Source organism: Sorex araneus, chromosome 5 (genome assembly GCF_027595985.1).
Source record: "Sorex araneus isolate mSorAra2 chromosome 5, mSorAra2.pri, whole genome shotgun sequence".
NCBI lineage: Eukaryota > Metazoa > Chordata > Mammalia > Eulipotyphla > Soricidae > Sorex > Sorex araneus.
The window spans coordinates 47343834-47486110 of NC_073306.1; the positions used below are offsets into that span (position 1 = coordinate 47343834).

A 142277-nucleotide genomic window follows, 5' to 3' on the forward strand; every position below is an offset into this window, starting at 1 on the left:
TTTGTGACCACGTGACCTCTCATACTTTACACCACTGATATACCAAGAGTAACACAGAACATTTGATGGGGTTGAACAAACATGTTAGTAATCTCTTATACAAGGGCTTAATGGCTCCAGGATGAAATACAATCTTCACATACTTTCCTCTAAGAAAACTTAGATTATTCATAACAAGCAATACAAAATTGTTTTGGTTCTGCTTTGTGGCGCATGGTTTGGGATTTGGGGTAGAAACATTTGAAATATGGTGGGGGAAGGTGCAATGGTGGTGAGATTGGTGTTTGAATATTAAATGTAAGGAATTATTGTGAACTTTATAAATTTTTTTTAAAGTGGGGGAAACATTTGGGTAGAAATCACTATCCCATATATTTAGAGAAAGCTTCATGAAAGAGGTGGGCTGTGATATTAGTTGAAATATGAGTGCTTGATTAAATCTTGGTTCCATTCATTCCTAAATTATGTGCCTATGAGCAGGTTACTATGACTCAGTTTCCTAATCCATAAAAAGGGGACAAGAAAAATACATTTGAGGATGTAGTGCTGGAATGTGTTATGCATGAATTACTATCATTAACAGTATTGTAAACCATGGTGCTTAAAATAAATTTTTTTTTTTTTTTGCTTTTTGGGTCACACCCAGCAACGCTCAGGGGTTACTCCTGGCTCTGCACTCAGGAATTACTCCTGGCGGTGCTTGGGGGACCATATGGGATGCCGGGGATTGAACCCAGGTCAGCCGCGTGCAAGGCAAAGCAAACGCCCTACCCGCTGTGCTATCGCTCCGGCCCCTAAAACAAATTTTTTTAAAAAGAAAAAAATAGATCTCTCAGTCAGGAATACGGGTCAAGTAATAAAAGCCTCGTATATTCAAGGCCCTGAGTTCATAGTCTCCCTAGTACTAACAGTGTTAACTCCTATAAAAAATAGTAAGATGAGGGGCTGGAGCAACAGCACAGTTGTAGGGTGCTTGCCTTGTACATAGCCAACCCCAATTTGATGCCCAGCACCCCATATAGTCACCTGAGCCCGCCAGGAGTGATCCCTGAGCACAGAGCCAGGAGCAAGCCCTGGGCACAGTTGTCTGTGACCTCCCAAAACCAAAAATATTCATCTAGTGTTTTGGTTATAATAAATGCAAATATAAAACATGTAGCATAGGAGCTGGAGAGATAATAAAGTGGGTAAGGTGCTTGTCTTGTATATAGCCAACCTGGGTTTTATTCCCTAGCACTGCATGGTCTCCTGAGCCCTGACAGGAGTAAGCTGTGCGCACAGTCAGGTGTGGTTTCCCAAATCCGGACAAAACCGTAACAGCACAGTGAGGCTGGAGAGAGAGTGCAGGGCTGCAGGCACTTGTTTTGCATATGGCAGACCCTGGTTTGATCCTGAGCACTGTATTATTCTCTAATCCTTGCTAATAAGAGATCCCAGAACAGAGCTGGGAGTAGTCTCCCAACCCTGACAGCAAACAACAAACTTCTAGCATAGTAAGTTGCAGAACACACAGAACAATTCCTCTGAAGAATACTAGCTCTTAAAATCTTCAATTATAAATATCGTATATGTGAATCTGAAATTTCTTTTTACAGAAGTTGGAAAATTGGGGCTGGAGAGATCGTATAGGAGCTAAGTTGCTTGCCTTAGATACAAAAGACCTAGGTTTAATCCCCAGCATCCCACACGGTCCGAGCACCGCCAGGAGTGATTTCTGAATGCAGAGCCAGAAGTAACCGCTGAATATCACCAGATGTCAACCAAAAACAAAACCCCCCAAAGTTGGAGAGTATCAGATCCAAAGATGGTTCTTTAAAAAGGACTCTACATCATTTCTCATTTCTTCATGCTTCAAGCTTCAGTAAAATTTCGGGTACTGAGATACCATCATGTGTCATTAAAACTTCTATTATTTCAACTTTATTTTTTTAAATTAAGTGTTACATTGTCAGTCTAACTTCATTTTGGTAAAGTATTAAAATGAGCTCCTCATTTGGTCTAAAAGAAAGGCTCAGGAATTTGGAATAAAAACTTTTCAGTGCATGCATATGCTGCCCACATGTCATGTCCCCTCTTGAGATGTGTACTTTTATACTTTCATTTCTAATGCTGGGGTATATACTGGGGCTCTCTCTTCACTCTGGAGATGCCCATTTTCTCTCTTGAGCATATTATTCTCCTCCTGACCCGTTCCTCAAAACTTCCAAATAAAACGTGTTATACTGAAAAAAACCACCAAAACACAAAACCCTTTTCAAAGGGCCAGAGTTTTCAGGGATGTGAAGGCTTTCATATGTTTTAAGCAGCTAATGTGAAGTCATAAGTAATAACCACTGTCCTAGGGCCACAGTTTTCCCAGGGATGAACAAAGCAAAGATCCAGGAAGATTCTGTGAACAGATTAATTAGGTCCATCTAGCAGAACCTCTTGGCAACTACCACAATTCCCAGGCCACTCAAATTCTGGTTCACATTTGCCACCCATGGTCACTATTACCACTGGATCACGAAGTACTGTAGAATAGAATTGTAAATTATTATTGGGTAAATTATTCGCTTTACCCAAACTGGAGTCATTTCTCTCAAGACATTTTTGTTTCAAGAGTAATGCAAATGATATACCCAAATACAGTTGTAATTTGGAGCAAAAGGGGCAGTGATCTTAGAACCAAGTAATCAACTCTGTGTGGGCAAGAGTAACACCCAAAAGGACCAGAGAGTGTACAGGACATGTGAGACAACCCAGACTCAATCCCTGGCACCCCATATAGCCCCTTGAAACTACCAGGAATGATACCTGAGCAAACGCCAGGAATAGCCTTTGAGGACTGCTGGGTATGCGCCCCCCAACCAAAAAATAAAACAGTAATACTGGAATCACTCCAACCTGTTTTTCAAGGAAAAGTGTGCAGCAGCACCTATTCCATCCCAAACTAATCCTCCCCTCATCTCCAGTCCTCTTGTGGTTTCAATTTTTCTCAGGACATTTATTACAGTACCTAATAACTACTGCATTTGAATATTAACCGATACAAACTTACTACAAAAGCCTTTAAAATGTTTATTTATATTAAGTAGGTAGAATGGTGCCAGAAATTTGAGCATTGGAACCCTTCTGCCCTATTGTTCACATTAGTTTAGTACAAGAAGATAAACGTTAAAGGAAGAAGTAGAAAAAAATATATCCAGGGTAGTTAAATCCTCTAATTTACTAAGACTGAACTGAAATTTTTGGTCCAATTTGCATTTAAGTGACCTCCTAACAAATTTACATTCCATTTAGTTGTTCTAGACCTGTGAAAAGGGAAGTGGACAACATTTATACTGCAAGACAGCAATATTTTATTGAAACATTTTGTCTAAAACTATGCATGAAGAGATTAATCTCTTGTTCATAAATTAGGATAGGTCTAACATCACTATTCCAAACCAGTATTTACAAAAAAATGAACCTGCTCTCTGCTTGATCACCAGGTCCACAGATATTAAATTTTACACCAACTTAGTGTGGTTTTTGGAATTTTTCTGCCATCAACTTCCCAGCAATCCTTACAGAGTGGGGCGCAGTCTCTGACAGCAACATTCTTCATTCACCAGGAATGTAGAACCACAAGTGAAAAACAACAACAAAAAAAGCAAGTCATTCCAAGCAATTCCTATTTGCTTTCCAAAAGCATGCTTCATCTAATTCTCCCTTTCTATATTGATAGGTGGGAGACAGACATCCACAGAATATAGTAGTGTTAAATGAACTCTTCAAAAAGTAAAAAGATGGTTTAGTGTATATGGACGAACTGCTGTGGATGGCACTAGCAAACGATAAAGTAAACTTTAAACCCAGATTAACAGGTACCCCCAACAACTGACCATTTTAAATAGATACTTCTGGAATTAATCTGGATCACATGTGCATTATTTTACTTTCCAGTCAAATACACTGCAAAATGTTTTAAAGCAGTTACAAGATAGGTTTCTTAGAAATTAAAATCCAAATGTTAAATATTAAAAACTGCTGAGTTATTACACAATTTTCTGACAGTCTCCAATATGGTTGATGCCAGTAGGTAAGTCTTATTTCAGTTGCTAGTAAGGTTAATCTGTGTACACATAAAGACAGTAATACAAAGACTGGAGTGTCACCTGTCAAAACAATATCTACAATGGAATTTTTAGCAAACACTTGGGATGAAGGGCAATTAGGATACCAGAGAAAGCAAAATTCACATAAATTCCTAATTAGCGAAATCAATAAAATGTATACATAAATTGATAAATACTGTCTCCATAGATCACTAATTCCAAGGACTAGTTAGTAGTTAGTTTCTAACTAAATTATTACAGGACGTTCTGGAGTATGCTCTCTTCTTGTGATCAGTTTGTTCTGGCAAGGCTCCAATCTGCACTTGCCCATAAAAACAGCTTAGCAGGAGAAGGCTCTGAGGAAATCACTTCATTTATTAACTAGCCACAAAATAAGTGCCAGGATTGCAACCGCCAATGACAGGACAAGCACCAGGATACAGATCTTCTTGCGGGACTTTTTCTGAGAAGAGAAATATGTAAACAGGACACATATGAAACTAGTATAATTTTATACCTACAACTTCAAGAGGGCTTCATATATATTTCTCCCTGCAATTCAAAATTAACTCCACCTATGAAGGACTATGCAGATTGTTCCCATCCCAAAATCACAACAGATTCTCCACATTAGGCAGTAGTGCAAACTCCAATTCCAGGTTTCCAATATTTGTACATGTGAATTTAAATAAAGCTTTTATGCATATAATAAACTTATGCTTGTTGTAAAAAATACAGGCAAGCAGAAAGAAAATAGATAAAAAGGCTGACATTTTTAATGTTATATGATATAACTGTGAGTGTCCTTTTTAGTATTTTTCTCACTTAATATTTTTTGTTTTTTGGGCCACACCTGGCAGTGCTCAGGCATTATTCCTGGCTCTGCACTCAAGAATTACTCTTGGTGGGCTCAGGGAACCATATGGGATGCCGGGATCAAACCCTGGTCAGCCACATGCAAGGCATACACCCTACTCTACTATACTATGACTCTGACCCCTGTTACAAATAAGTTTTTATAATAGTTTTCTCATAAAGCTCTTTCAATTCCTGTTATCAGTGAGTGGGCATATATATATATTTATATATATACATGTTATATATATACACACACATATATTACTCACTTTCTCTTTATTAATTTATCACTATTTTTAAAAGTAAACAGTGCTATCATGTACAAATTTTTAAAAGAACATTTTCAGTCTTTAAGAAATTACAGTTACCCTAAAAATTGGAAGATGGTTAACATGTTATATATTCCTAAAAAGTATGAATACCACCAAGAGGCAATTAAGAATTAGCTCTTTCATAATATGTGTATGCTGAGATAAAGACCCAGGTCAGAATAACAAAACTGAAAGTTCAACTAACACTCAGAATAACACCACCAAAGGTTCAACTAACACAGAATAGTGTCACTTTATAGAAAGTAGAACAATGAACCTCTAGTCATATATATGTAACCCCAAATGATAAACCTCTATTTATTCAAAAATAGCAATTGGAGTTGATTATATATCCCACTGTGTGGTAACAGTCAACATTAAGGTCCTATTTTGTATGTATTATCATCCTAACTGAAACAAATCTCAACTGTTTAGGATATAGACTTAACCATCAGCTTTGTAGCTAAGCTTTGATGTAAACTGATTAAGATCAGATACCTTTTTGCAGATCTTGCTATAAAGGAAAATAAACAGAGAACTGGGACAGCAATTACAAAGATGTGCCTCCAGCTTAAACTTAAGCAAAAGTCTACAGATGTTTTCAGTGTACCAGTGTGGTCTGATGGCCCATGAAGTGCAGCACAGTGACTTTATGTGGTAATAGCTTTTACCTGGTAGTATGCAGCTCGCTGTAACTGGTCAGTGGCTCTTTCTACATGCACTTCTGAGCTTTCAACGTTGGCTTCTATGCTATCTGCAAAAACAGGACAGTGGATGTTTTGCCACATTTAGTTCAACACTGCTAATGGAGCTCATTTGGGAAGTTATGGGTTCTGGTTTCACCACCAGCAGGTATGAAATCCAGGTATGAAATCCAATGTTACTAATGCTTTAAGTTAGCCCTATTCTCTAGAAATAAAGAGAATAGGTTACCAAGAGTTTATGAAAGGTTTTCAGAGGCTACTCCTAGATCTCTGTGGAGTGGGGGTGGGGTTGCTCCTGGGCCATGCTCAGGAATTAAGTAATTAATTAAAGCCATGCTCAGGGGCCAAGTAAGACAGTTCAAAAGGCTGGAACACCAACTAGCTTTGCATATAGGAGGCCTGAGTTTGAATACAGGATTCCCCAAGCAATGCTGGGAGTGCCTCCTCGCAGTCAAAAGGTTATGAAGTATGCAAAACACAGACAGAGCAGGAAAAAAAATAGATATATACATATATACATGTGAATTATATATTTACATATATAAAGTGAGAGCAAAAATAAGCCAAATGGAGCCAAAGAGCTAGCTCAATGGACTGAGCACATATAGGAAGCCCAGATTTGATCTTCCAAGGCTAGGAGTGACTAACACCCCCTCCACCACAGATCTGGGAGTAGCCACTGAGCACCACCAGGTATGGCCTCCAAATATATATATACACACACACAATGAAATACTATGCCACTCTGAGAAAGAACAAAATCAGGCAACTCTGCCACAACTTGGATAGAAATCGAGGATCTCGTACTAGGTGAAAGTCATTCAGAAGGAAAGGGATAGAGACAGAATGATCTCTCATATTAGGCTTTAAAGATACACAGTGGGGTAGCAACAAAGGGTGAAAGGCAACACAATGGGATCAACACAACTGAATTTGTGTGTGGGAACTGTGGCCCCAAACAAACAAGCAACAACAACAACAACAAAAACCTGGGAAGGGGTTGGATCGATGGAACAGCGGGTAGAGTGTTTGCCTTGCACGAGGCCGACCCGGGTTCGATTCTCAGCATCCCATATGGTCACCCCGAGCACTGACAGGGGTAATTCCTGAGTGCGTGAGCCAGGAGTAACCCCTGTGCAACGCCGGGAGTGACTCCCCCAAAAAGTACAAAAAACCTGGGAAGCTGTCAGCTTGCTCTAAGTAGCCGAAAACATACCAAGAAGCTATTTTTCTGTATTTTTTCTTTTGTGGGAGGGGTGCATCTGGCATTGCTCAGAGCTTACTTCAGGCTTTGCACTCAGGAATTTCTCCTGGATTGTGGGACCATATGCAGTTGGCCGTGTACAAGGAAAGCACCCTACCCACTATACTGTTTCTCAGGCCCATGTGCAGGGGGAGCTTAAAGGGAAGCACTGGGGTCCTGAAGGGAGGGAGATGTGTACTGGTGATAGGTATGGTGTTGGAATTATGTACAGAAGAAACTATCATTAAGAATATTGTAAGTCACAGAACCTCAATCAATAAAAAAAGTTTAAAATATGAACCAGGGGCTGGAGCAATAGCACAGCAGGTAGTGCGTTTGCCTTGCATGCGGTCGACCTGGGTTCAATTCCCAGTATCCTATATGGTCCCCCAAGCATCGCCAGGAGTGATTCCTGAGTGCAGAGCCAGGAGTAATCCCTGTGCATTGCCAGGTGTGACCCAAAAACAAAAAAAACAAAAAAATTAAAATATGAACCAATGGGGCTAGAGTGATAGTACAGCAGCTAGGGCATTTGCCTTGCACATGGCCATCCCATATGGTCCCCCGAAAACCACCAGGAGTAATTCCTAAGTGTAGAGCCAGGAGTAACCCCTGAGCATTGCTGGGTGTGACCCAAAAAGCTGTAAAAAAAAAAAAAAAGAGAAAAAACAAAAACAAAAAACAAAATTATTTCCAAATAAAATGCTTTAAGAGTCGCTAATCCCATAACTGTATAAATTTCTGGAGATAAATTGGGCCAGAGAGATAGAATAGCAGGTAGGGTGCTTGCCAGGCACACAGCTAACCAGGGTCTGATCCAGGACATCTCATACTGTCAGTCCCCAGAGCACAGCCAGGAGTGAGCTTCTAAGTGCAGAGCCAGGAGTAACACCTAATCATTGCCAGGTGTGGCCCCCATAGAAATAAACAAGCAACAATCACAAAAAACTTGGGAAGCTATCAGCTGGCTTAAGTAGCCGAAAACTTACCAGGAAGCTATTGAAAAAAATCAGTCAGCTGAATAGTCAGAGAGGCCTCATTTTAACTTAAGCCTTTCATTCAAAAAATTGTTGGGGCTGGGAAGAGAGTACACTGGATAGGGTGTTTACCCTTGCAGGCTCACTTTCCCCAGTATCATGGTCCTCCGACCTCTGCCAGGAATAATCCCTGAGTGCAGACCCAGGAATAAACCCTGAGCGATTCCAGGTGTGACCCCCAAACAAAAAAACCAAACAAAAAACACAAAAAACTTTAACAAATGTACTTTCTGACCAAATACATTGGTCATTGTAAGGCAGTTCCTCAGAAAATACAACTAGTATTTTTTAAATATCATTCATTACTAAATCCCTAAAATATATTTTACTAACATTTTTGCTTAAAAATACTATCAACTCACCCTGAGGTTAAAGGTATCAATGATACATACCAATGAGATCACCCTGATCATGGATCATCATGGCCAAATCTTTAAATATCTGATTGACATCCAAAATGTCAGCCTAAGGAACACAAGAAACAAGTGACATTTAGTAATAGCTCAAAGAACATTTTCTCCGCTTACCCAAAGTTTTAGTTATTAATGTAACCTATTTTTAAGTCTTATAAATCATGCTTTCTACAAAACAAATGATAATCAATTTTTTACTGAATTCTAACCATATGCAGGGTGACTCCTGGAGTCTGTCAATTATACAGGACTCCCAGTCTTGATGAAAGAGAACTTGATCCTCCACAGTCTCGAGTAATCTTAAGACCCTCCCTTGAAAATGTTGACAATGGAGGACAGAGGTAGTCCAGTGGGTTGGAGCACCTGCTTTACATACAGAAAATCCAAGTTTGACCCTGGAACTGCATATGGTCCTCTGAACACCACTAAAAACATTCCCTGAGCAATGAGCCAAGAGTAGCCCCCCAGCATCACTGGGTGTGATTCCCAAAATTGAAACATAAAATGTGAACAATGAATGTTCAGACTTTTAGAAATATTAGACAAATTAAGAGGTCTGAGCAATAGTATAGTGGGTAGGGTGTCTACCTTGCACATGGCCGACCCATGTCTGATCCTGGGCCTCTATACAGTCCCCAGAGCCCTGCCAGAAGTAATCCCTGAGTGCAGAGTCAGAAGTAACTCCTGGGCATTGCCGGGTGTTGCCCAAAAACAAAACAAAAGAAGTCCAGAGACCTCTTCCCCAACCCATATCTTAAAGACTGTTTCACTGAAGTACTAGCTACAATTTGGGATTACATTTTGGGATACACAAAAATAAGAGAAAGTCTTCCAGCCTGCCTTTCTACTGGGCTACTTAAGTCCATCTAACCTTGAAGTTGGCATTGAGGTTTAGAGATAAAGTCTTATACTTCTTTTTTAAAACTATGATAAAATCACATTAAAAAATCTGTCACTTTATGGAGCCAGAGTGATAAGACACCCAGAGCCCAGGTGGGAGTGATCTCTAACACTGGTGTGATGGGGTTGAGATCTGAGGTCGGGAAAACTGTACACATGGAATTTGATCATGGCTGATTGTAAAGTTGGGTGCTGTGAATAAGTTTATAAATTATAGTACCTCAATAAAGAAAAATATTGAAAAAAAACCTGTCACTTTAACAAATTTTTTTAAAGATGGAATGGTGGGCCAGAGAGATCATGGGCTGCGTGATGTTTTACACAGAGGAGGCCCAGCGTTTGATCCCCACATCACATGCTTTTATTTGATTCTAAGCACAGCACAGACTCCTGAGCTTTGCCAGTTGTGGCCCTACAACAAAAGACAAAAACAAGACGACAGGATGGCTTAATGAAATTGCATGCTTTCCTTGCAGAGGCCATTCTCTTCTGTATCATTTCAATTTTGGTATATATGCTGCTGGAGTTAAACAGTCTTGCATAATTTCATCATTCCTTGAAGCTTCAAAGTATTCTACTGTATATATACCACAACTTCAAACACCATTCATTTGTCATTGGATATCTAAGTTGATTCCATATCTTAGCTACTGTACTGAGTGCAGCAATGAATAATAATGTGCTTATGTTCTTTGAGTTTTTTGTTTGTTTTTGCTTTTTTGGGCCACACCTGGTGATGTTCAGGGGTTACTCCTGGTTCTGCATTCAGGAATTACTCCTGGCAGTGCTCGGGGGAATCATTTGGGATGCCGGGAATCAAACCTGGGTCAGTTGCATGCAAGGCAAACACTCTACCCACTGTACTATTGCTCCTTGAGTGTTTTTGTCTTGAGGGTAGATACCCAAAAGTGGAAATGTTGGGTCACAAAGCAGTGCAGTTCTACGTTTCCTAAGCACTCTCCATACTGTTTTCCCAGGGGTTGTACAAGACAACATTCCCACCAGCAGTGGAAGAGAGTTCCTTTTACACCACATCCCTACCAACAGATTGTTCCTAATATGTTTGACATGTGCCATTTTCACTGGTGTGAAATGGTATCTCACTGTTGTCTTGATTTGGATTTCTCTAATGAGTGATGGCAAACATTTTTCCATGTGCCTAATGGCTATCTGCCGAGACAGTCTTGTTTTATAGTTTTTTAGTCTTAAGGCAATGTCTGGTCTGGTTCTTAGGGGACCATGTGGTGCCAGGGGTCAAATCCAGGCCTCGCTCATGAAGGCATGTATTTTTGCCCTTCATGTCATCTTACAGAGTTACCCTACCTAAAGTGGTAAGACAGCCTAATGAGCAATCCGTGTTCCTTGAATTCTCCATGAAGGCCATATAAAACATGGCAATACAGGAAAAGATTTGGATATTATTTACACCACAATCAATATCCTAACAAGTCAAATTCACCATGATTACACTGGGACATAACTGGCAAATCACAGGAAAGAATTGCTTCATGCTTTTCCAGAGTCAGTGAGAGAAAATCCAGATGAATTAGAGTGCAAATACACTGAGTCAAAAAATATGATGTAGCTCTCACCTCCAGCTGCCGAATTGCTGTTTCCCTCTCTTTAATAAGTTCCAGATCCTGCTCAGTGATGGCCACTTCATCCTCCTGGCTCTGCATCTGGTTCCAGTCCTCATGGCTGCATGGAGAGAAAGCACAGCAGTTGATTTCTCCTCCTCAGGGTGTGCACAAGGCACAGCTCTACCCTGCAGCCTGCAGAGTCCACCCAAAGCCCTTCCCAACTCCTTTGATATCAATACAAAGTCCCTCAGGGCCACAGTCTTCATATCAAGAGGCAATAGTAATAAGACCACTATCAATTAATTTCATTCTCAAGAAAACAATGTCTGCTTCCATAGGAAAAACGAGATGAAGCAAGACTGTGAGGGATGAGACTCCTCGGCTTTTCCTTCTAGGGGACACTCCGCAATCTTGCCAGCACCTGCTAGAAAAGGAAAGAGCACAGAAATCCGAAGTGGGTGAAGTACTCTGGAACTTTCTTTCAAGGTACATGCAAGCATATGCTGTGTGGCATCTTGGGAGTTAAGTGGGTGGAGGACCAGCAGGAGAATCAGCGTTTCATCCATCAGTCCCAACAAAATTGCATAACTTGGTTTTCAAGAGCACTGCTGAGGTTGTGCTTTGAGTTAAATGTCTCTTAGCAGAAAACCAAAGCAAAGGCTAATAAAGTGTTGTAACTCTTCGTTAAAGGTGCCACATTTAGAAGAAAAGCACACTACATATTATACTATACATTAGTGCTTTAAAATCAACAGTATTAAGCATTTGTCCAACATAAATCATATATCATCTCCACAACATTTAAAATTTTTTCTCCGTGTGATAGACATACAAAATTAAATAAGCTCTGGTGGTCGGTGTGCTGTAGCAGCACTGAATTCTTAAAACATTAACTACTGCAGCAATCAGTCTACAGTGCCTTGCACAAGGCCAACCTGGGTTTGATTCATGCACCCCATATGGTTCCCTGTGCCTGCAAAGAGTGATTCCTGAGCACAGAGCCAGGAGTAACTCCTGAGCACTGCTGGATGTGGCCTCAAAACAAAACAAAACACCCAAAAACCCAAAACATTAACATCATTGTAAATCACTGTAGATAGACTGAAATAAATAACTGTATGGTAGAGTCTGTCAGGGAGTGGGGAAATAAACACATATCTATGATAAAACATTTTAAATTCTGAATACTGTGCACACATCTTTTTCCTTTTTTGTGGGGAGGGGTTGGGCTATTGCTGGCTCTGTGCTCAGTGATCCCAGGCAGTGCTCGGAGGATCATATGTGGTGCCAGGGATTTGAACCAGTGGAGTTGGGAATTAAGGCAAGAGCCTTAATTCCTGAAGTGTCTCTCAGACTTGCTTTTTTTTTTTTTTTTAATGCTCTTTGAGCCACACTCAGCAGTACTGGGGGCTGCTCCCAGCTCAGTGGTCCTCAAAAGAGGTTGTTCCTGGCGGTGCTCAAGGAACCATGCAGTGCTGGGTATGGAACCAAGGGCTCTTGTATGCAGAACATGCACTTAGCCCTTTAGACTCTCTCTGATATTACTACACTTCTGTGGGATAAGTTAATTCAGTTTGGAGAAGTTAAAAAAGGATATGTCTCTAGATATAAATTGTTTGCTTCTTTTGTTTAATGTACCTAGTAAGAATGAGCTTCATTTTAGAGATGTTGAAGCAAACTGATATCTAAGAACTCTAACTGATATAGAGTTCCTATTCTGTGATTTCTGGGTTTGTACTTATTTTTCCTGAGTTAAGTATTCCCCACAACACACAGACAGATATCTGAGGTTTCTTGGAGCTTTTTCTCTCTGTCCTGGGGATTGAATCCAGGGCCTCACACATGTAAGGCACATGCTCTACTGCTTAACTACATCCCTGATGTGTTTGGAATATTTATTCACCTTGAAATTATTCCTCTCGTAATTCACAGATCTCAGAAGAGTTCTGGTTTTTAAACTTTATTTAGTGGGCTATATTTCTGAACCTAGGCATCCCGATATTTTTCCTTTATGCTTTTCAATTTTTAAAACAGAAACTTGAATATAAAGGACAGAATTCCATTCTCAACTCTCCACCAGATTTTCTGAGTGATTTCTTTACCTGTCAAATGAGACGAGCTGCTCTTCTCTTTGCCTCTCCTCCGCCTAGAAAACAGCTGGTATTAATGTTGCTGTTATCCAGAAATATCTCTCACAGACAGACAGACAAACAGACACACAGACACAGACACACACACACACACACACACACACACACACACACACACACACACGAAACAATAGTTTTTCTTGGCGACCATAGGATCTGGTACAGATATCTTGTTTTTACATTTTATTCAGTTTTTGCAGTGCTGAAAAACAAACCAATGGTTTCATATATGTAAGGCATGTATTCTACCACTGGACCACACCGTCGGCCTCCAACAGTATCTGGAAGATGATACAACTAGGAAATGTCTAGGAAGTACTTGAAAGCACATCTGTACTCCAGCATGCGACGAGAACCCAGCATATGGACTGTTCCTGGAGGCCCAGGTAGGAGAGGATAAAATAATGATGATAACCTAGTATTACAAAGCTTGAAAGGTCAGTGAGATAGTACAGTATGTAATACTACACTCTATACTGTATGATAACTCTGGCTCTATTTAATTTAAAAACAAAGTAAGAGAGGCCCAGGGTTAATGGTCCAACTCCTGACTTGCAGGCATGAGACTGAGCATTTGATACCCAACACTTCCCTACATCATTGAATGTAATTCCAGAGGTGCTGTCATTGGAATCTCCAGACACACAACTGTGCAAACCCCTGGATATAGTAACTAAAAGAAGGGAAGAAAGTAAAAACTTGAAGAAACAAAAAGAGGCCAAGGAGATATCGCAAATGGTAGACAAGGTCCTGAGTTCAATCTCTATCACATTCCTCTCCCCCACTCCCAACGCCATTGGGTGTTCCCTTGGTGGTCCCATAGCGCTGCTGGGCCTGAGCACCAAACTGTTGGGCCTGTACCACTGGGCAGAAGTGTTGGGAGTCACTCCTGGATAGCACTTCACAACAGCTCTGCTGGAAGTGAGTTTTATTTTTGAAAGTAGAGAAAGGAGGAGTTTTTTTTTCTCTTTTTGGGTCACACTGGCAACACAGGGGTCATTCTGGGCAGTGCTCAGGGGACCACGTGGGATGGGATGCTGGGAATCGAACGCAGTTCAGCCACTTACAAGGCAAATGCCCTACCCACTGTGCAATCGCTCCAGTCCCTAAGGAATTTTTTTTTAACCCTGTTAAGAAGAATAATCTCTTGGGGCCAGAGATATTACAATGGGAAGGCATTTGCCTTGTATTTCGGCTGACCTGGGTTTAATTCTGTGTCCCATATGGTCCCCTGAGCATGCCAGGAGAGGATCCTGAGTGCAGAGCCAGGAGTAACCCCTGGCCCCAAAACAAGCTAAAAAAAAAAATTCCATTTCTACTTAATTTTGGTTCTTCTGAATTTGGTCCACAATCTTGGTGCTGGGGAAGGGTGATAAAGTGAGGTGACCACCTTGGGGATTAATACGCTACTGGGAATTCAATCTGGGGCTCCCACACGACAGGCATGTGATCCAGCCCTTTGAACCATCTCCCGAGCCCTACCCCCTTTTATGAAAGTGGTAATTTTGAAGGAGCAACAGAGGGCCGAAGAGAACACACACAAAGAGCACACAACAGGCCTGGTCCCCAGGGTACTAAACAGTCATCTTGAGTACTGCCAGAGGTGAACACCAAGCACAATGGGGGTAACTCCTGAATACCACTGTGTGTAGCATAAACTCTCATCCCCCACCCCAAAAAAAAGGAACAAAATGAAGACAATTTCAAAATTTCACCCACTCAGAACAAGTTTTGTTTTTGGGTTTTTTTGGCCATACCCAGCAGAGTATGGCCTAAAGGCTACTCCTGGCTCAGTGCTCAGATGCTGGGGATCCTATCTGGGCCTCGAGCATGCAACACAAGTGCATTGTGTCTTTAACTTTTTATCCCAATTAAGAAACAAAACACTGCCAGTGTCCTAAAGCATTGCTATGTGCCCTGGTCTATACAAGCCCTTCTTCTTTACAGTAAATATTATTCTGACAATGTTAGAATCCATTTTTTGGGCTTTTTTTAATGATTTATTTTTGTTTGGGAGTCATATCTGGCAATTCACAGAGGCTACTCCTAGCTCAGCGCTTGGAGGAACTCCTAGGTCATTCTTGGTAGTTTTATTGAGTTTATTTATTTTCGAGGTTCTGGGAATTGAACCCAGAATCTCACACGTGCAAGGTAAGTGCTCTTCTGCTGAGTTACATCCCCAGCCCTTTTTTGGTACTTTTAAAATAGTGAGATGCAGGAGCCAGACAGATAGTTTAGTGGGTAGGGAGTTTGCCTCGCATGTGGCCAATCTGGGTTCAATCCCCGAGATCATATATGGCCCCCCAAGAACTGACAGGAGTGACTCTTGAATGCAGAGCCAGGAATAAGATCTAAGCACCACTGAGCATGGCCCCAAATAAATAAACAAAAAACGATATATATCCTTTTAAATAAATTTTGAACTTTATTTGAATGGGAATTATGCTGTTGATTTCTTTCGTGTTTTGATGAGACCACTTTGGATTATAAACGGTTCGTGTCTGATGGCTAAATGAAATAGGTTTATTCACTTCCTTTGCAGAATATCATAGTATGTAATACTGTAGTATATAGTTAAATGTATTTTCTCTCTTCTTTCATTTTATTGGCAGTGCTGAGGATAGAACGAAAGTCTCATGCAAATAAAAGCATGACTTTATATTACTGAGTCATAGTATCAACCCTATCTTTTCTATCTGATGGATATTTGAGCATTTCTGATTTTTGTCTACTATAAACACTTCAATAAACATTCTTGTATATGTTGAGACACACTTATACAGTCTTACGTAGCATAGAACTGCTGGGTGACAAGGCATGCATGTGTTCTGAAAATACAAATCTCCCAGAGATTTTCCTAATTCACACTACCATGTCAAGTAGGAAAGTTCCTGTGGCCACCCACAGCAGTACTTGGGGGACCATGTAGAGGTGTGGATTAAATTTGGGCTTCCAGCATGCAACCAATGTACTGTTCCAGCCCTTTAAGATATCTCCTCCTGCTCTACCCTCTCCTCCCCGCCCCAGCCATGACTGAATCCAGAACCTCAAACACGCAAGGCATGTGCTCTACCTCTAAGCCACATTCCAAGTTCATATTTCACTTTTTTTTTTTAACATAGTTTATACCATCTTGGCTCTTCTACAGCAGTTAATGTCTATGTTTATTATTGGGGGCATAGTAAACAAAGGTTAATGGTCAAAGGGGGGGCAGGGGGACTGGAGGGGGAAACCTGGCAAAAACCATCTTGAAATTGCAAAGGTTTTCTTTCGGGAAGAAACTTACAGAAAGGCGAGATCCTGCTCTTGCTCTGGCAATACTCTCTTTTTCCTTTTCAGATACCTTTCTCTGCACAGCCTGGAAATTGTTTAAGGCTGCAGAGAAGTCATTCATGAGGCGTTCCTTCTGAAGTTTCTGCTGGCGCTAAAAAAAAAAAAAAAAAGGAATTAAACAAAAACTTGACATTTCATAGTAACTCAGATTTATATGGTTTTAATTCCCATTAAAACAAAAACTATATCCTAAAGATTTCTAAATAGGAAAAGTACTACAAAATAAAATTATCCTCAAACTAATAAATTTGTTCTTTGTTAACCCTAATCCCTGGGTTAGTACCATAAACCAAGAAATTTTTTTCTCATTACATTCTGACAAATTTTGGAAGTGGCTATGGTGCCATTTACCGTGTACAATAATCTCTGAATTGCACGGACCTTCAACTCAAAATTTTGGTTCCCTAGAGAATCTAAACAGAATAAATACCTTTGAATGCAAATTAAACGCACAGATTGTTGGGGGGAGGGGCGCAAGTGGTTGTATGTTTTTTTTTTTGTTTTTGTTTTTTAGTGTTAAAACTTGATTCATCCATACTGGTTCAGATCTCTCCTGAAAACCATGAGTGTATTTACCTGGAAAGTATAGCAAGGTTTACAATCTTTCAATATCTGAAAAGGGTATTTTGTATCTATCTTCACTAAGCTTACTGATTTTGCATCTCAAAAACACATTGAGATGTGCTGTAAAAACTCCTGACTTCAAGCAAATTAACCACTTACTTATAAAGTATATGATCATTAACTGTGGCAACATCATTAGAAGCAATTGTTACAGTCAATCAGTATTATAGGAATACAGAAGCAAGAATAAACAGACTTTAAGTGGTCATGAGAGCTCTCAAGAGGAAGTGGTGGGCACTGAAGGAAGAGCCCGGCATACGCTAGGGACTAATCAGGAAGAAGAGAAGGGACCAAAGGAAATCCAGGCAAGAAAACAGCAAGAGTCAAGGCAAAAGGGCAGAAATTTGAAGAACATCTATTAGAAAGTTTGGTTGGACCAAAAAGGTTTGGGATGATAATAGCTAAAAGATAAAATTGGAAAGGTGGCAAGGAGCTGACCATTGAAGGTTTTCAATGCCAAGCTAGTGAGTTTAGGATTCAACCTCTGAGGAACAAAAGACAATGATTTCTAGCAGCAGCCATGATGGGGGATGATAATAGCTAAAAGATAAAATTGGAAAGGTGGCAAGGAGCTGACCATTGAAGGTTTTCAATGCCAAGCTAGTGAGTTTAGGATTCAACCTCTGAGGAACAAAAGACAATGATTTCTAGCAGCAGCCATGATGGGTACAAAATGACAACTTGGAAAGATTAGTCTGTGATGGCATACCAGATAGAATGAAATAAACAAGAAAAACCATTGCAACAGTTTTAGGCTTAAGGTTAAGAGAACAAAGTATGGTAATGGAAATAAAAAGAAATGAACTTAAAAAACATTATGACTTAGGGACTATGCATAAGAAAGGGTAAAATAAATCAATAATGGGCCCAAAAAAGAAATGGTATTGCAAATGAGGCACTTGCCTTGCAAACCTCAGACCAGATTCAAAACTCAGGCCCCAAAATGGTCCCCTGAGCCCCTAAATCCTGAGCAGAGATAGAAGTACATCCTGAGCACAGCCCAGCTATGACCCAAAATAATAGCTCCCCTCCACCCCCGCGACTCAAATCAATTTTAAACTTGAGAAAATGATGGTGAGACTGAGAGCAAATTTACTTTAGATGAGGAATTTTTTTTAATTCCTGGGATTTTTATATTTGTATAAGCAACATTATGCCAAAAAAAGGAAAAATTAGGTATTTGATATGCCAAAAACAGTAACAACAACGTGCTCTTCCTGTTCCTGGAGCCAGCAGACATCATCTGGCTACACTAGCACGGGACAGGGACAAATGAAGAAGTTAAACAAGATGACAGTGATACAGTGAAGCAATATTATAGCTATTAAGTGAAACATTATTCCCCCAATATCATACAAAACATCTCTTAAGGATGTTACAGTCAGGGCCAGAGAGAGTAGAGTTGGTAGGGCAGTTCTTCCCTTGCTCACAACCAAGCCAGATTAAATCTCCAGAACCCTCTATGGTCCCCATAGTACCAGGAGTGATCCTGAGCATAAAAATGAAAGTCCTGAGCATTGCCAGATGTGATATCCCCCTCCCCCTAAAAAAAGTCAACGCACCTCGCCACCACCAAAGTGCCCAAGACTCTCCACCACTGTTTGTGTTACTTCTAGTCCATCTCCTCTTCTCTTCTTCACGCCCCAACCCCCTGCTCAGTAAGCTGTTTTGTAATCCAAGATCAAGTGTTTGTCATCATTCAATACTAATTACTCCAAAAGGCAAAATTTTGTTGTTGTTTGGGGGAGACACTCCTGGAGGTACTCAGGACTTATTCCTGGCTCTTTGCTTTGGGATCACTTCAGGCAGGGTTCAAGGACCATACGGGCTGCCAGGGACTGAACCTGGATCAGCTACGTACAAGGCAATCACCTTACCCGCTGCACTCTCTCCAGCGCCCCAAAGGCAAACTTTTTTTTTTTTTCTTTTTGGATCACACCTGGCAATGCACAGGGGTTTGTTCCTGGCTTTGAACTCAGGAATCACTCTGGTGGTGCTCAGGGGACCATATGGGATGCTGGGAATCGAACCCAGGTCGGCTGCGTGCAAGGCAAATGCCCTACCAGCTGTGCTATTGCTCCAGCCCCCAAAGGCAAACTTTTTAATGAAACTAACATTTTGTCAATCAACTTGGTTTTGTGAACATGAAGATTTCAGTATAGAAAACATGTTAAATTTTAGATAAAATCAGTATATTCAAGAGGAGATGTCAGAACAGAAATAGACAATATGATTCATGCACTTAAAGGTTTAGCAGCAGAACAGGTAAGGCATTTGCCTCACATGTAACTGACTTGGGTTCGATCCCTGGCATAGCATATTGTTCCTCAAGTATGCCAGAAATAATACCTGAGCAGAGTCAGCCAACAAAACAACTTCCAAAACACAAATGAATGGTTTAAGGACAACGGTTAGCAGCAAAAGATATGAAGAAGACAAGAAACTTATGGAAATAAGTAAGACTCCTGAGGGAAAAAAAAGCACAGAATAAGGCAATAAGATGCTCAAAGGCAGCAAGTCTGTCAACTTCTATACTATTTCTTCAACGGGCCCGAAGGTAATAGCTGGTACGGTGCTCACCCTGCATGCACCTGACTCAGGCTCTATTTCCAGAGTCCCGCCAAGAATGATCCCTGGGTATAGAGCCAAGAGTAAGTCCTGAGCACAGCCTGGTATGGCCCAAAATAAAAAAAATAAAATAAAGACGGTACAGGGTGGAAGAAGAGAGTTAAACCTCAACCTGGGAAAACAAATAGTAAGCCAATAAAAGATTGCCAGATCTAGTGTAGAGAATAAAAGGAGATGGTGGAAAGAAGAAAATTTCCAAGGAGACAATATGGGTTAAAAGTATCAAATGAAATAGAGGAGAAAAATGAACATAAACTTTTGTTTTGAGTCACACCCGGCAATGCTCAGCAGTTAGTCCTGGCTCTGCACTCAGGAATTACTCCTGGCGGTGCTCAGGGACCATATGGGATGCCGGGATTGAACTTAGGTCAGCCTCGAGCAAGGCAAGCTCCCTACCAACTCTATCTCTCCAGCTCCAGAATAGAAACTTTAAAAAGGGGGTAGGGAGATGTTCAAAGGGTTGGGGTCCAAGTATGTGGAATCCCTGACTACCACCTGGAGTAATACCCCAAGCCCCAGAAGAGTCACTCATGGTCCAAATACACTGTCCACTGTCCTCCTGTTGTTCATTGATTTGCTCGAGCGGGCACCAGTAACGTCTCCATTGTGAGACTTGTTGTTACTGTTTTTGGCATATCAAATATGCCACAGATAGCTTGCCAGGCTCTGCTGTGTAGGCAAGATACTCTCAGTAGCTTGCCGGGTTCTTCTAGAGAAATCAAACCCGGGTCCACCTCATGCAAGGCAAAGGCCCTACCCACTGTGCTATCATTCCAGTTCTGGTACAAATACAAAACAAATAATCTTTTTTTTTTTTTCCCTTTTTTGGGTCACACCTGGCAATGCACAGGGGTTACTACTGGCTCATGCACTCAGGAATTACTACTGGTGGTGCTCAGGAGACCATATGGGATGCTGGAAATCGAACCCGAGTTGGCTGCATGCAAGGCGCAAGGCAAATGCCTTACCTGCTGTGCTATCACTCCAGCCCCCCAAAAAATTCTTAAAGCTTAAAATTCACTACTGATAATAGTATATGAAGATGTTAAACTGAAAATAGGATGGTGAATGTAAAAGAGAGAAATTAAGAGTTGAAGGGTGAAAAGTATTCAGCACAAGAGGAAGGAAATCAAGGAATTATATTTCATACCACGTCTGTAGATCTACTTCATGTAACTAATGACCCAAGATAATGGATGTTGGAATAGCATAAGCAATCTAAAAATAACTCCTATTTAATTTTGGAATACATTAGGTGCATTTTTTGGTAGCTGATTTAACTTTCTATTTATATGTTACTTTGGTTACTATTTAACTCTTAAGTACCTTCAATAAAGTCCAATTCACTTGACTCCTTAAAAAAAAAAAAAGACTCCTTTTAAATATCACTACCTGCAAGTGTGCTCCTTAAGTGCACTTCTGGAAAGAGGAAAGGGTAAACTGGGAATGAGCTGCACACCTTCCATCGTAAAGGGAGACTGGCATATAACTGAAATATCAGCATGAGAATAGCTGAAACGGCACACCGATGGCAACAAATGATGATTACACTAAGATAACTTTATATCACCAAGTCCTTCAGAGCAGGATGACAATGTACCGAGTCTCCTGTTCTTATCCTCTGCACAAAGGGGCACCAAAACTCCAAACTTGAATATACACTTCACTGAACAGCAAGCCAGATGAGTTAGAAATAGTGATTTTCACCCATTAAGCTCTCTAGCCCTTTCAGACATTTTTGGGGAGGACAGTCTTATAATAAGACATACTAACATATTTATACAGTAACATTTGCCCTTTTATAGTACACATGCTGATATTTGTACTCTATTTCACTTTATTTTAAATGATCATGATGGGGACCAGAGTGATAATACATCAGCTGTGGCTCTTGCCTTGAGCTTAGCTGACCCTGGTTCAATCTCTGGCATCCCACACGGTCCCCCAAGCTCCACCAGGAGTGATTCCTGAGCACAGAGCCAGAAGTAAATCCTGAGTACTGCCAGGTGTAGTTCCAAAACAAAACAAAATGACGATCATGAAAACACTGAAATTAGGGGCTGGAGCGATAGCACAGCGGGTAGGGAATTTGCCTTGCACACGGCTGACCCAGGTTCGAATCCCAGCATCCCATATGGTCCCCTGAGCACCGCCAGGAGTAATTCCTGAGTGCAGAGCCAGGAGGAACCCCTGTGCATCGCCAGGTGTGACCCAAAAAGCAAAAAAAAAAAAAAAACAAACTGAAATTAGTTCAGGTTCCAATAATCACAACTCTCAGTCCTAAAAACAAAACAGATAGGGTAGCTATATATTTTACTTTAAAATTATTACAGAATAGGGTATTATTTTTTAAATTCATAATAAAAAGCAGTATGTTCAGTGCTTTCATGAACGGTATATAAAGACAAAATGGAATCACTATAGCTAAGGTAGATTGAGAAGATTTTTTTCTTGGAAAAGATTTGAAGGGCTGAAGCGATAGCACAGCGGGTAGGGCATTCGCCTTGCCTGCGGCCGACCCAGATTTGATTCCAAGCATCCCACATGGTCCCCTGAGCACCACCAGGAGTGATTCCTGAGTGCAGAGCCAGGAGTAACCACTGAGCATCACTGGGTGTGACCCAAAGAAGGAAAAAAAAAAAAAAGAAAGATTTGAGATAGACTATATAAATGACAAAGAAGACTCAAACCACTCCGAGGTCCAATCTGACTTGGGGAGTGTGTAAGAAAAGACACGGCATACGGCCTTGCCCCCCCTTATGTAAGTAGGAGAAGGGCAGAGAAAGGAAGAAATAGAGTCAAGGTGGGGAAGAACAGACAGACAGGAAGCAGGGATCAAGAGGTTTAGTACATTGATGACTTGTAAAGGAGAGGTGTAGCTAAGTATCAAAACACAGAGCCAACACTGAAACCGAGGTTCAAGCTTCAATAACCAAAATTTTAAATGTGCTCGCCATGGTGGCAGGCTAAGAACTGAGGGGATGAGGGGGGAGGGCAACACCTGGGAACTTTATGGAGGAAAGAAGACTCTAGTGGTGGAAATGGTGCTTGAACATAGTATGCCTAAAACCCAACAATGAATAACATTGTATATCAGTGTTTTAATAAAATTTTAAAAGAAATAATTTTTTTAAAAAAATTGTTGTTGTTTTGGTTTTTGGATAACACCCGGAGGTGCCTAGGGGTTACTTCTGATTCTGCACTCAGGAGATAGTCTTGGTGGTGCTCAGGGAACCATATGGAATGCTGGGGTTCAAACCCTGGTCAGCCAAGTGCAAAGCAAATGAACTACTGTACTACCGCTCCGGCCCCTCCCCCAATTTTTTTTTTTAAGAGACATGGCATTTCAAGGAGCACTGCATAGCAGAAAAAAAATCGTATTTCTTAAAGGATTTAAAGGGCCACTACATAAAATAACTTGACATCATTTTTGTTTTGTTTTGGGACCACATCAAGTGAAGCTCAGGGATTACTCCTGATTATGCTCTCAAGAATTACTCCTGGTGGGGCCTAAGGGACTGTATGGGATCCCAGGATAACATGCAAGGCATGTACCCTACCTGCTGTACTACAAGATAAATCTTTTATTCCTGAGCATTTCTTCAAACTGATTTGTAATAAGACATAAAAGTGATTACAAAGTGTAAAAGAAAAATAACGTGAAATATATAGGTAATAAATATAAAACAAATGAAGACCAAGTATTCAAACATAAAGCTGCTAGACAAACTCTAGATATGCAAACATTGAGATTCTTCTTCAGGGAAAGTCAGCTTATTAACATATTAATAATGTTATTACTATAACAGCTGCAGCAACCACATATTGATTAACTACCAAATACAAGGCACTTTGCTCATGTGGCTCACACATTTTTTTCTGTCATAACAGTCACTTACCTCTACTTTCGATAAGGAAATTGAGGGGTTCAACGAAGGTCTATCTAACACCAAAGGCCAAAGTTATTTTGTTTCAGACACTGCCTTTCCATTAAAGGCAAGTCCTTTTTCTATTTAAAAACAAACTCATAAAAATACAAACCTGTTCTGAAGTAGATAAGGGAAGGGGCAAGGACCCTAATTCTTTCAGTAGTTCATTTGTATCCTTGGCAAGCTGATTTGTAGAATGCTGTAACTGTTGCCTAAAAGAGAAAAGATATGTTTTCAGGATAGTCTCATTTTTTGAGAGCTGTTAAAAGTTACTATCATTTTTGAGGACCAGGGAGATAGTACAGTGGATAGGGCAATTTCCTTGCACGCAGCCAATCTGGGTTCAATCCCTGGCACTCTATGGTTGCCAGAGCCCCACCAGGAGTAAGCCCTGAGCACTGCTGGGTGTAGCCCGAAAAGAAAAAAACAAAAAGAGTTACCATCATTTTATGATTTTTGTCTTCAATGCAAAGAATGAAAGAGTGGGGCTGGAGCAATAGCACAGCGGGTAGGGCGTTTGCCTTGCACACAGCCAACCCAGGTTCGATTCCCAGCATCCCATATGGTCCCCTAAGCACCGCCAGGAGTAATTCCTGAGTGCAAAGCCAACAGTAACCCCTGTGCATCGCCAAGTGTGACCCAAAAAGCAAAAAAAAAAAAAAAAAAAGAGCATCTCAAGAAATGTCTTCCTAGTTCTTAGGTGCCTGGTTTCACATGGAATTCCAGAAATACTTCCCTGTCAAACCCACATCAATGCATATTCGTATCAGTGAGTAGAAAAAAATTGGCCTCAAGAAGCGTACTGAAGGAAGACAGATCAGGAACTTAAACTTGAGGGAGGGAAAAAAAAAAGTATCAGCAGTCTCCTTAGAAATATAAAAGCAATTGTCACCCATACCTAAATCTAACAGTCTGAATATAATATCCTCTTTCACAAAGCTCTAACACCGAGTTGGCCCATGAGTTCTGCATGGATCCGCAGTTACTATCACAGCCCACTGAGGAGAGACAGGATCCAAATACTAATGCTGGGTGTGTATCAAACACACAACCTCTGCCGTAGGAAACCTCTGAATTGTACTTCCATGTTCTTTTTTTATTTTGTTTTGCTTTTTCTTTTTGGGTCACACCCAGCGATGCACAGGGGTTACTCTTGGCTCTGCACTCAGGAATTACTCCTGGCAATGCTCAGGGGACCATATGGGATGCTGGGAATCGAACCCAGGTAGGCCGCATGCAAGGCAAACGCCCTACCCGCTGTGCTATCGCTCCAGCCCCCGTGTACTTCCATGTTCTTATTTAGAGCTCCTACTTTGGGGCTGGAAAATACCTCCAAGCGCTCGAGTACTTGTTTTGCATGCAGGAAGCCTGGGTTCAACCTCCCCTAGCACAGTTGGTCTGATCCAAGAACAGAAAAAGAAAGAAAAAGTGCTACATTTTCTTTCTGTAAGTTTCATAATTTGCTTTTGACACTTTCCTGCAAAACAAAGAAGCCCTATGCTGGGCCAGAGAGATAGTACAGGGGGAGTAAGCACTCACTCGCCTTGCATGTGACTGACTCACTTGATCCCCAATACCAGAATGGCCCCCTGAGCACTTCTCAGAGGGTCTCCAACAACTCCTAGGTGTGGCCCAACTCCCTTCAGCATTCACCCACTGTGGAAAAAGATGAAAAGAAGCCCTATGCTATGTAAATATATATAAGAGGTAGAGAAGGAAGGAAATTAAAGAAAGAAGAGGCATTATGCACAGTGAGAAAGCAGAAATACTCCTTCTAGGATCCGGAGACAAGGGTCAGCAACAGAGTACAGGGCTGGTAAATGTGAGGTTCTGTATGTCCCCCGGGCACATACACAAAGTCCTCTTAGTCATGGTTTCTTCTACCCTTTGTCCATTTGCACAGTGGTTTTAAGGGGAAACAGAGAAACTACATTACTAATTTAACACCTGTCATTCTGAAAGAACTTCCAAGAGAGAAAATTCAGAAAAGAGTAAAGACCAGGAATGCAGCTGAGTGGGAGACTGTTTGCCTTGCAATGTGAGGCCCTGGGTTTGAGCCCTGGCTTCACAGTAAATGAGTCCAGCAGGAGTCTGAATATCCCAGATAGTAAGTATATATTGAGAACTTTACCCCATCTCCCTAAAAAATATTCAAAGTAATAAGCCTCACTCTACTCTATCTAGGACAGAAAACAAAAAATATTATGGAAGGTAAAGAATTTTAAAATTTGAACAACAGGGCATAGTGGGTAGAGCACTTGCCTTACATGTGGCCAACTTGAGTCTGAACCATGGCATCCCATACGGTCCCCCCAGGACTGCCAGGAGTGACTGCTAAGTGCAGAGACAGGAATAAGCTCTTGAGCACCACCAAAAACAAAACAAAAAAAAAATACAAAAGGAAATATAGAACTTCTAAAAGCAGAGATGGATTCAAGAAGGATGTGATAAAAAGCAGTATTAAATTTCTCCTGCCAGCCCATTTTCTCTCCCTTAAACCTCCATTGGGACAGTCTGCACAAATTTTTCTTTTTTTCTTTTCTTTTTGGGTCACACCTGGTGAGGCACAGGGGTTACTCCCAGTTCCTCATGCACTCAGGAATTACTCCTGGCAGTGCTTGGGGACCATATGGGATGCTGGTAATCGAACCTGGGTCTGCCGCGTGCAAGGCAAACACCTTACCCTCTGTGCTATTGCTCAAGGCCCACAATTTTTTTCTAATAACATATACACTTATAAATCCAACTAGAGTAGTTGAGTTCTGCAGGTTATTGGGGTCCTCTGCAAAAAGGAGGTCCATTTGGGTAGAATACAGTTTGTTTTTTATTAGTGAATCACTGTGACGTACAGTTACAGACTTACAACCTTTCATGCTTGCATTTCAGTCATAAAATGATCGAGTACCCATCCCTCGACCAGTACCCACTTTCCACCACCAATGGTCCCAGCATCCCTCCCAACACCCCCATCCCGTCCCCTCCACACCACCTCTGTGCCAGGGCATTCCCTTTTGCTCTCTCTCTCCTTTTGGGTGTTATGGTTTGCAATAGAGGTAGTAAGTGGCCATCATGTTCAGTGTATAGTCTTTCAGCCCGCATCTCTCATCCTGAGCGGGCCCTCCTAGCACCCTTTACTTGGTGGTCCCTTCTCTATCTGAGCTGCCTTTTCCCCCCAGCATGTAGGCTGGCTTCTAAGCTGTGAAGTAATCCTCCTGGTACTTATCTCTACTATAGAATACAGTTTGAAAATGAAGTTTCTTCTCCCCACTTCTGTAAACTGTTCTGCTAAACTGTTCAAGGTAAGAAAGAACCAGATTTCAAGGGCTTGGTGAGGCAGTGAGGATCACAACCTAGTCATGTTTTGTGGCCCTTCTTCTATACCCAGCTATTTCCTCATAGCCTCTCACTCTGACTTTGCAGACCTGAAGCCGAATGCTGCAAGGCAGCAGGGATGCGACATGTGTCCTCAAAGAACCCGCACAAAACCATACTTTGGGAGCTGGAGCGGTAGCACAGTGGGTAGGGCGTTTGCCTTGCACTCGGCCGACCCGGGTTCAATTCCCAGCATCCCATATGGTCCCCTGAGCACCGCCAGGAGTGGTTCCTGAGTGCAGAGCCAGGAGTAACCCCTGTGCATTGCCAGGTGTGACCCAAAAAGAAAAAAAAAAAAGCAAACAAAAAAAAACCATACTTCGTTCAGAAACTACTCACAGATTCTCCTGTAGCTTGCTTGAGTCCTGTTTAGTTCCTAGTTGGCTCATCAAATTCTTTATCTGAGCAGCTGGAGAAAGAGGAGAAAAAGACATAAATAAGTCTTCAAGAATAGACAGAAATAATACATTAATTATAAGCACTCCACTCCTCAAATCACTGGTCTCTGAGCAAACCCTGAATAAATATATGCAACTAATGGAAAGTGTGCTATGATCCAGACCGTGGCATATGCATTTCCTTCTGAGACTAGTTACAGAGACGCCTTTCTCCAATGGAGTATTTCACTAAGAGAGAGAAGGGTTTTATTCATCAACCCCGAATATTTCCAGATTTCCCACGGTACTGATTAAACTGTACACCACCTTTGGAAGGATCTTAGTATCAAATTCACAATACGACACATATACATTTTTCTATAGCAAAGATCTGTAGAAAGATAATAAGTATGCACTCTACTAATAACAAGTTATAATTGGTTTAACATCTCTAAGTGCCAGGTACACTACTTGGAGTTTGTATACATTATCTTATACTTTTCTTAACAGTCTGCAGTAGACACAACTTCATCTCTCAAGTAAGGAAATATATTTAGAGAAATACTTATATAAAGCTACACAATAAATATGGCAAAAGTCTTCAATCCAGGCACACCAGACTCAGTGCCAATGCTCTTTTCAACTATGTAGTTCAGATAACTTGCTCTACTCTCCTCTATGTATATTTCTCAGATGTTTGAATCTTGGTTGCTTTAGCTGCTAGGCATAAACTAAGAAAGTCAGAAGTCCAGAGGAATTGATTTTCTATCAATAAGGAGGAACAACTCCATTAACCCTGCCTGCCTGGGCATCTTTACCAGTCCCTCACTAGATTCTTCAACAGAAGAGTCCTTGATTTTCTCTGTATTTTTTTTTCCAGTTGGCAGTAGGATAAGAGGGACATCACTGTTCATCTATCATTCACCTGTAGAGAATGAAATTAAGTTCTATGACTTTTTAAAACTTGCTTCCTTTTTTTTTTTTTTTTAAGGGCATTTACTGTCTTCTACTATAAGTAGTTGGAGTAAAGGGGTTGGAACTATAGTACAGCAGGTAGGGCATTTGCCTTGCACACGCCTGACCCAGATTTAATCCCCAGAACCCCATATCCCTTGAGCACCGCCAGGAGTGATCCCTGAGTGCAGAGCTGGGAGTAAGTTCTGAGCACTGCTAGGTGTGGCCCCGAAACAAAAAGTAGTTCAAGTAGAAAAAACAGTAATAGATTACACAATAGTTATATGAGTCCTCCAATCAAAAGACAGTTTTTGGAGTCAGAGAGAGTACAACAGGTAAGACACTTGCCTTGCATGCAGTCAACCCGGGTATGTATCCTGATACTGCATATAGTTCTCCGAGCACTGCTGGGAGTGGTCCCTGAGCGCTAAATCATAAGCCCTGAGCACTATTAAGTGTGACCCCCAACCCCTCCAAAGTGAGGGGATAATTTTCTCTGAGTGAGGGTCTTTCCTATCATCTTAAGATTAATGATGAAATTTCACTTATGAAACACCACACTGCTAAATGATCTTTCATTCAAGGAGAAAAACTGCATATATTATATCATTCATGCATACTAAATATGCAGAGAATGCTTCCAGAGCTAATGAGAAAGAACATCACTTAATACGATTTTGAATTCTAAAAGTGGACTATCCCTTATGATAGGGTGCTTTTTATTTTTTTCCTAGAAATTGATAGTATTTTTATTTACAGCATGATTTACAAAGTTTCTTACAATAGGGTTTCATCTATACAATGTTCTCACCTCTCATCCCATGACTTTGTGATCCCTATCTCTCTACCAGTGACCCCAGGTTCCCTCCCATCCCCACTGTGACTTCTTGATACATGTTTCTTAAACTTTTTTTTAATTGATTCTGTGATTTATAATACTATGATTGACAGTTTTCTCTGCACGTAATTCCAACCCTGCACCCATCACCAGTGTACCAACCTTCCTCCCCCAAGGACCTTAACACTCCCCCTTTCAAAACTCTCCCTCCCAAACTCAGTTATGTGGATCAGTTCTCCTGCTGTGTTGCCTTTGGCCTGTTGGTGCTACCTTGCTGTGTATCTTTAGGTGATAGGGTGCTTCTTAAAAGTTGGAGGTCAGCCATAACCTTGATCATAATCCCAATTTGATCAAGTAAAAAAGGCAAACTAGAGGGCGAGAGAGATCGCTCAATGGGCTGAAGTGCATGTTTTGCATGCAGTAGGACCAGCCTCGATGCCTGGCTCAGTAAAGTTCCCTAAGAGCTGTCATGAATAACTCCTTAGCACTGAGCAGGGAGGAGCCCCCAGTACCTGGGGATGTGGTTAAAAAAAATAAAAAGGTAATCTAGAATTATTAAATACCAGTTATCTTTTTTTTTTTGCTGTCTTTGATTATCTTTATTATTTTTTTTTTGTTTTAAATTTTTATTAAATCACCATGTGGAAAGTTACAAAGTTCTCAGGTTTATATGTCAGTTATACAATATTCAAACACCCATCCCTTCACCAGTGCCCAAATTCCACCACCAGAAACCCCAGTTTACCCCCCGCCCCCACCCCCTACCCCCTACTGTATAACTAATGAATTTCACTTCATTTTTTCTTTACCTTGATTACATTCCATAATTCAACACAAAACTCACTATAGTTGACATAACTCTCTCTCTCTCTTTTTTTTCTCTTTTTCCTTTTCCATTTTTTTTTTTTTTAATTTTTCCCCCTCATCCCCCTTCCTGCGCCTCATAGTATGGTGTACTCCACGCCACTTGGCCAGCGTGGGGCTTTTGCTTAGCTCATAGTCCAGAGGTGGCTGTTACATTAAGAACCTTCAATATTTCAACAAAAACTTACTGTTATTATTTGGAGTTTCCCCCCCAAGTCTGACCTGTTCAAATGGAACCCTTTCACATTGATGACAATTATAAATGTTAAGTCGCGCGGACGCTGCCGCGTCCGCGCGGTTTTGGATTTCTGTATAAAGTCCTAATACCAGTTATCTTAAATAGACTTTAAATCTGGTAAGAAACAATAAGCACCCCTAATTGCAGGTGACTACTCAGAAGAAGTTGAAAGCTCCCTGCAATACTGTGGTTTAGAAGGAAAATGTATGTGATCATTCAGAGAACTAAAACATATTATTTCTGGTCTTCATTCATGGTTCCTGATCCCAACCCCCAGAAATTACCTAAAAGTAAAGAGTAACTAGAGTGCCAGTAAGCCTGGAGGTCGGCTATCAGGAGGCTCAACCTACGTGATGACACAGTTGGAACTTCCAGTCACAACCCATAACCACCCCAGAACTTCCAGGGAAGATAAGTAGGACAAAGACTCAATCAACTCTATAAACACTCAAAGTACAAGGTCCAGAGAGCTTCCAGGCTAGGCAGGCTTGTCCTATGCAGGTCTGTCCTCTGGCTCTTCCTAAGGTGTATCCTTTCATAAGTGAAAACAACAACCACCACACAGCAATATACTAATGAGAAAATTAATTTCTTGCTCTTATAACAAATCAATAAAAGCTGAAGAGAAGGTCAGGGAACCTCTGATTTGTAGTCACTTGGTCAGAAAACCACCAGGGCTTTCGAAGTAGGGATGGTCTCTGAAGTAGAGATGGGGAGGAGTTCTGAAGGACTGAGCCTTACTCAGTGGAACCTGCTGCTCTCTATGGGTAAATGGGAACAGAAAAGGGTTGAGCTGGAGATGTAGTACCAAAGGTAGTGTGCTTGCCTTGCACGTACCAAGGTAGGTTCGATCTCTGACACCCCACAGGAGTCCTGCCAGGAGTGATATCTGAGTGCAGAGCCAGGAGTAAGGCCCGGGCACAGCCAGATGTGGTCCAAATAAACAAATTAGGGGCTGGAGGGATAGTATAGCAAGTAGGGCATTTGCCTTGCATGGGGGCAAACTCAGGTGCAATCCTCAAGCATCCCACGCAGTCCCCCAATCACCACTAGGAATAATTTCCTGACTGCAGAGCCAGGAGTAACTCCTGAGAATCGCCAGGTGTGAACCAAAAGACAACTATTTTTTTTTTTAAAGGCAGGGGGAGGGGTGGATGTGGGGGAGGAGGAACTGGGGACACTGGTAGTGGAAAATGTGCGCTGGTGGAGGAATAGGTGTTCGATCATTGTATGGTTGAAGCTCAAACATGAAAGCTTTGTAACTGTATCTCTTGGTGATTCAATTAAAAATAAATAAATAAATAAAAGAAAAAGAAAAGAATACACAGGTTCAGGATTGAAGAGACAGTACAGGAGGTGACGCACTTGCCTTGCAAGCCACTGTGCAGACCGTCCCTGGTTGAAATCCCTGGCACCACTTATGATCTCAGCACAGGCAAGAGTAACAGAGCCAGGAATAGCTCCTGAGCACTACTGGGCTGGGGGTGTTTCTCAAAAACCACCCCTCCAAAAAAAAAAAAAAAGGATTTTAAACATATATTATATATTTAAATTTTGAAATATATACAGGTTTTAAACCTATATATGTATATATGTATGTGTATATACATATATATACATGCATATATATTTTATATATATATAGAGAGAGAGAGAGAGAGGGGCTCGGGGGCCAAAGACTTAGTTCCAGAGTAGAGTATGCAACTGACTAGCTTGTGCAAGGTCCTGAGTTCAATCCCTGGCACTGCACACATCCTACCTCTAACTAACATCATGGGTTGCCCCTGAGCACCACCACTTCTGCATATGGCTCCTATTTAGAAGACAAAAAACAAACCAAGCCCACTGGGTGTGGTCCCAAAACAAACAAAACAGAAGCCAGAGAGATAGTACAGGGTTAAGGTGCTTGCCTTGCATGCGTCCAATTCAGGTTTAACCCCAGGTTGAAACCCTGGGGTTATGACCCTTCAAATCTGCCAGGAAGTGATCCCTGAGCACAGAGCCAGGAGTAAGCCCCAAGCACTACTGGGTGTGGCCCAAAAAACAAAACAAAAATTTGTCTTTTGACAAAGTTTTCTTATTGTCTATTCTGTTGAGGGTTTTCTAATTTATTGGATCCATTAAAAAAATGTAAGCACTAAAATACAGTTGGTAAAACATTATATATGTAAACAATTTTTCCTCACTAACTTGTAGAATTTTCTTTTTATCTAAGTCAAATGGGATTGGGGATATCACTAAACCTGTCAACTGGCTAGCAACACATATAACTTATGAATGTAGGCCGACATTAGCAACTGCTCTGTTCCAGACACTATAAGGTACCTGATGTGATATAATAATAAAATATATAGGAGGGGGGGAACTGGAGTGATAGCTGAAAGGGCTGGAAAGCCTGGTTTGCTTGTAGGAGCCTAAGTTCAATTCTGCGCACCACATGATTCCTTGAGCATTGGGTGTGGTACTACCACCACTCCTCTACCCACCCCCATCAAAAAAAGAAAAAAAAACCACGAATATATTTGGTCTTTGTCCAGGTTGCTGGCACACTGCTCCTAAAAACCCTTGGAATTTCCTGAGTGATAGAAGTGTCTTTTGTTATTCATTAACCTCCTGTTTTGGTTTTTTTGGGGGGTGGAGGGTCGAGCAGTGGTGCTAGAAGAAGCCAGAGTTTGGCATTTGCTCTACAGCTAAGTCACCTTTCTGCCCAAAAGGTCCCTCTTGTTTCTTTCAGGAGGTCCATGCCCAGCAGACTTCTGATGCTCCTAGGTATACAGCATTGGAGATGTAGTTACAGAGCTTGAACCCAGGCCTCCCAGATACAGAGTGTTCAGGCCCCTGAGCTATTCCCCAAGTTCCAAGAGCCCTATTTCGGACACACTGAGACTAAGCTACTAAATTGCTGACTTAGAGAACATCATCTAGAGAAATTCCAGTTGAATGGGACTGGCCCCAAACGAGACCAAGAGATCAGAGGGTTGGAACTACTTTTTTGGGGAAGGGGGTGATGGAGGCAATGGGGCACTCCTGGTAGTGGTCAGGTGTAGGATTACATAGCTTCAGGTAATTTAGGTTTATTGGGTTACTCCCGTCACAGTGCTCCCATTCCTCTTGTTTATTTGTAGCTTCTTTCTTAGTGTTCTGTTGACTTGTAAATAATGTCTTTCTCTTCTTCTTGAGTCCTTTGCATAGTTTATTCAGAGCAAGTCCTTTTTGTATGGACAAAGAAAGACATTTAATTGGCTTTGAATATTATTAATTCCCGAGCATCTGCTTTCTTGATTGTAGCCTTGGTTGCCCTCAGTTCCTAGCCCTCTAAAAGGCAGGGTCCCAACGGGGGACGAGAGGGACCCAGGGCAAGCGGTAAGTTATGTGCTACCCTGGCATCGAGATGGGCCTGGCCAAAGTGCCTCATTCTTAACTATAAGTTAAGAGTCTGATCATGGACAAGTGCTGTCATGATCTTAAAGTAAGAGTAGGACCCTGCTAGGGATAGGAAAGACTAATCTGGCCTGAGCATTGTAGTCTGAGATTGAGATGACCCCAGGAGAGCAATTCTAAAAGTTTGGTGCATCTCTTGCTATGCCCATACAAAATGATTAATATTAAGAATGCTTATATGTTTGTTGGACAAGGAGAAGAGAAACACAACCATGGGATTTCATCATTGATGGGTCCTGCTGAAAGAGTATCTGTCCCAGAGAATAGGTGTTCTGCTATTGTTACTGAACCTTTTAAGCTTGAATTGTTACATTGTAGATTCCAGGCTCTGGCCCAGCCTTGTCTTTGGGATGTAGATTTCAGGTGCTGCCTAGTTTGTAATTGACAATGTAGATTTCATGTGGCAGCCCAGCCAGGTCTTTGGTATGTAAATCTGAGTGCTTTCAGCCCAAGGAAGGCTTCCTTTTTTTGGTTTTGTATCCGCTTTCCGGAGGTCTAGATTACTGGCCTGCAGATACAAGAGAATAATGTTGCCTCAATGTTCTTTCTGTAAGATCTTTTGGTGCCTTTGGTAACTGTCAATGTATTGCACCATGAGCAAAAAGGGGTTCCGAGAGAGAGACATGGGAAAGGAGCGACTAGAGAAAACAGCGGAGTAGATCCAGGGAGAGGCCGGAGCTGGGAGTGCAGGAGATGGAAGTTTAAAGATTGAATAAATAGTAACAAATCAGCAATCAGCTGGGTCCTCGTTTTTTCCTTGCCTTTCCTTGACCACCTGCCATCCTGTTCCAGTCCTCGGCGAGCCTTTAGTTTTCTACAGTCAGGGATCACTCATCACGTGTAAGGCAAGAGTCTCAACCCCTATACTGCCTTTTTCTAGCCATATACAATTGGAACTTTAGGGTAAAGGAATTGGGGGCCCACAAGACAGTGTCCAGGAGCTACCCACTGTCCAAGGCTCAGTGCTTGGGAGTCACCCCTGAGGTAGTTAGGGGACCATGCAATACTGGGGACTGAACTGGGCCTCCGGCACTTAGAGCACATGCTCTAACCCTTTGAACTATTTCTCCAGCCTCTAAGATTAGAATTTTCAACCCTAGCTCCGGATCTCTGTGGAGGGAAGCAGGGGAGGAGGAACTGGATTTGATGTATTTCTGGATTGGTGAACATAAATCCTAGGAGAATGTTATGCCCAGAGAGCACAGACCCCTGGAGCCTCTCCATAACCTGACCTAAACATCTCCCACGGCTGTTCCTGAATCTTATATCCTCTAGAACAACCAGCTACATAGTAACAAATGGTTCTCTGAGTTATGAGCTGCTCCAGCAAACTAAGCAAACCCAAAGAGAGTCATAGGAATGTCCAAATTACAATCCACTGGTAAGCAGCACAGGTGACAACCTGGATTGCAACTGGCATCTGGAGGAGAGGAAAAGGGCAGTTTTAGGGTCAGATTCAACCCTTCAGCTGTGGGATCAGGTACAAGTCTGAGTAGTGTCAGAATGAGTTAAATTGCAGGAAGCTCAGCTGGTGTCTAGAGTCTAAAATCTTTTGCTATATGGAAAACTCAGATCTCTGACACGAGAATTGTACTGTTAAGTTCTGATACTGACATCAACCAATATCAGTTCTGACCCTAGAGAAAACATTGGAGTACCTTTTTTTCTTTATATTGATAAGTATTATTTTACTTGACCCCAACAACCATTTTTATTTGGGAAGTATGGTGGTTGTTGAGGGCAACAGTCTGCAGTGCTCAGGACTATTCCTGGCTCTGTGTTTAGGAGTGACCCCTGGCACACTTGGGGACCATATGTGGTGCCAGGGATAAAACCAGGGCCTGACCCAGCAAAGCAAGAACCTTATCCCTATACTATTTCTCCAAACCTTTTAAAATAAGTGTTACTATTCCAATTCTACAGATGGGCATATTGAATCTCATCAGAATTATGCAACTTATTCATATACAGTATGCTGTTCTATGTCATAGGAAACAACTGCTCTCAAAAAGCTTACATTTTGGGACTGGGTAGAGAGTACAGCGGGTAGGACATCTGCCTTGCACATGGCTGATTCAGGTTTGATACCTGGTACCACATACGGTTCTCCGAGCCCCACCAGCAGTGATATCCCTAAGTAGAGAGGCAGGAGTAAGCCTTGAGCACCATTGGGTGTGGTCCAAAAACAAAGCAAAATAAATATTTTTTAATAGAATGGGAAACTACTGATTAATTTTGATCAGTACCACTGTTAATTCCAGTAGTTATATTCTTTGTGCCACACTATGTTCTCTCAGAAGGCAGACACTTACAGGAAATAGAATGTAGTAAGTCAGGCCTCCAGTTCCCAGTTTTTCTTCACTTTGCCCCACCCGGCTTATCTGGTACCTCCCTAGCTTAATCGCTGCCTGTTCCAGATAGACCAAAGTCCTTGATCTAACCTGCTCTCTATTCCACAACTCCCTCCCACTTTCACAACAGTTTCTAGTATACTGGAGTCCAGCAAAATACAAGCACTCAATAATTGTTAACTGCTTTAGTCTCCTTTTTATATCATCACATTTTCTTTAAGGCAGAAGATGTGCCAAGAATAATGGGATCTAAACTGTAAGCCAGATTTGGCCACTAATTAGATAAATGGTATGCAGCAAATTATTTCATTTGCTGTTTCATTCTTCAACTGTTTATAATATACAATTTTTAACATCCATATTCTGCTTACTGTCATAATACTATTTGTGGGTGGCTTTTATTTTTCTCATTAAATCTAATTATGTGAAGATTAAGTGTTCTCAAAGTACTCCCACGATTACACACTTCTAAAATTCACTAATAATGAGGATATTCTAGTCCAAGAATGATGCTGTGTAACCAACGAGTGTATCTACCAACCAGAGCTGGGCTTAGAAAGGCTCCCCAGGTAGGGCTGGAGCAATAGTATAGTGGGTAAGATGCTTGCCTTGCATGTGGTCAACCTGAGTTGAATCCCCAACACCATATATGGTCCCCCAAGTCCTCCAGGAGTGATCCCAGAGAGCAGAGCTGAGAGTAAGCCCTGAGCACTACTGGGTGTGGTCCAAAACACAAAACCAAAAAGTATGTTTTCTGTGGTATATAAATAGGTCTAAACTGACCATATCTGAAGGGCAGAGACAGCACTGTTTTTGTATCTGCATTGTTTTGTATCAGCACTGTTTTTGTATCTGCAACACTCACAAACACCTCTCCGAAAAATAGTTGGTTAATTATATGATGACAAACTTCGATCTCACAAAAAGGTCAAGGAAAAAGATTCCATCTTATTGACTGTCTTTATAAGCAGAACACTTTCCTGAAGAACTCTAGAGATGTCAAACTGTTATTAATACATCACAACATAGTCAATACTTTAGAGTACAATGAGAATTTTATAGAAAATATGAAGCAAATCGGGGCTGAAGCGATAGCACAGCGGGTAAGGCGTTTGCCTTGCATGCAGCCCACCCGGGTTCGAATTCCAGCATCCCATATAGTCCCCTGAGCACCGCCAGTAGTAATTCCTGAGTGAAAAGCCAGGAGTAACCCTGTGCATCGCCAGGTGTGACCCAAAAAGAAAAAAAAAAAAGAAAATATGAAGCAAATCAAGATCAACTGTTTTGCTGAGATTACCTGAATTTGAGTGGGATGCTGACATGGAAGAAAGAGGGTCTTCCTCAGGTAATTTTCTAGCTCAGAAATAGAAATCTATCCAAGCACATATCAACTTTTTCTAAATTTGTTTTGGTCACACCTGGCAATGTTCAGGGTTTACTTTCAGCTCTGTCCTCAGGTATCACTCCTGGAGGGTTTGGTGGCCCATATACGGCACTAAAGGTCTAATATGGGTGGTCTATGTGCAAGGCAAGTGCCCTATCTGCTATCTCTCCAACACCTAAATTATGAATAACAATTATATATTTTCTTAGGCCTGAAAGATGTTGCTCAGTGGCAGAATACATGTCTCAATTAACCCTCTTTATTTAGTATCTAAGAATTGTTGTTGTGGTGGCCAGAGGGATAGTACAGCAAGCAGGGCGTTTGCCTTGCATGTGGCTGACCCAGTTTCAACCCCTGGCATCCCATATGGCCCCCCAAGCATTGCCAGGATGCAGTGAATGCAGAGCCAGGAGTAACACCTGAGGGCCAGTGGGCGTCACCCCAAACTAAATAAATAAAAATTTTAATGTTTCTATTAAAAAAAGAGCATTGACTGAAGTAAGACTGCCTATCCATTTGAAGATCCACATTCTAGATTCACAATCTAGAACCAAGAGCTCCACTCTTCTATGCCTCAGTTTCCTCACCTAAAAAAACGAAATAACAAGAAAACCCTCATATGGGTTGCAAAGATGAAATGACATAATAAAAAAGCTAAATTTAGAAGACTGCCTGGCACGTAAAAGCACTCACTTATGGATAGCTATTACCAAACTGCAAGACTAAGAAAAATATACTCAGCAGTGATGAAATCAATTAAGTACATACTGAATGCCAAGTGCACATCCACTGCTGTGTCAGGCACTGGTATAATGTAAAATGCAAAGTATCTCTATGCCCACAAAGCTAACAGAAAGAGCTGGAGAGCAAGGTCAAGAGGTATAAGTTAATGAAATAATATGAAGTAAGTTACCAGTAAGTGTTAAGACTTTAAGAGGAAGCTTCAAATTAAAAGAAAAAAAATTGCATACGTATTTGCGCGCGCACCCATGCATGAGCACACACACAAGTACCGCGTGTAGGGTGCTTGCCTTGCATTGGGCCAACCTGCTTTGGATCCCTAGGATCCTGTATGGGCCCGTGAACCCCACCAAATGTGATACCTAAGTGCAGAGCCAGGAATAGACCTGGGTACTGCCAGATGTGGCCCAAACACACACACACACAAACACAAAAACCAGACACACAACAGCTCTTTTGTGGGGGGAGGATGTGGGAGGTCGAGCCACATAAGGGCTATTCAGGGATTACTCCTGGCTCTGATCATTTAAACTTTTTTCGGTAGAGAGGAATGGTGATGGTACTCAAGGACTATTCCTGACTCTGCTAAGAAGTGACCCCTCAAAGTGTTTAGGGGATCACACATGATATCAGAGATTTGAACCATGGTTGGCAGGATGCAAGTCAGGCTCCATAACCACTGTAATATCTCTCTGGTCCAGCCAACATTTCTTTCTTTTTGAGGGGCCATATCTCGCAATGCTCAGGGGTTACTCCTGCCTCTGTACTCAAGAATTACTCCAGGTGGTGTTGGGGGTACAACATGGGATGCTAAGGAGCAAACCTGGTCAGTCATGTGCGAACACCCTACCTGCTAAACTAACACTCTTGCACTACACTAGAAACTTTTTATCACTTTTTATTTACTTTTGGTGTGGGGGCCACATCAGTGATGCTCAGGGTTGCTTCCTACAGGGCTTAGGAGACCATACAGTGACAGAGATCTGCGTCTCCCACATACAAAGCATGTTTTGCATGCACTCGGCCGAGTTATCTCTCTGGCCTTCAATCATCACATTTTAGTAATACCATTGTTTCCTAGTAGGATAGCAAGAGGGAATAACCTGTCCAAGATTATATATAACATAAAGAAGCAAGGACTCAGTCGCAGAACTGCTGACCCCGAAGCCCAAGCTTTTCCTCTGACTTCATTTTCTTTGGGCTTTTGAACAATTACTTAGATGAGAGAGAAAAGACAAAGGAGGAAATAAGCAAAACTGAATTTAGGGATATGAAAAAACAGCCTGCCTGGGGCTGGAGCAATAATAAAGCGGGCAAGGCACCTGCATCCCATGAGGTCGCCCCAAGCACCACCAGAAATAATTCCTGAGTGCAGACTCAGGAGTAACCCAGGAGCACTGCTGGGTGTGGTCCAAAACCAAAACAAAGGGAGAAAAAAAAAAGCCTGCCTGTAGCTCTTAAGGGGGCTGGAGCAATAGCACTGCGGGCAGGGCGTTTGTTGGATTCCCAGCATCCCATATGGTCCCCCAAGTACTGCCAGGGGTAATTCCTAGGTGCATGATGCAGGAGTAACCCCTGTGCATCGCCAGGTGTGACCCAAAAATTTAAAAATAAAAAAAAAAAGAAGAAAGTGCTATATTGAAAACAGCACTTTATACTGCTGATAATACCATTAGGATGAACAAGTATGGGGGTGACAAAAGGCATACTGAGAGTATGTTGCTAGAATACTGATTTTGAGATAGTGAAGACTTAATTGGGTGGTAATAAAATTAAAAGAGGTAAATATGAAAACACCTTAGCACAGCCACAGGAGTAATAGCACAGCGGGTAGGGGGTTTGCCTTGTACGCGGCCAACCCGAGTTCGATTCCTCCGCCTCTCTCGGAGAGCCCGGCAAGCTACCGAGAGTATCCCGCCTGCACGGCAGAGCCTGGCAGGCTACCCATGGCATATTCGATATGCCAGAAAACAGTAACAAGTCTCACAATGGAGATGTTACTGGTGCCCACTCGAGCAAATCGATGAGCAACGGGATGACAGTGCTACAGACAGTGCTACAGCCCACAGAACATCAGGATAATCCATTTTAAAGGTTCAATTTTTTTTTTTTTTTTGCTTTTTGGGTCACACCTGGCAATGCACAGGGGTTACTCCTGGTTTTGCACTCAGGAATTACTCCTGGCGGTGATCAGGGGACCATATGGGATGTTGGGAACCGAACCCAGGTCGGCCTCGTGCAAGGCAAACGCCCTACCCACTGGACTATCGCTCCAGCCCCCCGCCTTTTTTAAGTCAACAAGATTCTATCAATAAATTAGGGGCTCTGGAGAGACAGTACGAAGTTTTACATGCTTGCTGGCCTTACATAAGGGAGATGCTGTTCAATCCCTGGCTCTGCATGGCCCCCTGAGCACCATAAGGAAGAGCCACAACCGAGCACTACTGGTTGTGGCTCAGAAACTCAAAAATAAGTAAAAATTAAAAATAAATTAACGTTAAAGGACAGAAGTGGTGTTCCTTAATATCTTCAAAATTAACTGGAGGGGCTGGAGTGATAGTACAGTGGGTAGGGCGTTTGCCTTGCATGCAGCCAACCCGGGTTCGATTCCCAGCATCCCATATGGTTCTCCGAGCACTCTGGCAGAATGGTCCGCCAGGAGTCATTCCTGAGTGCAGAGCCAGGAGTAGCCCCTGAGCATCGCCGGGTGTGACCCAAAAAGAAAAAATAAATTAATTGGAAGCCTATTAGGTCTTCCACTATATCTACCTCAACAATACTTGCCCAGATCCTTTGTTCCATAATAAGCAGAACCAAGTATTTGTTCTGTACCCTACACAAACTGATAACAATCTTTTGTACTGGGCATTCAACCTTAGCTTTCTTGTAACAACCCACACAGCCTGCTGTATTTCAGCCAGACATGCTCATCAACTCTACATCTAAAGCTGAAAACTGGAAAAAAAAAATAGAAGAAGAGTTATTCTGGGCTGGGGAAATAGCTCAAAGGGCCGGAGCACATGTGTGCATCCTTGAGTCCCAGGTTCTGGAACTGCAAGATTCCTCCCAGCACCTCTAGAAGTAACACCTGAGCACTGAGCTGGGATTAGCCCCTGACCACTGCTGGGAGTGGCCAACAAAATAAAGAGTATGTACTCTCTCTTAAGATGGAAATTATCTGCCACATAGGTGGGAGGGAGAGGTGGGATGGGGGTATACAGGGGTTCTTGGTGTTGGAGGGTGTGCACTAATGAGGGAATGGGTGTTTGATCATTGTATGACCGAGACTTAGACCTGAAAGCTTTGTAACTGTTCTCACAGTGATTCAATAAAAAAAAAAAAAAAAAAAAAAAAGAATATGTACTTTCTCAATCTTGCACTGGGTACAGGATCATACAAGGCTGTATGGATGTGAGTCACTCTCAGAATGCATGCTCGCCATGTCTTGAAAAGGTTTGAGAGATAAGAACTGCCTAATAACCAGTAGAAACAATGCTACCCTACCCATTTCACACTCCCAGTTCCTCACTAAACAATTACAATGGAAAACTTCTAATTCACAATGATGAGAGTCAAAGAATTTGGTAGGTACCAAAGAACAAGAATAAAGACAAAGAATAATAACATAGAATAAGGACAAGGAGTTTCAAGACGGAAGCAAACCTTCATTCAAATCTAAGCACAGTTTATTAGCATAAGAACGTGATTCTGACCTCCCTAACCTCATCTCCTACATGCTCCTCTTGCACTGCAGTCCTGCCCCACCAGCCTCCCTGCTGTTCAGTGAACTCACTAATGTCTCTGCTCTTGCTAGTCCCTCTGCCTAGGCCTTCCCCAGACTAATTCACACAGCTTTTCCTCTCTTCTTTCATTTGGGTACTGCTCAGGGCTCTCCATGACCAACTATAGTACAGCCACACGTTCTCTCCTTACTCTCTATTCTATTATCCTACTTTATTTTTCTTCAGTACTTATTCAGTAATTTTATATATGTGCATATATGCACATATATAACACATACAGAGGGTGCAGGGATTTTTTGTCTTGTTTGTTGCTTGATTCATAGCAGATGCTCAAACAACAAATTCAAAGATTTGTTGAACAGTGGGTCAATAAATCCATCATGCAACTGGAACTGAGATAAGTATTAGAAATATAAAGATGAAAAGTCATGCTCCATTGTTTCAAAAGAGCTAATAATCTAGAAAAGAAAGATACCACAAGAACAATCAATTTCAGTTTCAGTCCTAAGGAGAGTATCAGGGACAAAGAAAAGTTACTTTCAACTTAAAAGTGCTGATACAAAAAATATAATATTAAATGAAACTCTTATTTTAAAAGTTTGTGGAGGGACCTTGGGGTATTGATGGAGGGACAATGAAGCTGTGGTGTTGAAAACTGTATACATGAAACTATCATTAACAGTACTCTAAATCATGGCCTCCAAATAAAAATCGGGGGAGGAAAATTGAAAGGTGAAACAAAATAGACAATGAGTTGTTTTTATCTTTTTGGTTTTTTTTTGGATCACACCCGGCAATGCACAGAGGTTACTCCTGGCTCATGCACTTAGGAATAACTCTCGGCGGTGCTTGGGGGACCATATGGGATGCTGGGAATCGAACCCGGGTCGGCCTCATGCAAGGCAACCACCCTACCCGCTGTGCTTTTGCTCCAGCCCCGATAATGAGTTTTTTTTAAAAAATCAAAACAGCTAGGGCCTAGAGTGTTCTGCAGTACAGCGGGTAGGGCACTTCACTTGCATAAAGCAGACCTAATTTAATGCCCAGCACCCCAAATGGTTCCCCAATTCCTGCCAGGAGTGATCCATGAATGCTGAGTAAGCCCTGAGCACTACCAAATGTGACCCCCAAAAAAACAAAAGAATAAAAAGGCAGTGGCTGGTCATAAGAGACAACATGGTTTCAAATTCAGGGATTATTATTTATTAACTGGGTATTTAGGCTTTTCAGCTTTTTCCTTAACCCACAGAATTAAAACAGTATTTCTAATAATTTCACAAGGTTGTAAAATGTGTGAAATTCTTTTCATAACGTCTGGCACACAGTACCCAAATGTTAGTGACTGTATTAATAGTTAACGCTAATAATCCTTTGATCCCAATGCCTACTCAATAGCTAAATCTTAATACTATCATCAAAGAAACGTTCTATCAATTCCTTCATCTTTATTTTTAGTCCCTATCTAGTACATCTATTCTATTCTCTCTTTGCCTTCCAATTCAAGTAATATAGTCCTAAAGAATTGGGGCTGGAGAAGTGGGACAGCAGAGAGGGCACCTGCCTGGCACACAGCAGACCTGGTTCAATCCAGGCATGCATATGGTCCCAAGAGCCCCACCAGGAGTGATCCCTGAGCGCAGAGCCAGGATTAAGTCCTGAACACTACCAGGTATGACCCATAAATTAAAAACAAAAGGAAAAAAGAACTAAATCCAAATTCACTTAGTTTAGTACTTAAAGCCCCATCATGTCTGAGTCCCAATTTAGCTTATCTTTATTTTTTCTTTGCTCAAAAGGTCTAGGGGCCCTCCCTGTGATTCTTGGCCAAACAGGCCAACAATTCAATAGTGCAAGGGCCTAAGAATACAGTACTACTTGCCCTAGCCAGATCAACAGTGCTTGAGGGTCTCCAGGGCTAGGCCAAGTGATATATTAGGAAGCATGTGGTACCAGGAATTGAACAGGAGTCTACTGCACGCAATACATGCACTTTGACTCCTGTATTATTTCTCTGCCCCCCCAACTTAATTTCCTAGCCCTATTTTCCACTACCCTCCTGAGCCTACCATGACTACCAAATTAATTTTTCTTGTATTCGTTTTGTTTTTGGACCACACCCAGCTGTGCTCAATGGTGTTCAGGCAACCATGCAGTGCAGAGAATAGACAGACCCAAGCTGCACCTGAACCCTCTGAGTTATCTCCCTAGACCCTTTTTTTTGAAGGGGGCACACCTGGCTCTGTGGTCAGGGATCATTCCTAGCAATTCTCTGGGGACCATACTGGGTACCAGGAATCAAACCTGGGTGAGCCATGTCCAAGGCACGCACCCTACCCATTGTATTATCTCCCCAATACCCCAAATACATCCACACTTTCTCATCATAGGACTTACTTCATTCTCTCTTATAATGCTCTTCCCCTCTTTACTACTAAGAAGTTCACACCTGAGCCTGACAAACAGTTTAACGTGCTGAAGACATACTTTCATGCAGGGGATTGAACCCAGGTCAGCTGCGGGCAAGGCAAGCTCCCTACCAACTGCACCATCTCTCTGGCCCTAGCTCTACTATTTCTGTACAACCAAGCCCACAAATAGCCCAGTAATTTAACAAGACTGACCAGTCACCATTCTTCCCACATAAAGGTGCAGGCTCTAAGCTGATTTTCAGGCACAAGAAAAAATGGATGTATTTGTGTCATTCTACTATAGTCTCACTCAGAACTTAATGTTAGGGAGAGAGTTTTTTAAGATTAGCAATGACAATTGGAATTTCTCCACCGGCTTTTGAGAGTTTCATCTGCTCAATGATTGAGGCCAGTGAGCTTCACTAAATATAAGATTTCTTCTGCAGAGTAGCTATATGGAGGAGAACAAAGCCTCATCAGCCTAAAATTTTTTTAAATACATGTCACAAGACCAAAAAAAAAAAATGGAAACAAAAATGTGTCTGTGTCTTCTCTTTTAGTTAAACCTGTGATCTCACCCCTCAAATACCAATCATGGCATGTGGATGAAATTCATTACAGGAAGAGCTGTGTCTGGAGTCACCCAAACACCACTTCCCGTAATTGAAAGTTGCTGACTTCCAAGGGGCCAGGGACAGAGCTGAACGTAAACCTCAAGTCCAAGTAAACAGGTCTCGGCACAAACTGGCCGGAGAGTAAAGCGACGTGGGTGGGAAGAAGGCGGATGACAGGAAAAACCTGGCTGACCGCTGCGCCAGGTCCACTTGCTCCCGGCCCTCCAGGCCCCCTCCTCCCACCTGGTAGTAGCAGGTGGGCTGACGTGACCCCCAACACTCCCGAGAAGAAACTCTCGAGCTTTCGCGGGGGTTGCCGGAGCTCCGGGGAGCCTGGGCCTGCCGGCTTCGGGGATGACAGCCCGCCGGCCGGGACTGGAGAGCCCGAGTCAGCCTGCGGGAGGTGTGGGCTGCTGTCCCGCGGGGACCCCCGCGCCCAGGTCGACGCCCCTCAGGCCTGTCCCCGGGAGGGCGCCCGGCCCCCGCCCCCCCGAGCCCGCCGTCCCGACTCACTGGCTTGGCTGATCCGCTGGATGTTGCCGCTGCATGTCTGGATGATGCTGTTGAAGTCCCGGAGCGGCGGCCCCGAGGGACCCGGGTTTCGATACATGTCCAGGGGGCCGTAGGACATGGTGAGGAGCGGAGACTGACTCTCCCTGCGCCGCGACTCTGCCGAAAGCAGCCGCCAGACCAGAGCCTCAGGCGGACCGGGAAGCCGGGGAGAGAAAGGGCGGGGCGGAGGCTGAGGGTGCGTGCGCACTGGCCACGCCCCCGCGCCGCGCGCACGCGCCAGCCCCGCCCCGTGCCGCAGTGCGCAGGCGCCGCGGAGCTCCGCCGGAGACGGTAGCTTAGAGACTGGCCGCCCCGGCGGCGGGCGCGGGGGCGGGGCGATGACGTCATGCCGTTGAGGCTCAGATTGGATGTGTAAGGGTGCTAGGGCGGCGGTGTTGCTGCTCGCCAGGGCGCGGCGACTGTGGGCAAGAATTTTCTATTAGCATAAAATTGTACGGGATGATCTCAGCTCTGACATCCTTTTCAGTTCTGTTCTGAGAATTCAGGCCCAAATATGGGAGAATTCGACAGCCTTGAAACTTCAGATTCGTAACTGAACTCCTAAAATTCCTCTCTACTTCTATCCTCTAGGGCTTTTCGGTCATGTTTGCAGAGAACGTTTATGGTTTTCAAAAGCCTCCAATTTCTCCCTCCACTTCTAAACAAAATGACAATAGTGATATTTATTGAGCACTATAAACCATTAAGCTCTATAATTATTAAGCATTATATAAATATAATAGTAATATTTGTCTCTGCTATTTGCTTGTTTACTAGCCTTTTCAGGGCAAGAAATTATATTCTGCAGAACAGATAATGAAAAATCTATTTTCTTAATATGTTGAAGTAAAGTAAGCGTAAGTTTAAAAAGCAAACTTTAAATCTTTTACAGATGATAGATTATGGATGTTAATTTGTTTTTCTGATACTGGACTACAAAACCCGTGCACTAAACTAATTCCATCCTCTTCATATTCCCCTGAATCACTTATATTCCTAAAGTCTCTACTTAACCCCTTTCGAATAGCCTCTTTATTTATATTCCAAATAAGAATTTCTTAGAGAGGGGCTGGAGAGATAGCACAGCGGGTAGGGCGTTTGCCTTACACGCGGCCGACCCGGGTTCAAATCCCAGCATCCCATATGGTCCCCTGAGCACGGCCAGGGGTAATTCCTGAGTGCAGAGCCAGGAGTAACCCCTGTGCATCGCCAGGTGTGACCCAAAAAAAGCAAAAAAAAAAAAAAAAAGAATTTCTTAGAGAACTAGAATCTCAAAACGTGAAAAATTATTTCCTTAAGTGTAAGATCTCAACTATAACGGACTTTTGGGAAGTTACAGTAAAAGGAGAGAGAGGGACAAGACCATTTTGGGAGACGACCCCGCTCAGTGTCTGCGATTGTCCACCCCCTGTCCACCCCCTACCCCCCACGCCACCCCTCCCCCACTCCACCCCCTTTGGCAGACTGTTTTGAGATATCTGGGGAATAGGAAAGAGAGGAAGTTGTAGCCTGTGGGGAGAGCAGAATGCAAATGCGCAGGATAAACTTTCAGCCCTAGAATTCTTTCTTTCCCGGAATATTTTTAGGGGGGTTGTTTTGTTTTGGGGCCACACCCAACGGTTCTCAAGGCATACTGCTCGTTCTGCTATTAGGTATGACTCCTGGCGGGCTTCAGGGAACCATATGGTGTGCTGGGTTTTAATCTCAGTTAATCGCGTGCAACACAAGCTCCCTATCTGCTGTACTCTCTCCATTCCCAGCTTTGTCAATATTATAGCAAATTATGTAAATTTTACTTTGGGGGTACCTGGCACAGTTGATCAAGGTTCTGTCCAGTGGTTCTGGAGGTCAGACCTGGGTGTCCCACATGCAGAATACTCAGGGCAGCCCTCTAAATTTGGTCCTATACTTTTTTTTCCACCCGTGGTTTTTGGGTGAGCTGGAGAGATAGCACAGCGGTAGGGTGTTCGCCTTTCACGCAACCGACCAGTGTTGATTCCTCCGCCCCTCTCTCAGAGAGCCCGACAAGCTACCAGCTACCGAGTGTATCTGGCCAGCACAAAAGAGCCTGGCAAGCTACCCATGGATTATTGGATATGCCAAAAATGGTAACAATGTCTCACAATGAGAGACGTTACTGGTGCCCACTGGAACAAATAAATGACAAATCACTGTCAAATCTGTGACAGTGACAGTGGTTTTTGGGTCACCAGCAATCCTCAGGAATTACTTCTGGAGGTGTTAGGGGGAACCATATAGGATGCCACGTATAGAACCCAGGTTAGCCCAAATCCCTTATGCACTATACTGTATCTCTGCCCCTGGTCCTGTGTTTCTAATAGAATTGAGGATGTTTTCATTTATATTTGATTCTAAAGTTCTATAAAGGTATTTTTCTTCTAGGGATTGAAGACACAAGGATTGTGTTATTTTACTTATGTATCATTGCTGTGCATATACTAGATGTGAAATGAATAATTATATTGATGCATGAACAATAAAAAATAGCTACAATTTTTTAAATGCCCACCCAGGCAATGTGAACACATTTTGTAGATGTTACTTTTAATCTCCAAGGTAAAGCCTATCTGATAAAGCCCACCAGTGCCTGACAAAGTTGGAGTCATGCCATTAGGGAGCCTGGCTACAGGCCAAAGGAATTATGGGGCATCCCACTAACCACAAAAAGAGATTGAGTTATTCTAAAATTAGAAGGAAAGAAGGAGTGCTGGAAAATTTAAAAGAAGCTGTGTTCTGATATTTCAGCGCACACACAGGGTGTGCAAAGGGATTATTACCAGGCCTGAAAAGGAGGACTCCAGATCCTGTTTCCTTGGAAACTACAACATGAAGATAAATGTGGAATGTTGTAGAATGTTGTATCTGGAAGCCCCTTATCTGAATTTTTGCACCTGGGTTGGAAATTGAGGCTGCTTTTCTCTGTCAGATTAATTCAGATCCTCAGGGCAAGAGTGGAATGTTACATTCCTATTGATCTTTCAAAAGGCAAATTTTCTGAAAATCTGTCATTTTAGACAATAGTTTCTCAGCATTGTATCTTTTTTTTTTTTTTTTTTTTTGCTTTTTGGGTCACACCTGGCGATGCACAGGGGTTACTCCTGGCTCTGCACTCAGGAATTACCACTGGCCATGCTCAGGGGACCATATGGGATGCTGGGATTTGAACCCGGGTCGGCCGCGTGCAAGGCAAACGCCCTACCCGCTGTGCTATCGCTCCAGCCCCTCAGCATTGTATCTTTTATTAATGACAGGACAATTGTTGTGGTTTTTACCTTGAAGGTGATTCATTCCTTGGTAACTAAGAAAATGGTTCGTTTCGAGATGTCAGATGTCATTCAGCTATTAAGTTGCAGATTCATAAATATCCTATGATCCAGCAATTCTCCTAACTGCATACCAAACTATATGCTGAAAAGATATAAATGCATATATTAAAAATACCAAGCATAGGAATGTTCATATCAGCAATTTTTTAAGACTAAGCAGCATTTTTCTGTATTAATTTTGTTTCATTTTGGTTTTGGGCCACTCCCAGCACTAGATGGTTAGGAGTCACTGCCAGAGGTGCTCAGAGACCAAGCAGTGCCAGGGATCAAACCTAGATTTTCCACATGCATTTATCCTGTTGAATTACCTCTATGACCCTCTGTGTCAATTTGGGGGCGTGGGGAGGGCTTGGTTGGGGGCCATATCTGGCAGTGCTCAGAGCTTACTTCTGGTACTACACTCAGGGATAACTCCTAGAAGGTTTGGAGGACCATAAAATAAGGGGTGCCTAGGATTGAACCTTGGTCATCCGTACAAGACAAGTGCCCTAATCACTGTACTATTATTCTAGCCCCTTAATTTTGATCAAATGAAACTGACATAGAATATGAAGGTATTATGTATTTAATTCAATTAATTTTACATGCATATTCCTATGTCACCACCAACTAAACCAAGATAAAGAAGAGCATCGTCAGAGAAAATTTCCTCAAACTGTGCTTCCAGGGCCAGAGAGAATACAGAGGTTAAAGTGTTTGTCTTGGGGCTGGAGAGCTGGTACAACAGGTAAATGTGGTATCCAGCCTCCAAGATGAATCCTTGACAAAACTGAATCTTATCTTCTGGTATAAAGCCATCTAGGTAGTACAAACTCTACATCAAATAATGTTGTAATTTGACTCAGTAATCAATAGTCTTATAGAAATGATAATAGTGTGATGCCTAAAGGAAGGCTATGAAAGATATTGCAGTTTGTCTGTTCTCTTGGATTCAGTTTGGTTCTAAAACCTACTTTCTATATGGCAGATTATATCTGTATATATATATATATATATACACATAGATATAATTTTTGAAGATAACCACAATAGCTTTCATCCCGCATGCTCTTCTACCTAGTCAAGAGAAAGGGTTGGGGCCAGAGAGAGAGTGCAGTGGGTAGGGCAGTTGCCTTAAATCGGGTTCAATTCTTGGCATCTTGTATGGTCCCCTGAGCACCACCATAAGTGATTCCTGAGTGCAGAGCCAGGAGTAAGCCCTGAGCATCACCAGGTGTGACCCCACCCTGCAAAAACAGAAAAAAAAAAAAAAAGAAAGAAAGGATCTATGGCCTATCCCCTTACATTTGGATGGGCTTGACCGCTTTGACCAATGAAGTGTGTCAAAGAAGTGAGGTAATGGGATGGTTAAGAAAAAACAGTGCAGCTTTAGCTTTGTTTACTAGAACATTCACATTTGAAGTCTTGAGCCATCGTGAAGTCAACCTTGAGGCCCTCATGCTACACATGGAGGGGTCTTAGGTAGGCTCTCCAGTCAAGCGTTACTAGACTTGCAGGCCTCCTTGCCCCGCTACCAGATATACAAGTATACAGTGCCTTCAGAGGTAATTCCAGCCCTTGGGACTGGAGCGACAGCATGGCGGGTAGGGCATTTGCCTTGCACACAGCTGACCAGGGTTTGATTCCCAGACCACATGGGATAAGTGCAGAGGCAGGAGTAACCCCTGTGCACAGCTGGGTGTGACCCCCCCCCAAAAAAAAGATAATTCCAGCCCTAAAGGTGACCCTGGTTTAATTTCCAACACTTATATGGTCCGCCCGGAGTACTGCTAGGGGTCACTCCTAAACACAGAGCCAGGAAGAGCCCCTGAACAACACTGGGTATAGTCACAAAACGAAACAAAATGACTGTCATTCAGCTTTTGAGTCTTTATAGCTGAAGACTCAGAAGTTGTGAAACAAAGATCATTCTTTTTGTTATGTTTTGGGGTCACACCTGATGATGTTCAGGGTTCACTCCTGGCTCTGGCTTCTCCTGTCGGTGCTCAGGAGACCATATGGAATGCTGGGGATTGAACCTGGGTTGACCACATGCAAGGCAAGAAGTGCCCTACCTGCAGTACTCTCTCTCCAGCCCCACAAAGATCATTCTTACCAAAACTTTTTATCAATAGTATTTGCAGTCACTTCTGGTGGAGTACAGCGGACTATATACTCTATGCGGTATGGGGAATGATGTGCAAGGCCTTAACCGCTATACTATCTTTCCAGCCCCTTAAAATATTTTTAATGTTTCCAGTGACGTCAGGAGTGGTGCTCCCACATACTTGGTGGCCGAGCCACAGATCACCCTGTTGTGAATCCAGGCAACCAAAACGCAGAGCTGCTGCAATCACACTGCGGGGATGTGGGTGGTGCTGGGATGAATTTAGGCCTTACAATTCTCACACTTGCACGGCAAGCACTCAAGAGCTGAGGTATGTCCCAGACCTAAACTATAACTAAATTTTTTGGGGGGGAACAAGCACACTTGGGTCAGTGCTCAGCAAGGAGCATCTCCTTGCTCTGCGATTGGGGGTCATTCCTATAGGTGCTCAGGGAACTGTTTGATGCCAGGAATCAAATATGGGGCTCCTAAACGCACTGATGTCTGTTGTGCTATCACCCTATTCCCTACTTCTATGCAAGGTACTTTTTCAGACGGAACAGTGGAATCAGCAAGGAAGAAGTGAAAATTCCATCTGATATATGGCTTAGTGGTAAAGCTCATGCCTTACATGCATGAGGCTCTGGGTTCAATCTCTAGTAACACAAAAGAAAAAGAAAAACAAACCCAACAGTTATACTTGAGTCAATATGAATTTTTATTAACACACATTTGTCAAAGTCTGTACAAACCAAAACATTCCTTGTTTTAAAATATCCATTATTACAAACATACAAATAAACAAAAGGTGTTACCAAAAGTTAGCTACTCAATTTCATGGTAAAACAGTGTCATGATTTTTAAAAACCAAAATTTCAAGACAGGCTTTATACTTCCCTTTTTGGAATTTGTGGAAAGTTAGAAAATGTGTGGATTTTCTTTATATTAAATGCCAAGACATTAAAAAAAGATACAGTATAAAACTAAATGTTTTTATAGCGTCACTTCATTGTAACAGATTTCTCATCTTCAAAATTAAAAAAACATGACTGTCATTTTTTTCAGTCTTTTCCCCCCATAGTCAATGTAAATGCATCCAAAAAATAGTCTGACATTTTATCTTTACCTAAAAGTTATTCGTTCAAAAAATTACAAAACTATTTAGCACTGCTGTTTCCCTAGCTTAGAAGGGAAAATTATATACCATACTAGAGTGCTATATAAGCAATATGGTCCACTGTTTGTCTTATCAGAAGCCACCCATTTCCATGATTTTATTCACTAATGTTCCTGGCTCCATTTGTGACAATGTTAATCACAAATTTTAAGCGTTTGCTCCTAATAAATATACAGCAAGTTAAACACCAATCCTTCAATTCATTTTGGTAAACTGAAGTACAAATGTCATCTGTCCTCATGACTAACTCTAACTCTATACCACTCTACATGATTCTAAGGTAGTTGGTTACACTGTTTTGTGGCACACTACACACAGCTATGTATTTCACAAACATCACATTGGGGACACCTGAGAGTATGGCTAATAATGCCAATCCATCCCCTTTCCTGGAAAAGTAACTCCAAATGCCTACTGAATCAAAAGGGAAAACAGGGCATGAGCACTTTCACCTGAGCGCACTCTACTTCTGGCACCTGTTTTCAATACATGTCCTTTAAAATCTAGGAGTGCACAAGCTGGAGTGCGTGAGGAAGGGAGAAGACTCAGTGATGTCATTTCTCCCAGTCAAACTCAGAGTCCATACCTGAGAAGCTCATACTGACCCCATATCCTATTAATGTCAATATTATCCCATTTCAAATCTGTTCCTGCAAAATAAAACTCTGACAATGGTTCAGTACGACAACTGATAAAAACAAGGGTACTTTTAAAAAAGAAGTGGCAGTGTAAGTATTTAAAATCAATTACATAATCAGGAAAAGGGTGGCGGGAGGGAAGTGTCCAGTACAACCTGGACAACCTTCTATCTGCCCTTACTTAAAAAAGACAGACTGTTCAAATTTTTGCTGCCTCCCTTAAGTAACTTCTTAAATGCTCTTCCAAGAAATCCTCCAAAAGGCACTTAACTCCATACTTATGCATTGAATTTTTTCACCTTAGCAATCAGCTTTAAGACTCCAAGGTAACAAGAAAGAGATCTGGTTCTTTTACTAAAAACTACAGAGCAGGACTTTTTTTTTTTTTTTTAAAGAGGCATCATTTTTACAAGAACAACAAGCTAGGCTACTATTATTCGTTTATCAAGAAAAAAAAAGTTTCTTTTTTAAAAAATAAATAAAACTCTGGCTATACATAGTACAAAGTTCATACATAATATACCTGGAAAAAAACCCAAGAATATACCCTGAAGCAAAAAGGTTTATTGGAGAGAGAAAGCCTCTACCACTGTACCAAACTTAAGGTGGCAGTTTTCAAAGTTCAAAGGGTGGCAGTGACATGTAATTAATGCCAAACCCTTTGCTCATGGGTGTGGCAAGACACAATGATCGATACACACAAAAAATCTTGTTGCACATAGCACTGAGCAGTGATCAGCATTTAAAAAAGTAGTACCAAAAGAGAGACAAAGAGAATAATGGGGAAGAGAGAAGAGTGAGATTAAAACCCCAGACATTCAAGCATGCAGCCATAATATAGCACAAACCATTCAGTCCATTGCAATCGCACAAAGAAGGAAAACTATAATCAAATAGAGATTTCTTAAGAAAGCTTGCAATTCCCAGAGAACAGCCAGGTCACCAAACCTAACCCAGGGATTCACTGCTTTTGTTCGGAGGCTCCTTGGAATCTCTCATGGAGAGGTTATAGTTCCTGACTTTTCAGATTTCTTGCTCTTGGACAAAGCAGCTGCCTGCTTCAGGAGCTCTCGGTTTTTGGCCTAAAAAGAACGAAAAAAATCAGGTAAGAAGGGTGTTTTAACAAGACAGGATCTGTTGCTTAAACTGGTGCTAAGGCCAAAGGTCAGGAAGAAGTGAATAAATTCTTAAGAGTCAGAAAACAATAGAAAGCTCTATCTAGGGCTGGTTCAGGAAGAAGAAAGTATTTGCTGGTTACTCAGTGTACTTCAATCTCCTGGGAGTCACTATTATAAAAGGCTGCTTTATGCAACAAAATAAACCACAGAGTGGTTTACTTACTGTGCTGGAACATCGAATTGATAATTTAGATCTGGAATCACATCTAGTTTGTTTGAAAATCAAAGAACACATTTATTAATTCCATTATTTTGGGGGGTGGGGGAAGATCAGAATGTATCCAAGGGTAAAAGTGGGTAGGCAGATGGCTAAAAGGGCTGGATTCCATGTTTTGCATATGAGAGGCCAGATTAAATCCCAGGCTCTACAGGGTGCCCTGAGCACCACTAGGAGTGACTGTCACACCCAGCTTTTGAGTATGGCCCTAAAATAAAACAAGAAAGTAAAATAGTTAAAGACAACTATAAGGTAGATTAATACAATAAAATTAAAAAGTGATCTGCAATAATTTAAGAAATCTGAGAGGATCACTTAAAAAACAATTAATTACATTATGGTTACCACATAATGTAACAGTCACCTGCAACTGTTCTGTAACTTCTTTGTGGGTTTTCTCCATCTGATTCATTTTCGCTCTCATTTGAGATTCTTGGTATTGGAAATCAGCCTTCAATTCTGTAATCTGAGGGGGGAAAAGGTAAGGTGAGGAGGCCAAGGAGATAGCTCTCAAAGCATTTGAGCATACGCTTTATATGTCAGAGGCCCAAGTTTCATTCCTGACACCACACGGTTCCTGACACCACTCTTAGTGATTCTCAGGAGTAGTTCCTAAATAAGGCTGCGAATAGCCCAATACCTCTCCCTGCTGCCTGGCCACGCACCACCCCTCCCCCCCCAAAACAAAAGGTGAAGGGAAGGGGGCAGAATGGCCAGAAGAAATTTCTGTGCAATAAGACATATTTCAGCACCAGAAAGCTAATAATTTGTGCACCCCAAATTACTGAACTCTAGAGGTCTCACAAGGATCCATACCCAAATCAAAACCAGGGAAATTCTGTTCGTTTGTTTTGGCTTTTTGGGTCACACTGGGCGATGCTCAGGGGTTACGCTTGGCTCTGCACTCAGGAATTACTCCTGGAGGTGCTCAGGGGACCAGTGGGATGCTGGAAATTGAATCCAGGTTGGCCTTGTGCAGCAAGGCAAAGACCCTACCCACCGTACTATCACTCCAGCCCCCCAAACCAGGAAAATTCTATATCCTGAGTTTTGGGTTTTTTTGTTTTTGTTTTTTTTTTTGCTTTTTGAGTCACACCTGGCAATGCACAGGGGCCACTCCTGGCTCTGCACTCAGGAATTACTCCTGGCGGTGCTCAGGGGACCATATGGGATGCTGGGAATCGAACACTGGTCGACCAGGTGCAAGGCAAACGCCCTACCCGCTGTGCTATCGCTCCAGCCCCTATCCTGAGTTTTTTGAAAAAAAGATTTTCCAAAATTTACAGGAAAACTTGAAGTAATTCTGATTAGGAAGTAATTTTCAGGCACCATCTTCTCAGCAGGCATCTCCACATCTCCTCAACAACTTGCTCTTCCAACCCCACAGGTGAGTTGAACCTTTAGAGTTATAACATCCAAGGCTCCTGGTGCCTTTTTCTAACTGGAAGCAGATTCCCCTCCCTCCCTGCTAGGGTCCTAGCAGACCTCCACACCTGCATCTTCTCAGCAGGTCACCTCCATATCTCCTAAATCTAGAGCTTCTCTTATCACACCTCACGCAGATCACATTTACATTTCCTGTCACTAGTTGAAGACAAGCAGAGAAGAAAAGGAGCAACACACAGCCTAATCTCCCAGGGGGTGGAGTGGTGGTTGAGGGGAGAGGCTAACTACAAAGATTCACCAAACGCAATGGAGAAGACAGGTAGAACCCCACCAGATTCAATGAGTTAAAAATAAAAACATGGAAGGCTCTGGCAGTACCAGCTATTCAGAAAACTTGGAGAAAGTGACTTCAGTAACAATATACTAAGGAAGTTTAATGAGCTTAAAGAAACAATGGCATAAGTAGTTAGCAAAGAACTAGAAAGCATGAGAGGGGAAATAAGAATACTATATTTAGAAGTAACAAGAATACGGTGGATGATATAAAACAAAAAATGCAAATGTTATTCTGACTGCAAATGTTATTCTGACTGGCAGAATAACATTAAGCAGCTGAGGAAGATATCAAGAAGATCTAAGATGAGAGGCTAGAGGAATAATATAGTGGGTAGGGCATCTGCCTCTTTATGCAGCCAACCGGGGTTTAATCCCCGGTATCCCATACTGCTGGTCCCCCAAGCACCACCAGGAGTAATTCCTGAGTGCAGAGTAAAGAGTTACCGCTGAGCATTACCAGGTGTGGCCCAAAAAGAAAAAAAGAATAAAAGAATCATCAGAGTCCCTGAAGAACACAAAGTCAAATTTGATGAAGAGCCATCAGTTAAAGAAATCATAGTTAAGAATTTCCCAGAGTTGAGGAGTGCAGGTGAGTGAGACCTAAGAGGCCAGAAGGTCCCAGTAAAAATAGACTCCCTCCCGGCAAAAAAAAAAAAAATCAAGGCACATGATAATCCAAGTGACATATGCCAAAGATACAGACAGAACATTAAAAAACACAGACTGGAGAGATAGTACAGCAGGTAAGGCACCTGCTTTGCATATGCCCAACCCAGATTCAATCCCTGGCATCCCACATGGGCCCCCAAGCATTGTCAGGAGTTAATTCCTGATTGCAGACCCCGGAGTGAGCCCTGAGCATTGCTGGGTGTGACCCAAAATTTAAAAAAAAAACAAACTAAAAAGAAATTGACAGCAGCAGATCAAAGAAAGAACTTAGAAAGGAAAGCCCGTAATCTAGATTCACAGCAGACCCAGATTCAATCCCCGGCTTCCCATATGGTCCCCTGAGCACGCCACAAGTGATTCCTGCTACTGAATTTAGCATTCACTCACAGTGCTCATGGTTGCCCTCTACTAGATAAAGAAAGGTCTCTTTATGCCAACCTTGCTATACTTTTTTCAATAATTTATTAATGCTTCATTTATACTGAATGTTCTATACGAGTGATTCCTAAGTGTAGAGCTAGGAGTAACCTCTGAGCATCGCCAGGTGTGACCCAAAAAAAATAATAATAAAGCAAACAGATTCACAGCAGATCTAGCAAATAAGTCTGTACAAATCAGAAGAGAATACGGATTAAAAAAAATTTCAATAAATGAATATCTCACCAAGAATATTCTATCCAACCCGATTATCATTCACATCTGAAGGAATGATAAAGAGCTTCATGGCAACTGATTAGGGAATTCATAGCCTTGAAACCTGAAAGGAGCTTCTTCTGGTTTTGTTTTTGTTTTGGGGCCACACCCAGGGGTGCTCAGGGTTTACTCCTATTTCTGCACTCAGGGATCAGTCCAGGTAGGGTTTGGGAAACCATATGGGATGCTGGGGATTAAACCTAGGCTGGCCACATGCAAGGCAAGAGCTTTCTCTGCTGTACAAACTTCTCAGCACTTTGCTACTGAATAAGGCATTCACTCACAGTGCTTATGGTTGCCCTCTACTAGATAAAGAAAGGTCTGTTTATGCCAATCTTGCTATACGTTTTTCAATAATTTATTAATGCTTCATTTATACTGAATGTTCTATATATATCTAGGTAATTTTGTTGCACCTGTAGAGATTATTATTTTATTTTACTAATGCAGAAATTTACTGGGTTATTGTAATATTTTCTAACATAAAGCCTATGGTCCCTTTTAAAGTAAAATAAAACAGTTTGTATTTTTATAGGCTTATTCAGATTTCCCCTTAAAATTTCAATTTTCCTCTCCTCACTTTTATTAAATTGTATATCTGAAGAATTTATCTATTTCATATTAATTTAAACATGTATTGCTCGAGGAACCATATGGGATGCCGGGGATTGAACACAGGTTGGTTGCATGTAAGGAAAGTGCCCTGCCCGCTGTGCTATCTCTCCAGCCCTAGAGAAAGATACAGTTTTTGGAAAAAAATTATTTTTCAACTTATCACTATTTTACAATTTTATGGATTTTCAGAAGTTTACCTTTAATTATCTTTGTATGTATAGCTGTCACCACTTCCACAATGAAAAAAAAAGTTCTCATATGTGAGATATAAAGAAATACTGTAAGGAAATAACAAATGGCCAAAGTCATCAGAACTGGACTTTCTTTTTTTTTGGGGGGGGGGCTTTTCTGGGGGTCACACCCAGAGATGCTCAGGGGTTATATCCAGCTCTGTACTCAGGAATTACTCCTGGTGGTGCTCCAGGGACCATATGGGATGACAGGGATCAAACCTGGGTCAGCCGTGTGCAAGGCAAATGCCCTACCCACTGTACTATCACTCCAGCCCTGTAGAACTGAAGACTTTTATCTATAGAACTAAGCTTCCATGACGGGGGGCAGGGGGACTGCCTGGGAGGAACTCTTGGGATACTGGTAGAGGAAATGGGCATTCTCTTGATGGGTGTTGTGCTGGAATCATGTATTCATGAAAAGAGTAATTTAATGATATTTTAAATTCTGGCACTTCAATAAAAATGGTAAAAAAAAATTTCTTAAAAGTGGGTGCTGTCAGAGAGATAGGAAAGTGCGTAGGGTGTTTGCTTTGCACGCAGCCAACCTGGATTCCATCTCTGCAATCCATATAATCCCCCAAACCATGCCAGGAGTGATTCCTGAGCTCAGAACCAGGAGTATGCTCTGAGCACTAGCAGGTGCGGCCTCCAAAAATATTGTAAGGGGCCAGAGCGACAGTACAGCAGGGAGGGCATTTACCTTGCCAACCTGGGTTCAATCTCCGGCATCCCATATGGTCCCCCAAGCACCACCAGGAGTAATTTCTGAGCGCAGAGCCAGGAGTAACCCCTGAGCTGGGTGTCACCCCCCAAAAGCAAAAATATTTTAAGAAGTAACTTTAAGGCCAAGGAGATAGCTCAAAGACCATGCTTTGCATGGGAGAACCCTAGGTTTGATTCCCTAAACCACCAAGTATGGTCCCCAAAATTGAAAAAAAAATCAAAAAATCAAAATAAAATTGAATAAAATAAGAAAAATAAAAATCCAGGGGCTGGAGAGATAGCACAGCGGGTAGGGCGTTTGCCTTGCACGCGGCCGACCCGGGTTCAAATCCCAGCATCCCATATGGTCCCCTGAGCATGGCCAGGGGTAATTCCTGAATGCAGATCCAGGAGTAACCCCTGTGCATCGCCAGGTGTGACCCAAAAAGAAAAAAAAAAAAATCCAAAGAGATAAGGTCAGAGATAGACAGGCAAACATGATATAAGGAGTTTGTGTGACCTGGATCACTACACATTGCAAAAAACAATCTGTTTCTGTTCCTTTTTAAACCATGACTTTGCAATAGCACTAGAATCAAGCATTCATGTTACCTGATTTGCAGAAGTGTTTTTTCTTTTTCTCTTTTTGGTTTTTGGGCCACACCCCAGTGGTGCTAGGGGCTTACTACTGGCTCTGCGTTCAGAGATCACTCATGGCCGGCTCGGGGGACCATGTGGGATGCCAGGGATCAAAAACCACTAAGCAAGCATATGCAAGGCAATCCACTATACTACTGCTGTGACCCATGATTTGCAAAAATTCTTTTTGTGCCATTCCTTTATGATCCATGAAGAAAATGTACTTGGGTCTACTTGCATGAATCATGCAGTAAAATGGAAAGAGTATTAGTCTCTTCCCAAGAAGCTGCACGTATAAAAATAAACATAAACCAAGAGGGAACAGTGCCACCAGTAAGTCAACCTGTACCTGCAAGGTGAGTGCATCAGCAGCCTGATGGTGCCTTCAGGCCTCCTAATACCCCAAAATTACCGCTGTGCCTTGGGCCAGACCCCAACAACTTGGGACCAAGTTTCCTGAGAAATTAAACAGCCAAAACTTAGGTATGTGGGAGTCATGCCCACAAACCACCTCCATCATGCCCACAAACCACCAAAACCTCATTTTTCGGCCTTGCTTAGGAGACCCATAAATAATTCTCAAAAGAGATCAAAAGCTGTAGTTAATCTCAGACCCATGCAAGGCTGAGCAGACCAGGGTAAATCGAAGGGGTGTGGGTTAGCCTGGTGCCCACCCAAGCAGAGCCCCAAGCAGCCACTTGCTCCCACAATCCAAAATCGCCACCATGCCCCCAGCCAGACTCCACCATCTCAGGACAGATCTCACCAAGATGTTAACCTGTTGAAAATTCAGTTTTGTGACTGAAATCTCCAGGTTTTCTCAGGGTCAGGATGGGCTACCTCCCCCCACCTCCCTGTACTCCCAGAAACCTTGGCAGTCACATCTACACCCCAAAGCTGCTACTCTAGCCTTACCATCCCAATAAAAATACTGAATGCCCCAAACAAACATGATGACCTCTTAGTACCTGTATTGCAAACCATAACGCACAAAAATAGAGAGGCTGGGGATTGGTTGTGGGTTGTTGGGGGATGGTGGGAGGGAAATGGGGGACATCGGTGGTGGGAAATGTACACTGGTGGAAGCACGAGTGTTGGATCATTGTATGACTGAAACCCAATCATGAATAGCTTTGTAATGGCCTATCTCACAGATATTCAATAAAAAATTTAAAAAACAAAGTAATGTAGAGTTCATTCCTGTTTCAGTCAGCTTATTCAGTGGCTAAATAGCAGTACTCTTACATTAAAAAAAAAAAACCTTAGATTTTTTTTGTTCTGACATTTTTTCAGTTGTGTAATTGAAATGCATAATATTTGTGTGTATAGGGGAGGTTGCCGACTCGGGTTGAATTCGTCCATCCCTCTCGGAGAGTCTGGCAAGCTACCAAGAGTATCCCACCCACACGACAGAGCCTGGCAAGTTACCCATGGTGTATTTGATAAGCCAAAAACAGTAACAACAAGTCTCACAATGGAGACATTACTGGGGCCTGCTCGAGCAAATCGATGAACAATGGGACGACAGTGCTACAGTGGGGGGTGGGGAGGTTGGTTTTTGCACCACACCCAGCAATTTGCAGGAGTTACTCCTAGGTCTGCAACCAGGAATTATCCTGGTGGTGCTTGGGGGACCATAGAGGATGCTGGGGATTGAATCCGGGTCAGCCACATGTAAAGCAAGTGAGACCACCTGCTGTACTAGGGACATATCATTTAATCTCTTGGACTCCATTTCCTCATCTATACAACAGAGATTAGATGGCAGAATGCATGTAAAGGCTGGAGATATTGCTCAGTTGCCATGATTGTGACACCCTGGGTTCGATCCCTTGTACTCCCCACCCACACACACAAAGAATCCTGGGTCAGAGAGACAGTACTTGCCTTGAGGTATTTGCCTTTCATGTGGCTGACTCCAGTTCCATCCCACTTATGGTGCCCTGAGTACCACTAGGGACCACTCCTGAGCACAGTCTGGCAACTCTCACCCCCCCTCATGTTAACCGGTCATGTGACTAAATATACTCAGCAGAAGATGATTTCACAGAAGAATAAGTACTTCCCCAATGCTTGGAACTTTATTATTATTATTATTATTTTTTTTTTTTTTTGGTTTTTGGGTCACACCTGGCGATGCACAGGGGTTGTTATTCCTGGCTCTGCACTCAGGAACCACTCCTGGCGGTGCTCAGGGGACCAAATGGGATGCTGGGATTTGAACCCGGGTCGGCCGCGTGCAAGGCAAATGCCCTACCCGCTATGCTATCACTCCAGCCCCTATTATTATTATTATTGGGCTGGAGCGATAGCACAGCAGTTGGGCGTTAGCCTTTCACATGGCAGACCCAAGTTCGATTCCTCCGCCCCTCTTGGAGAGCCTGGCAAGCTACCGAGAGTATCGAGCCTGCGCAGCAGAGCCTGGCAAGCTACCCGTGCGTATTGGATATGCTAAAAACAGTAACAATAAGTCTTTCAATGAGAGACGTTACTGGTGCCCGCTCGAACAAATCGATGAGCAACGGGATGACTGATACTGATTATTATTATTACTATTATTATTATTATTTGGCATTTTGGGCCATACCCGGCGATGCACATGGCGATGCACACGGGTTACAAAGCCAGCTACTTTTGGCTTTGCACTTAGAAATTACTCCTGTTGGTGCTCAGGGGACCATATGGAATGCTGGGAATCGAACTCGGGTCTGCCATGTGCAAGGCAAACGCGCTACTGCTGCACTATCACTCCAGCCCCAAGAAAAAAACTTTTGAGAGGTGCCGAAGCGATAGTACAGCAGGGAAGGCATTTGTTCTGCATGCGGCCAACTTGGGTTCAATCCCCAGCATCCCATATGGTTCCCCGAGCACTGCTAGGAGTGATTCCTGAGTGCAGAGTCAGGAGTACCCCTTAGCATCACCAGGTTTGACCCAAAATGCCGAAAAAAAAAAAGAGAAAGAAAAAGAAACAAATAGGGCTGGAGAGATAGCACAGCGGGTAGGGCGTTTGCCTTGCACTCGGCTGACCCGGGTTCAAATCCCAGCATCCCATATGGTCCCCTGAGCACCGCCAGAGGTAATTCCTGAGTCCAGAGCCAGGAGTAACCCCTGTGCATCGCCGGGTGTGACACACACACACAAAAAAAGAAACAAATAAATACCTTTTAAAAATGAGAGAGAGAGAGAGAGAGAGAGTGAGTGTTCAATGTGGAGCCAGAGAGCTACAGGAGAGGATTAGGTGCCTGGCTTGCATGCAGCTGACCTGAGTTTGATTCCCCTGAACACCTCCAGTAGTGATCCCTGAGCACAGAGCCAGGAGTAAGCCCTGAGCATAGCTGGGTGTGACCCCAAACCAAACAAAACCCCTTCAATATTAAGTCTTCATGGCTGAACAGAATGAACTACTACATTTTGAATATGGTACAAGATAACAAGTAGCTTTCAGGGAAAAAAAACATCTAGGGAAAGGGATCAAAATCTAAGGAGGAGGCTGCAGAGAGAGTACAGCAAGTAGGGCGATTGCCTTGCACACAGCTGCCCTGAGTTTGATCCCCCGGAATCCAATTTGGTCCCCCAAGCACCACCAGGGGTAATTCCAGAGTGCAGAGCCAGGAGTAAGCCCTGAGCACTACTTGGGTGTGGCCCCAAAACAATAAAAACAAAATTCCTAAGAGGAAAAATACGAGGCGTACTCTTCATCTATGAAATAATGATAGGATAATAAACTTAGAATAGTCAGGTGTACAACAAACATCCAATAAAAACTAGCTGTGACTGTTACTAATACATTAAAGCAAAAATGATAACCTTTCTAAGACCTGAGAATAAGAAATAGATATGAATCAGAACAAGGATGTAAAAAGTAACCATAGAGAAGGAGAATGACTCTTATACCAGAATAGGAATATCACAGCTTATCCCTGAAGAGATATATCTCTGACCAAGTTCAGAGAATAGTCACTCAGAACTGTAGCTGTCAGCAATGGAAGCAAGGTGACCTAAGAGCCTTGGAGGAAGACTGGCCTAAACATTATCCAGGGAACTGGCCTACATATTTTGAACCTTACTGACCATGACATGGCCAATCCAATAATAGAGATGGAGACACCAAGTTCTCTTAGCCTGAGATCATTAAACATTCCAATTACAAAGCTACCTCTTATATCAACTTCATGCTCACTCAGGAGAACCTCCTGAAAAGAGAACCAGTCTCCAAGGTACAGAAGGGTAGGAAGGATGGTCTGCTCTGCTATATAAGACCCCAAATTAAGAGGTGGATAGTGTGAGGCTGGGGAGATAGATAGGTGCTGGGTAAGGTGCTGCTTACTTTGCTTCTGGCTGACCCAGATTCGATCCCTGACACCACAAATGACTCCCCAACCCCACCAGGAATGATCTCTGAGCACAGGGCCATAAGTAAGCCCTGAGCACCACCAGATGTGGTTCCAAAACAAAACCAAAGTGGTAGACAGTGAATTTTTAAACATAATCTCTGTAAACTTCGTTAATAGGAATCCTCCCCTGAAAAATGGAAACTCCATCCAAGGGGGCAGAAAAATCAACTTTCTAAACGCATTTGACTGAGGTTGATTCATCATGATAGTATTATACCTTAAGTGATCCTAGCAAGCCTCTCTGAAGGCTATCCAAACCTTGCCTGCAAAATTGGATTTCTCGGGGCTGGAGTGATAGCACAGCGGGTAGGGCGTTTGCCTTGCACACGGCCGACCCGGGTTCAAATCCCAGCATCCCATATGGTCCCTTGAGCACCGCCAGGGATAATTCCTGAGTGCATGAGCCAGGAATGACTCCTGTGCATTGCCAGGTGTGACCCAAAAAAAGAAAAAAAAAGAAAAAAAAAAAGGATTTCTCTTTCAAAGCATCAATGGATAAGGACCCCAAAACAGAGCTAACATTATGCCCTATACCACATCTCTTACCTTCTTCTCTTTCTCCAAAATCATTTGATCCTTTTGATGTAGCATCTTCTTCAGAGTAGCTACTTCTTCCTTCAGCTGGGCAATGATGACAAAGTGGTCAGTGCCTGGTGAATCCAGAGCTAGATCTGGCGAAAAGCTGTGTTGGGGGAAATCATCAAGAAAAAAAAAATCTTAACTTGGATAGACAACATTTTTCCACCAGAGAACACCTTAGAGGCTACTTGATTGCAAAGTCTAGGGTAAGTGGTAACTATATGAATTCCCAGCACCTAGCGCAAATACCCTATACACTCCAAATTCACATGGATAGACTATCTCAGGTTCACTGAAGATTTCTTAATTTTTTTTTTTGTTTGCTTGTTTTTGGGCCACACCTGGCTGAGCTCAGGGCTTACTCCTGGCTCTGCGCTTAGGGATCACTCCTAGAAGGCTGGGGACCATACAGGATGCTGGGGATCAAATCTGGGTCAGCTGCACACAAAGCAAGCACCTTACCCCCTGTACTATCTCTTCTGTCCCACATTCCCAACTATTAATGAGTAAAACTGTCATAATTTTTGGTGGTAATCTACAAATAACCTGGACAAATGATCAACTCTAAGCTCATTCACTTTTCTTTTGGCTATGCCAGGGATCAAACACCCAGGGTCCCATACATGCAAGGCAAGTGTTTTATCATCACGCTACATCCCCCAGTCCTCATTCATTTTCCTTTGAAGTCCGCACCCCACTCCACTCCCCCAACCCCAACCTGGTCTTTTGGCTCTTTATTTTCTGCTCCAAAGCAGTATAACATAGTGCAGCTGCTAAGAAGCTGCTGCATTCCATCCCAAGAGCAGTCAGTGCTTTCAAAAAGGGTAAAAAGAGGGGCCAAAGAGAGAGTACAGCAGTAGGACACTTGCCTTGCACGCGGCTGGCCCAGGTTCGATCCCCGGCACCCCATATGGTCCCCCGAGCCTGGCAGAAGTGATCCCTGAGCACAGAGCCAGGAGTAAGTCCTGAGCACCGCCGGGTGTGAACAACAACCAAAAAAAAAGTAGAAAGAAGATGAAATTAATAAAAAGGAAGCCAACTTTCCTTATAGTACAACTGGTCTATTGCCTGTCACTTCCAATACTAAGAATTCTGTGCATGACATTTTAGTTGAGAGAAACAGGTGGCAAATTACAGTCGCATCACAACCTGATTTTCGCTTTTGTTTTTGTATTTTGGGCCACATCTGGCAGTGCTCAGGGGTTATTCCTGGCTGTCCTCAGGAATCACTCCTGGTAGTGCTCTGGGGACCATATGGGATTCTGGGACCGCCAGCTCAACAACCTGGATTTTTAATAGGTTTCAACAGGCCATCCCAGTGACAGTACCTGAGCACTTCATATCGTCAAGGTGCTAAGTGGACTCTGTACTTTTAATCGATAATCTACTGGGACCAGTTTCAGGGATTCTACAAGTTCCTGAAATCAAATTTACAATTCTGTGCGTATAACAATGGACTGTTTCGAGGGTAAGGATCCAGTGTCACTGGCTGGTGAGAAATGCCTTAGACCCAAAAGAAGGTAAGAAATCAGTGATGAGTGTTAAATCCCACTTTTCTCTACCAATTTCTCAAAGGAGCACTTTACATTTTCCCAGGGCAATCTTTAAAGAAAAACTCAGGGCCAAAGGGACAGTAGTGAAACTAAGGCACTTGCTGTGCATTCCGACAACCCTGTTCTATCCCTGGCACCACATATGGTTCCTTGAGCACTACCAAGGATCACTTCTGAGCACAGAGCCCCAGGTGTGGCTCAAACCCTCCCCACAAATTAAAAAAAAATAAAGTGAAACACAAACTTGCTGTTTCTAAGCAGACATTGGAATACCTATTCTTTTCTTGTGTCAATTTAGCAACTACCCGAGTTCCCCCTTACTTCCCTACATATTAAACCACATATAATCACTACCATTTCTCTAAACAGGTAGAAACTCCAAGTAGCAAGTCAAACCGTGAAATGTTCTTCTTAATTGCCAAACATTTCTACAGCTAGACTGGGACGATGACACAGTCCACTGACAACATTCCTCCTCGGCCTAATGAGGCATACGTGAAGGAGATTAGAGAAGGAATGAACCAGTGATTTCATAATCGATGAATATGCAGAATCACTGAGCAACAAAAATAAATGCAAAAAAAAATGTTTTAAGCATGCAGGAAGAAGTACTGACTAGACTCTCAGTCTCTATTGGTTTCAATGCCCGTTAATGTATTGTCTTCATTTAACCCTACACAGTCTATTTAAACTCAGAGTGATGAATGAAATATAGTAATAGGCTAATATCAATAACCTTTTCCTGTCCCCCAAACTCCTAATGCTCTGCTCTACCTGCTTGAGAGGGCATTCTTTTCATATTAGCAATTGTTCACAAAACCAGGGGTGTTTGTCCCATGTTAAGAGTCTGACCTAACTTCTGATTAATAGAAGCTGCTGAAAATGTGTTCTTATTTATTCTGGAGTTACACCCAGCAATTGTAAGACCTTACTTACTTCTGACTCTGCATTCAGAGATCACTCCTAGCAATGCTTGGGGACCATATGGGGTGCTGGGGATCAAACCTGGGTCGGCTGCCTGCAAAGCAATTGCCCTACCCACTATACTGTCGCTCTGGCCCAAGAACTGCTGAAAATTTGGAGGAAAATGGAGTCAAAGTTACCAAGTCAGAAAATGAGATCCTGTCCTTTTTTTCAGATATCTTCAATGACAGGAACTCACTATTTTTTCAAGAAGCTTCTTGTCTTTTTTCCTAAGAAGTTTTAAAATAAGAGCCATCTTGCTTGGGGGCCAGAAAGATGGTATGGGGATTAAGGGTCTTGCCTTCTATGCAGCCAGCCCAGATGTGATCCCTAGCACTGCATATAGTTCCCTGAGCACCCCAGGAGTGACATCTGAGCATCTCCGAGCCTCAACCCCACACAAAAAGAACAACCTTGCCTGGGGCAAACTAAACCTGCCTGTCATTTTGAACATCACTCGTGGTTCACCCTCCAAAGCCACACAAAATTAAGTCAAATACTTCAGACATAGTTCAGAGGGAGATAAAGCAAGCAAGGAAAAAGCAATATCCTTTAGAAACAACTGCAGTTATACCCCAGTATCATCCATTGTTGAGACTGCCCCAACAAATAAATATGGTCAAAAAGTTAACAAGTATTTTCTCAGGTAAAAGAAGCTAAAAATATATTCTAATTTCTCTCAAATTGAAAAGTTGCTGCAATTTCAACAAACTAAAAAATATTGGGAAGGAGGCTATGAAGTTCTAGGTACTAAATTTTTTTAAAAAAAAAACTAAGGCATTATAAGCATAAAACCAATAGAGATGTAATTACGTTTTTTAAAAGTAATATATTCATTCTTATGATATAGAAATATAATGGATAAAGAACAGAAAAAAATGGTATTTCTAAAAATAAAATAGAAGAATGTGAAAGTATAGAAAAGACAATGAAAAACCGCTAGAGAGCAAGGTGCAGAAGAATGAAAGGATAAAAATGAAGGAAAAGGGGCCAAAGTAATAGTATAGTGGGTAGGGCATTTGCCTTGCATTTGGCCGACCCAGGTTGATCCCTGGCATCCCATATGGTCCCAAGTACAGCCAGGAGTAACCCCTGAGTGCCGAGTCAGGAGTAACACCTGAGCATGGCTGGGTGTGACCCAAAAAAGTAAAAAGGAGAAGGCAGCAGGATGGGAGGAAGGGGAAGGGAGGGAGGAAGGACAAGAGCACAGGAATATGGTCCAATAGTAAAACACATCCTTCACAAGTCTAAGATCTGGGTTTGATGCCCAACACCAAAAAATAAAAACAAAAGACAAAACAAAAAAAAGAGCACAGGGGCCAGAAGATAGTACAGTGGTTAGGACACAGCCCTGGCTTGTGCCCAAGCCAGGTTTCACCCCTGGTGCAGCCTGAGAGGCCCCCAAGCAGCACTGGAGCAGCCTGGGTAACCGCAGCCCTGCAGGGCCCAGGCAGCACTGCATCCTCAGACCCTTGCACTGAACAGGTGACTGAGACTCCCTGCATGGGCTCCTGCTGCGTGTCCTGAATACTACTTGGTTTTCTGGGGAAGGGGAAGGGGGCTTGGTGGTGGCTGAGAGAGAATGTGGTTACCTGGGCCACCCCTGGTGGTGCTCAGGGCTTATTCCTGGTTCTGCTCTGAGATAACTCATAGAAGGGCTCAAGGGACCATATAAGGTGCTAAGGATTAAGCTTGGGTCAGCTGCATGCAAGATAAGAGCCCTACCCACTATACTATATCTCTGAGTACCACTTGCCTGTCCCCCTCCAAAAAAAGAGCATAAACTTTAAAACACATTTTCAGAAGTAGGGCCATATGGGCAAAGTTAATACAGCGGGTAGAATACTTGCCTTGCATGTGGCTGACCTGGGTTCAATCCCTGGTACCTGACATGGTTCTCTGATCACTGCCAGAAGTTATCCCTGAGCACAGAGCCAGAAATAAGCCCTGAGCACATCTGGGTGTGCCCACATCCCTACCCCTACCCCAAATAATATAATAAAGTAGGCTAGAGATATAGTACAGCAGGTAGGGCACTTGCCTTGTATATGGCCAACTTGCGTTAAATACTCAGGATCCCATATGACCCCCGAGCCCACCAGGATTGATTCCTAATTGTAGAGCCAGGAGTAAGCCCTGAGCACTGCCCAGTATGGCCCAGAAACAAATCAAACAAACAAAAAGAACAGGGCCAGGAAAGCAGAATGGTGGACTGATGTGAGTCAATCTAAACTTGAGGCAGCTACAATAAACAATTCAGAAAACAACAAGACTAGTAACAGCTAGTACAGAATCAAATTCACAACAGATGTTCAAGAAAAGATAGTAAAGGGCAGTCAAGGTGCTAGCCTTGCCTCCCACCAACTCCCGCAGCTGAAAACCCCCACAACCATATATGTTTTCCCCAAACACTGCAAGGGGTCACTCTTGAGCAGTGAGCCCAGAAAAGCTTCCAGACACCAGCTGGTGTAGCCCCAAACTTTATTTCCAAAACTAGAGTTTGCAAGGCATTAAAAAAAAAAAAAAAGAAAATAATGATTTCTTGGGGCTAGAGCAATGGTACAGTGGGTAGGAAGTTCGCCTTCCAGATGGTTGACCCGGGTTAGATACCTGACACTTCATATGGTCCTGTAAGCCCTGCCAGAAGTTATCCCTGGAAACAGAGCCAGGAGCAAGCTCTGAGCACCACTGAGTGTGCTCCCCCCCCCCCCAACAAATAACAACAAAATACTAATGACTTCTTCTGGAGCTGGAGCAGTGGGCTGGGTGCTCGCCTTGCACACAGCCAGTTGGGTCTGGTCCTCAGCATCACATATCGTCCCCTGAGTCCTGCGCTGCCAGCTGTGGCCCAAAAACCAAAATATGTGTATACATAATAACTTGTGGGGTCAGAGAGATAGTACAGAATTTAAGGTGCTTGACTTACATACAGCTGACCTGGTTCAACTCCTAGCACCCCCATATGATCCCCTGTGTACCACCAAGAGTGATCCCACAGTACAGAGCCCTATTAAGCCTTAAGCACTGCTGACAATGGTCAGACACAAAACAAAACAAAAAAATAAACAAAAAAGAATTCCTACTATGTTTTCAAAGTGACAGGCAAGCAAAGAAAAACAGAAGAGTTAAAAGGAAAAATGTATTTTATCTTGTGCTATAACAACTTTGAAAGAGAAATACAAACAAGTGAAATAGATTAAATGCAGAAGTACTGAAACTTGTGTATGTATGAAAACCTTTGTGGCAGCAGAAAAAATTCTCCAGATTATCAAGTCATTAATAGTAAATTATTATAAAAAATTACCACATACATGGGGAAGAGGCAGGCTGGCTCGATAGCACAGTGGGTAGGGCCTTTGCCTTGCATGCGGCCGACCCAGGTTTGATTCCTCCGCCCCTCTGGAGAGCCCGGCAAGCAACCAAGAATATCTCACCCGCTAGGCAGAGCCTGGCAAGCTACCCGTGGCATATTTGATACGCCAAAAACAGTAACAACAAGTCTCACAATGGAGACGTTACTGGTGCCCGCTCAAGCAAATCGATGAACAATGGGATGACAGTGACAATGACAGTGTGGGGAAGAGGCATGTTTGCACAGGGTCTACTCCTTGCTGTCCTCAGGAATCTCTCCTATATGTGGCACTGGAATGGAACTGTAGTCACCAACGTGCAAGGCTAGTGTCCTATCTTCTCTACTATCTCTCTGCCCCCAAAATTACCCATATATTTTAAGGAAAAAAAATTTTTTTGTTTTGAGCCATACCCAAGTCACGCTTAGAGTATACTCCTAGCTCAGTGCTTATGTCAGGGGGTCACTCTCAGCAGAGCTGAGGGTCCATGTGGTGCCAAGGATTGAACCTGGGCCTCCTGCATGCAAGCATGCACTCAGACCATTGAGCTGTCTCTACGGCCCAAGAAAAAAGGATTTATGAGGATTTATTCAAAGACATTACAAAAGATGGTGTACCTAAGTTAAGAATCAGCAACCTATTTGCGGAAAACAATCATCACTCATGATTGAATAAAATAAAGAACTTTGAACGAAAAGCTTAGTTTTTGTTTTGGTGTATTTATAGTAACGGAGAGCAAAAATACTGGGATTATGTTAGAACAAAATGAGCCAACAGAAGATAAACTTTGAGGACTTTTAAACTAAAGGAAATGAATGAGGTCTTTTGAACACAGCTTGGGTCATAAACAGCAAAAGTAGTAAAGATGTCTCTAAATGCTGTGGCTCTTGGCTTAGGCCCTTTATATTCAGAAAAGTTCTTTTGGAAGAAATTGTTGAAGGATTATGAACACTAGCACAATTGATGGGACAACCTACATCATTTCTACTTTCTTCAGAACAGCAAGACTAACTGCTCAGAAAACAGTACAGCTGACTAGAAAGATGGTCTTGATGATAGCTCCTTCCCTAATGTAATCTCTAAATGGAGCATTTTCAGAAGGTTCAGTTCAAGAAGTTTAAAATCAATGATATATAGTTGCTAAAAAGATACCTCGCAGAGTCTGCAATAAAGTTGATAAAAAGGTGAAAGGAAAGAGTAAACTTCACAGATGCTTTGAACGTTCCCCCCTCCCCACAAATAAACAAAATCCAGCCCTAGTAAGCCTATATACGAGTCTGCTCCCACATCAACCACCGGCTGATAGGGAGAACTGAGACTGGGAGGAGTTTTCAGAATGGAGATGATTCCAATGGTTTTGGGGAGAGTATGTCAGGTGGTCTCACTTCAGGATGCCCAGGCCTGGAGGAACAGGAAAATGGTTGGCCCCAAGACTCTGTTGGGAAGCAGCCCACTGCACCAACACGGATGGGGCATTCTGGATATTAGGACAAAGCAGCTCGTAAGAGGAAGCGTCGCTGAGAAGGAGAGAGGAAAGCGAGGAATAAAAATATGCATTTAGACAGGCTTAAAAAGAAACAAAAATATTTAAATGCATCTCATTCTCTCCTGATCCAGTGTCTGCATGGGGCCATCTTTCTGAATACTAAGGAAGCATGGCTTATCCCTCACAGACTGAGTACAAAACAGCCTTAATTCCAACTTCTGTCTGCCCTGCATCTGAGGACCAAATGCAGTCCTGCCTAGAGGCTACAAAGATCACAATGAAAAGTATCTAGATCTTTATTTAGAATTAGTCTGAGGGAGTTATCTGTGGCCTGCAGAAATTCTGCAGAAATTCAATTGCTCTTTAATCCAATTATATGCTCAAGTCTTTTAATGACAATATTAGAGTTATAAACTAATTATCAGTACTGCTTGTTTATATCAAGTGGCTAGTGTAATGATCTTAAGAGGTTTACTGACAATCACAGACTAACCCCAAGGCACACCCTAAAACATATTCCTATTTCAGGAACTGTATGCACTTCACACAGAACACCCCCCTCAACAACACACACATTCTCCAGTTGACTTACCTGTCTCCGTTGGTCGTGATTGATTCAAACTTGGATTTTTTCTTTGGGATTTCATTTTGAATTGAAGACGTAGAAAGTGTTTTCTGGCTTTTAAATGACAAAAAGAGACATATTAGAAATCAAACATTAATAAAACAAAACAATAAAGTCTATCAAAGATGACCAACACAATTTTCAAGTTTATTAAAACTAATAATTCTTGAAACCAGAGAGACAATAGAGGGGTTAAAGCACTTGCCTTGCATCCTGTGACCCTTGTTTGCATATGGATCCTAAGCTCAAAGCCAGGACTAGCACAACTGTGTGTGTGGCCCTAATCTCTCCCCACAAAATAACAGATTTTTTTTTGTGTGTGCATTGCTAGGAATGGAGCCCAGGGTTCTCACATACACAAGGCAAAAATTCTACTGCTAAATTTCATCCCTAGCTCTCTAACAATTAGGATTAAAATTCACCAAAAAGAGCCAGGTAGAAAAACAGGATAATACAGAGGTTAAGGACCTTCCCTGGCTCATGGTGGACCCAGTTCAGTCCCTGATACTGCATATGGTCCCCTGAGCACTGCCAGGAGAGATCCTTGAGCACAGAGTCAGAAATAAACCCTGAGAATTTCCAGGTGTGGCACCAAAACAAAACGGCAAAAGAAAAAAAAAAAGAGGCTAGGCAGAACGTATGACATGCAGGAGGTCCTGAACTCAATCCCTGGCACCACCTTCAAAGAATAAAAGTCCTCAATAGAGTCCATCAAAGTATTGACTTCATAGGTTTTTTATGCATGGGTAACTTATTTCCACCTTCTCCCCCAAATAAATTCTCAGTCTTAATTAAGTATTACTAATTGACTAATAACTTTCAATTACTTAGAGAAGAGTCAGTAAAACTTCAACAAGCAATTAATTAGAGATGTTCTTATGCTTCTTCTATCTTGACAAGTTTCTATTCAGATGCTCATCAAATTATCCTAAAATGATTTGATTACAGATCTATCTGCCCTACCAGGCTGCAAACTTTTGGGAGAGCAATGTGGTGTTTTTATTTCTCTCTTAATTCCAAGCAGAGTCCCTGGCCAGTAACAATGTTTGCTGAAAAAACAAACAAAATCACAATGGCGATAACAGATATAATGTTACTATGCATTAAATACTTTCTATATTTCAGCTAAAAAACTACTTAGTATACATGTATGAAGTAATTTATTTTCACAGCTCCTTGATGAGGTGGGTAATCATTTCCCTCATTGAACAGGTAAAGACACTTGGGGCCGGAGCGATAGCACAGCGGGTAGGGCGTTCGCCTTGCACGCGGCTGACCCGGGTTCAATCCCCGGCATCCCATATGGTCCCCCAAGCACCGCCAGGAGTAATTCCTGAGTGCAAAGCCAGGAGTAACCCCTGAGCATCGCTGGGTGTGACCCAAAAAGCAAAAAAAAAAAAAAAAAAACAGATAAACACTTGCCCAAGATCCCCCCTAGAAAAGTTGGCAATGCTAGAATTCAATTCAGAACCAGAATTCTTCAAACTAAAGACACTCTAAAAAAAAAAAAAAAAGACACTCTAAAAGGACCTTTCTTTGGTGGGGAGTGGTAAGGTTTGAACCACGTGCAGCAGTACTCAGGGATCACTCCGGGCAAGGCTCAGGGAATCAGGGGGTACGCTAGGTATTCGCCAGAGTCGGTGTGCCAAGCAAGCGTTCCAACCAATGTACTATTGTTCCAGTCCCTGAAAGGACGTATTTTTACTAGATCCCACATGGAATATCTAACAACCTGAGGGCAAATGTGCATAAAAAGCTATCTTCAGGGGCCTGAAAAAAAATACAGGGGGTAAGACACTTGGGCTTAATCCTAAGCACTGAATATAGTCCCCCAAGCAACTCCAGGAGTGATCCCTGGGCACGGAGCCAGGAGACCACCCACTCTAATGGTGAGGGGCATGTCACACGTGTGAAAGTAGACAAAGTTCCACAAATTTTATTTACTTATGTATTTATTTTTGCTTTTTGGGTCACACCCAGCAATGCTCAAGGGTTACTCTTGGCTCTGCACTCAGGAATTACTCCTGGCGGTGCTGGGGAACCATATGGGGTGCTGGGGATCAAACCTGGGTTGGTAGCGTGCAAGGCAAACGCCCTACCCACTGTGCTATCGCTCTGGCCCCAGTTCCACAAATTTTTAAGACAGGATGAAAAATAAGTCAGAAAAATCTTATACCTCCTAGAAGTCTCTCTAGCTTCTTGAATCTTATAATTCAAGGTACATGAATTATAAAACATGACAAATGGGGATTCTTCCTACAGACTAGTAACTAGAGAAAAGAAAAGAGGAAAATTTATATCAAATCACATCTCCCATGGTTAGTTGTGTGAGTTTACACCTGACTACAGGCCTCTAGTTCTATCTTACGCATCTTGAAGTTACCTGTTGTAATGGCCTCCACCACTCAGTCGGCTATATTGCTCCTTCTCCTGATGGCTGGCACGGGAAGAGCTGCTCAAGTGTTTTCTTTGCTCTTTGGTCTTCTGAAGGACCCGTTTGTATGAAAGAGTGCACAGCCAGCACAGCAATTTCCCATCTACCTGAAGAGCAAAGAGACAGTTAAAGAAAAGGAACATAGTGCAACAGGAGATCTACATTGTACAGGACAACAATTTATAGACATAACATATGGTGCTAGGCACCAAAAAACTGTTTAGTAAAGATGAGTTTCTTGGGAGAGGAGGTGCAGAGAGATAGTATTAAAGGGTAACATACTTGTCCTATACTCAGTGGGCATGGGTTCAATCCCCAATACCACATACAGTCCCCTAAGGACCACCAGAAATGACTCCTGAGCACAGAGCCAGGAATAACCCCCCAAGGGGCCAGAGAGATAGCACAGTCAACTTGGGTACCATCCCCAGCATCCCATATGGTCCCCTAGACTCCTCCAGGAATAATCCCTGAGTGCAGATCAGGAGAAAATCCCGAGCACTGCTGGGTGGGGCCCCTACCACCCCAAAAAAGATAAATCTAAAAAGAATAACCCCTGAACACCAATGAGTATGGCTCCAAAACAAAGCAAACAAATAATATATGAGCCATTTGGAACTGGAAGTATGGTTCAACAGGTGGAGTACCTGTGTTGTATAAAGTAGGTCTCATGGATTCAATTCCTGGCATTGCACCAAAGTGCAATGCCTGAGCAAAGCCAGTTGTTTTCCCTTAACATTGTGTGTGACCCCCAATTAAAATATTAATATGAGCTAATTTGAGGAGGGTAGGTCAAACTGGGCCTCATACCAGTAAAACATACACTCAAAGTTGATTCCTTGCCCTTACTGCTAATTTTATATATTACTTTGTTATGTCTTCTTCAATTTAACACAGAGACCAGAGCAAAGTTCCCATAAGAATTTCAAGACACGACTATCTCTGTGGTGTTCATTAAGGAAAATTCATCAGGGAGAAAACAGAAAATGAAATATAATTTTAATCTGTTTTATTACAGTACAAATGCTTACAAAATAATATGTTGGATATCTTTTCTTAGACAAAAAAAGTGTGCCCAGAAAAAGTCTAATGGGCAACTGGCTTCAAGGACCCCAGTCCTTGCGGACGGCCTGATGGTAATCAGCAATGGAACTTCATTTGAATTAGAAAACGTTGATCCCTTTGGGCAGAAGTGACTGGCACCAGGGAGTAGGGCAGAGCTAGGGAAGAGGAATAGGGTTTCCACAATCCTCAGAAGTCAGGGCATCTCTGTGCAGCACTTAGATTACAAAACCATTTATGTGAGTCTAATATAGGTGGCAGAACTGTCTATGTAGAAATTACTTGGGTTAGGGATGAAATGTGCTGGTATTTCATAAGGATTTTACTTTCCATCTTACATATGGATGGATGGATGGATGCATGTATGTGATGCTCAGTGATGCTCAGGGGCTATCCCAACTCAGGGCTGAGGAAAGCTTCTGGAAGTACTCCAGGGACCATATGGTGCTGTGGATCAATCCTGGGGTGCCCACATACAAAGCAGGTCTCCAGTTCTTTAAGATAACTCCCTGGTCACCTAGCTCTCATCTTTTATTCCTGAAATAACTTCCACTGTCCTTTGCTGTTCGTTGTTGTGAGCCTCATCTGGCACCTGGGAACTCAAGTTATTCCATGTGGTGCTTGGAGGCCACCAGAGTGACATCAGGGTTCTCGAGGGTGGGGTTGGGGGTAGGGAGTGGTGGTGATGAGGGTCAAATTCAAGGCCATATAAGGCATGTGTTCTACCACTCAGAATCACATCCTTGGTCCTTATTCTTGAAATTAGATCTTGTGCTCCACCTCTAACATGAGTAGAGTGTTGGATATGGGGGAGTGGGAGAGGAAACCCCAGTCAGCAACGCTCAGGGTTATTCCTGGCATGGTGCTTGGGAATCACTCCCAGTGGTGCCTGGGGGAGAACAAAGTACCAGGGATTGAATCTGGGGCTCTGGCATTCAAAGCATGTACTCCAACTTGTTGAGCCTACCTCCCTTGCCCCGCCAATCTTTTTTTTTTTTTAATTAACAAAACTGTTTATTAAATTCTGGTAAGAATTCATACCTGGCAATGCTTGGGGATACCACATGGTGCTGGTGATTGAAACCAAATCTCCTACAGGCAAAGCATGTCATTTACGTCCTCTGAGCTATCAACCTGGACCCTGAACTATTTCTATCTTATTAGCTAAAAACTCTTTGTGATATTTCCAAATCTATTTGGCTGTCCCCCACAACCCATTAGCTAGTCCATCATTCTGAACCTGAGCACTTCCTTCCTTCCTACATACAGGTCATTGCTATACTTTTCACAACTGCAAAAACCAGCAAATGATCTCCCTACTTCTGCTTATGGATCTTTATAAACCATTTCCACCGCACAGTTACAAAGAGGCCTTTCTATAAATGTAAATCTAATCATATCTCCCCTCTTCTTAACACCCAATTATTCTTCTCTTTAATATAAAATCCACACCCTTTCCCATGGCCTATACTGACTTAAATGTAGACTCTACTTTCATCCTTAACTTTATTCCTTGTCTCTTTTCCTTGTCCACTCTGCCATCTTTCTATTCTTCCCAAATTTAAACTCATACTTGCCTTAAAATCTTTTCAAAGCTGATCTGTCTTTTGTTTGTTTGGGTCTACAATTCTGATGCTCAAGGGTTACTCCTGGCTCTGTGCTCAGGAATCACTCCCTATGGTGCTCAGGGGACCATATAGGACCATATCAAACCCAAGTCGGCTACGTGTAAGGCAAGTGCCCTATTTGCATGCTAGATCTCTCCCCAAAGCTGAGCTGTCTTTCTGGAAATTTTGTACTCCATAGCTTTCTTCTTTTGATGACTCCTTTTCACTATTCTAGTTTCAGCTCAAGCATTATCTTCTTGGAGGACTTCCTGATTAGGACCTCTAGCCTAAATAGGACTTGCCAGTTACTCTCTAACATGTACTTGTCTCTTTACAGCACTTGCATCTAAAATTTGTGTCACTGAGCTGGTGAGATAGTACAGTAGGCTGGGTGCTTGCCTTGGGTTCTATCAACCTGGACTCAATCCCTAGCATCCCATACGGTCTCCCCAGCACCTCCAGGAGTAATTACTGAGTGCAGAACCAGGAATAACACCCAGAGCACTGTCGGGTGTGTCCCCCAAACCAAAATAAAATAAAATAAAATAAAAGTTGTGTCATTTATTTCTTCGTTCTGACCCATTTACTTCCCAGAGAATATGAGACCAGAAGAGAACTCAAAGGGCAGGAGCACATGCTTTGTATGCAGGAGACCAAGTCCAATACCTGTCGTGGCACCGATCACTGCTGGGAACAGCCCCCAAGCAACAAACCAGGAATAGCCCCTTGGAACGCTGGGTGTAGCCCTGCACCCCAAAATAATTCTAAGCAGCTGAGGAGATAGTATAGGGGCTGAGGCACTTGCTTGTTGTGGCTGACTCTGGTTCGATCCCTGGTACCATATGGTCTCCTGAACACTGCAGGGTAGAGCCCTGGCAGCCCCTGAGCACAACTAAGTTGGTCTGTATAATCCCCAGCACCACAGGGCCCAAGCAGTATTGCTTCCTCAGACCTGTGCATTTCCCTGAACCACCTGTCCAGTTGGCCAAGAATTACCAGTAGCACTCCTACTACCACCCCTCAAAAAACAATTCTAAGAAAGTAGAACTTAATAAATTCAATTAATAATAATACAAGTGCCATTTACTGAGCCACACTGTTGGCTAGGCTCAAAATTAAATGTTTCCTACACCTATTCTCAGTCTATGTCATTGGAAAGTAGCTACGGCTGTTATCATTGGAAACATGATGAAACTGATACATACTAAAGGTTCATAACTTATCTAGGATAATTCAGCTAGCACAAAATGAGATGGAACCCAGATCTGTGGATCTGTGGGACTGCAAAGTTTTTGCCTATTTGCAATTTCTTGATTACTAATTTAGCTTCTCCTATATATTGAATTCAGTAAAGAAGTGCCCTGACTTGGGGCTGGAGTGATAGCACAGCGGGTAGGGCATTTTCCTTGCACTTGGCCAACCCGGGTTCGATTCCCAGCATCCCATATGGTCCCCTGAGCACTGCCAGGGGTAATTCCTGTGTGCAGAGCCAGGAGTGACCCCTGTGCATCGCCGGGTGTGACCCAAAAACCAAAAAAAAAAAGAAGTGCCCTGACTTGCAGGCAGGAGCATTTGGTCCCTAGAAATGTATACTTTCCCAGTGCAAATTAATGGATTTGGTTAGCAAGTGTCAGCTCTTTAGAACCTAAGCATCTCTGGGAAAAACAAACAAACAAACAAACAAACTCTGAAAACTTAAAAGTTCTGTACTGCACTTTTTCATTAAGAAAATACTTACTGAGCACCTATTCTGTACCAAACTCTGGAACTACAGCTGAGAAAAAGATGGAAAGAGTCTAATTCTAGTGGACGAAGACCAATATTTAAACAAATAAAATAACATCATAATACATGGAAGACAATAATCAGGGCAATATACAGACAATAAACAGGAAGACAATAACACAGGGGAAAGTGACTTGAAAAATCAGTAAAAAGGTCTCTGGGAGAAGGTGAGAATGGACCTGAGGTAGCAGATAGTACTCTGAAAAAGGGTCTATCAGGCAAAAAGATAGCTAGCACACAAGGGGGAAAGAAACTGGCCTTCTGAAGGACTGAGAGATGGCTGGTTTTGCTAAAACAATGTGAGAGGTGGGGATGTGACTGAGGATGAGACCAAGAGTGAAGAGTTGGGTGCGGGCTTTGAGAACCATGGAGTCTAGGTCTTACTCTAAGTGCAGTGTAAGAGTGGAAGTCACCATTTTAAACACCAAATCTAAACCATTTTGATTCCACCAAGATTTCATCACTTCACACAATTTCCGTCTACATCATGGTCTTTTAATGTTTAACTTTATTTTTTTTTAATACTTTGGACCACACCCAGTGATACTTGTGGGTTACTGATGCTGTGATTGGGGACCAGTGAGGCTGGGAATTAAACCCAGGTCTCTACATGCAAAGCACTGGTGATGAATGTGTGTTGGAATTATGTACATAAGAAATCATCATGAACAGTACTGTAAATTACAGAACCTTAATCAATTAAAAACAGATTTTAGAAGCTATTCAAAAGCTGAAACTATTGGTAGGCTATATGTTAAAGTGATAAAGACAACGCATGGTAAAGATTGCTTTATTGGTGTCAGTGAAGTATAAGTCAATAAATATTGATCCCCAAAGTACTCAGATTAGGGGGAAAAAGAAAAAAATTAAAAACACAGAGATTTACCTTCTTTCTGTCATCCTTCCTGTCAAATGCACACTGCTGCTTGCATTGTTCACAAGAATATGGTGGTCCATACTTCTTCTCTGAATTTGTACAGCGTTGGCATTTATTGCCAATAAATGCTGCAATTATGTTGCAATACTGACAAGGTTTGGGCTTGAAGAGAAAAAAACGGGATAAATAACTATAAAGTGTCTCTTTAATAAAAGTACATTTAAACTATTTTGCAGAGTCAAGGATTGAATCTAGGGTCTCACACATGCAAATACTCTATCACTGGGGCTACATCCCCAAGTCCCAAAGTGCACTTTTCAAAGCAATGTGTTCTAGGAGGCCAGAGTGATAGTACAGCAGGGCGGGCGTTTGCCTTGCACACAGCTGACCCGGCTTCTACTCCCCGCATCCCATATGGTTTCCTGAGCAATGCCAGGAGTGATTCCTGAGTCTCGAGCCAGAAGTAACTCCTGAGCATCATCAGGTGTGACCCAAAGAGAAAAAAAAAAAAAAAGATTCAAAGCAATGTGTTCTAGTTGACAGTCCATTAATGAAGGAAAATAAATATGGTAAATTAACCCATTCCATAAGTTACCTTTTACACGGCCCAAATGAAACCCAATTCATAACACTATGTGAAACGCTTGCTTGCTTGCTTGCTTGCTTGCTTGCTTTTTTTTTTTTGCTTTTTGGGTCACACCCGGCAATGCATAGGAGTTACTCTTGGCTCTGCACTCAGGAACTACCCCTGGTGCTGCTCAGGGAACCATATGGGATGTGGGAATCGAACCCGGTTCGGCCACATGCAAGGCAAACGCCCTACTTGCTGTGTTATCGCTCCAGCACCAATGTGAAATGCATTTTCTGCATAGGACTATTATCTATTATGTGTAAACAAAGAAAATAACAAAAGCCAATTATTATATATAAATAATATATAATTATTTATATACTTATGTGAGAAATCCAATAGTGCTTGTGTTGCATATTGCTGACCCTGGTTGGATCCCAGCACAACATATCCCCTGAGCACTGCTAGGGGCCACTCCTCAGAACAGAGTAACCAAGAACAGCCCCTGAGCACTACCAGGTATGAGCATACCCTACTCAAATCTCAAAAATAAAAAAATCAAATAAAACGAACAACACAAGCTTTACATTCAGGAACACTGGATTCAATCTCCAGCGCTGCATGGTCCCCTGAGCATCCCCAGAAACACCTCCCCAAGCACTACCAGCGTAGGCAATAAACAAAACAAAATGAAGAGTCAGCTGACATAAAACAAAGAGCTCAGATCATTGGATTAATCTTTCCCCTCCTCTAAACATATAAAATGGTTACTAAATTCTCTCAAGAAAATTATAATTAAAATCCTTCCATTTGACTATAAATACAGAATTCTAAGTACTAGGCATCAGCTAAATTTGAAAGGTGATATACTGGGTAAATTTTTCGAAGAAATTTTCTATACATAACTATAAATACTGCAATTATGTTAATAGTTCACAAGATGTTCAGGTTCCAAGAGAGCTTAACTCACTGTTTTCCAGAGAGAAATCCTACTTACCGTTCCATATAACTGCACATTTTGAGCACATTTCTTGCATATTGTATTGGTTTTACTATAAAGGAAGAGAGGAAAAAGCCTTGTTTTACTTAGAATATCTGAAAACTTATTTTCTCATTGCTAAGTGCCAATATGAAATATTGCCTGAATATTTCATTAATTAAAGGTTGAATATATGGCAAATAATCTTAATTACTTTGTGGTAACTCATTTTGTCAGCACAGATAAAATGAGGCTTCAGCTAAATTGTGAGTTATTTCTGATTAAGACATCTCTAAAACTCATTAAGTAAAAATTATCAGATAAACAGAGAAGGCTCACAAAAGATTATTATGTTAGACAAAAAGTGACTAGCAGAGGGGCTGGAGCGATAGCACAGCGGGTAGGACGTTTGCCTTGCACGCGGCCGACCCCGGTTCTAATCCCAGCATCCCATATGGTCCCCTGAGCACCGCCAGGGGTAATTCCTGAGTGAAGAGCCAGCAGTAACCCCTGTGCATTGCCGGGTGTGACCCAAAAACAAAACAAACAAACAAAAAAAGTGACTAGCAGAAATCACTTCTCAATTCAGATGAAGTGCTGAGAAATTCAAAGTGTGGCATAAAATAAATGCATTAGAAATGTAAACTTAATATTCTACTCATGTTGAACTTACTCTGCCTATGCTCCGCTCCTAGACGTGGGAAAACAGATGACCCATATAGATGGGGTCAGTAGTGGGGTAACACACACACACACACACACACACACACACACACACACACACACACGCAATGGAGTACATGCTCTGACTGCTGAAGCCCCAGGTTCAATCCCTACAGTGCAGGGAGCAATCACAGAGCACTGTGCCAGGGGCATCTCAAAGCACTGCTAAGTGTTGTCTCAGACCAAAAAAAAACTAAACAAGGGCAGGAGAGACATCAAGGTGTATGCTTTTCATGAGGCTGAGCCTGGTTCAATCTCTACACTACTTATGGTCCCCAGAGCAGAGCCAGAAGTAACTCCTGAGTATTGCCAGGTGTGACTCAAAAAGAAAAAAAAAGTAGAAAATATTTTCATTAAAATATTCAAACAGGGGGCTGGAGCGATAGTACAGCGGGTAGGGCGTTTGCCTTGCACGCGGCCGACCTGGGTTCGATTCCCAGCATCCTATATGGTCTCCTGAGCACCGCCAGGGGTAGTTCCTGAGTGCAGAACCAGGAGTAACTTCTGTGCATCGCCAGGTGTGACCCAAAAAGCAAAAATAAAAATAAAATAAAATATTCAAACAAAATAATTCTCAAGCAACTTGTAAAATTTTAAAAAAGCAGTATGAGACAACTAGAAAGAGGATCAGCACTAGTGATTCTGTGATAATTTGGTTTATGCTTAGATTACTGAAGTGATATTAAGATATATACATGCTCTTAATATCTTAGAAACATCTGAAGATAGGTTAGAGTGATAACACAGCAGGTAGAGCACTTAACTATCAATGTGTTATAAAACAAAATACAGAATCTGTGTATGATATAATTGATTACAGACCTGCATTTTACTTAGAGTTTATACTGAAAAACAACCAATTCAAGATTCTTAGGGGAGGAAAAAAAGATGCTAAGGGATTGGAGAGAGTACAACTGGGAGGCACTTGTCTTGCACATGGGCCAACCTGGGTTCCATCCCCAGCACTCTATGAATGGTCCCCCAAGGTCCACCAAGAGTAAGCCTTGAGCACCTCTATGTGTGGCCCCAAAACAGTAACAAACAGAAAACACAAAGGGGAAGTGACTGGTGTTGAAACATGTATATCTAAAACTCAATCAAGAAAAGAATTTGGTAACTTTGTAACTCAAGGTGATACAATTGAAAAAAACAAAAATAAACAAAAGGGGCCTGAGTAGGGCTGTTGTTGTGGCTAACCTTCCATCTCCTATAGACCCCTGAACACTACCAGATGTAGTTCCTGAGTGCAAAGCCAAGAGTAACCCCTGAGCATCACCAGATATGGCCCAAAAACAAAACAAACAAAAACCCTATCCCCAAGAGAAAAAAAGAAAACATATGAAAAGGGTCAAAAAACAGAGTACAATGGGTAAGGTGCTTGCCTTGCATGCAGCCAACCCAGGTTTGATTCCCTGCACCTTTTATGGCTCTCCAAGCCCCAGCAGAAGTGATGCCTGAGCACAGATCCAGAATCACCAAGTAGAGCCCAGCATGGCCCAAATACCTCCTTTGAAAAAAATAGAAAACTAAGAAAAGCTATTTCTATGATCCAACTTGTTTTGTCGTGTGATGTAAAATGGTGCTCAAATATTAAAAATATGACACAAAGATATTAAAGATAGATCACAGGTCTAAAACAAAATAAAAAGCTCAAAAACTATACTGTCTGTTTCTGTTCATAAGAAGTTCTGAAAGAGTATATTAATGTATGGTGGAAAGGAACATCCCAACAGTGGCTCTGGGTGAAGTCAGGGGTTAGAAATTGCCTGGGCACTAGTAGTACAAAACCACTGTAAAAGGACTTGGAGTTACACTGGTGGACAATATTTGTAAAACTCATTCTGAGTACTTCACTGTAAAAATTTTACTCATCTTTTTGTCTTGTTTTTCCAGCCACATCCTGTTACACAGGGGCTATTGTGAGTGCAGTCCTCCAGACTACTCCCGATGCTGGGGAACCATGAAGTGCACAGGTTTGAACCAGGGCTCCCGCATGCAAAGCATGTGTCCTAGGCATTTGAGTCATTTCTCCTGTTGAGGCATTTTATTCTTAATAGGGTCAAGTACACTGATGTTCACAACTTAAAATGCATCAAAAGGACTTAGAAAAACAGTGCAGCAGCTTAAAGCACCTGTTGGCAAGCAGTTATTATGAGTTCAAGTGCCCAGTGTCCCAGCAGAATGGGACAATATTCTAAATTACTTAGAATATTTTTCTAAGTAAGTTTCAAGCTTCACAGTTCTGCTGTCTATGATCCCCGGCACCACAGCAGTCGCTGACTGCATCATAGGCAGGTGTGTGCATGCACCACAAAAAGTGGTATGACTCCCAGGGTCAAAGAGATAATAGCAGCAAGGAAGGTACTTGCCTTGCGTGGGGCTGACCTGGGTTTGCTCTCTAGCACCAAAAATGGTCGGGCCCCTGAGCAATGCCCGGAGTGATCCCTGAGCCAGGAATGGCCCAAACTTCCAACAAACAGGGACCAGATAATATAGCAGGTAGGACATTTGCCTTGCACACAGTTAACTCAGGTTTGATCTCTGACATCCTCTATGGTCCCCTGAAACAGCAAGGGAGTGATCCCTGAGCACAGAGCCAGGAGTAAATTCTGAGCACTGCTGGATATGGGGCCAAAACAAAACAAAAAGAAATAAGCTTGCTCTTCTAGCCTGTGTTCTCCTTGGACACATATCTTGCTGCTTGTCTCGATGTTTCTTTGCTTTCCTATTTCCACTCTGGAGAAGCCTGTGTTCGTTTTGTTTTGTTTTGTTTTGTTTTGTTTTGTTTTGTTTTGTTTTGTTTTGTGGCCACACCCAGTAATGCTCCTGACTCTGCGCTCAGGGATCACTCCTGGACTCAGGGGACCATATGGAGTCCTGGGGATCAAATTTGGGCCAGCTGTTGCAAGGCAAGTTCCTTACCAACTGCACTATCCTCTGACCCTGCCTCCTGTATTTTTTTTTTTTTTACTTTCTTGACTTTTTGGATCACAACTGGTGATACTCAGGGGTTATTCCTGGCTCTGCACTCAGGAATTACTCCTGGTGGTGCTTAAGGGACCATATGGAATGCTGGAGATCAAACCGGGGTCAGCCACATGCAAAGCGCTGCCCATTATACTATCTCTCTGGCCCCTCCTAAGATCTCTCTTGAACACACATGTCTCTCTCCCTCTCTCTCCCCTCATATTTTTCTAAGTAAGTTTCAAAAAATACTTTCTTGCTTCAGAAAAAAAAATTAAAGAAAAACAAATGTGACTAGGATAAACCAATACTTTAACAGGATCATCACATTTTCAAAGGTGTCTCTGGCTTACAAATTCTTCAAGTTCTATGTATACAGATACTAGAAAGTAAGGCTTATGTTAAATTATCTGGGGAATGTTTTTATTGTCAAAATTATCAAAACCACAATGTGAAACTATTAAGGATATAAAAAATAAGTAACCTAAATTGAAACAATCAGTGGATATTTAGGGAACAATGTATGTATTTTATACCCATCAATGTGTTATAGAAGGAAAATACACATCTGTTTATGATATAACAGAAGATAGATCTGTATTCTACTTGTGTTTATACCGAAACACAATCAATTCAAGATTCTAAGGGGTTGGAGAGATAGTACGGTGGGGAAGACACTTGCCTTGCCTGGGTTTAAAATCCCATATGGGGGGCTGGAGAGATAGCACAGCAGGTAGGGCGTTTGCTGGGTTCGATTCCCAGGTTCCCATATGGTCCCCTGAGCACCTCCAGGGGTAATTCCTGAGTGCAGAGTGGCCTCTGTGCATTGCCAGGTGTGACCCAAAAAAGCCCCCCAAAAAAAATAAAATCCCATATGGTCCTCCAAGCAACACCAGGAGTGATCCCTAAGCTCACAGGCAAGAGTGAACCCTGAACACTGCTGGGAGTGGCCCAAAATCAAACAAACATTTGAAGAGGAAAAACCCTAATTTTATCTTTCATGGTCCACAAAAACTATACCTCTCCTGCTGGTACTCAGTCCTGCAGTAGGTGCATTTCACAACAGGGTGTGCGATCCGACATTCCTGAAATGAAAAAAAATCACTTTAAAAGGTGGTCAGAAATGGAAACAGCTTTCAGGAGGACAGAGAAGGCCTAAGAGACCTTAAAAAAAATCTGGGCTTAATTTCTTTCCCTCTATAAGTGCCATCACTATCCTGCATTGATACAGAGCTCTGTAGGAATTTACATGCAACTACTGATTAAAAACAAAATTTGTATGAATAAGCCTTTGACTGGGAATCAGAAGCCCTGAATTCTAGCCCTGGTTTGGCTCCTGTCACTGTGTAATTTTTAACTAGGTTCACTTGGGAAATGAAAGTGCTGGATTAAAACTGCTTACATATCTAAAATTTCCTTAAAATCCAGCAACAGATGAGTATGTGTATAAACATGGATGCATAATTTTGTTAGGGCCAAAAAAAAAAAAAAAGGCTTTCAAATAGTACAGTACTCAGGCCTGATGAAGAATGACAAGGCCATGGCCATTTGAGGAAACAGGGGCACCCTATCAAACACAGACTCTGGATTGATTATCTGCGGCTATCTCAACGTCACTTTGCAAAGGCGTGGTGACTAATTCACTTAATTAGGCAAAGCAGGATGAAGCGACTTAAAACGAAAAAGAGAACTTGGACCTTCAGGGGTATAAAAAAAAAAAAACACCATGATCGACAACTGACTAGAGCGAGGAGAGAAGGTCCCCAACTGGATGCTGAAAACTCATCCTTCTGATACAACTGATTGTACACTTGATTTTGGGGCCTTTCTTTCATGTCTCCCCGCCTAGGACTAGCTGGAAATGGCCCGCGAGGTGCCCGAGTTCGAGACACTCCTGCCGGCGAGCACCCGACTCCGGAGCTCAGCTCCGGGCAGGCTCCCGGTGCTCGGTCCGAACAGGCGGGCGCGGCCCATCAGGTGCAAGCAGGGGGACTCGCGGTTCCCTCCCCCGACCTCCCCGGGTCCGAGAACAATCCCCCGCGGTTGCTAAGCACCCGGACACGCCAGCCGAGGGGGCCTAGCCTGCGTCCCGGGCTCCCCCACGCTCCCCGCCGGCCCTCCGCAGGGGGGGTGCGGCTCCATAACTGGGCGGACCTGCCAAGCCCAGCCCTGAAGTCCCCACTGGGCGTCCCCGGACAACCCGGAGCTCTGGGCCGCAGCTCCAGGGTCCCGATCCCCGGCCGCCGCCCCAGCCCGCGCACCTTGCACAGCTGCTGCCCCTGAGACAGCGCCTCGAAGGGGAAGCGCTGGTGGCACTTGGTGCAGGCGTAGAGCGCCGCCATGTCTGGCCAGGGCCGTGCTGACCGCCCCGCCGGTCCGGCCCGCGGCTTTATCTGACAGTCGGAGGGACAACCTGGCGACGGCGGCGGCAGCAGGCTGCGGGATGCGGCAGGCGGGCGGGCCGGTAGGTACGGGCGTACCAGGGCGGACAGAGGGCCTCTAGGGGCCCGTTCACCGGTTTGCCCCGACGTCAATCAAGCACGAGGGGGCGGGACCCAGAGCTTCCGACGACAGTGATTCGTTCCGGAGCGGAGTACGCCACTTGTGACGCGCGAGGCCCCGGTTATGTAAAGCTCAGTCACGCGGGGGCGCCCTAGGAGACACAGTCTCCCGCCCGGTAACTACGCAACCGGCAGGCTCCGCCCCATTGGAGCCTTTGTTCCCACCCTTGCCCCGCCTCCCCCGACCTCCGGCGCAGCCGCGCCTCTCGCGATAGCTCCGTGGAGTTGTGAGGTCTCGGTTGCCATGGAGCTGGCCTCGGGGAGTCGCTGCGGCGCTGTGCGGCGCAGGGCCGCGCTCTTGAACTTGATCGTGGCCACCACCCTAACCCTGGTGGACTCGGGGTGGGTGCGCTTGAAAGAGCCCCTCCATCAGCGGGGCAGGAGGAGTCTGCACAGTGCTCTTGGTCGGAACGCGAGAGGAAACCAATGAAGCAACTGAAGTGGGCTCAGCAGTGATCAGAGAGCCCTGAAAAGCGGGGAAACACTCTGAGTCATTAGGCAGAGAAAGGGAACCCCCAGAGCCCCGGTCGGAGGTGGAAGAGGAGTGCAGGAGTAAAGACAGCCCCTCCAGGGGAAGAAAGAGAGAGCGGGATGTAATGGCCTGAGGTCAGCTTCCAGCGCCTCGCTAGAGCAACCGCCTCGTTTCTTGGCGACGGCAGGCTCGAGGGGCAATCCACGCCCTCCTGGCTCTGCCGCTCCCAGCAGCTTCCAAGCTGATGCCTATAGCCCGTCCAAGGAATTACGGGCTTCTTGAGGCTTTGGCACAGCCTCCATAGAGCTGATCTGCCCAAGTCCGTGCCCTATAGTTGGTTGCTCTGAGTTTAGATTACAATTGTCTCGCCAGCCGCGTGTGCAACGCGAATTGCAGTTTTACTTAAACCTGCTTTTTTTAAAAAAAAAAAGTTGTTCTAGATCCCTGCCCCAACAAAGTTTGTCCGGTCTGAAACCCAAAGTCAACTTCCTCCTTGTGGATTTGCCTAAAAATATCTTTAACGAAGATTTGGACTCTGAGTCAGAGAACTTTTGGTCCAAAGTCACTGCTCCACACCTACTGGCTATGTAACCTTAAACTTTTGAGCTTTTCAGAGTTTCAAGGTCTCTATGTTTCTCACCATTACTGAACTTATCAGAACCTCACTTCCTCAATTATACAATTGGGTTGTTGTGATGAAAAATAGTACATGGAGGCTAAGTGTGGGAGGAAATTGATTAATGGTTAAGGGAAATGTTTTGGCACTAAATAGAGGTGGTGGCTGTACCAAATTGTGAATGTATTAATCTGCCACTGAATTGTTCACTTTTTGTTTTGTTTTGGGGCTACAGCCAAGCAGTGCACAAGGTTTACTCCTGGCTCTGCACTCAAGGATCATTACTCAGGGATCTCCTGGTGGGCCCAGGAAATTATATGGGCTGCCAGGGGTCAAACCCAGGTTGGCCATGTGCAAGGTAAGCACCCTGCGCTGTACTGTCTCTCTGGTCCCAATGGAATTGTGCTCTTTGTTTGTTCGTTTGTTTGTTTGTTTGGGGGCCACACCCTAAAATGCCCAGGGATTACTCCTGGTTTCGCACTCAGGAAGTACTGCTGGCGGTGCTCCGGGGACCATATATATATATGGAATACCAGGGAATCAAACTAGGGTTGGCCATATACAGAGCAAATGTCCTACCTGCTATACTATCTATCACTCCAGTTCTGGAATTATTCACTTTCAAGTGATTATTTTTTGTGAATTTCATCTCAAATTATTTTTTTTTAAAAACCCACAGATGTGGGCCTAGGACCCAGACTGCCTAGTATTAAATCCTTATTCTGTCATTTAGAAACAATATGACTCTGGGCACATTAAAACAAACAGGACCAGAGAGATAGTACAGTGGGGAGGGCACTGTCTTGTATGCAGCCAATTTGGGTTTCATTTCCAGCACCACATATGATCCCCAGAGGCCTTCCAGGACTGATCCCTGAACACAAAGCCAGAAATACCAAATAACAACAACCAAAAAAGAAACAGATAAGTGGCTGGAACTTAATGTTCTAGGTTAATATTAGCTATATGTAGAGCAAACTAAATTTCCTTTAGGGAGATACCTGTACCCTAAAAGAAATTTAACATGTGAACAATCTCTTTTCTACTCACTCACACAGACCATGTGCTGAGATACTGAGCTCTGCTGCCTATGCCTCTAGTTCAATCCCCAGTGAGAAGTTTGACAACTGCCCAGTGACTAATTTTTTGTTCATTAGACTTTGGCATTATGAAATGCAAGGACCATAAGTAGGTCTTCTGTGTCCTCTTAAGGCAGGGTGAATCCATCCATTCAAATGAAAGTTCGTTTACACTCTTGTTTTATAAATTCATTTTCTGTCAACCTTATTTCCATTCACTGTTTTAGTCTGTGAAAGGGCAGAGCAGCAGTACAAAAAGTAGGACACTTACCTTGTATGAGGCAGACCTGGGTTCTATCCCTGGCACAAAACCCAGGTCTCCTGATCACCCCCAGGAATGGTCTCTAGGAATCATCACCAGGAATGATCCTTGAATGCAGAGCCAGGAGTGAGCCCTGAGCACAGCCAGTGTGGGCCAAAAGCCACACACACACACACACACACACACACACACACACACACACACACACACACACACCACACCACACCAAAGAAAAGCAAAAGCCAGAACAGTCAAAACCCCTTCAAAACCTTGGTGCGTTCTACCGGTTCAGTGGCCTGAGCAGTGAAAGCCGCAGATCAGTGTATAAGGCTGGCTGAGCACTCCTGTCTGCAGAAGGGAACTGCTGGGTTAGCAGAGAAGGCATTTGCACCCTTTAGTGCAGTGTGCAACCTCAACCTGAGTAGCAGTGGGCTCGGGAGCTGGAGCAGTTCATTCACCCAGGCCACAGCTTTTCCAGCTGCAGCTGCTCTTCCTTTCCCATCTCAGTACCTCTATAGGAGAGATCAGGCATGACTTCCCACGGGTGTTCATGGGAGATGGTACCTCAGCATTGCACAGACCAGCACCCACCTATGGCCTGCCAAGTGAGCTCCTTTGTTTCAGAGATGGCAATGTCCACATAACACAGGGGGAGACTGTGTTACACAGAGCCACGAGGCAGGTTAATATAGGATGCCTCTGTGAGAGGCGGGCGGTAAGCACAGAAGTCTCGGCATCTAGAAATCTGCCTGGATCTGGTTGGTGAAAGTTCCAGGAGTGAAGTGGCAACAATGAAAGTGGCTCCCATGGCAGCAGAATCTTAGCACAGTCCCCTGGCCATGTTGCTGGACAAGAACACACTGACACCAGCCAGTTATCATGGCAACAACGGCATGAGCTTCCAGCAGAAGTTTCTCTCAGGTTCTTTGCAGATTTTGGATGTAGGTGCCACCACTTTGTGCGGAGGTACTGCTCCAAGGTTTGTGCCTCTAAGTGGACTCCTGCTACAAGGAACTTGAGGACCTCCTCCTCCATATGCAGGATATCAAGGGCTCTGGACACACTAAGAGCTTCCTGCTTCCCTTCAAGTACAAGGGAGAACAGATAGCATCGCATGATATGGACTCCGCTCTGGAAGTACAGAAAGTACTTTTCAAACTTTTTAAAATGTAGTGCCCGGGCCTCAACACGTAAGGCATGAGTTCTGCCCATAAACTACATCCCCAGCCTCCTTTTTATTTATTTATTTTTGGCTCACTCTACAGTGCTTGGGGGTTACTCCTGGCTCTGAATTCAAGGGTCACTCTGGGAACTCTGAGGTACCAGGTACCATAGGCATCTTGCATGCAAACTGTGTTCCAGTGAAAACAGCAAGCTCTCGAGTCCCCCTCCCACACTTTAAAAATTTTTTTTAATTTTTAATTTAATTTTATTTTATTGCTTTTTGGGTCACACCCGGATGCACAGGGGTCACTCCTGGCTCTGCACTCAGAAATTACTCTAGTGGTGCTCAGGGGACAATATGGGATGCTGGGAATCAACCCAGGTCGGCCGCGTGCAAGGCAAATGCCCTACCCGCTGTGCTATCGCTCCAGCCCCTTATTTTTGCTTTTTGTGCCATACCCGGCAGTGCTCAGGGCTCTCTCCTGGCTCTGCCCTCAAGAATCACCCCTAGAAATGTTTGGGGACCACTGGTGCCAAGGATTGAGCCTGGGTTGGCTGTGTGCTAAGCCAACTTCCTGACCTCTGTACTCTCGCCCCCACCGCCATTTTATTTATTTTTGGTTTGAGGGCCACACCCAGGCCCCCAAATGCTCAGGAGTTCCTCCTAATTCTGCTCTCAGGAATTACTCCTGGTAGTGCTCAGGGGACTATGTGAGATACCAGAAACCAAGCCTGGGTCTGTGGCATGCAAGGCAAGTGCCTTACCCGCTGTACTAAGCCTCCACCCCCAGCAACCATTTTAAAAATGACTATTTTCTGTGCCCATTCTCTGGCTCAAGCCCCAAGAATACATTGGTGTGTGAACAGATATGATTCCTGCTCATGTACAGGTGTCATGACAAAGCCAAATAGGAACTGGAGAGAGAGAATATAGAGGTTAAGGTGCACTTTTGGCACTGCATGGCTCCCCAAGCACAGTTGAAAGCAAACCTTAAAACAAAGAGCTTGGAGTAGCCCCTGAGGTATGGCCCCAAAGCAAAATCAATCAAACAAAAAACAAAGAGAGCCAAATAGAAGGGTCTGTGGGTGAAAACAGTGCAGGGATGGAGAAACAGCTGGGGTGGAGGAAGGCTGGAGACCTCACTGGGTAGAGTCAGAGAAAGGTTTCCTAAGGAGTTGCCAGGACCAGAAGGATTTAGTCATATGATTCAGCCCAGAACACTCTGGGGAGAGGGAAAGTAAAGCCCTGGAAGTGGCATTGTGCTGGGCATTTTTAAGAAACAGGAGAGACCAGTGCCGCTGTGGTCGTTGGACAGAGAACAAGGAGAGAGCTTGTCTCCACGGAGAGTCTATATGTGTGTGCAGAGACAAAAACACTGATGTGAGTATGCACACTTGTTCTCAGTGTTTATCTGGGATCGCACACACTTATTGTGATACCAGAATCACAGGCAGTGCTGAGGATCAATCATGTGGAGTGGTCCGAGAATTGAACTTGGGGCCTCATGCAAGCCAGACACTCATGCAAGCCAGACAGGGGTGCTACCAGTGCTCTACCACTGAGTCACAGCCTCAGGCTCTTAGAGCTTTATTTGTGAATTGGCTTTTGGGTCACACCCATGGTTATTCATGAGTTATTCCCAGTTCTGTATCTCAGGGGTCACTCCCAAAGGTGCTTGGGCAAAGGAGAGAGAGAGAGTAAAAGGGAATGTGCCTGCCACAGAGGCAGGGTAGGGATGGGGTGGGGGTGGCGGGAGGGATACTGGGAACATTGGTGGTGGAGATGTTTGGGCACCGGTGGAGGGGTGGGTACTCGATAATTGTATGACTGAAATATAATCACAAAAGTTTGTAAGTCTATAACTGTATTTCATGGTGATTCTTTGAAAAAATTTAAAAAATGGAGCAATAGCACATCGGTTGGGCGTTAGCCTTTCACGCGGCCGACCCAAGTTCAATTCCTCCGCCCCTCTCGGAGAGCCCGGCAAACTACCGAGAGTATCGAGCACGTGCGGCAGAGCCTGGCAAGCTACCCGTGTGTATTGGATATGCCAAAAACAGTAGCAATAAGTCTCTCAATGAGAGACATTACTGGTGCCCACTCGAACAAAATCAATGAGCAATGGGATGACAGTTCGCTAAAAATAATAATAATAAAAAACACACCTAAACAAACAAACAAAAAAAAGTAAAAAAGTGCTTGGGGGCCACACAGTGCCAGAAATTGAACCCAGGCCATTCACTTGCAAGCATGCGCTCAGCCTGTTGAGTTATGTCTCTGGCCCCGAGTGTCACTTATTTAATTTTTTTGTGGGGGGAGCCACACCCAGCTGAGCTCAGGGCTTACTCCTGTCTCTGAGTTCAAGGATCACTCCTGGCAGGCTGGGGAGCCTTATGGGTTGCTGGGGATAGAACCTGAAAGCACCTGACTTGCTGTACTATCACTCCAGCCCCTGACTCACATTTTCTTTTACTCTTATTTTTTTTTGTTGGATCACCATGATATACAGTTATAAACTTTCATGATTACATTTCAGTGATACAATGATCGAGCACCCATCCCTCCACCAGTGCACATTTTCTACCATCGTTGTTCCCAGTGTCCCTCCCGCCACCCCCACCCCACCCCACCCCCTGTCTCTGTGGCAGGCACATTCCTTCTTACTCACTCTCTACTTTGGGGGATTATGGTTTGCAATACAGGTACTGAGAGGCCATCATGTTTGGTCCTTAGTCTACTTTCAGCACACATCTCCCAGCTGAGCGATCCCTCCAACCATCATGACTTAGTGGTCCCTTCTTCATCCCAAAGTCATTTTCCAGTTGGGCCCTTTTGCAGCACATGAGGCCTGCTTCCAAGCTGTGGAGTCATCCTCCTGGCCTTTATCTCTACTGCCCTTAGGTGTTAGTCTCAGTAAGCTACTTTATATTCCACAAATGAGTGCAACCTGACTCACATTTTAAAAGATCCCTTTGGCTGATGTAAAAATCAATGAGATGAGGAGGCAAGCAGGGAGACCCATTAAATGACCAGAGATCCTGGTGACCGGAACTAGGAAAGAAAAGGTGAAAAATGGCCAAATTTGGGATGATTTTAGGGAGGAGTTTGGGGGCCATGGTTGGTATTCAAGGACTACTCCTTGTTTAGTGCTCAGGGGTTGCTCCTGGCAATGCCCGGGTGACCATGTCATACCAGGGACTGAACCCAGATAAGCACTCTACACAGATGCATGGGCACTGCCATCAGGAGGTGGACCCTGGAAGTACATATGAACACCCAAGCGACACCTAAGGAACACTCTAAACAGGCTGTGCCCAAGCCACACAACTAAGTGAATGCATCTCCTGCCAGCACTGTGCAAGCACCGAAACTAAGGGTCCAGCCCCTGCGAGCCCACCGCCAGGCATGCAGGCATCACAGCCATCCACGAGCAGCACCCAGGCAAAACAACAGCAATAGCAACAATGGGAAGGGAAGTAGGAAAAGTGCATCAATGTAACTGCCACCTGGAGAGGGCCGCCTTTAGAAAGGAAAGAAGTGACCAGCTGTGTGAGAGGCTGCTAAAAGCTTTGGCAGGGTGCATTGTTCAGTGACCCTGAAGGAGTGGTTTCACTGGGTTGGCAGGAGGAAAAGGCAGCCGGGGGATGGATAAAAGCAGCGTAGGGGGCGGGGGAGAGAACCGAGAAGCATTTAGAGGACCTGGAAACAGCAATCAGATGCTGTGGGAGCGAGAGGAGATTTGCCTTTGGTTCAGGTGGTTCTCAAATGGAGGCCCTTATAGCTGAGGGGAAAATTGATGATGCAGGAGAGTGAGGAGAGATTTGCGGGAACAAAGTGGGGAGGAACCGGATCCTGCATATAAGGTGAAAGTTGGCTGTGGCAGTGGCAGCAGGAATAATTTAAGGTTGCTCCCACGCACTCCCCAGGGATTGTACCACACCTGTTCTGCTCTAGGCCATCGGAGGGAAAAGTCACTTACTCCCCCTCTGCCCCTCAAGCAGCAGGAATCATGCTCTTTGGGGCCAGAGTGAGAGTCTAGGGGACTGAGGCATTTGCCTTGTATGTGGCTGACCTAGGTTCCATCCCAGGCACTGTATATGGTGTATATGGTCCCCCAGAACTGCCAGGAGTGCCCAGAGCCTGGAGCAGCCCCCTGAGTAACTAAAAAAAAAAAAAACACCAACCAAAGAGTAGCACAGACATTCATAAAATAAGATAATAAAAAATAACATAACATAATAAGAAAATAAAATGCTTATTTTCCTTTTTGGGCCACACCCAGAGGTGCTCAGAAGCTACCCCTATTTCTGTTTGGGGTCCCTTTTGAATGCTAAGAAGACTATGCAGTGCCAGTGACTGAACTGGAGAGGTGGGAACTGCACACACATTAACCCCTGTGTTCTCTCCAGCTCAGATGGAAGGGTTTGGACCACACCCAGTGCTGTGAGTGTTGCTGAGGATCCATCCTGAGTCGGCTGCTTGAAATGCAAGTGCCTTAATCCCTGTACTATCTATCACTCCAGCCCTTATTTTGTCCCTTAATTTGCATTGAACTCGATGCTTAACTCTCCAAAATTCATCTGTAGATCTAATCCCCAATGTGGGCGATCAGGATCAGTTGGGATCTCTGAGAGATGGAAGACTGAACCTCATCAATGGGACCAGTGTCCTAGTAGGGTCAGGGTTGTGTCTCAGCCATAGAGCACATCCCTTGCTGTGTGAGGCCATGTCCAATCCCTGACACCAAAAATATAAAACTAAAAAGGTCCCAGAGAGCTTCCTTGTGCCTTCTGCTGTGTCAGAAAACAGTGACAAGACAGGAACAAGAAAACAGATGCTTGGGGCTGGAGAGAGAGGACACTGGAAAGGGTTTGCCTCGCACATTCCCAGCCCAGGATTCCATCTCCAGCACCTTCTCCAATTCCCTGAGCCTTGCCAGGAGTGATCCCTGAGCACAGAGCCAGGAGGCTCTGAGCCCAGCCAGATGTGACCCAAAAACAAAAGAGAAAGGAAAGCAGATTCTTATCAGACAGGTCCTTGGATGCTTCGATCTGGGACTTCCCAGCCTACAGATCTATGAGACTAACCTTCTGTTTCCAAGACACACCATCTATAGTCTTCTGTTGTGGCAGCCTGAACTGCCACAACTAAGGACAATTATGGGAAAATGTGTTGCTGTCCCCTGGGCCACGCAGGCCAGTTCCCTCCAGTGAGCTGCTTCTCTATTTGCATGGGTGAGGCTGTGCAAGAGGAGCACCGTTGGGGTCAGTAAGATGTCCTTGGGCCTCTTCGCTTTCTCCATTCATCCAATGTATGCTCATCTAGTGCTTTTCTTTGGGAGGGAGTTTGGGCCACACCCTGCAGTACTGGGAGGTACTGGGAAGGGCAGCTATAAACCCCAACACCTCAAACATACTAAAAGAACAAAAACCCTTTAAATTGCATGAAGATAATTAATCCTTCACAATAAAGTATCATTTGGGGCACCGAATTATAGCTGAGGGGGACCGGTGAGAGGGGACCTTTGGACGGTGACAGAAGGAAGCTGGTAATAAAGTGATTGGTGTGGTTTAGCAGCACTGTGTGCCTGAAACACTAATTAACACTATTGTAAAGCACAGTGCACAGTGCCTAAAAAATTTCTTTAATTTGGTGGGGTGATTCACACCTCAAGGTGCTCAGGGCCACTCCTTGCAGTTCTCGGGAGATGTGTGCAGTGCTGGGGATGGAACTCAAGGCTCCTGCGTGTAAAGCAAGCTCCAGCTGTTTGCACCGTCTCCCCGGTCCTAGACGATGTTGTCTGAGAGACTTCAGTCAAATAAATGCTGCGGTTGTCAAGGCCAGAGATGTGGCTCGAGTGGCCGAGGCCCTGGGCTCCATCCTCCACACAGCACCGCCTCAGAGCACTGCCAAGAGTCAAGAGATGCTGACAGAAGAACACAGCATCGACTTTTTTTATTGTGGAAAGTGATTTTGTGATGTTAGTGATTCTGCTGAAACAAACTGAAGAAAAATACATTCTAGGTGTCAACGCCTTTCAGACAAAGATTGCCTGAAACTCACTTGGAGTGACGCAAGTGGGTTCCTTGCTGGTTCACAAGGGTGAATATACATCACAAGGAACCACAGGGACCCGGGAGGTCAGGAAGAGCCTCTGTAAGAGCTAGACCAGGATCAGGGTCTTGGAGAAAGGGCCTGGGAAGTGAGGCTTTCTTTAGACTAGCTGTCAGAAAGCAGAGGTGACTATGATTAGGGCTTGATCATCTTGATAGAGAACACAGGAGGAAGATGTAGCAGCCATTTATTGTAGCTAAGGGAAGTTTTTGATATGTGTGGGTGGGACAGGGACTGTATTGTTGTCTACGCTAAGACAAAATATAAAGCAGCCTTGTTTCGTTTCATTTGATCATAGTCACAGCTTCCCAGCTTCCCTGGCAGGTCAGTATTCTGTGAGATCATTTATGTTAGATAACAATGCCTAGTTCTGAGTGCCAGGCCAGCCTCTTTTTCTTATTCTTCTTTATTATGTGGAATGAATCTGTAACTTTGGATTATGCAAATATTTTTTGTCCAACAGAAGCACTCACTCACATGTGTACTATGAAAATTAAATTGGGTCCGGGATGCCAGAGCAATAGTGCAGTGGGCAAGATGTTTTCCATGCACATGGATGACTCAGGTTTAATTCCTGCCACCCAAAATGATCTCCTGAGCCCACAAAGAGTGATCCCAGAATGCAGAGCCAGGAGTAAGCCCTGAACACCATGGGGAGTGGACCAGAAGCAAACAAAAATAAAATTAAATCGAGGGGTTGGAGCATTAGTACATCGGGTAATGTATTTGCCTTGCATACAGCTGATCTGGATTCATTCTCCAGCATCCCATGTGATCCACCAGGCCCCATCAGGAATGATCCCTGATCACAAAGTCAGGATTAAGCTCTGAGCACTTCCAGCTGTGCCCCACCCCACCCCCCAGAAAATAAAATAAATAAATCTGGGGCTAGAGAGATAGTATAGGGATTAAGGCCTTTGCCTTGCTTGTAGTGGACCAAGGTTGTAGGGAGCCATTTTACCTTACTGATCTTATCCTGTCACTATTTGTTTAATCACTAGCTAACCCCATAGCACACCTAGCAAAGGTTGCCACTCCTAATCTTACTGATCTTATCCTATCAGCATTTGTTTATTACTAGCTAAATCCCGTGCCACACCCTGCATTTCTATTGGGGGTCCTGGCACCACCTCCTCCCAACAGGGAGGTATAAATACTGTAACTGCCATAGAATAAATGCCTTTTCTCCCTCCTCCAGGATCTGCGTCTGTTCTTTCGGCTGCGCCCTACGAAGGGTTCTCCCTGCTGAACAGAACGAGACCTCCACATTGACTTCCACACAAGGTTCCATCCCTTGCCCTTGCACCTACATGGTCCCCTAAGCACCCCTGGGCTGGGAGTTTACCCTGAATATTGAAATGAGCATAACCCTGAACACTGCTAGGTGTGGTTTCAAAACAAAAACAAAGTTAATTTTGGGGATCAGGAAATAGTTCATAAGGGGCTGGAGCAATAGCACAGTGGGTAGGGCGTTTGCCTTGCATGCGGCTGACCCGGGTTCGATTCCCAGCATCCCATATGGTCCCCTGAGCACCGCCAGGAGTAACTCCTGAGTGCAAAGCCAGGAGGTAACCCCTGTGCATCACCGGGTGTGACCCCCCCCCCAAAAAAAAGGAAATAGTTCATAAGCTGGAATGTATGCTTTGCAGGAAAGGCCCAGACTCAATCCCTTGCACTGCCACGAGTGAGCCTGAGTAGCCCCCAGGCACCACTTGGTGTGGCCCCAAATCAACCAAAAATTCAAATCTATCATTTTGCATTCTATTTTTTTTTTTTTTGCTTTTTGGGTCACACCCAGAGATGAACAGGGGTCACTCCTGGCTCTGCACTTAGGAATTACCCCTGGCGGTGCTATGGGATGCTGGGAATCGAACCCGGGTCAGCCTCGTGCAAGGCAAACGCCCCCCAGCTGTGCTATCGCTCCAGCCCACATTTTATATTCTTACTCATATAAAAACTGTCATTCTACATATATTTTTCATATGACAGTAGAATATATCTTAAATACATTTTTTTCTAATACTGAATCACATTCCAGACAATAGCTTTGGTCTTAGTTTTCAAATATAGAAATAAATGGTTGGTAGGATTCCATTTCTCGGTTCTCATGGGCTCTGCAGGTGGGAGAGGTGGGCCTGCTCCTCTGCCTTATTCTACTCAAGGTGACACGAACACACTTGCACTAGAATTCACTCTCGAAGCACAGAGCCAAAGAGATTCCATAGTGAGGGCATTTAATATACCTCCAGGCCAGAGAGAAAGTGCAGGACTTACGGCACAGGCCTTGTGTGCGCTGACCCTGATTTGATCTCCAACATCGCGTGATCCCCGAAGGCCGCCTGGGTAATCCCCGGCACCACAGGGCCTGAGTAGCACCACATCCTCGAACTCTTGAATTGAATGTTGGCCTAGAAACTCTGGGAGGGCCCCCGAAATGACCCTAGAAAGTCAATTGGGAAGCCTTTCCCCCACAAGAGATACCACCCAAATGCAGTGATTCTGAAGGTGCCCAAGGAAGCCCTGGGTGCTGAGGATCATTCCTGGGGCTCCTGCAGACACAGTGCCTGGCCAGCGCCCTGCAGGTATTACACTCCTCTTCCCAGCGCTCTGGTCCAGGCCATTTTCAATCGTTTTTTTTTTGGGGGGGGGGGTCACACCTGGATGCACAGGGGCCACTCCTGGCTCTGCACTCAGGAATTACCCCTGGAGGTGCGCAGGGAACCATATGGGATGCTGGGAATCGAACCCGGGTCGGCCTCGTGCAAGGCAAACGCCCTACCCACTGTGCTATCACTCCAGCCCTTCAATCCTGTTTTTGATTTTTTTTTTTTTTTGGTCTTTTTGGGTCTCACCCAGAGATGGTCAGGGATTACTCCCGGCTCTGGGCTGCTTGGGGGACCATGCAGGATACCCAGGATCGAACCTGGGTTGGCCTCATGCAGGGCCAACTCTCTACCACTGTACTATCGCTCCGGCGCCATTTCCATTCCTCACCTGCTGTACAGTGGCTTTGTACTATGTTAACTTAGGAAAGGGAGAAAAACGTTTTCTTAAATTTCCTCCTTTCTTGTTTTGGGTTTTAAGGCCTCACCTGGCAGTGCTCAGGGGAAGATAGGTGACGGTAGGTATTAAACCACATAGGTATTAAACCACAATTAGTCGTGTGGGAGGCAAATGCCTTAACCCCTGTACTATCTCTCCAGCCCTTTCCTGTGTAGTTTTGTTTTATTTTTGTTGTTTGTTTGTTTGTTTGTTTTGCTTTTTGGGTCACACCCGGCAATGCACAGGGGTTACTCCTGGCTCATGCACTTAGGAATTACCCCTGGCAGTGCTCAGGGGATCATATGGGATGCTGGGAATCGAACCGGGTCGGCTGCGTGCAAGGCAAACAACCTACCTGCTGTGTTATTGTTCCAGCCCCCTCCTGTGTAGTTTTGAATGAGCCTGGGCCACAAAAGAAGATTTAGGCCAGGTCTGAAGAGCAGCAGTGAAAATGCAAGACTGTGTGCTTGGAAAGCTAGTGCAGGTGAGGCCCTGTGGTGGCTCAAACATGTTTTTACCAATCTGCTGGCTCCCTTCACTGGGATCAGCAACCGAAGCGCCCCCTGCTACCTCCTTGTTCCTCCATCCTCAGTCCCCCCCCACCCCCCCACCCCCGACTCCAGGCCTGGGGGCATGTTGATGAAGGTTAATCAGTGGTTTTGCAACTGCCGCCAAGTTGGGAGGCTTAGGAATGGGGAGTGATCAATGAGAGATCTAGTTTCTCCACAACCCAGTTTGGCCTTGCCCTCTACCACTCGTTCATCTCTCAGAACTGCCCTGATGGTTTCCAGTCCAACGCCAGCGGCCTAGTTTGCAAGTCTCTGTCCATGAACCACATAACCTGCACCCAAACCTAAAAGAGCACGTGGCTGTTATCAATTCTCAGTCCCTGTCAGTCCGCATGGTTCTACTGCTTTAATAGAACACTGCCACTCCTGGATTATGGCAATTGACTCCAGACTGGTCCCCTGTTTTTTTTTCCCTGCCCTCCTTGGTGGCCGGAATGATTTTGTTCAAGGTCACCTCTCATGCCACTCCTGCTCAGATCCCTCTTATAATTTCCCATCTCTGAGCAAATGCCAGAATCGGCACTTGAACCGGGCCCGATTCAGTGTCGATGTTTCCCAGAAGTCCACATCCTCCTTGCCTCTTCTCCAGACATTACTGGCTGCTTCCGCCTCATCAGTATGTGCTATTGTTTGGCACGAACCCCATTAAGCCTGCAAGAGTGGGAACTGCGCTGCTTTGGCACTCTTCTCTGACCCAACCGGACCTATGAAGACTCTGGTTTCCCCAGCAACAGCCCAGTGGAACAAATTAACACACTTCCAGAGTGCAGGCTGCTAAGACCCTGTTGGCGCCATGAGACAGACAATGAAAAATTGCTGACAGATAAATTCCTCACCCTTCTTCCTTGTTATCAACGCTCCCAAGACATCGTGGTTCTATATGACCTCGCTGAAGAGATTCCATGACTGAGCAACTGACTCTGACTTTTGCGGGACTCTGGCCAGCTAAGTAATGTGTCAGCTTGTATTTCTTCCCTTCCTTCTCTGCTTCATTTCTCTTTCCCCCTCACTTTTGCTTCCTTGGGATTGCCATCTCCAAGGAAGCATTAGCATTCAACCTTTGATTCAGGCTCCATTTTCCGGGGAAGAGAGGTTAGTATTTAGTCCCAGAAGAGATTCTTAAAAATAGACTTTTTGGGGGAGTGGAGAGATAGTGCGGGAGGTAAGGTATAAGGCACTTGCCTTGCTTGTGGCTTTAACAGCTGCTTGCGGCTACAACGTAGCTAACTCAGTTTGAATCCCTGGCACCACAGAGGATGTCCTGAGCCTTGCCAGGTCATCCTTGAACACAGAGGCAAGAATAGCCCCGAGGCACTACTGAGTGTGGCCCCCAACCCCCCAAAACGAAACATCTTTTAGGGTACCGGGGAGATGGCTTGAAGGGTTGGAGTACTTGTTTTGTATATGGGAGTCAAGGGTTTGATCCCTGATACCAGTTCCCTGAGTACCATGGGGGGGGGTGTGACCTGAAAAGAAACAAAAACAAAAATATCTAGACTTTCAGGGTATGACTTTTGTGCTTGGGTGTTTCATGTGTGTGAAGGCAGAGGGAAGCCATGATGGGAAGTAAGTGGAAGAAAAATAACCTTGGCTTTCAGAAGATGTCGCCATCATCAAAGTATTCCCTTGTGAGGGGCTGGGGGTATATCTCAGTGGTAGAGGGCGTGCCATAAATGTCAGAGACTCCCCTCAACACACAATCAATCAGTCAATCAAACAAACTTACTTGTGGGGAAAAATAATGACAGAGCAGAAAATCACATCCAATAGTAGGCGGGCTACCTATAGCTGCAAAGGATCCTAAATGCTTTAGAGTTTAGCTTTCGGCTAGGCGAGCATTGGGGATTTTCATCATCCCCGCTGATGAAAGAGAAAGACAATTAGGACAGTAGGGAGAACAAATCTAAGACTCACTAGCTCAGTTTGAAGAGCTAGAACAGTGGGTAGAGACCTGGGTTGTGAATACTGCGGGGAGTAAATCCTGAACACACAGCCAGGAGAAAGCCGAAGCTCATCTGGGTGTGGCCCAAACCTCATTCCCCCGCAGCAAAAGGACTCCCTACCTCATACCCTGTTCTCCGTGTGGCAGCAGCAGCCCCTTGTCTCTTGTGAATGAAGAACAACCGCCCTTTTCTGAGCCTCTGCTATGCTCTCTCACAAGGTGCCTCCTTGGCTGAGTTTTCTCTTGAAGACACACTCCCACCACAACCTCACCACAGTGGTCAGTTCCCGGCACAGCCTTCGAAGGAGGTGAAATCCTTACCTGGGAAAATAAGCTTGAAGTCCGTGAAATCCAGAGACCTGGCTCATCTTTATGGAGGTGACCTTGGGGGTGAGAAAGCATGGGTTGCTGATTAGAGGGTGGCACATAGGGAGTATTGTCCAGGATGATGTCCCACAAACTCAGGAATCTCTCTCTCCCTCTCCCTCCCTCCCTCCCTTCCTCCCTCCCTCTCCTTCCCTCCCTTCCTCCCTCCCTCTCTTTCCCTCCCTTCCTCTCTCTCTCTCTCTCTCTCTCTCTCTCTCTCTCTCTCTCTCTCTCTCTCTCTCTCTCTCTCTCTCTCTCTCTCGTTCTTGGGTCATACCCACAGGTGCCTACTCCTGGTGGGGCTCAGGGATTGAACCCAGGTCAGCCCCGTGCAAGGGTTGGGCTGCACACCCAGCTGTACTCAGGAGTGATGCTGGCAGACTTGGGGGACCATACGCAGTGCTGGAAATGAAACCGGGGTTGGCCGCATACAAAATAAGCACCCTGACCTCTGGGCTATCTGTGGCCTCAGGCGTGGACACTCATGCACGGCTGTCTAGAGCTGCTCTCTGACAGTTCCCAGAGATGAACATCCTCAGCTCCTTCCCTCCACTCATCACATCAGGGGATGGGGTCTACGTGTCGCCACTCCCGCCCCCGCCCCAAGTCTGGACTGGCTTTGTAATTTGCCTTAACTAACAACATGGTTCCAGTTTCAGATTAGCCTTGAAGAAGACTGGCAGCTTCTGTTTCCTGCCTCTTGGATGCCAGCCACCGTGGAAGAAATACAGCCACATTGAGACCCTCATACTGTGAGGAAATGAGAATCCAATCACACGGACACCGGCTGGAAGGACGTGAGAGCCGCCATGCGGAGACACCGTACTGAGAAGGAAGGCTGCCCGGCCAGCCCCCAGCTGTCCGCCCGCCCCAGCTGAGGTGCCGTGTGTATAAATGAAAGAGACATCTTGGACATTTCGCCTCCTGCCATCTCCATGTGAAGTAGACAAACGCCCAAACCTAGATAAAAGAATGGTGAGAAACAATAAATTGCTGTGGCTTTTTAAGCGTTGTGGGCAATTTCTATTTAGCACTAGGTCCGTGAGCCATGGTCTTCATAGCTTACAAGAAGAGTTCCTTAAATAGAAAGGCCTACAAGGAATGAGGTCCAGATACTAGGGCTGCCATAGAAGAGTGCTTAAGAAGAGGTCAGAGTTGGGGGCTGGAGTGATAGCATAGCGGGTAGGGCGTTTGCCTTGCACGCAGCCGACCCAGGTTCGATTCCCAGCATTCCATATGGTCCCCTGAGCACTGCTAGGGATAATTCCTGAGTGCAGAGCCAGGAGTGACCCCTGTGCATCGCCGGGTCTGACCCCCAAAAATAATAATAATAATAAAATTTAACAAAAAAAGAAGAGGTCAGAGTTGAGGGAAGTGACCATCAGACCTGAGAACTTAACACCTAACTCTATTTCCTAGGAGGCCCCAGAGCACACTCTTCACCAAGATGATACGTTTTTGTCAGGTACAAGAAACTCACGGCTGGAGCATCTTCAAGGCTTGTTGGCATCTGTCTTTGTTAGGCTGGGTGAACAGTAAGACATGCTACTGCAGAACTGGATCCCTGATATCAATGACAGTTTGGGGCTCCCAGAATGTGAGATGTATCGTCCAAGCCAAGTGAATTCCTGCCAAGACCAGAATAATCAGAGGGTGCCTAGCCCTACCCGATTCTATGGTCAGATGATTATGCATCTGGGACGGGTGGACAAGTTGACAAGGTGATGCTTCAGTTTTACACTAAAAATTGAAAATCGGGGGCAGGAGATAAAGGAGGTAAGGTGCCTGCCATGTAAATATCTGAGCCAGGTTTAATGAACAGCACCCCATACGGTCCTCTGAGCAGCACTGAAGAAGAAGGGGAAGGGGAAGGGATGATGGAAAAGGGAAGAGGAAGAGGAGGCGGAAGTTACCTTGATTGTATATTAAATATACTCCCAACCTTTTCCCAAAGGAATCTGCCACCATTTGTGGGGATAACTGTATTGGGGGAAAGGAGAAAATTCTAATTTTTCCGAGGTTGTTCAAGATCTGGAATTCGAGCTGACACAGAAACTAAGAGACACAGAATACCGTCATCTTTCCCAGTTAGAGCAGGGACTCAAGGGGGCCAGTCAGTACATAGAATTGAGTTTTCGTCCAGTGAGTCCTATAGAAGCTGGCAGAATCCTCCCATTGATTCCTTGATTTGAAGTAAAGCCTAATATTAGTAACAGTCAGGTAAGAGCCAAGTCAAAACTCCTGAAACTACCTGTATTGTCAGGGTTCTTCAAAGAAAGAGAACTAACAGGGTGTGTATGTACTGATAGAAGAGAAGTGGTTCATTTTAAGATATTAGGTAGGGGCAGAGAGATAGTACAGCAGGTAAGACACTCGCCTACACACAGCTGACCTGGGTTTGATCCCTGGCGCCACACATGGTCCGCCAACTCTTCTAGGAGTGATATCTGAGCACAGAGCCAGGAGTAAGCCCTGAGCACAGCCAGGTGTGCCACTCCCCCACCCCCACCTCATGATATGAGCTCATATCATTGTGGAGGCCACATGTCCATAATGTACAGGGTAGGCCAGAAGGCTGGAGGCCCAGGGAAGAAGTGACGTTACAGTTTGGAATCTACGGTAAGTTTTCAGGCTGAATTCCCTTTTTTCTGAAGGCTTGTGACCCATTGTCTGAGGCCCACTCACATGCTAGAAGTTCATCTGCTTTACTCAGAGTCAACTGATTTGAATGTCACTGTCATCCCGTTGCTCATCGATTTGTTCGAGCGGGCACCAGTAACTTCTCTCATTGTGAGACTGTTCCTGGTTTTTGGCATATCCAACACGCCATGGGTAGCTTGCCAGGCTCTGCCGTGCGGGCGTGATACTCTCGGTAGCTTGCCGGGCTCTCCGAGAGGGGCGGAGGAATCGAACAGGGGTTGACCGAGTAAAAGGCGAACACCCAACCGCTGTGCTATCGCTACCTTCGTAGCATCTGTATTAGCGTTTGACCAATATCTGGGTACTGAGGTTTCGCAAGTCAATGCGTACAATCAAGCATCATCCTGTCCCACTGTTGATTTTTTTAGTGTTATTGCTGCTCTGATATTTTGCCTGAAGTTTTGCTTCCCTTGTTCACCGTCATATCCTCATTCAGTTGACTGGCTTTCAGGAAGACAGATGAACCATAGTAGATGATGGATGGATCATTGCAAATTTTTGTTTGTGTGCTTTTGGTCCACACCTGGCTATGCTCAGAGGTTTCTCCAGGTTCTGCTCTCAGGAATTACTCCTGGCCTGGCAGTGCTTGGGGGATATTACTGAATACAGGACGTGAACCTGGGCTGGCTGCATGCAAGACACATGGTACCTGCTGTGCTGTCTCCTCAGAGGGATCATTGTAAATTGAATCCCATGAGAGTCCCAGTCAGATATTCTCTACTGAATGAGATACATTGTATTGTTTGCTTTTGTTTTTCCGGCCCCAGCTGGCGGATGCTCAGGAGCTACTCACTGCTCAGTGCCTGAGGGTTGCTCCCCAAGTTGTTCAGGGGATCACGCAATGTGGAGAGGGAAGCTGAACTTGCTACACGCAAAGGGTGTGCTGCAGCCCACTGAGCCATCTCTGCCAGAGCAAAGCAACAGGACCTCTAGCTCTTGTGTTTATTGACTGAGCAAAAGCTTTCTACCTTCAGAAAAAATAAACACAATGTCACAAAGAAAACGTCTTCACTCTTGCCCCCCAGGGCTTTGTTATCAGTTCCAGCCCCGTCTGGAAGCGCCTTCCTCACCTTAACACTCCAAAGATCCTCCTCTATCCAGGGCGTCCTGCTAAAGGAGCGTGATGGGGAAGTGGTGAGCACCACATTTGCCAGAGAGTGGAAGATAAATTCCATGAAGATTCAGGGTCTTGCTACAGTGGGAACACTTTGGGGAATTCAGTGTCTTGGGGACATGCCAGGAAAAGTTATCTCACCTCACAGATCTTTTAAAAAGAGGCAGAGCATGATTCTTCTTCATCCCCATTGTATGGAGGAAGAGATGGATGGTGAAACAGACATACTCTGATGCCTATTAGGCAGCAAATGGCTTGGCTCATTGAAGGGCACCGAGGAAGCAAGACTGGAGTTTCAGAGATAAGCAGCTCAGGGTAGGGGGATGGCAGGTCTGGGTGGGCTCACAGGCAAGGTTCCAGATAAGCAGATCTATTAGTGAGACCAGAGGCTAATCTACTGAGGAGGCTCCAGTCTGATGGTCAGACATCCCTGCTGGATGGCAGCCAGTCCCTGAATATAACCAATCTATTATTTTGCAAAAGGCCCATGAAAGGATGGGGGCTATGAGTGGGCCCAACCCTAGGACTCCTGCTCCCCAAGGCTGATTTAGCAACTTTTTTTTTTCTTTTTGGATCACACCTGGCAATGCACAGGGGTTACTCCTGGCTCTGCACTCAGGAATTATCCCTGGCGGTGCTCAGGGGGCCATAAGGGATGCTGGGAATCGAACCCGGGTCGGCCGCGTGCAAGGCAAAAGCCCTACCCGCTGTGCTATTGCTCCAGCCCCTGATTTAGCAACTTTCGAGTCATAGCCCGCAGCAGGCCACAGTGAGAACAGTCAGGCACCTGTTGGCAGGTCAAGCCCAGCAGTGCCCTTTCACGTTGGAGAAGGCCAGGATTCATCCTTCCTGGGATTGGAATTTGGAGCCTGGGCTCCAAACCTGGACTGCATCTCCTCTTTGGAAAGGAAGTATTCTTCTTCCTTCACCCTCGTCTCCTCTGTTGTTACTGCTGTGTCTGGAGCCTCACACAGGCCAGGCCATGGTGTGCCCACATTTTTATTAGCTGTGGTGCTCGCTAGGGGGTTGAATATCAGTCTTCTGTGCTAGGACACTTGGCTCTCACTATAATGAATGCTCCCTCAGGGATGCGCGCGTGCTGTGTGCTTGCTCATTGCCTTTTGCTGAAGCACGCAGGTTACGGGGCAGTGTTCACCAGGGGCCACTGCCCTGCTCACATGGTGCAGGGGGGCCACAGACAGGAGAGCATCAGAGTCACACAGGAGAGCTGCCAATCTTTCCCGTGGCACACGTGCCATACTGAGGATTTGAACTCATAGCCAGATGCTTCTATGGCAGGTGCTCAAAGTCAAGGTTTCTTCATCTTTTTCCACTCACGACCCTCTTTTCACCTAAGAGATTTTTATGTGACTCCAGACAAGCTCCAGGAAAAATAAGCATACAAATAAAAAATATAATAATAGGGCTAGGGTGAGAGTACAGCTGGGGGGGCACTCGCCTTGCATGTGACAACCTGGCTTTCATCACTGGCCCCCCATATGGTCTCCTAAACCCTGTTAGGAGTCAGGAGTTTAAGAAGCGAGGCTCTACACTACTGCGTATTTCTGAGTCGTCCAATGCGTTTCTCGTTCTTGTGTGTTTGAGTTTTTGTTTGTTTGAAGGCGACATCTACAATGCTCAGAACTTATTCCTGGCTCTGAGCTCAGAGATCATTCCTGATGGCACTTGGGGGACTTTGCAACGCCAGGAATTAAACTTAGGTCAGCTGCATGCAAGGCAAGCACCCTACTTGCTGTACTATCTCTCCAGCCCTTCTTTACTTTTTTTTAAGGGGCCTTTCCCAGAAATTCTGGGTTCCTCCAGGGCTCCTCCCAGTGGTGCCCAGGAAGCCATGCTGTGTGGGGATTGAGCCGAGGGCCTGGTGCATGCCAGACGTGTGTGCCAGCCCTCTGTGTTCCAACCCAGCCTCTGAGTCGCATTTCTCAGCCATAGTGCTTCTGCAAGGATTACCGCCAAAGGCTTAAGGAGCTCGAACCATTCCAGGGGCTAGAGAATTCCTCTTAGAACATGTATGACAATGGCTTCATGGAGGTGGGCTTCACCCTGTGCCCCTGGGCCCATCACCCAGAAGGAGTCAGTCTGAGAGAACAGGGGAGCGGAATGACTTCCCTTCCACTAGCCTCACCCTCCTCCTGTGCAGAATAAGGACTGTGCGAGGTGCAAGGTACAAGGAGTGGGGAGAGATGGGGTGTGTAGAACACTTGGCACTGGCCTGGCATAAACACGTGCTCATCAAGGGTTGGCATGATTCTCAGTTGAATTCAACTGTGTGAGAGCCCCCCGGCCCCCCTGGGGAGCAATGAAGTGAGCATCGAGCTCGCTACCTCTGCTCACGCCTGCCCACCCCGGGAGCGGGGATACCCATCCCAGGGAGGGCCGTGCCTATGTTGTGCCTCAGAGCTGGAACTGCCTGTGCTAAGGAACAGTCCTTAACCTTGTCACCCTCTGTTTCCTTATCTATACTTTGCGGTTGGGAACAATGGCACCTACCTTGTGGGGTGGTTATAGCTAAAAATGACCTTGGGCCCTCGAGTACAGAGTCTGCGCTCGAAACCTGGAAGGCTGCATGTTTGTTTTCAGCGCCAGGAAAAGCACCACAGAGATGACCAGAGGGGTGAGCAAGGGGGGGAGGGGAGGGGGACAGCGCAGTTTCCTGTTTTGTGGTGGCATAGAGGAGCTGAGGTTTTGGATTCAGATTCTTGAGTGAGTATCTAGGCCACGCCATTTGCTGTGTGACCGTGGACAAGCTCCTTCGGCCCTTTGTACTTGCTTTCTTGAAAAGGGAAGTTGGTCTGAGGCTAGTGTTTGGTGCCTGTAACTAACTGTTCAATGCATCGTACGCCACCTTAAAGACAATTCTAGGTAGAAGACACTGTTGGAACGGCTAAGGACAGAGTGGTGGTCTGCAGCAAAACTCACCCATTTCAGGGGCTGGCAAACTGAGGCCTGAAGAAGGGGTGCACGTCCTGTTTAAGGCCACTCAGCCAGACAAATAATGACACTTTTTTTCCTTGGCTTTTTGGGTCACACCCGTTGCTCATCGATTTGCTTGAGCGGGCACCAGTAACGTCTTTATTGTGAGACTTGTTACTGTTTTTGGCACACCCGGCAATGCACAGGGGTTACTTCTGGCTCATGCACTCAGGAATTAACTCCTGGCGGTGCTTAGGGGACCATATAGGATTCTGGGAATCGAACCCGGGTTGGCCATGTGCAAGGCAAACACCCTACCCGCTGTGCAATCACTCCAGCCCCATAATGACACTTTTGACACCTATGGCATGTGTGCCTGGCCCAGGTGCTTCCCAGGAGAGTCTCCTTCACTGAGTTCTCATAGGCATCAGAGGAGGCAGGAACATTCCCAGCGCTAGGAAACAGAAATTCCGAGAATCTAGGAGTCAGGGTGCTTGGCTAGGTGCAAAGTCCCACACTGCTGATCAAGAACTCATCCTTGATCTTGGTGCAAGAAAAACCAACGGTGGGGCTGGAGCGATAGCACAGCGGGTAGGGCGTTTGCCTTGCACGCGGCCGATCCGGGTTCGAATCCCAGCATCCCATATGGTCCCCTGAGCACCGCCAGGAGTAATTCCTGAGTATAGAACCAGGAGTAACCCCTGTGCATCGCCGGGTGTGACCCAAAAAGCAAAACAAAAAAAAAAAAAAGAAAAGAAAAGAAAAAAGAAAAACCAACGGAGCAGGTGTGATTGGCAAAGGATTCAAACCAACTCGCTTTCCCCGCCCCAAGTGACAAAACCTGGGAGCAGCGCCGCCCTGCGGGAGGAGGCGGAATCGCTCTTCTCGCTCTTCCTGCTCTGGGCTCTTCACAGGGGTGAGGTGCTGAGGACACCCAGGCAAGTAAGGGTCCTGGGAACCAGGAGGACTGTGGCATAAAGCAACTGGAGGTTTCAGGGTTCCTGGTGTAGAGACCCAGGCATGCCTCAGAGCGAGAGGCGCTGTGACAGTGGACAGCTGCTGGTGCCTGTCTCAGGTTCAAGGGCAGGACCTCACTGATGCTTGGGCCCAACCAGCGCCATCTCGGCTTTGTCACCCGTTCACCTGGGCTCCGCCATCCTTCGTTAGTTTGTGAATCTGCTCTGTGAGATCCAAAGAGGTAAAGACAAGTGTCTGAGAAACCCAAGTAAATATCCCTGCAAACCTTAGCTTACATTTCTTTCCTTTTTGGGTGTAGGGGTTTGGGCCACACCTCTGGGTGCCTCTGCTCCCAGGTCACTCAAAGATGCTTTGGGAAGACGCTTATGATGCCTGTGGGCTGGCATAAGTATGTGAGGCAAGTGGCTTAACCCCACTACTCCTGCCCTCAGCTTTTGTTTTCTTCTTTTTCCCTTTCTCCCTCTCTTCCTTCCATCCATCTATCCTTCCTTCCTTCCTCTCTCTCTCTTTTTTTCCTCCCTCTTTCTTTCTATCTCTTCCTTTTTGCGTTTTTGTTTGTTTGTTTGTTTTTTGGGACCACAACCTGGTGGTACTCAGGGCTGACTCCTGACTGTGTTCAGGGGTCACTCCTGATATTCAATGGACCATATACAGTGCCAGGGATCAAATCAGGGTAGGCTGGGTGCAAGCAAGCACCTTAACTCCTCTGCACTCTCTCTGATCCCCCAGCTTATATTTCTTACACATCACAACACTTTCAAAAAATTGCTTCTAGGCCAGGGAAATAACTCAAAGAGCTGGAGCGCATACCTGACATGCAAGGACCCTGGACTTGATCCCTGAAATCACAGGACCCTCAAGCTTTTCTGGGAGGTTTCCCCTTTAAAAAAAAAATTAAGTGTGCCTCTTACAAAGACACATTTTATGGCTGGAGTGATAGCACAGTGGGTAGGGCGTTTGCCTTGCACGCGGCCAACCCGGGTTCAAACCCCAGCATCCCATATGGTCCCCTGAGCACCGCCAGGGGTGATTCCTGAGTGCATGAGCCAGGAATGACCCCTGTGCATCGCCAGGTGTGACCCAAAAAGAAAAAAAAACAAAGACACATTTTAAATGTGCCCTCATATCTCTCTCTCTCTCTCTCTCTCTCTCTCTTTCTCTCTCTCTCTCCCCACACACGCGCGCGCGCACACACACACACACACACAATCCTAGAGGCAAATAGCACCCTGACAAATTCCCCATCTGTCTTTCCAAAGGCTCTCAATTATTCTCCCCACCTTCTCTCAATTCTGAGTGACAAAAGCCCAAAGAACAGGGCGAGAGCCATATTCCAGCGGCTAGTGTGCTTGCCTCGCACACAGTCGACCTGGATTTTATTCCTCTGCGCCCCATCTGATCCCCCCGAGCACTGCCAAGAGTGATTCCCGAGCACAGAGCCAGGAGTAAGCGCTGAGCACCACCAGATGAAGCTCCAAAACAAACAAACAAATAAACATGCAAATTTAAAAAATGACCGGGAGAGCAGAAAGCCCTTCCTCGGGGGCGGGGGGTGGGGGGGAGGCACCAGAGAGAAGCCCAGAGCAGGCCGAAGCCCCCCGGAGGAGAAGGGCCCGGCTCCTCTCCATGGCCATGGGGCTGGGGCAGGATGCGCTGTCCCTGCCAAGCCGGCCTCCATGGGGAGCAGGACATCAAGGTGGTCATTGTCAGCGTTATTAATGACACGATATGTGCCTGGCTGACAAGAAGCGACTGAGCTGTTATTTTGGTCTTTGTCACTTCTGAACCACATCTTTGATTGGAGATGGCAGCTTGGGGTGGGGAGATACGTCCCCTGGGCAGAAGTCCCGTCGCCCCTCAGGGCTGTGTCCATCTGGAAAAGGAGAAGCTGGACGTAGCCAATGGCTTCCAGATGCTCAGGTTCCCAGGCACGTTGCCTGGCCCCAAGTGACCTGGCTGGATTTGCTTTACTGGGGCCGTCAGAGGCAGGGTCCTGGAGGCCAACGCTAGAGTGACTGCTCAGTGCACAAGCAGTGGACTGTGGAAACTGTGGGGGCGGGGAGGGGGCCTGGAGAGAGCTCAGTGGGCTGAGTTCATGCTTTGCATGCAGGAGGCCGGGTTTGATCCCCAGCGCTGCCTGGTCCCCCCCTTTCCGCTGAGTGACTTCACTAGGAGTTGCCCTTGAGCACCACCGGATGTGGCACAGAGACGAAAACAAAAGGAAGAAGGGAAAGCAGAGGGAAGGGGCAGAGACCAGGGGGAACGCAGGGATCTCTCCTCTCAGTTCTCTTTCTCCCCGTTGTCATCCGGAGTTTCCTCACACTCAGCAGCAGCCTGGGCGAAACCACAAAATTGCTTTTTCTCTCTCACACACATACAAATGTTCCCAAGGGCCCGGCGAGAGTCCAGGGGGGAAGGCGCCTGCCTAACACTGTGACCGACCCCGGTTTGATCCCGGCAGTGCATAGGGTCTCCTGGGGATTGGCAGTGGTCACTCCTGAGCACAGAGCCAGGGATAGCCCCTGAGGACTGCCGGATGTGGCTCAACACACACACACACACACACACACACACCCCTCCTGCAAAACAACAACAAAAATGTTTTCTTGGGCCAGAGAGAGAGAGAGAGAGAGAGAGAGAGAGAGAGAGAGAGAGAGAGAGAGAGAGAGAAAGCAAGAGAGAGAGCAAGAGAGAGAGAGAGAGAGAGAGAGAGAGAGAGAGAGAGAGAGAGAGAGAGAGAGAGAGAGAGAGAGCTATATACATGCTTTGGATGACAGAGGCCTGGCTTTGATTCCCAGAACTGCGTGACCCACCCCGCCCCCCGAGTGTAGCCATGAGCAGCCCCTGAGCAGAATTCATCCCTGAGCACCACCTGGGTGCCCCCTCTCCACACCCCGACAACAAAGCATCTTTCCAAGTCGCCCTCAAGATGGAGCCCACCAGGAGCTGGCTGTGGTCGGGCTGTGCGGCCTCCCGCTCGGCCCACTCTCGGCTCCCGGCTCCTGGACCGGGGCCAGCTGGTTTCATCTCTGGGCCTTGGCCCGCACTGTTCTCGCAGCCTCGAATGTCCTCGTGACGCTCCTGCTGCCTTCTGCGACCTCCCCTCCTCTGGGCCTCCTGCCCAGAGCCTCCTCCTCAGCGACCCTGCCTCGGGCTCAGCCTCTCTCGCAGGCCGCCTGGGGAGACGAGCTGTTTGTTCTCCGCCAGAGAAGCTTCCAGCTACTTCTCTAAGGAGGCCGAGCTCCCTTCTCTGGAGATCTCCCTCAGAGGCCGACTGTGAGGCCTGGTCACGCCTTGGGGAGAGGGTGTGGCCAGATCTGGGGTGCAAGGGCCCCCTCTGGGCTCTGGGGAGTTTGTGCCTCCAACCCAGGAGGTGGGGGGAGGCTGCTGCAAGTGGGGTGCAGGAGCCCCGGGAAGCCAAGGGCAGTGAGGCAGGCCCAGCCCCAATGAATCATGCCTTGGATCCCCCAGGGCTGGTCCCCAGGGCCAGGCCAGCTGTCCTCAGACCCCTCCCACCTGGGCCTTCTTATAATCCAGAAATTCCTCTTCTATTACAAAGCGGGGTGGGGGGGTTCTCCTCGGTCGTCCTGTCCCCAAGTCCAAGCCACCTCCACAGATGGCAGCTGTCTGCTCGCCACCTTGCCCAGGCCCTCGGAGCAGGACTCTGAGGCGCAGTGGCCAGGAGGTTCAAGGCCCTGGGCTCCCCCTGCACCTCCAGCACCGCTTCCATGGCCATGGGGACCCCTTGCTCCCCAGCACTATGTCTGTGGCCGTGGGGAGCCCCTGCACCCCAGCAGCGTGTCTGCAGCCATGGGGACCCCCTGTGCCCCCCAGCACTCCTCTGTGGTTATGGGGACCCCCCGCACCCCGCACTGCCTCCTACAGACCACCCAGGAACATCAGCGGGTCCCTCAGTCCCTTGGGGGCATTGCAGTGCTTGGTCTTTCCCTACAGGACCCGGGAGAGGCGGAGGTGTTCAATACGGGTGGAACAGAACCTGAGTCATTGTCTTCCCTCTGCCCGTCCCTTCTCTCTCCCGACTTCAGCAAAGCATGATCAAACCTCCCATGCCCTCCCTGGGGGACACTGGCTATTCCCCAGGGCCGCCCCCTGGGAAGGTCCTGAACGCCCTCTAAGAGGATCCACAGAGTAGCCCCCGCCCAGGCCTGGACTCAGGGCCTTCCCGCGCAGGACCCTGTTCCCTGGGGTCCTCAGTCCCGCTTCTAGCTCTGCCCTTTCTCCCCACCCTGTGTGCCCCAACTCCTGTTTGCTTGCTCCACATGACTTCCTGCTCTATAGGGAGAGGAGGGAAACAGCCCCTTAGGCAGGTTCCGGTGATGAGGTCTGGCCCGGTCTGGCCCTCTGCCGAGACGAGGACTTGCAGAAAGCAGAGAAAAGGGCCCAGCAAGCAACTGTGAGATCACTCACAGTTCCTCCTTCCTCCACACTGGGCACAACCTGAGCCCCAGTGGGACCCCCTCAGTTATTTCCCTGGTGCCTCATGCCTTGAATAGCTTCATGGCCGGAGAAAGGGTCAGCTCTGCCCTGGGTGTTCAGTGGGAGGTGTCTGCATTCTGAGGTGGAACAACAGCTAGCAGTACCCTTTATGGAGACACTACCTAGCCCTGGGTGTGGTGGGGACTGTGTGGGGTGACTCCTGGCTCATGCTGCAGCTGCTACCAGGTTCTGTGATGAGCACTGGATCAGGAGTTCAGGACATGCTACGGCAGACCCAGTCCTTAGAGCCCAGAGTACACAAACTCGCACCCCCTAAAGCACTCAGGGCCTCCCTTCTCCTTCCTTATCACCCCCTGCACACCCCAGTCACCCACCCTCCATATTCCTGGGCCACAATCGTCTCGTCTATAAAGCAGCAGCCCTAGGACAGATCTAGACCGGAACCCAAGTCAGCTCGTGGGAGCTGTTTATGCATTGTTGCTGGCTCTGCTTGCCTTGTCCTCTTCCTTCCCTGTGGCCAGGGTGGTCGTGACAAATGGGGCTCACACGTACATGGTTGTGGTGCTCCTTAAGTGGTGCTCACTGGGAACCCTTCAGTGGGGTGTTGGGGGCCACTGTGATGTCCACACATGAGCTCACACACTGTGAGGCTGGCACACACATGGCTGGCCACAGAGGATGGCCCGAGAGGATGCGGGGCTTCCCAGACAAGAAAGCTGAGGGACCAGCGCTAATGTGGGGATACTGCCTCCGAGGACACTCCCTCTGGACACACCTGGAGGTGCTCAGGGCTTACGTCTGGCTCTGCACTCATATGGGGTGCTGGGAATCGAATTCGGGCCAAGGAGTGCAAGGCAAGTAGCCGTAGCCACTGCACTGTCTCCCTGGCCCTGCTTCACCGTTTTTCTAAATTAGGGGGCGCTGCTGGGTATCGCTGTCTCCTGGGTGTTGCCTGCTCGGCCACTGCTCCACTTCTGAATCCCCTGGATGCCGGCAGGTCACGGTCCTCTGCAAGGGGACTTTATTTTTGGAAGCTGCCAAAAGCCACCTTGTAGTGCCAACTTTGGTGACTAAGGTGGGTGACGCGCCGAGATGCCATGTTTGGTCAGAAGAGCGACTCAAAGCCAGCAGGGCAGCTCCACATTCTGGGACCACACCCTGAGATGCATCCCGAAATAGATCCCATCTGTGGCTGACTTGGTGGGAAGCAAGGCCGTGTTCCTCTCGGGTCCTCTCCGGTCTCCGATTGAAGGGCGAGAAAGTTGGACTCTCATATGCACTGAAAAAGCCTCTCCCAAGTGTTCGACTTAGATGTGTCTTGTTCTTTAATAAAATCCTCTCTTCTAGAAATTTCTCTTAACTCTGTAAGGGCCTCCCAGTCCCACAAGTCTCTATGAAGCCTCTATGCTGGACTCTTCCATGGTGCTATACACAAGTGTGGCCACCAGGTGGCAGGATAGTCCCACGCTAGAATCAGCCACATCCTCCCAGTTGCTTCCCAGCTCCGCATAGCCCTCCCTGGGGCAGGAACCGCCAACAAGCTAGAGGCAAATGCAGGAGCTCCTGAGGCTCACAGGAGCCGCCAGTCCTGAGAATCCCTGGCCCTTCTTCTCCTTTCCTCAGTCAGGCAGTGCTGGGATCATAAGACCTCTGAACACAGCACTCAGGACTCTGCACTCAGGTCTCACCTCCAGGATCCAGGCATTTCCGGAAATGAGCCTTGCTTAGGATTTTAGGAAATGAGACGATGCCTCCACATGCTCACGTCTTCTGGGCTGAGTGGCAGAGCGTGACTCTAGGAACAGAGCATCCCAGGACCCAGCCCGGAAGGGGGGCCCTGGCCCGCAGAGGAGGACCTGGGTAAGCAGTAGCTGCAGGGAGATGAGGCTGATGGGCCTGTGGCTTCCTGTGAAGAACTGAAGAGCCACTTCCTTTAAGCAGATGGCTGGGGGGAGGGGCAGGAGATTAGGGAACATGGGCTTCCTGTTTAGGAGGAGGGGGAGGGGGCCCCAGGAAGCACCCATGCAGAGGATGCCCCAGCCTTCTCCTTCCCTTCCCTCTGGGGTGTCCATGGAGCTGCCAGCGTGATCAGGTGGGTCCTCCCCTTCCCGGGTTCTGCGAGGCCGCAGGGAGGAGAGTCACGTTCTGGCCAGCTGAACCGTGTCAGATCAGGAGTGAAATGGAGCCTCAGGGTTGGGGATGTGGCTCAGTGGTAAAGCAGGTGCTTAGTGCTCGAGATCTGGGTTGAGTCCCAGCATCACAAGCAAAATGGAGCCTTGGTTACTCTGAGAAGCAAACCCAAGCACCTAGCCCCAAGTCCACAAGTCCAAGTATTCCTCCTCAGAGATGCAGCCCCAGGGACTGGGCCTCAAATATCTGTCCCTTGTTCCCAGCGCCAGGCACCAGATCCCGGCAGGGTGGTCCGTGCCTCAACAGAGGCTGGAAGGGACCCAGCTGTGTGCAGGAAGGGTTCCATGGGAAAGTCCATCTCAAATCACTCTCCCTGGATCCATTTACTGGACTGACCCTTCCCCTATAGCCAGACAAAGGCCCCGTCAAACTCACCATGAGTAATAATGACAAGACCCAAAGTTGTGCAAATTTACTGCTTTTGTTTTATTCATATACATTTACTTGTCTCACCCGGTGAAGGACCAGATCCCCGGAGGCAGGGCCTGAGCAGAAGGTCAGGGTGAAACCCTGCTCTGAGCACTGTTCTGCCAAGCTCTGCCTCATCTCTGCTGGGGAGTGGACAACTGGTTCACCCCTCTTTGAAGGAGAAGAGATAGCGTGGAAGGACAGAGCACCTGTAGCCCCCAGACGTCCTGTGTTGAACTGAGGCACTTGAGGAAGGACAGTCTTCACACAGCTGATACTCCTGAATTTCTTGGAACTCTGCAGTGCCAGCCTCAGTCTTCCCCACAGGGCAAAGGCACCCTGAGCATGCAGGTACACAGGCAGGTCCCCACCTCCTAGCATTCCAGCGACCGTGCCTTCTCCCTTCTTGGGACACTACTCATAAGTCACCACCTCAGAGAAGCCCCCCCGCCTCCCCGCCACCCCAACCCTAAGTAACCTCTTTGCTCCTCTTGATTGCAATGGTCCCCAAGCTTACCTGCACCTGGAAATTGCCTGGGGCTTCAAAACAGATAGATCTGACGCTCACCGGTGGAGATTAAGGTTTAATTGGTGTGGGGTACAGCCTGGGCTTTGGAATGTCATTTTAAAAATATGTCCAGATGATTCTAGTGTTCTGATGAGTGTGGGAAGCGCGGCGCTGGCACATCATGCTCATTTTCTGGGTAGGGCTTGTAGAGCGATGAGGTCAAGGTCACTCTAAGAAGCAGATCTGGGAGCCCAGCTCCAAGCTCCCAAGTTCTGTCCCAAATGCTCATATCCAAGATTTTAAATACATCAATTCATTTTTGTTTGGGGCCACACCCAGTGGTGTACAGGGCTTACACTTGGCCTCAGCACTCAGGAATCATTCCTGGCAGTGCTCAGGGGACCATATGGGGTACCAGGGATCAAAGCCTGGTCGGTCACGTGCGAGGCAAATAGCCTAACTGCTCTACTATCACTACAGCCCCTTATATAGATGAACTCATTTCATCCTTATGACTATCCTCTTAGTCCAAATGATCTATCCATTTTACAGATGAAGCAATCAGGGCAGAGATTAAATTATTTCCCTAAGGGAAAGAGCAAATGACAGGATGGGAATTTAAATCTATACTTTCTAGAACAGTACCTCGCGCTCAGAGGGGGTCTCTAACTTACTGCCCAACAAAAGAGCCTCATCTCACCCTCCAGCCTCATCATCCGCCCCCAAGCCACCAGCCAGTCTTTAGAATCTTCTCATGATTGTTGGGAGGCTGTTAACAGCCTTCCAGTCATCAGCTGTCTCATCATTCAGCTCTCTACCCTCAGGCCTGGCCGGTATCTACTGAGACCCTCCTAAAGGGTTTCTGTGTTTACGCCCCACACAGAGCCAGAACGATTTTTTAAAAAAAATTTTATTAGTGAATCACCGTGGAGTACAGTTACAGATTTACAAACTTTCGTGCTTGCGTTTCAGTCATACAATGATCGAGTACCCGTCCCTCCACCAATGCCCATTCTCTACCATCAATGATCCCAGTATCTCTCCCACCAACCCCATCCCCTCCCCCACCCCACCCCACCTCTGTGAGCCAGAACAATTTTTAAATAAAATAGATCAAATAACACCCCCAAGTCCCTCAGAGGCCGCCCACTGCAAGTAGAATAAAATTCTTCTTCCTGGGCCAGAGAGATAGCACAGGGGGTACAGCTGACCTGGTTCATTCGTCAGCACCGACCCAGCATTGACCCAGTTCAATCACCGTTAGCACCGCAGACGGCTCCTGGAGCACCATCAGGGGCGACCCCTGAGCAGAGAGCCTTAAGTACAGCCGGGTGTAGCCCAAAAACAAAACAAAAATCTTCCTTGTTCTGGCCTTCAAGGTCTGAAATAATCTGCTTCGCTAAACCTCCAGAGTCATCTGGCCTCGCTTCCCCTCCCCCAGCTCTTCCCACCCCCACAACTGGCCTCTTTTTCCTTCTCAGAACCCTCCAGCGCCTGCCAACCTCAAGGCCTTTCCACAACCTCTTCCCTCTGCCTGGAACACTTTTGTTGCTTCAGGAGTCAGCTCAAATGGAACTGCTCCGGAGACCTGAGCCCCCAATCTAAATTAAACACTCGGTTTTTCCAGCAGCCTGTACCTTATGTTCCCAGAATTGATCACGATTGTAATAAAAGCAGGATTGGTGTAAGCATTTGTTACTGTCAGACTTCCTCACTAGACTGTGAGCTCCCTGGGTGCAAGTGCGGGCTTCATTAGTATTTCTCGCCGCCCAGGCCGGCACCGGGCACACCTGGGGCCGCCCTACTGCCCTGGCCGCGTGGATGGGCAGACAGGTGAATGGGTGCATGAGGAGCGATTAAGTGAATAGATATTCTTTAAAATTAGGAACCTATTCATCCTGCCTGTATTTCTCCAGAGCAGCTATAATGTGCGTGATTCACCAGGGAGTTATTTCCACCCTTCCAGAAAACCCCGCAACTACTGGCCCCCACCGTGGCCTTTCCCAGGCAAGGCCATGGGGCGGGGCTTCCGGGACCCGCGGGGTGACGTCACCGGGGCGGGACTTAAGTCTGTCCCCGCTTCGTGATTGGCGCGCGCCGGCGGCGACCACGCCCACCGCTGCTGCCGTCGGAGCGGACCCGGCGGCGGGACTTGAGGCGAGAGGGCCGGGCTGAGGGTCCGCAGGGGCCCCGAGGACGCGGAGGCGGAAGCGCGGAGTGTGAACAACCCGGGGCCCTCACCCGAACGCGGCTATTTCTAGCCTCTGACCTCAGCGAGGAAAGTCCCAGAAGCACTCCCCGTCTCACGCTCCTGGACGCTCCCCGCGCCTTCCGCCCACCCCAGATTCAGACCCCGCCGGTTGGGCGCCGGAGGAGGGGGCTGCAAGCCTGGTTTCTAGCCCTCCGCCCTGCCTCACGGCCCGCCGCACGCTCATCTGCACAGTGAACCCATATCCGCCGTCACTGATGAGGTGTGACGTTCCGCGGGACAGGGACATGCTAGGGGCTCCGGTCATGAGCTTCTCCCGCTGACCCTGACCCTGGTGGCATCTGCGGCCTGCAACAATTTCACCAAGTCTCTGGGAGCCTCAGTTTCCTCATCCTGGGATGAGAGAATCCTGCTTCTAGCCCAGAGGTCCTGGGAACAAAGATTTCTTGAGTCACACAGCCTGACCCGGCATGCCCCCTGGCTTCGGGGACATCCATGTCTCTTTACTGAACCCTCACCTTCTTCTTTCCCCGCCAGCTCCCCACTGCCACCCCCTCAGGGCCCTCAATTGTGTCACTTGACTTGTGCTGACAGTTGAGATTCCTGGTCGTCTCTCAATCCGCCCTAATGAGGTGGTGCCTTAGTACGCCGCCCCACCTCCGATTCTGATACGGTTTCCCCATATGCAGAAAATTACAGTGGTGATTTTTTTGTTTTGTTTTGTTTTAATTTTGGGACCACACCTGCAGATACTGGGAAAGGGGGTGAACTACTCCTGGCACAGTGCTTAGAGATGGTTCCCAGCAGTGCTGGAGAACCATTTGGTGCCAGGGATGGAGCCCAGGTTTCCCATATATGCAGAGCAGGCAGTGCCAGCCCTCTGACCCATTTTCACTTAAGGGTTCTTTATTCAGACTCAGAATATTTCTTTCCTGCTATTTCTACTGAGGTTGGGTCCCTTCCCTATGTTAGCACTCTCTGGCTCCTGTCAGCCTTGAGGAAACTCAACAAGACCTACCAGACTGACCGGAGCCTGCTCTCAGCCCCTGTATCTCCCGTCTCCAGGGCAGGCTCTCACCAGAATGACCTGCTTTTAGCCCTTCTGTTTCCTCCAGTGCTTGTACAGATAGTTCCCTTCTTGCCCGATCCTCTTTCACTTGGTTGACTCCTCATCCTTGACCGTCCTGGGACAGGATGGATCCTGACTCACAGAGGAGTCCCTGGGGCAGTGGACTGGTGAGTGGCTGCTGACTCCCCACTTTCTCTGGGCCCCTTCTCGCTTCCTGCCCTCTAGCCTTGTTGAACTTGCAGTAGGAAATACAGGGCTCTCCTCTCTGAGCCTTTGTGCCTTGTTTGTTCTCTCAGACCAAGATACTCTTCCCTTCATTTTTTTGGAGGGGCGATTGGGTGTCACACCTCGCTGTACTCAGAGGTTACTCCTGGCTCTGCACTCAGGGATGCTTCGGGAACCATATGAGATGGCAGATTCTAACTGGGTCTGCTGCACACAAGGCAGGCACACTATTCGCTGTGCTCTCTCCCATTCTCTTCGCTTCTTACCTCATACTAGTCCTTCCATCTCAGAAGTCACTTCCTTTGGAGCCCAGGGTATTTCCTCGACCAGCTCCTACTGTCTCAAATACACACTTTCTTGCCACTGGATTTCGCAGGGTGAGGGGAGGCTCCCAAGCAGTGTCCGGGGACCGACACAATGATACAGCGGGTCAGTCACTTGCCTTGCATGGAGCCAGCCTTGGTTCTATTCCCGACACCACATAGGGTCCCCTGAGCCCCACCAAGTGTGATCCATAAGCACTGCTAATGTGGTCCCCAAACAGAAAACAACCCCTCCCCCCCGAAAAAAAAAAAAAGCAGTGTTCAGGAGACCTGGAGACCCTAATAGCAATTCTCAGCCATTGGGCTGGTTGGTTTAATGCAAGGTCCCGAGGCTAGGATACTGCTCAGGCCCTACAGGGCTGTACCCAGGGATGCTCAGGAACCATGTGGTGCTGGGAATCAAACCGAGGATAGGTGCAGCTCGCAGCCCCTCTTGCCTTTATTTAATGTCTCTCTCGCTTGTTGACATGTAAGTCAGGGGTGCAAGGACTTGCCCTGTATCCCCAATAATAGACACGGGCCTGGCCTAAAGGAATTTTTCAGTGGCAGTTGATTGACTGAGAGAATCCTTGTCCTGGTCTGGTCTTTGCTCACATGCCTCAGAGGCAGGAAGCAGCCTGTGCCTTCTGCAAGCCCTGCCAGGAAGGTCTCTAACCACCAATCCCCCACCCCACGCCCGCATAACAATGCTCTTCAGTGAGTCCCTGAGTGAGGTGCTTCATTCAGTGCCTTGACCCACCCTCCTGTCCTGAGGCTCTTGCAGGCTCATCTGGCCCTGACAGGCGCCCCTGGGCACCAGCATGAGCCAGACCACAAATGAGCAGTGTTTCCCCGTGTGGGTGATGCTGAGGAGTGCTGGAACCACCCAGAGGAGTGATGATACTTGGGTCTAACTGGGGGGTGTTTCCTTCGTTTAAAGAAAGTAGATTTCGGGGGGCAGAGGGTGGGGTGGGGGGCAGTGGGGGCACTGAGTGATATTTTTTCTCTGAAAAGGAGGTGATAGGTCAAGGGAGAGGAGGTATGTGTATGCTGGAACTTGAGTCCCCTCCCAACTCAAGCCCCTCTTTACCTGGGAGCAGCTGATGAGCCTTTGCTGGGGACAGGACACCTTCAGCCACCTGCACCCTAGTGTGGGTTGGGGGGTCAGGAAGGAAGCACTTCAGGCAGCCCTGGACTCCTGTTGCAACCCTCAGTCTGCTAGCTAGCCCAAGAAGAAAGATTTTTCCATTGGACAGATGCGCACACTGAGGCTTTTTTTTCCTTTTTGGGTCACACCCAGTGATGCTGAGGGGTTACTCCTTGCTCTGCACTCAGGAATCACCCCTGGTGGTGCTTGGGGGACCATATGGGATGCCGGGGATTGAACCTGGGTCAGCTGCATGCAAGGCAAATGCCCTCCCCGCTGTACTATCACTCTGGCGATAGTTTCAATGTGAATGTTTATTACCTAGGAATCCCCAGTGAGACAGTGGCATTACCAGGCCACACTTCAAGACCCCCCTCTTCCTTTGTACCCCAGCTTGGGGTCTCTGGTCTGCCTGCCCTACTCCTGGCTTCATTCTACCCGAAGCCCCCCCGAGGGGTGCCCTGGCTCCCATTCCTCAGCCCTGAGCCTCACCCTTATAGGGGCCTGAACTGGCAGAGCAGCTAAGGGGTGGTTGGAACAAGATCTTTTCCTGCTCATGCTTCTCTCCCCAAAACTGTTGACCAAAATGGACCATCCTGTGCATCCTGTTTCCAGAGCCCCGGAAACTGGGCCGGCCACTCACTATTGCGTGACCTTAGCGGCTCCTTTCCTTCCTGAAGCCTCTGTTGATCCTCCCTGCCGGGAGCGGGAGCAACGGGAGCAACGTGCCCCTTGCAGGGCTCCCACGTGCCGGAACTCAGGAGAGCGCCCTTCTCTCTCCCTTCAGCCCTCTTACCTTGAGCCCCACCCCAGGCAAAAACCGTGGTGGCACAAGCCAGATCCTTAATGTGAGTTGCAGATGGGCGTGAGTGGCCACGGGGGCAGCTCCTCTGGTGTCAGCCCCCTGGGCTTTGCTCTGCTGGAGACAGCACCTCCCCGATGTTGTCTGTGCCCCTGGCCTTTGCTGAGTCCTTCCCAGAGGGCCCTGCCTGCCCGCCTGCCTCCCACAGATGTCTCTCCAGGCCCTCTCTCTGCAGCATTTCTGTGCCTGTCCTTGCAAAGCTCACTGCCCAGCAGGGGACAGACTAGGAAAGCAGGTTACAATCCATTCCCCAGTCCTGGAGCCCACCCCCACCCCCCACCTCACCCGGGGGCCTGCAGTCTGGCCCATCCTGATAAAGAGAGGTCAGAGCGCCTCACTCCTCCCGCCCAGCCCCCTCCCCAGGCTCCCCATCGGGGAGGAGAAGCCAGTGGCCTTGCTGTGACCTGTGGGCCTGCCCTATCTACCTCATTGCCTCCCACTCTCCTCGGAACACTCCAGCCAGCTGTACCAGCAGCCTTGCTGGCTCTCAACATGCCAGGCATGTGCCTGCCTCCGACCTTTGCATTTGCCCTTGGTCCTTATGAGACCATCTTCCCCCAGGTCTCCACGTGACCTCCCTCCCTTCACCCACGGGTCTCCACCTCATCCCAGCGCTTTCCTGTCTGCCCCCTAAATTTCCCCTCTCTGCTTGCATCTGTCCTTTAATCTGCTTTCTTTTTCTTTTCACTAGCAAGAAACATGGAATTATGTGTTTCCTGTCTGCCCCCTACAGCGGCCACAAGTCCTGTAAAGATCCCCTGTCGTTCCAACCCTCGGGAAGAGGAGAGAAAGGATGCCAGGAAGCTAGGAAAAAGAGGAACAGCAGCAAGGAGCTGACAGCGCCTCCAGAGTCTCGTGTAAAGCCTCAAAAACTGAACAACTGGATTCGGGTGCAGGCAGAGAGAGAGGACCACCGTGGACCAGAAAAGAAAGTGCAGCGACAGAGCCAGTTACCCAGCAGGCCTGAGTATCTGGTCAAGGGGCATCTCAAAGGGCTGAATGGACTTCTCAGTAGACAGACTCAGGACCACTAGGAAGCCCCCTGGGGGAGAAATGGAACTATCCTTTGCACCAGAAGAAGCTCCATAAGAATAAAAAAATGTAAATACTTTAAAAATGAAAATTAGAACACTAGAAGAGAAGATGGGAGAACCTATGATCTCATAGAGGGGAAAGTCTAACTATGACTCAAAACCCAAAAATGCCTTTTGCTTTTGTTTGTTTTTCTTTCTAATGTATGGGCCACATCAGGCGGCCTCACAAGGGCCCTGGGTGCTGGGGATTGAACTCAGGGCCTCAGAGCATGCCAGCAGGTATCTGCTAGGCCACTTGAACTATTTCCCCGGTCCCCAAAATGCCATTTTGATAAAAGAATGAGAAAACCCACTACATAAACATAAAAAAGTTTATGTTTTATTTTCTTTTTCATGGGGGACGTACCCAGTGGTGCTCAGGCACTCTGAGGCCATGAGTGCTGTATTGGGAGTAACCAGCGCAACACCTACCAGTGCCCAGGTGATCCCTGGGTGTGAGGATGAACCCAGGGCCTCCCTCATGCGAGGTGTGCTTGAGTGCCTTCCCTGGCTGCCCAAATCAAAAACTGTTACAAAGGAACACACTAGGCCAAGTCATAATATAAGGACAATTTGGAGGGAAAATATTCTCAGTGCATATCACAGTTGAGGGTTCATCTACCTAATTCATAGTTACTCAGAGAGAGAGAGAGAGAGAGAGAGAGAGAGAGAGAGAGAGAGAGAGTATAGTGGTCAAGCTTGCCTTGCATCCCACAGACCCTGGTTTGAAACCTCAGCAGCACATATGGTCTGGTCCCTCAGGGGTCACCCCTGAGCACAGAGCCAAGAACAGTCCCTGAGCACTGCTAGATGTGGCCAAACAGCCACCCCCTTCACACACACACACTCACTCACAGACACGCGCACACACACACACACACAGAATTTCTGAAAGTTCATTAAGAGAACCATACTCTAATGAAAACAAGCATAGCTCATAAGTACAAATGACTATCTTTTTCTTTTCCTTTTCGGTCACACCTGGCAGTGCTCAGGGGTTACTCCTGACTCCGTGCTGACAGATCACACTTGGTGGTCTTGGGGGGCCATACGAACCCAGGTCTGCTGCATGCAAGGCGAGTCTCCTCCCTGCTCTACTATCATTTCAGACCTGTCCTCAGATTTTTTTGTTTGTGTTTTTGGGTCACACCTGGTGATGCTCAGGGGTTACTCCTGGCTCTACGTTCAGGAATTACTCATGGTGATGCTTGGAGGACCATATGGGATGCCGGAGATCGAACCCAGGTCAGCTGCATGCAAGGCAAATGCTCTCCTTGCTGTACTATCGCTCCAGCCCCACAAATGACTTTTAAACATATAAAAAGAAGCTCAGTCACTGGGGAAAGAAATAAATATCAGGGTCCATGAGATAGCTCAAAGGATGAGTGTGCATGTTTTGCTTGCTGGAGCCCCAAGTTTGATCCCTAATACTGCAGAGTTCCCTGAGCACTGCCAGGAATGACCTCTGAGCACTGCAAGGGATGGTCCAAAAATATTTTTTTAAAAAATAAAGGAAAGCCACATTGGAGTACCATTTCTTATCAGTCTGGCAAAAAATCCAAACGTTTAATAATATTCTCTGTGGGCAATTCTGTAAGGAAACAGCATCCTCACACATGTTCTCAGAGACTACTCACACATGTGAATAAAAAGTGGTACCAGCTCCCCAAAGAGCATTTTGGCAAAATCTTTCAAAATTACAAATGCGTCCAGATATTCTACTTCTTATCCTTTAGATATAGTTGAACAAGTAAGGAATGATGTATGTATAAAGTTATTTTCTGCATCTCTGTTTGCCTTAGCCAAAAACTACAAACCAGGCCAGATAGATAGTACAGCAGATAGGGTATTCGCCTTGCGTGGGGCCCCTCTGGGCTTGATCCCTGGCATTCCATATGTTCCACAAGCCCCACTAGGAGTCATTTCCAGGTGCAGACCTGGAGTAAGCCCTGAGTACCACCTGGTATGGCCCTCCTGTCAAGAAGGATGGAAGGAAGGAAGGAAGGAAGGAAGGAAGGAAGGAAGGAAGGAAGGAAGGAAGGAAGGAAGGAAGGAAGGGAGGGAGGGAGGGAGGGAGGGAGGGAGGAAGGGAGGGAGGGAGGGGAGGGGGGAAGGAGGGAGGGAGGGGGGAAGGAAGGAAGAAAGGGAGGAAGGAAGAAAGGGAGGGAGGAAGGAAGGAAGGAAGGAAGGAAGGAAGGAAGGAAGGAAGGAAGGAAGGAAGGAAGGGAGGGAGGGAGGGAGGGAGGAAGGGAAGGAGGGAGGGAGGGGAGGGGGGAAGGAGGGAGGGAGGGGGGAAGGAAGGAAGAAAGGGAGGAAGGAAGAAAGGGAGGAAGGAAGGAAGGAAGGAAGGAAGGAAGGAAGGAAGGAAGGAAGGAAGGAAGGACTGAGAGACACACAGGAGGGAAGGCAGAGGCAGGGACTGTGGCGACAGCAAACTCTGGAGAGCTCTGGGGTGGGGTGGGGGATCAACTGCACCGACCCCTCAGTTTGGGACTTTTCACCCCCTGAGCTGTGAGAAGATGTATACCCATTTCTAAAGTGATCTGGTTTAAGGGACTTTACAGAGGCATCCCTGGGAATCAATCTCACCACTGTGCCGTCTTGAGCCGCTCATCCAGCTCTCGGCCCTGTCTCCCCATCCACAAAACCAGAGATACTCATTCTTCCTCTTTGATTTTGTTGTTGTTGTTGTTATTGTTTGGGGACCACACCTGGCTCTGCTCAGGGCTTGCTCCTGGCTCTGTCTTGGGGATCACTTCCAGCAGAGCTCAAGAGACCACTCGTGGGGTGCTGGCGGGGATTCCACCAGGGTGAGCCGTGCGCAAAGCGGGCGCTTTAGCCCTCCCTCTCGGCCCCGGGCATCGCTACTCTTACCCAGAGCACAGGCTTGGGTTCTGAGGACCAAATTGGGTGAATCTTTCAAAGAATAAGGTCTGACACATAGTAAGTGCTATATAAATGTTAACTAAATATGTGATTGTCTTTGCACAAAGAAATCTTGGAAGGACAACCAAGAAACTAATACGAGTGTCTGGGAGGAGTGGGGAGTAGACGAGGCACAGATGGAATCAAGACTTCGCAGAGCCTCTGCCTGTTGCAGGCTTTTTATATATTTTTCTTTTGAACCATATGGATGTATTATCTATTTAAAAATTAAATTAAAAATTATCTTAAAACACACATCCTATTACTCTCCAGCTCAGTGGCTTCCCACCACATTTCTATCAAAATCAAATATCCTCAGGCTGACAAATGCCACCAGAATGTGAACCCCCCTCTCTCTGGCAGTTCCCCCCCTTCACCCTCTTCTGGTCTGTTCTCAGGGTCTGCCAAGCCCACTCCCACCTCAGAGCTTGTGCCCTGGCTGTTCCCTTGCCTCCTTCTGGTCTCTGCTAAATGTCACCTCTGCAGAGAAGTCTTCTCTTGCCCGGAAAAAAAAAAAAAAAAAGAAAGGAAAGTTAAATAACAAAAAAAAAAAAAAACGTTTCCCTGACTCCCAGTGGCCCTCAGGCTGGATCCCAGACCTGCTTTCCATCCAGGCAGTTCTCCCCCTGACATTCCAGGGATGCTGATTGGCTACTCCCAGCCAGAGGGTGGGCCTGCGTGGGTCCGCTCACGGCTGGATCCCGGTCCCTAGCATGGCCTGGCACACATGTAAATATTTGTCGGGTGAATGGATGAGACAAGACGTCCAATATAAAGAGCTCAGCACGGTGCCTGGCACGCCGAGAAGGTGCCTTCTGATGAACACCTCCATTCCCTTCTCTGCTACGCCCCCCCACCCCCAGCTTCCCGTGTGACCATATGTTGGGGGCCCCTTTCTCCCCCAGCTCTCCTCTCTCAGCAGCCCTCACATTCAGTGCTTGACCTGGAGGTGTGACTGGGCTCCTCCAGCAGACAATGGCTCCCCTGTGCGCGGGCTGTGGGAACCGGGGTTCCGCCTGGCTCCAGCTCCCTCCTTTCCCAGGGCTCCGAGCGAGCGCTGAGCTACCCACAGGGACCACTGTGTCATTTCCTGACTCGTCAGGAATTCCAGCCCAGTTCCCTGTCGGCAAGTCCCCTCTGTGGTGGAACTGAAATCATGCTCGCTGCAAGGCGGGAGCTCGCTCAGCGGGCACCAGGCCCTGGAGAGAGCAGCTGGGCCCATTTCCCCACCTGGTGCCTTTTGTTGGTTGTCAGGGGTTTGGGGGTGGGCCCTTGCCTGGGAGGCCCCAGCCCAGGCTCTCAGGCACTCACTGACCAGCTGCTCAGCCCGAGAGGGTTTGCCTTTGTTTAGTTGAGAGCTCTGCAGCCTGTCAGAGCCAGAGTCAGGTTGCTGGGGGCCGGGGGTGCCTTCCAGCTGCAGCAGTTACACTCCCGGAGGAGAGGAGAGAGTAACACTCAGGCGCGTTCTCAATTCACCATCCAGCCCCTGGGCCAAGGGCAGGTCAGGAGCGCCTACTCTGGGGCCTCTTCCTTCCTCTAAGCCTCAGTTGGCCCTGTCTGTCAAATGGTCCTGCTGGGGCCCTGACATTTGTGGGCACCAGTGTAGACTAAATGCACTAATGTGGGGCCAGGGAGAAGCTCAATGGGCAGGGTACAGGCTTTGCATGTGGGAGCTCTAGGTGTCACCCCCAGCACGGCATGGACCCCTAAGCAGCAGCAGGAGTGACTTCTAAGCACCAAGTTTGGGGTTTGGGGGTGGGCCCTTGCCTAGAGGGGATGAATATACCACCGGATGTGGCCACCAACACTGTTAGGAGTAGCCTTTGCAGAGTTACCCCACACAAAAAAACAAAAAATAAATAAATAATTTGAAGCCATAATGGTAGTACAGTAGCTAGGACACTTGCTTTGCATGCAGTCGCCCTGGGTTTGACCTCTGGGACCCCATGTGGTCCCTTGAGCACTGCCAGGAGTGATCTTTGAACACAGAGCCAGGAATAAGTCCTGAGCATTGCCATGGCCCAAAAACACACAATAAATTGAAATAAATAATAATCTAATGGATAAAATGCTCGTAACATAATATTCAATAAAATGCGGTTTTCTTTCTTCTTGCTTGGTGGTGCTCAGAGGTTACCTCTGGCTTGTTGCTTGGGGTCGCTCCTGATGGTGCCTGTGGTGTCAGGAATGAACCCAAGCCTCCTGCACGCGAAGCATATGCTCCAGCCCACTGAACCATTTCTTCAGCCCTGGCTTTCAATTTAATCAGCATTGAGAGATGCCAGCTCTGCACCACTCTCTCGGGGGAAAAGGCTCCCATGGAAAAGGCTCGTCTAGAAGCATTTATGAAATAAAGTCCAGGCATGTTCTTGGAAAGGTAGAGCTGCGTGCCCACTCTCGGAACTCTGCTGGGGTGCGTGAGGATGTGCAGTCTCTCGGGTCTTGGAGAAGAGGGACAGAGCGGAGTTAGGCTGCAGACTGAAGCCTGAAAGTAATGCAGGGTAGAAATAAGGACTTGAGGGGCTGGAGCAATAGTACAGTGGGTAGGGCACTTGCCTTATACATGACTGACCCGGGTTCAATCCCTGGCACCCCATATTGCCCCCTGAGTACCACCAAGAGTGATTTCGGAATGCAGAGCCAGGAATAATCCCCAAGCATCACCAGATATGGTCCAAAACCAGTAAGCGAAAAAAAAAAAAAAGGACTTGGGGGTGAGCTGCTGGCCCCACCTCAAATCTCACCTCTGCCGGGCCCTGATCTCAGGCATCCTCTCTCCCTAGGAACCTGTCTCCCCTGTGGAACAGGAATTTGAGGGATTAGCACATGAGGCAGCAGAATGACTGTGAAGGACAGAAGGAAGCAGACTGGGGAGTGGGGAGCAGAGCCCTTGCAGGGCGTAGTGATGGCCACAGCGCCCAGAAGACTGAGGGGCTCTCCTCAGCAGGGGCCTGAGTGGAACAGTTCTCGGAAGCTGGTTGGTTCCTCTTCCTGTGAGCTTCTCCCCTGCTGGGGCTGGAGACCCCGCCATCTTCTCTGAAGTCAGTCATGGGGTCCCCAGGACACAGTGGTGCCCCTTGGGGATTATGTCTCCAGGTCAGGTGCAAGGACACCCCGGCATGTCCCTTCAGTCCTGCCAGGGCAGAGGGCTCTGTTAGTGAGTGCTGACCTGGCTCCATAACAGTTGCTACATTCGTGGACAATAAAGCCATTCGCTCCATCTGTAGGGGAGAGTGTCCCCACCAGAAATGTTTTAAGATTCACCTGTGCTGTTCTCTGTTCCCCAATGCCCTCTCCTTATGCTGGCTCTGGTGAATGTCCAAGTGGGGTGACGGATCCTGGGGGCTCCCTCTAGGATCTTTGTCTTTTCCTGCAAACTAGCAGCAGGACTGTGCCTCTTCCATGTGCTCCGACTGTGACAATTATCCAGCACGAACTGGGCACAATCATAGAAGATGCTGGGATTGTAACATGCATCAGATAACAGATACACTGTATGACCATTTTGCAGATGAGAAGACTGAGCTTAAGGCAGTTGAGCCATTTTTCAAGGTCACCAAGCTAGTAGGTGAGGTTAGGGTTTCCTTTCCACTCGTTCGCTGGTGGTGTGACTTGGAGCCAGTCTTGGAAATCTGCGGTCCCCACAGAGGAGGAATAGATCCTTCACAGGGAGAGCATGCAGGCGGCAGGTCTAGAACCAGACTGGGCCTACAATCGCTGCTCAACCTAAGTGCTCTCTCCTGTTCTCCTCTGGCCTCCAGGCCTGGGCACAGCCTCAGGGACTCTCCTCCCGCATTCCTGAGTCCTGCAGGACCTCTGGGAGCCTCCTCCAGCTGGGGGTCTCTCCGTTCCCAGGGAGCCTGGATCTTCGGGCAGCTGAGGGGACGGTCTCCAGTTGGTTAGTGACACAGCCCAGGCAGATCAGAAAGATGAGGGTAGGTTGGGGTGGGGGGTGCTCAGACCTGATGCAGCTGCCAAGTGAGAAGCCTCAGCATTGGGCCACCTCATCGCACAGGACTGTGGCTGGGGCGAGGACTGGGACTGGATGCTTGGTGCTCTGGCAACCAGGTGAATAGCTGGTCTTATCCCGAGCACAGGGACTGGTGTGCCACCTTAGTCTGCCTGCTGTCTTGGCGTGGAGAGCCCAGAAGGTGTGTGGAGCAAACAGACACTGCCTCCTTGGGGCCTGAAACTACCGCAAGCTGGCACATGCCTTCCCCCCCCACCCCTGGTTGCCACCCTCTCTGGCCCAGAGCACTGCCGGCCCCAAGGGGCCCAAGATCTCACAGGCTGCAGGAGAGAGCAGAGGAGCTGCCCCCAGCCCAGCTGGGCTCCCATTCAGGAAATAAGTCAGCTGGGGCTTCACAGGAGGTAGCAGCGGGCTGGGGTGTGGTGGGGGGACCCCTGAGGCCGTCGGAGAGGATGCAGAGAAATAGAGAGCCCTGCGCGGTCTTCAGCTGGGTGCTACCTGGGCTGGCTTCTCCTTGGTGCTGCTGATTAGTGGGCAGCAGATGTTGGCCCCCAAGGACATGGTCAGTTGCCTCCCCATGTTGCCCACCCAGAAGAACTACTATGACTAACTGGAGGGAGAGGAGCTGACCAGGGGGCACTTGCTGCCTAACACGTCCCTGACTCTAAGGCGTGGATGGAGATCTGCAGACACAGACTCTGAAAGTGGGAGTAGTAGGTTCCAAGCCCTGCTCTGCTGTGTTACTTTCACCATATCACTTTTCCTCTCTCGGCTGCAGTAGTTTCACCTATGGGTCATGTCCTCATTATTCTTCAGCAGTCACTGAGTCTCTCCCTCCTCTGGAAGTCAGGTCTTTTCCCTCTGACGTACAATTTATTCCTGCTTTCATTCTGTGTGTGTGTATGTGTGTGTGTGTGTGTGTGTGTGTGTGTGTATGTGTGTGTTTTCCTGTTTATTTTTGTTCTGGACCCATACCTGGCTGTTTTTTTTTTTGGGGGAGGGTCACACCCGGCAATGCACAGGGGTTACTCCTGGCTCTGCACTCAGGAATTACCCCTGGCGGTGCTCAGGGGACCATATGGGATGCTGGGAATCGAATCCGGGTCGGCCAAGTGCAAGGCAAATGACCTACCCGCTGTGCTATCACTCCAGGCCCCCCCTCTCAATACTAGCTTTGCTCAGGGATCACTCCTAGTGGGCTCGACGCACCATTAAACCCAGATCGGTGTCATGCACAGCAAGAGTCTACCTGCTGTACTCGTGCTCTAACCCCTGCGGTGATGCTCAGGACTTGCTCCTAGATCTGTATTCAGGGATGACTCCTGACGGGACTCGGGGGACCATATGGGGCACCAGGGATTGAACCTGACTATCCTATCTCTCCAAACCCTCATTCTTGTTTTTGAATTTTTTTTTTGGAGGAGGGGGCACAACTGGTGGTGCTTAGGGTCTACTCCTGGTTTAGTGCTCAATAGTCACTCCTAGCAGTGCTCAGGAGACAGTGATCAAGTTCAGCCTCCTGCATGCAGAGCTTGGGACTCATCCCATTGGCTATCTCCCCAGCCCTCATTCTTGTTTTTATTTATTTATTTATTTTGGCTTTTGGGGCGCACTCAATGATGCTCTGGGGTGAATTCTCGTTCTCTACCCAGGAATTACTTTTGATGGCAGTCAGGGGAGCATATGAGATATGGAGGATTGAACACAGGCAAGCAGCCTACCTGCCATACAACCTCTTGGGCCCTTTGTTCTTACTTTCTGTGTTTTAGTTTTGGGGCCACACCCAGCAGTGCTCAAGTCTGATTCAGGAATTACTCCTGGTGGAGCTCGGGGAACCCTGTGGGATGCTGGGGATCAAACCCAGGTTGGCCGCGTGCGAAGCAAGCGCCCTACCTCCTGTACCATTGCTCTGGCCCTGATTCTTTATAAACGGTACTGATCAAGCACCTTCTCGGTCGGAGTCACTTACAAGGTGCTGTGCAGTTTAAGCAACAGACTCTAGCCCTAGTGGATCTTAAAGTCTCCATGGTAGAGAGAAACTGCTTCCTTGGTGTACACAATGTTACATCATGTCTGGAGAGAGAGAGAGAGAGAGAGAGAGAGAGAGAGAGAGAGAGAGAGAGAGAGAGAGAGAGAGAGAGAGAGAGAGAGAGAGAGAGAGAACAAGAGAGAGAGAGAAAGTAGAAGAATGAGCACACACTTTGCATGGGGGGGGCTGGAGTGATAGCACAGCGGGTAGGGCGTTTGCCTTGCACGCGGCCGACCCGGGTTCGATTCCCAGCATCCCATATGGTCCCTTGAGCACTGCCAGGGATAATTCCTGAGTGCAGAACCAGGAGTAACCCCTGTGCAGAGCCAGGTGTGACCCCCCCCAAAAAAAGCAAAAAAAAATAATAAAACACTTTGCATGGGGGGGACAGGTTCAACCCCCAGCACCACACTATCACCCAAGCATCTCCAGGAGTGACTCCTGAGCACCAAATCATGAATGATCTCAGCGCCACTGACCATGGCCTCCCAATAAACAAACCAAATGAGATAACATGGTACGTTTGGCAGGGATAGCTTTGTCTCTTTCATCATAGGACAGTTACCCCCATTCTTCCTGTCTCTTTTCTTTGGAATAATATTGGATGATGACATGATATAGGTCTCAGGTATTCAGCCCTTCAAATCACGGTATCAGTTGCCTTATGTTCATCACCGGAATTCTAGTTTCTCCCCAGCAACATGTAATCTACTGGTTTTATATAATTTACTCACTCCCCTTCTTTATAGTAACAACTCTTTTATTTTAATAGTTTAAATGTTTGGTCTTTGTTTTGTGTGTGAGTGTGGAGGGGGGCAGGTAGAGGGTAGGGCTGGGTCACTTCCAGTCCTGCTGAGGTCCTATTCCTGGCTCTGTGCTCAGGAGTGGCCTGGTGGTGCTCAGGGCACCATATATGGTACCATGGTACTGGATATGGAGTCTGGATCAGCTGCCTACAAGATGAGTGTGTTAACCCTAGTACTGTCTCTCAGGTCACTCCCCTGATTCCTCTGAATTCTGTTCCTCTTGTAGCTTAGGGAGTTAGGCCGCAAACAGGGGTTAGCAAACTTTCCGGAAAGGGCCAGCAAATCTTTTTGCCTTTGAAGATCAGACAGTCGCTGTTGCAGTCACTCAGCTCTCTCCTTGTGGCATGTAAGCTGCCATACACGATGCACAAATGGAGCGTGACTATGTTTCGATACAACTTTATTTATGGACATTGAGATTTGCATTTGGCATCATTTTCATATGTTATGCAATGTTGTTCTTCCTCTGGTGTTTTGAGCCATTCAAAAGTGAAAAAGCCGTTCTTAGTGCATGTCATTCACAAGCAGGCTGAGGGCCCTGCCTGCCGGCGCCGAACCCCCACCCCACCCCCAGCCTTTGTTAACTCTTAGATTGGGATCAGCTCAGGCCTCAGTAGTAAGAAGTCTTCATGGTGGTGGCAGACACTCGTCATCTTGGGAGGATGTGCGTGCTGCGAGCCAAGCAGGGGCTTCTTCCTGGTGCCCATCAGCCCCTCCATAGCAGAGGAGAGGGGAGAGATCCTTTTTGCAAATAGGAAGCAGCTGTGCAGTGCCCCATCTGTACCACGTGTGGACATTTTGTCCTTAAAAATCTCCCCGCCAGTGGTTTTGGCATCTGCTATGGACGGAATCATGTATCCTCGCATCCTGGGATTCCTACATTGAATCTCTCCCTCCCATGTCTCTAGACAGGGCCCTCACAAGTCATGGGCTGTGAGATCATAGGGACAGCGCCTCATTCCAGTGGACCAGTGCTCTGTTTTTAAATAAATATATATATACTTATATACATATATATGTGTATATATATAAGGACTGGAGCATAGCACAGCAGGTAGGGCATTTGCCTTGTACGTGGCCGACCTGGGTTCAATTCTTCCACCCCCTCAGAGAGCCCGGCAAGCTACCGAGAGTATCTCACCCGCACGACAGAGCCTGGCAAGCTACCCGTGGTGTATTCAATATGCCAAAAACAGTAACAACAAGTCTCACAATGGAGATGTTACTGGTGCCCGCTTGAGCAAATCGATGAGCAACGGGATGACAGTGACTGTGACTTTTTTTTTTCTTTTTGGGTCACACCTGGCGATGCACAGGGGTTACTTCTGGCTCTGCACTCAGGAATTACTCCTGGCAGTGCTCAGGGGACCATATGGGATGCTGGGGATCGAACCCGGGTCGGCCGCATGCAAGGCAAACGCCCTACCTGCAGTGCTATATCACTCCAGCCCCTAGTGACTGTGACTTTTGCCACAGAGACTGGCACACATCAGAAAGAAGAGAAACCAATGCTGGTGCAGATGCAGGGAGAAAGGGACTCTCATTCATTGCTGGTAGGAATGCCGACTGGTCCAGCTTTTCTGGAAAACAATGCGGGCATTCCTCAAAAAACTGGAAGTTGAGCTTTCAATGGACCCAGAAATACTACTCCTGGGAATGTATCATAGGGGCCGAAAAACAGTGCAGAAAGGGATCTGCACTCGTGTGTTCATTGCAGCACTATTCACAAGAGCCAGGATCTGGAAACAACCTGAGTGCTCGAGAACAAATGATTGAGTAAAGAAACTATGGCCCACCTACAAAATGGAATACTATGCAGCTATTAGGAGAAATAGAACCATGAAATTTGCTTATACATGGATGGATATGGGGAGTACCATGCTGAATGAAATGAGTCAGAAGGAGAGGGACAGACATAGAATTGCAACACTAGGGGCTGGAGCAATAGTACAGCAGGTAGGGTGTTTGCCTTGCACGCAGCCAACCCAGGTTTGACTCCCAGCATCCCATATGGTGCACTGAGCACTGCCAGGAGTAATTCCTGAGTGCAAAGCCAGGAGTAACCCCTGTGCATCGCTGGTGTGACCAAAAAAATAGTATGAAAATAATACCCAAAGACAGTAGAAATGAGAGCCAAGAAGACTGGTCCATGGTTAGAAGCTTGCCAGAAGTTGTGCGGGAGTGCAGTTAGGATAGAGAAGGGACCACTAATTGGAAATGATCACTCTAGACAAGCACTGAGTGCTGAAAGGAGGAAAAGTGACATACGTGATAACCTTTTAATACCTGTACTGTATTGCATTAGTACCACAATGCCTAAAAGGAGAGAGATAGAGACAGACAGAGAGAGAGAAAGGTATGAAAGTAAGAGAGAGATGTCTGTCATAAAGGCAGGCTGGGGACACAAGAGGGAAATTGGGAACATTGGTGAAGTGAAATGTGCACTGGGTGTTGGAACATTGTATGACTGAAGACCAATCATAAACAACTTGGTAAAGGCATATCTCATAGTTATTCAATTAAATATATATATAATTTTTAATTTTTCTTTAAGGATGTGGGAATCACAATACTGTTAATTATAGCTTCATATATACATAGTTTCAACACCATACCCACTATTATGGCAGTACCTGCTCACTTCTCTTCACCAAGGTCCCAAAGTCCTCTCCCATTCTATGCCCCCTCCCCACACCTTCCTGAAAACTCAGTTCTGTGGATCAATACTCCAGTTCTGTTGCCTTTGGATATTTGTTGCTTCCTTAATGTGTGTCTTTAAATCCACATGAAATAATTCTCTATGTATCCCTTTCCTTCTGACTTCACTCAGCATGATTCCCTCTAATTACATCCATGTAGTGGCAAATTACATGATTTTATTCTTTCTTATAGCTGCATAGTATTTCATTGTGTGTATATATACCACATTTTTTTTATGCATTCAATTGTAGTTGAACATTTGAGTTGTTTCCATATCTTGGCTTTTGCATTAAGTTCTGCAGCAAAGAGAGGTGTGCATATGTCCTTCTAAATTAATGTTTTTGTATTTGAAGGATAGATGCCAAGATGTTGTATTGTTGAGTTGTATGGAGTCCTATTCTTAGTTTTATTTTTTGAAAGCAAGAGGGCTTCATATTGCTTTCCATAGAGGTTGTACTGAATGACATTCCACTAATAAGAAGATTCCTTTCTCATCACAATCCCTCCAACACTGGCTGTCTCCAGACTTTTTGATATGTGCCATTCCTACTGGTGTGGGATGCTATCTCATTGTTGTTTTGATTTGAAATCCCCTAATCACAAGTGATGTGAGCATTTTTCATATGCCTATTGGTATCCATCTGTCTTCTTTGGGGATGTGTGTGTTCATCTCTTCTCTCAGTTTTTTGAGTTATTTTCTTCTTTTTGGGTCACACCCGGCGATGCCCAGGGCTTACTTCTGGTTCTGAACTCAGGAATTACTCCTGGTGGTGCTCAGGGGACCACATAAAATGCCAGAGATCAAACCCAGGTCAACCACATGCAAGGTAAATCTCCTATCCATTGACTATTGCTCTGGTCTGCTTCTCCCACTTTTAATTAGGGTTGCTGGAAATTTTTATTGTTGCTGAATTGTTTTTTGTTGTTGTTATTATTGTTGCTGAGTTTTGTGAGTGCTTTATAGATGTTGGATATTAGCCCTTTATCTGATATATTGTATGCAAATTTTTTCTCTCATTCAGTAGGTTGTCTTTTTACTTTAGCTTGCGTTTCTTTTGTTGTACAGAAGTTTTTTAATTTGATGTAGTCCCATTTGTTTATTTTTGGTTTTATTGTTTTTGCCTCTTTGTACATATCTCTTGTTGAAGACACTCCGAGGTCCATTTCCTGGAGAGTTCTACCTGTTTTCTTCAATGTATTTAATGTATTCTGATATAATGTTGAGGCCTTTAAATTTACTTTTGTCAGTGGTGTAAGGTAAGAAGATTCCATTTTCTTACATGTGGCCATCCAGATTTCCCCAGCACTATTTGTTGAAGAGTCTTTATTTCTCTGATTTATGAACTTAGCATTTCTGTTGTAGATTAACCACTGTCAATTTGGGCATTTAATTCAGATTATCAGTTATGTACCATTGGTCTGTGAGACTATCTATATTCCAGTATTACAGTTTTGATTCTTATAGTTTTACAGTACAATTCAGAGTTGGGAAATGCAATACTTCCCATATTCTTTTTTTTTTCTCTTCCTTAGTATTGCTTCAGTTATTTGGAAATATGTATGGTTCCGATAGCACAGCGGTTGGGCGTTCACCTTTCACGCGGTTGACCTGTGTTCGATTCCTCCGCCCCTCTCGGAGAGCCTGGCAAGCTACCTGTGGCGTATTGTGTATGCCAAAAACAGTAACAAGGGGCTGGAGTGATAGCACAGCGGGTAGGGCGTTTGCCTTGCACGCGGCCGACCCGGGTTCTAATCCCAGCATCCCATGTGGTCCCCTGAGCACCGCCAGGGGTAATTCCTGAGTGCAGAACCAGGAGTAACCCCTGTGCATTGCCAGGTGTGACCCAAAAACCAAAAAACAAACAAACAAAACAAAAAAAAAACAGTAACAATAAGTCTATCAATGAGAGACGTTACTGGTGCCCGATCGAACAAATCAATGAGCAACGGGATGACAGTGACAGTGACAGTGATGTATGGTTCCATACAGATTTTGGTAGAGTTTGTTCCAGGTCTTTGAAAAGCATCATTAGAATTTTAATGGATATTGCACTGAATCTGTATGATCCTTTGGCTAGAAGGAAGGAGACTAGTGTTCGTTCTTATAAGAAGCAACACTGGGGCCAGAGAGATAGTACAAGGGTGAAGGCATTTGCTTTGCATCCCATCAATTCCAAACAATTTGAATCCCTGACATTATATAGTCTGCCAAGCACTACCAGGATTAACCCCTGAGCACAGAACTAGGTGTAATCACTGAGCACTTCTGTGTGTGTGCTCCCCTGCCCTCTGCCTGAAAAAAAAAAAAAAGTGACAACAGAGAATTCATTCCTTCTCTGCCTTACGAGGATGCTTCCAGAAGTTCATCTGCAAGCCAGGAAGGGAAACTTCACCAGAACCCGACCCTGCTGTGATCTGGGATGTGTTGCTTCTGGGACAATGAGAAATAACTGTTTATTGTTGAAACCACCTGTCTATAGTATGTTGTTATGGCTGCCCAGGCAGAGTAATGCATCATTGATGAGTCTTGCCTGAATCGATGATCTTACAATGGGGTTGCAAATGGGGGTTTTCTAGTTCTTTCTAGTACACTAGCATTTTTTCCTCAACAAAGAAAAACTGTTTGCTCAATCAGCTGGAAATGAACAGTAGTTCCTCCTAAAAAGCAGGATAAATACTTAATTCTCCAAGGGAAGGTTTTGTTTTTGCTTTTTAAATGGGAGATTTTAAGACCTGTTGGTAGGCAGAGAGGCTAGTTCTGTGATGATGGATGGTGCCGGAGAGGGGGATCCAGGAGGAAAAGGAGCAAAATCCCCGGGAGGAGGGAGGATTTAGAGGGCCGGGGAGTTGGAGAACAGAAGAAACGGTACAAACAAATGGGTTATCTAGCTTCAGAGTGGACCTGGCTGGCATCCTGCTGGGGCAGAGAGCCTGCTGCATGGCTCCTGCAGTCCTGGCCTTTCCAGGCAAGTGTGGAGGGAGCAGGGGCAAGGCAGTACTGGGTGCAGCAGAGGAGGCCTGAGGCCTGCCACAGATGCCAAATTGGTTGAAAGCAGAAGTGAGAACAGGAATGATGGCTGCATGAGAAATGGATGAGGGGCCCTTCAGCTGACCGCCTCCCAGTTCCTCCAGCAGCTGGCCTGGCACTGACTAGTGGTGTGGAAGGCTCAAGGTTTGATGGAATGAATGAATCATAGCAAACGCTTCTGTATCACTTGCCAGGCACTAGTCTAAGAGTTCATAAATTTCTCTCCAGACCCCTGTGAAGTGGAATTTATGCTTATCCCCATTTTTTGAGTACTTTTCTTTTGGTTTGGGGACCACACCCGCTAGCACTCAGGGTCTTCTCCCTGTTCTGTGCTTGGGATCATTCCTGGTGTTGCTCAGGGCCCATACAATACCCAGAAGTGAACAATACCTCCTGTGTGCAAAGCAAGAGCTCAGCCTGTTCAGTCACCTGTCCAGCCCCCACCACTCTCCCCATTTTACAGATGAAAAAACTGAGGCTCAGAAAGGTAAAACAATATGTCCAAGGTCATGGAACTAGGAAAGGCAGAGCTGGGTTGCCGCCAGTCTGGGCTGTGAGTCTATGTTTCTAATCACTAGGATACTCTCAGGCAATGAACGGGAGGTACCGAGCTCTAAGCTAAGGAAGGCCCACTAATTCTTGAGGCCAGTATCCTGATCTGGTGAAGAGAAAGCATGAGACAAAAGACAATGCACTGAGACAAACACAGTTCTAGATCGTGACAACTGCCACCAAGGAGACAAGCATGAAAGGGTTCCCTCAAAAGGATGACTAGCGAGGACTTCTCAGAGGAAGCAGCACTTCAGGTCCGTGAGAAAAAGGAGCCAGTGGGCTGGAGTGATAGCACAGTGGGTAGGGCGTTTGCCTTGCACGCGGCCGACCCGGGTTCGATTCCCAGCGTCCCATATGGTCCCCTGAGC

The 142277-nt window shown here is 45.8% G+C and overlaps 2 protein-coding genes and 1 long non-coding RNA gene across 6 annotated transcripts; 1 reads left to right on the forward strand and 2 right to left on the reverse strand.

Moving 5' to 3' along the window:
• Window positions 1-3040: 3040 nt before the first annotated feature.
• On the reverse strand, window positions 3041-45868 carry STX12 (syntaxin 12). Its single transcript, XM_004603501.2, has 9 exons — window positions 45628-45868; window positions 27501-27570; window positions 23902-24001; window positions 16562-16699; window positions 13228-13271; window positions 11138-11243; window positions 8625-8697; window positions 5920-6002; window positions 3041-4542 (listed from the first exon to the last, which is right to left on the reverse strand). Exons 1-9 carry the CDS (start codon window positions 45743-45745, stop codon window positions 4450-4452), a joined length of 825 nt encoding a protein of 274 aa, XP_004603558.1. The 5' UTR covers window positions 45746-45868; the 3' UTR covers window positions 3041-4449.
• Window positions 45869-51799: 5931 nt separating this feature from the next.
• FAM76A (family with sequence similarity 76 member A) lies at window positions 51800-88054 on the reverse strand. Of its 4 annotated transcripts, XM_055139467.1 has the most exons (11): window positions 87796-88054; window positions 86555-86619; window positions 81866-81920; window positions 80307-80459; window positions 74916-75073; window positions 72500-72586; window positions 71807-71938; window positions 65425-65520; window positions 64523-64658; window positions 54674-54775; window positions 51800-53996 (listed from the first exon to the last, which is right to left on the reverse strand). In XM_055139467.1, the coding sequence occupies exons 1-11, from the start codon at window positions 87874-87876 to the stop codon at window positions 53910-53912; spliced, it is 1152 nt and encodes a 383-aa protein (XP_054995442.1). In that variant the 5' UTR covers window positions 87877-88054; the 3' UTR covers window positions 51800-53909. The 4 variants fall into 4 exon arrangements, with proteins under 4 accessions (XP_054995442.1, XP_054995444.1, XP_054995443.1 ...); XM_055139469.1 differs by lacking the exon at window positions 71807-71938; XM_055139468.1 differs by lacking the exon at window positions 65425-65520.
• Window positions 88055-102215: 14161 nt separating this feature from the next.
• Window positions 102216-104581, forward strand: LOC129404916 (uncharacterized). Its single transcript, XR_008630248.1, has 3 exons — window positions 102216-102363; window positions 103576-103734; window positions 104376-104581. It is a non-coding gene; the product is annotated as an uncharacterized LOC129404916 (long non-coding RNA).
• The last annotated feature ends 37696 nt before the right edge of the window (window positions 104582-142277 follow it).

Bases quoted from the DNA above. Each gene is read 5' to 3' on its own strand.
- STX12 (XM_004603501.2), bottom strand. From the start codon at position 45,745: ATGTCCTACGGCCCCCTGGACATGTATCGAAACCCGGGTCCCTCGGGG. The intron at 27,571-45,627 runs GTGAGTCGGGAC...CTCTTTCTCCAG, and splicing joins CCAGCGGATCAGCCAAGCCA to CTGCTCAGATAAAGAATTTG. The intron at 24,002-27,500 runs GTGAGTAGTTTC...TTTCTCTTTTAG, and splicing joins AGCAAGCTACAGGAGAATCT to GCAACAGTTACAGCATTCTA.
- FAM76A (XM_055139467.1), bottom strand. From the start codon at position 87,876: ATGGCGGCGCTCTACGCCTGCACCAAGTGCCACCAGCGCTTCCCCTTC. The intron at 86,620-87,795 runs GTGCGCGGGCTG...TTTTCATTTCAG, and splicing joins AGGGGCAGCAGCTGTGCAAG to GAATGTCGGATCGCACACCC. The intron at 71,939-72,499 runs GTAAGTCAACTG...TCTCCTTCTCAG, and splicing joins ATCACGACCAACGGAGACAG to CGACGCTTCCTCTTACGAGC.